The 144,179-nt window shown below is 34.5% G+C and overlaps 1 protein-coding gene and 1 pseudogene across 9 annotated transcripts; both read left to right on the forward strand.

Annotated features, from left to right (window-relative positions):
- The first annotated feature begins 27,429 nt into the window (after positions 1–27,429).
- Cd36 (CD36 molecule (CD36 blood group)) lies at positions 27,430–119,011 on the forward strand. 9 transcript variants are annotated; one of them, XM_071613472.1, is made up of 17 exons: positions 84,255–84,389; positions 85,857–85,954; positions 87,737–87,836; positions 91,192–91,280; positions 91,739–91,948; positions 101,464–101,624; positions 103,138–103,285; positions 103,681–103,860; positions 105,149–105,240; positions 107,158–107,204; positions 110,247–110,316; positions 111,350–111,537; positions 112,225–112,343; positions 113,271–113,344; positions 113,861–113,915; positions 114,700–114,856; positions 118,043–119,011. In XM_071613472.1, the coding sequence occupies exons 5-17, from the start codon at positions 91,829–91,831 to the stop codon at positions 118,051–118,053; spliced, it is 1,422 nt and encodes a 473-aa protein (XP_071469573.1). In that variant the 5' UTR covers positions 84,255–84,389; positions 85,857–85,954; positions 87,737–87,836; positions 91,192–91,280; positions 91,739–91,828; the 3' UTR covers positions 118,054–119,011. The 9 variants fall into 9 exon arrangements, with proteins under 9 accessions (XP_071469583.1, XP_071469580.1, XP_071469587.1 ...); XM_071613482.1 differs by lacking the exons at positions 84,255–84,389; positions 85,857–85,954 and adding an exon at positions 27,430–27,526; XM_071613479.1 differs by lacking the exons at positions 84,255–84,389; positions 85,857–85,954 and adding an exon at positions 68,809–68,926.
- Positions 57,883–58,862, forward strand: LOC114085197 (ribose-phosphate pyrophosphokinase 2 pseudogene; annotated as a pseudogene).
- Positions 119,012–144,179: the final 25,168 nt, after the last annotated feature.

The raw sequence follows: 144,179 nt of genomic DNA on the forward strand, positions 1-144,179 counted from the left end.
CACTATGGTATGGTTGTATGGATCAAAATTTCCAGTTATATGGGGCAATGGTCAAGATTGGATTACATATACTTCCTGATTTGCCTTAGTAATCCTAATGAAGACAGCAGTCCTAGTTTTCATTTTTATTATAGAAGAACAAAAAGCCTAAAGAGAAGACAGCTGACTGTCAATTGTATCTTGATTTCATAGGGTTGAGAAAAGCATGTGAGTCTATTTGGTTGGAATGTTGACCTGTGGCACAGTTATATCATGTGGTAGTCCTTGAAATACAGGATAAGTTCTCTACTTTCTGATAGACTTCATGCTTATCTGAGATTCCCACAATTAGCACAGTGTAGGTAGGTAACAGAATAATCCATTACATATATTTGCTACTCATGTTATTACTTGAAATTAAGATAGAAAACATTGGGTTAGCATTCTGTAACAAAACATACTAATAATCAATTTATGATGTGGAGGGTTTGTCTCCTAGTTTCATAGATTTCAGCTAATGATCAGATAGCATTGCTGCTTTTGGGTCTTTGGCAAGGCAGAATATCAGGCCAAAAGTGCATGTTGGGGCGTTTGTATGTTCATTTCATTGTGCCAAAGCAAAACAGAGAGAGGAAATGGCCAATATTCCAATATGCCCTTCAAAGGCACACCACCAATGAATGACCTAACTTCCTTCTACTAGGCCCCACCTCCTAAAAGTTCCACCACCTCCCAATAGCACCACAGGCCAAGAATCAAGTCTTCTACACATGGGTCTTTGGGAGGCATTCAAGATCCAAATTATATCAGGTATCAATCACCTAAGTGTTCATGGAGTTGTAAATCCCTAGATAGTGCACACCAAAGAATAAGGGAGATCTTAATAGCAGATATATTTCTTTATACTCCTTATGTGTGGGTCTAACACTGGTCCCCATCACCAACCAGCACAAGAAACATTAATGAGGACTTTAAGTGGTATTCATCAGATTAAATTAAATATGCTAACTGAAGTGGTCCATATAAACAACCTCATATTGAGTACAAACAGATAATTAATACTCTTATATTAAACTCAAGAATGTATTAGGGGCTGTGCACAGCAGCTGTTTAAGTCCAATTAGGAGAAAATAAATTCAAGAACTATAGTTCATTCAAAGGGAGTTTCATGGAAAAGAATGTATTCTTTAGAAGGATTTATGAAGACAAAAATATGGACCCAGTTACTCAAAACCAGGGTCCCAAGGTACAAGCAACATCAGCAGAATAGCCTAATACAGAACAGTGTGGTTCCTGCATGCTTTAAGCCACAAGACACCCCATGACCTGGAGGTATAACCAGCGCACACTGGTGTCATTCTGGTGAGGTGAATGGTCCCCCTACAAATGGTAAGGGAACATGTCTGAGACTCAAGGGAATCCATCCAATCTAGGTATCAACATTTTATTTTATGGAGAAGGGAGTTTGGGCATCTGGAACATAACAGTGTTCATATGCCATTTTAAAAACAAGTTTGTCTTTTACCAAAAAAAAGTCTGGAGTCTAAATTTTACTTCTAATCAGAAATACTTGACAGCAAAGACACACACACACATGTGTACAGAGACAGTTATGTTTTTGACAGTAAATTGCTTAAACAGTTTTCTGTTCCTATCTAAATAGGAAGCTGATAACTTTCCTCTTTGAAAACAGAATTGTCTTTCTGCAATGCCCATACTCAAAATAATTGACAACTAAAGCTTTTTAATTTTTTAAATTCTTTTTTTAAGAACAAGGACACATTGTAATCCTTTTAGATGGCCTCATTCACATCATTGCATACACGTGAGCTCCTTTTAAAAATGTGTTGTTTGTGCAAAATATATGTGGTTGATATGACTATTTTAATATTTTGTTATTGTTGAGACTTTTTGAAGGGGTTATGCTATTGCTTTTGTTGCTTTTTTTTGTAATGTGAGGAGTAGTAGGGGAGGAAAAAATTACTATTCAGTCATATTTACAACTGAATATGGATTCTGGTGAAAATGTTTATTGTGAAACATGAATTAACAAATAAGAGATAGGATGTTTTCCTGAATACTCGCCCCCCCCCCAAAAAAAATCCCCAAACTTCCTAATTCTGAAGCCAGATAAAAGCTCTTCTGGTGATTATATGAAAGTTAAAAAGCAGTTATACAAGAGGAATGGCTGTGATGGAATTTATTAGACAAGATTAAAAAAAAAAAAAGTGAAATCCAGAGGGTGTATTTAAGTGGCTTTGACAAATACACACATTTCCTTTGTTCTTCTGCTCTGTTCTTTTTCTTTTTCTATTTTTTTTATTTATATATGACAGCATAATGCATTATAATTCTTATTACATATATAGAGCACTATTTTTTCATATTTCTGGATGTATACATAGTATATTCACATCAATTCATGTCTTCATACCTGTACTTTGGATAATAATGATCATCACATTTCACCATCATTAATTACCCCATGCCCCCTCACTTCCCTCTAACCCCTCTGCCCTATCTAGAGTTTGTCTATTCCTCGCATGCTCCCTCTCCCTATCCCACTACGAAACAGCCTCCTTATATCAAAGAAAACATTCAGCATTTGGTTTTTTGGGATTGGTTAACTTCACTTAGCGTTATCTTCTCTAACTCCATCTATTTACCTGCAAATGCTATGATTTTATTCTCTTTTATTGCTGAGTAATATCCCATTATGTATATATGCCACCTTTTTTCTCTTTTATCCATTCATCTAGTGAAGGGCATCCAGGTTGGTTCCATAGTTTAGCTATTGTGAATTGTTCTGCTATAAACATTGATGTGGCTGTATGCTGTTTTTAAGTCCTTTGGGCATAGACTGAGGAGAGGGATAGCTGGGTCAAATGGTGGCTCCATTCCCAGTTTTCCAAGAAATATCCATACTGCTTCCATATTGGCTACACCAATTTGCAAAATAAAATACTTGGGAATCAACTTAATGAAAGAGGTGAAAGATCTATATAATGAAAATTACAGAACGCTAAAGAAAGAAATCAAAGAAGGCCTTAGAAGATAGAAAGATCTACCTTGCTCTTAGATAGGCAGAATTAATATTATTATAATGACCATACTTCCAAAGGCACTATACAGATTTAATGCAATTCCAGTCAAATTTCCAATGACATTCCTCATAGAAATAGAAAAAGCAATCATGAAATTCATCTGGAAAAATAAGAGACCAAGAATAGCTAAAGCAATCTTAGCAGGAAGAGTGAAGCAGGTGGAATCATTATACCAGATCTTAAACTATACTACAGAGCAATAGTAACAAAAGCATGGTACTGACACCAAAACAGACTGGTAGACCAATGGTACAGAATACAGGACACAGAGACTAACCCACAAAATTATAATTATCTTATATTAGACAAAGGTGCCAAGAACATGCAGTGGAGAAAAGATAGCCTCTTCAACAAATGGTGCTAGGAAAACTGGATTGTACTCTTAAAGACCCTCTTTATTTCCAGGGAGTAATTTATGTGCTTTAAGAGTTTTCTTTTGGAATACTTAAACATCAACAAGCATGGTTTATTGCACATAATAACCTATGATGAATTTTTGTTATATAAAGAGATTTGAAGTTAATAATATTAATATTGAAAATCAGGATGCAAATGTTTTCTATTTTGTTATTCCTATAAATAATGCTTCAATGTTCAAAGAAGGTTTTAGTTCTCTCCCTTTGATCTTACTCACCATTTTAGACTTTATTCAAGTGTTATTTCCTAAAAGATGCTCTTGCACATTCCCTAAAGGTGTAATAGTGCTGTTTTGGGTGCTCCTTGTACATATTTCTGTTCTTGCACTTGCCTGCTACATTCTGGTAATGCTGTTCCCTCTGTGTCTGTTTTCCTCGCCACTCTGTGAACTTCTTGAGGGACAGAAACATAACATTCTTGTGTCTTCCATGCCTGAAATATAGAATGTGCTCAATATTTCTAGAGTAAATGAACAAATAAGGATGTTGTTCATCTTTCTCCATGACTTTTATTTATGATATCTGAAAGAAAGAACAACCAAGATTGTATACAGTTAAAATACTACATTTCTATCAAATGACATTTGTGGAAGATAAGCTAATTCAATGTAACTGTTAGGAGAGATAATGTGTAAACATTTGAAATTCTTAGACTGTAATTTCTTTTTAATAATTTGCAGCTCTGTTTATTTATCACAGTTAACCAATGTTACAATTTCAATTTAAAAACAAATCCCACTTAAAAGCTAACATTCAAAATGATAATATAACACAACCTCAAGACTAAAAGAGCCACATCCAATATACAGTTAAAGTTATTTATGATGGTTTTAGCCAAAACAAAACAAGCCTAGAGATAAAGTTAAATAATTTTCAATTTCTTCCAAATAAATAACAGAAGACTTCATCCATCCAGGAGGAGTATCTGACTCCTTAAAATAGCAAGTCCCATCAAAATAAAAAATACTCCAAAATGTTTGGGTCTTTTAATAAGAATTCAAATGAGTAATATGTATATCTCAAGTAGCAACTAAATTTCTTGGTTACCAGAAAATAATTAGAATTAAATTTAAATCACATAAATATATCTTACCCCCTTCATATCAATAATACGTAATTTTATGTGCTGCATTTGTGTACAATAAATCGAAGTGCATTCTGCTGTCATGTATAACTAAGACAAATTTAAAAAAAGAATATGTAATTTTAAATGTGGTAATAAACTAGAAGCAGCAGCACACCCCTGTAATCCCATCCACTACAAAGGCTGAGGCAGGAGGATTGCATATTCCAGGCCAGACTGGTCAATTGAGCAAGACCCTGTCTCAAAATAAGATAAAATAAAACATAATAAAGGGCTGGTGGTGTAGCCCAGTGGTAGAGCACTTACCTAGCATGTGCAACACCCTGGGTTTAATCACCAGTTCCATAAATAAAAACAAAAATTATGTTAATAAAAACTGTGAGGCAAATATATAATTTTTATGTATGATAGCCCTTCTATCTCTACTCCTACCTCATCCCAGTTTCTCTCATACCATTCTTAAAAAAAAATATTGAATTTGATGCTGGCTGCCTCAGGCTTTATATATTAGAAAACTCAAGAAAACCTTCCTGCAGAGTAAATTGTGTTCTGTGCATGCCCATCTTCCTTCTCTAGGTGTAACCCCAACCCTGGCTTTTCCTGCTTTTACATCTTATCTTCCCACACTCTCTCCTCAAAGCCCTCTTTGACCATTTCTGTTTGCCATCAACACCAATCTTAGTCCATTTTATCTTGTTTGGAATTTAAACATCATGGTGCTAATTTAAAACAGGGTTTTAGCAATGAAATGAAAAGAGCCCTTTCTCCAATTAAAAGGAACTCTTAAACTAATATTCTTATGATGACCCATGACTGAGTTTTACTTATCATAAATATTAACTAAGCAGTATTTTGTTTGTTTGTTTGTTTTGATACTGAGAATTGAACCTAGGGGTAGGCACTTTACCACTGAACTACATCCCCAGAACTTTTTATTTTAATTTTGAGACAGCATTTCACTAAATTGCTTCAGGTCTTAATAAGTTGCTGGGGCTGGCCTTGAACTTGTGATCCCCTGCCTCCCCGCACCCACCCTCCGTCACTGGGATTATAGGCATACACCACTATGCCCGGCTGTAGGACATTTTAAAAAGAGGGGATTAATGGAAATGATGCAAGAGCTTTAAATAATTGGAAAGAAGAGGCCAATTCTAAAATAAAGGAATTTCATTAAAATGGAGAGTCAAAGAATGAAAGCAGATTTTCATTTATTGCAGATTTTTGCCTAGGAGAATGTCTTAGTGTTTTTGTTTATGAGGGTTTTGTTTTGGGGTGTTCACAATCATGTCAAGCTGCTTGGTGCCTGGCTTTGTTACAGTAACTGGGCCATGCCACAGTAAATGGAAAGGTTACAATATTGGCTGAGCAAATATTTTTATTTCTCTTTAACAGACAAAACAAAACAAAACAAAACAAAAAAAACCTAGACTCAAAGAGGCTCTTCAAGTGAATTTTCTGAGGTTTCTGAGCTTCCTAGGGTTAGTCTTGGCAGAAGTGCATCAAGAAAGAAATCTTCTGAGACACAGAAAGACACATACTGCACTCTCTCCTTCTCATGTGTAGAGAATCTAAAAGAGTTGAATTCACAGAAGTAGAGAGTAAATGACAATGATCAGGGACTGGTGACATGGAGTGGTTTTGGAGTAATGGTCAAATAGTACAAAGTTTCATTCAGGGTGAATAAGTTTAAGAGGTCTACTGTACATCATGGTGACTAAAGTTAATACTACTATGTATATAGATTTGAAAATTGCTAAGAGCAATTTTAAATGTTCTCATCACACACAAACAAATGTTAGTTGGCTTTAATCATTTTACAATGTATGCATATATCAAAACATTTAAAAAAATAAACACTGTAAAAAGAAAAGGAAAAAAAAAAAATAAAAGGAGAATCCAGTCACCCAGGTTCCCTTGTTCTTTTCAGACCTTAACTACTATTTAGACTTCAGGCAGATAATCTTAGTGGGGCTTTGTCATGTTTTCTTCCATTCGGTACCCATTTCTTCTTCAATTCAGGCACTGCAGTGTTTTTCTTTCCCATGTTTCTGGCCTTCCCTCTATTTCACAAAGGCTTTTTAAAGTTTGCCCTTGACATTGTATATATGGCTCCATCATTTTAAATAGATCCAGTCAGATTCCCATGATAATCTCTGCTCTAAGCATGTCGGCCAACCTGTCAGAATGGCAGGAGGTGTGCCAGCCCATTGCATAAATGTCTCTGTCATGTAACTGGATACTGTGGCACAGGACAAAGTAAGCAGGGGAAGCCAAAAGAGTGAGGCAGAGTCAATGGGGAAAGGAGAAAGCCACAGAATTGCTACCTAATTTCACTAGAAGCACTAACAGGCTGCTAGGTTCTTTTGCAATGTTACTGCTATAGAGAGTTTACTTACAGAGGTTTAAATGGAACCCGGAGCCTAATTACGTGAAACTTTATAAGGTCACTTGATGTTGATCAAGGGAGAGAAGCAGACATATCTTAGAGAATAGAGCATGCACCCTGCACTTAGGATCTCTCTAGAGGAACCAAGATACAAAAAGCCTTCAATATTGGGACTGTTAAATCACTCAAAATATGTGTGCTTCATTTATCTTTGATATTTGCTGCAGGATTTATTCCAAAGAATTATAGGGAATTGGGAAAAGTTTTAGAATTTTTTTTATATAATCTCTGAAATGTCACTTGTTTTAAAAATTTGAAAGGAAAGCGGTTCCCCTTTCATATTGTTTCTTCCTACATTAGGCACCAATGACTTCTCTTCACCTTCAAATTTATATTTGAATTTATATTTGATTTTCTTTGTGTATTTGGCAAAAATATGGGTGATCAGTGCACTCTATTTTTTATGTATTAATGGTTAGAAAATGACCATGGTAAAGAATACTTGGATATCAATGTCTATAACTGCCCTTTGTAAAAGAGCCTTAGAATTATATTTTTAAAAATCATCTCATTTGACAACTTCTGTTGTCAAAAATATTAATAGTGTTGGTTATCTGTTCCCAAGGCTTTATAAATAGCATTTGTATTACAAAAAGAAACCTTCTGGAAGTGAGGTGTATAAAAGACAGTTGAATGCTGAAGAGTTTAGGATATGAGCTCAATTGTTTATTTAAGCTTGATTTCTCTAGGGAGGAAATATATTCCCTTCTCATTTCCAGGATCTCCCATGTGGAAGACAATTGTGAAGCATTCCATTCACTCTTTCAATCAAGTTCTAAGGCTTGAAATCTGGGTATTCTTCAAGGCTGTATAAATCTTGGAGCTGGTAGGAACATTTTGGAAATGGAGATACAAGAAGAATAGAGAGGGAAACATCTGCTAAGACAACGACTTGATATGTTATTTCTTGAAATTCCTTAAGGAAACTTTAATTACATGATTAAATTCCCCAAACTAAATGAATAATAATTTAAACTGAATTAATACTCATAATGTAGTTATAAAACATAGGAAGAATATTAATGATGAGACAATGCCAGTGTTATTTCTTATACCAACATAAGTAAATAAAGACATAAAAATAAGAATATAATTATAATTGGCAATCTAAAATGATTTTTCATTGGAAAAGTGTATTCAAATCATAACTTTCATATTGGGTCATAATTTGTGATTTTTAAAATAACTAATAGTGAGTTTTTGTCACTATGAATATGAAGTTCCATACATATAATCAGAGGAATAATTAAAAATTGAAAGCATGTATATGTTACTTATTCCACTAATTATCACCACTCTCAATTTTCTTCATAGTTCTTTCCAGTGATAAGGATATCTCTTCTTGCTTGAGAGAGGCCCTTAAAGAAGATCAACTATTGCATAACATCACAAAACTTAGAAATTAATGCTACTAATATTTTTAAAAGATGGCAGAAATAAAATAGGAATACTTACTAAATTCATCAGGACAACTTTACCCTTCTCATTCTCTAAGACTTTGCTATAATTGGATTCACACATCATTTTGGGGGATGGGGGAGGGAAAGTATTTTTCTGATATTCTAAAGACCTATTAATATATTGCATTTTGTCCACTATTTCTAGATATTATAATAGAAAATATCTACAAAGCAAGTAAAAATGTTTGATTCTAACATAAATGGTCTTTATGCATTAAATTTTTGAATAAATGTTCAATGAATTAGGCAAGGAAAAATGGAGGGGGAATGGGAATAGTAAAGACAGTAGAATGAAATGGACATAACTTTCCCATGTTCATATATGAATACATGGCCAGTTTAACTCTATATCATGCACAGCCACAAGAACGCAAATTTATACTCCATGTATGTATAATATGTCAAAATACACTCTACTGTCATATGTATCTATAAAGCATAACAATAATTTTAAATGTATATAGTAATGAGTACAAGGTCAAGTTTAGAATCCAGAGAACCATAATCTAACTTTTGGGGGGCTCAAGATTCTGATACCTTTTGCTCATAGATTAGAAAATGAGATTCTTTGTCTTTAAAAAGTTGGTTGAATTAGTTAAATATTGAGAAGTCATCTGAGAAACAGTGTTTGGAAAATCCAGAATCAGGGAGATCCATTAGGTCATTTCCCATTCAGAACTGAAATCGTATAGGAATAAAAAACTCAAATGGCTACCAAGATAAGGGAGGATGTTATTATCTAATTAAACTTGATATTTGGTGTCCCTTGACCTAGCAGCAAGAATAAATAACATTGACGAGTTGATAAATAAGATAGCTTCTGCATCCATAGCATAATCTGCACTATGAAGTCTCACTTGAGACACGTAATAATGCTTAAATGAAAAGGCTACTGCTGTCTTAGCTCTGACTACTAAGTAACTATAAGGTGGAATGTTGGAGTATTGGTACAGAGGTGGTATAAACTACACAGTTAGGGAATATTTGCTTTGGAGATATAAACTCAATGAAGTGCAAAGACCAGAGGTCTATGATGGAGTTTTCCTTGAATAGCTGTGGAGCCTTGAACAAAACATTGAACTTTTCTCATTTGTTTATATATATATATATATATATATATATATATAATTTGAGTTAGCTCTATTGATTTTCATTCAAATCAATTCAATTACTTTGAATTAATTACTTTATGCATATATGTCAGTCAATCTTGTTTTCACAATTAGAAGTCATTGGAAGATTTTTTTTTTTTTCAAAAGTCAGCCTTATTCAAGAGCCTGAATGAACTCAAGAAGGTGCAAAGAATGGACTGACATTGTAGGGAAAGCTGAGATCAAAGGGAAAAGATACTGTATTTTAGTCATTTCAAATGTGCTAGAAACTGGTCTGTCAATCATTCAAAGCCTCTATATGGATCTTTGTTCATATATAGTGAACAGAGTAAGCAAAAACTTCTGGAAATGTGAAATAGGAAATCTAACCCAGTGTTGCTTTGCCACTGAGATTTATCCCAAATTTATTTTTTATTTAAAGATAGGGAGGGTTTTGCTAAATTTCTGAGACTGGTATTGAACTCAAAATCCTTCTGCCTCAGCCTCCTAAGTCACTGAGATTACAGGTCTTACTCACTGTGTTTGGTGATAGATTCTTATTGTTTATGATTATGAAGTTTATAAAGTCAAGATTTTCAATCGAACTATTAATTAATAATTAATTACTCCAGTAAACATAATGATGAATTCATGTATTTAAAAGTATTATTACTTACTATGTTTTCTTGGAGAGGATTTATATTGAAATTCGAGAAAGCCCTTTTTTGCTATTTGGGCAATGGAATAGAATTTTCATTTGAGCTATCATCAAACAATATATAGGTGGCAGGTTTGGATTTAGTGATATTTCTATTATCTCTTTGGTCTCATGGATATCTTGACTAATAGTATATGATAGATAAATAAATTAATTGCTTCTGAGTTGTGAATTGAAATGCATAAAATGCAAACAAAATTTAATGACTTTTTTTTCCAAGCTTCTCCTGACCTTGGTCTTTGAAATTCTAATCTAAATTCTACTTTAGCTTTCAATTGTCAATATTCAAATATCTGGATTTTTTTGGTATGTACTCCATGCTTCCTTTTAATCATTAAGGTCTTTCATATTACCTAAGTGATTTTCTGTCCAAATGGCAAAATGCTAATGAACATGGAAACTGAGGGATGATCATCTGGACTCATTATACCATTATCTCTGCTTCTGAGAAATGACCATGATACAAGTCAAAAGACAGGAAACTAGCACTGCCTTTGTGAATAAAATAAGTATGACATCATCTTTTAACTTTACCGCAACAGAGAAGTTTACACTGAGCAATCATGTTTCTTCTGTCTGCTGAAAAACACGCATATATCTTGCTTTATAAATTTTGCACACATTTCAATTTTTATATGAAAGACGATGAGTCTCCTGTGGTTTCCAAGTTTCCTGGAAGGAGTCATGTCAGAAAAAAACCTGATGAGTTAGGCCTTCAGGTAATAATTGCTCAATTTTCCCCCTTTCTATATTGTGGTCATTGTTAGCTTAAACTTCAAATTTCATAGATCCATTTTATTTTTACCACAATGTTTGTGCTGGGGACCAGATGTTTCCTTTAGACTAGGTTAGGGTTTCTTTTTTGCTTCCTTTATTTCTCTTATAATATGTATTTACTGATATCTTCTTTGAGGGGCATTATGGTGTAGAAACCTTGAGCTGGAAACCTGGGACTTCCCTGCTTTAGGAACACGGAAGGAAGCTCTATGTTAAAAATATGGAAAAGAAAAAAAAATAGAAAGAAAGAAACACTGTCAATGGCTATTCCAGATGAGACAAAGAAAAAAGTAGACAGCATTCCTGAATCTAACCATGATCTCAGTGTAGAAGGGGGTGGGGGGAGTCTTACGGGGAAATTCCAATTTGTATTGTAACTGTCGTTTAATGTTTAAGTAAACACTTAATAATTGTCTTTTAGAATGGGGCTGGCTATTTATACAGCTTAATATTCGTTTATAATTACAATACTTGGCTATATGTTATTTAAGGGGAAAATGAAAACATTGATAATATTATTCACTGTTCTTTTGATTTTTTTTTTCTTTTGATGGCTCCATAAAGTTGAATAGAAAATATGTAGCAAACAAAGACATTGAAAATTGTACTGGCAGTATAAAATAATCAGGTCCTACTAATATAACAAGTTTCTGCTGAATTTGCAAATGATGAAATTGAAGTTTAAAAAGATTAAGTGGTTTATGATCACTTACCTAAGAGTGGGAGAATCAGCAGTTAGCACAGGTCTCCTGATTCATAATTGTGTCATCTTCAAGTACTTCCATTTATAGCAGAGACACACTTTTTTTGCGGGGGAGGGGGTACTAGGGATTGAACTCAGGGGCACTCAACCACTGAGCCAGATCCCTAGCCCTTTTTTATATTTTACTTAGAGACAGCATTTCACTGAGTTGCTTATTGCCTCGCTCTTGCTGAGGCTGGCTTTGAACTTGCTGTTCTACTGCCTCAGAGTCTGGAGCCACTGGGCCCAGCCAAGGCACACTTCTATAGTAAAATAAGAATAACATTTAAAAAGATATCTTTCAGTTTTTCCAAAGTCTAGAGAGTTACATGAATCTCAAATAAAGCACTATTTAATTTTCAAGCATATTGAGCTATTGCTAAGAGTTCTGTATTTCATACAAAACTTTTTGCAAGCGTTATATAATATTTACCTGTTATATAATATTTACTCTTTTTATGATCTCATTAGGTGTAGAACTAATATATTTCCATGGAACGAAAGTGGAAGGAGAGCTAATTTTAGGGATAAAAGCCAACTTTTTGAAGTATTTTCAAAATTATAAGCTTATCAAGTACACAGTATATACATAAATTCTTCAAATACTTTTAAATGCACAAATGTCTCTTTCAAACTGTATATTCAATAGGTGATAGATGAGTTCCTGAAGTTTAAATAGACTGTATTTTTAAGCTCCAAACTGGTAAACATAAGCTGGTCATCTAGGGCACCATTTGAATGACAGGTAAGAGAAGATTGATTTTTGAAGCTGCAAGACCTCACTGAAAATTTCCTACTCAAGAAACTCTAATTTCTGATGGAATGAAACTAAGCAAAGGGCAAAGCATAAAGCTTAGATCCATAGTCCAGGACAGAACCTAGGAGCACCAAGTCCAGTTAACTTGGGGAGAGAGATGAAAACCAGAGAATTGTCCAGAACTACATGAGAGAGTTAAGAATGTGAGGAGATGGATTAGAAATGAGCAAGCAGATTTGTGTTTCACAACCTGCCTCAGCTGAACAGTACAGTTCAGAGGCCAGCGGATGCAGACGAATTTCTCACATGTTCTTGATGGAAACTTCTGTCACTAATTAGATAAAATGTTTTAGGAATATTCTTTTTCCTTCCTGCTTTTTCTTCATCAGGAAAAACCTGTGCTCACAATGTTGGCCACCCACCCTCATCTCTACTCTGCACGTGCACATAGTGCACAGCCTCAAAGAAATGCACATGCTCACACATACACAGTCGCACTCATAGCCTGTTTGAACTAAAGGTAAAAGGAAATAAATAATATAATTGCATATTTAATAATTTCTTGGCATCACCCTGCTGACAGTTTAATAGCACCTTACACCAGGAATGTCACATAGCATTTAAATTTCTGAGTCTTCTGTCATTGAAAAATGCATAGTAGGCCCTCATCCAGTATATTTTCATTCCTTTTGTCACCTGTTAAAATATTTGAAGGAATTTTAAAGAAAACAATGTCCTCAAGTTCCATAATCAGGGCGTGTCTCAGAACAAAAGGCTACCAAAGGATATCATGCAGGGACTTAGTGTGAGAACTTTCCTAGTGACTCATGTAAAATGCACTGCTGAATGTGCAGTTCTGAAATACCTACATTAAGGAACAGGAAAGATCAGTAAGAAGAGTTTTTTCCATTAATGCATGGCTAGGGTGGATCCATTCCATTTTAAGACCTTTGATCTTTGTTCAATTAGTTTATATTTTATCTGGTTTTTAAGGACTGACTGATACGTAATAAATCTGTAGGCTTTCCTTAAATTTCCATCGAAGATAAAAATTCTGATATGAAATAAAAAACAATAGTTGCTATAGGTATCTCAAATGAAAAGGCAAAGGTTAATATGTCTAAACTTGGTGCATACTTTTAGAAATCTATTGCTGCAGTGCCTAAATTTGATAATATATCCAACAAGTATGAATAGGCAACAAACAGGATTTATTATCTAATAAATGTAACTATAACAACAAATTATTAGTTATTTGATTTTACACACAAATATCAAAACATCTTGTTATGTGATGTACTTATGAAGTTATTGGGCTTGATGCCAAAATGTTCCCAATTTAATAGATATGAAATAGCTCTCATATATATATATATAAATATATATGTACATTATATATAGCATATGCTTACATATATATATATATATATATATATATATATAACTTATTATAAATTATATATGTGTATATATGAATGATTTCTGGATATGGGTTATCTGCTGAATCATGGACATGATTATCAACTCTAATCTGAACTCATTGATAAAATACATGGACTTGACATGGATAGACCTATCTTCTAATTGTAATTTTTATAAGCAATATAAAGTATTAGTGATTGTTATAAGCAATATAAAGTATAAGTGTTCCTTATAGGTACCTAGATGATACCCCAAAGATAGGCTGGATAAAAATATTCAGTTTATAAGCCATAAGCTCCTGGTAAAGTTCACTAATCTGGTAATGTAATACCAATTAGTGAAAGTGAGGAAATGCAAGATCTCGGAGAGTAAGGGATTGACTGCAAAAGTTTTAAAGTAATAGTAGTCTCATCAAGGACAAAGGTTGCACAGGAATCTTAAATATATTCTATATTATTAAAAATCTCAGACACTTATAGTTTTCAAGGGAAGTTGAAAGTGAAAAAGCAAAGGAAATTATGAGCCAAGATATGCCAAACTCCAAAAAAGTAAATTGCACCAAACTTTGTAAATTTGCAATATTCCCTAATCCCTACTTCATGGATACCTTGGTCAAGCATCCCCTGCTGTGATGTTTCCTCTTATTTTTTTCCCATTTAATTTTGTTTATTTATTTTTATGTGGTGCTAAGGATCGAACCCAGTGCCTCACTCATGTGAGGCAGGCACTTTACCCCTGAGCCACAACCCCAACACCTATTTTTACTCATTTAAAATTACTTCCTACTTCTTGATTTATCAGAGTTGGGGCACTCTTAATCCCTTTCTATTTCTATTGATGTCCTGTATTTTAAGATTTTAAGGACCTCCATATCTCTCTTTAACATCACTTGGCTCAGAAGCCCATTTCATTGGTGTTCTTCATCACATATCCTACAAAATTTTCAAAGTTTTACATAATATTCTGCCATTTCTATGTTTACTAATTTCTTGCTGATGTCTCAAATTATTGATTCATGTTTATAGTTTTATAACTAGCTACCTTATCTATAAGTAGTGTGTTTTATATCTATTATTATAAGGCAGTTTTCCTTAACTACTGATGTTTAACTTTAAGAATAAACAATGATAGAGGTGGTAAAGGTATCTGCTTTGATTATTTTTAAATCAACTTGGAATATAATTATATATAAAAAAAGAAATTGGCAGTTTGGGATTCTCTTAGTGGTGTCAAATAGGTATCCATTCAGTTTATCAAAATTGAGCACTGTCAGGTAGAAAGATTAAAGATTATTCAATTGTAAATCATCAGTTTTTATCATCTTAAGAACTATTTTATATATCACTGATTAAAAGTTTTGAGAAATATAAGGATATTAAAAACCACAGGTGAATGTAAAAAAAACACATCCATCATCTATTCCTCTCTGCACATAAGCATCTGCAAAGTTGCAACAATGCTATCTTTATTACATTTAAAAATTACATTAAGTTGATTAATATTACTATAAGACAAAAAGAATTATCTCTAATATTTTAACACAAATGATCAAAAAGAAAATATAGTGTCATATGCTACATTTTTATTTACAGATACAAACATGTCGCATCCAAATTAAACTACAAATGGAAAAGTGTTTCCAGTTAGCATTTCTTCCTTATCTCATAATAAAAGTTATGCATATGAAAACGAATATGATACATTTTTAATTGTGAAATTATAAAAATTAAATAGCAATGCATGAATAATATTTTTCTATATTTAGTTGAATTCCAGTTTTCTTTTTATTATATATTTGTTAATGAAACTTTAATTTATGCACTAACAAATTACATGTTTTATAACTAATTATTTCAAAATAAAATTTTCTTGTTAGGAAAAATTAAATTTAGTTCTCTTACAGCTAAGAGAACTAAATTTAAATATTGAAAAAAAGATGGTTATTCATTAACTATATAATTAGACTAATGTAACTAAAATTATCATGATATTAAAAATGAACACTATATTTTTAAAATATTTATTTTTAGTTGTAGTTGAACACAATACCTCTATTTCAATTATTTATTTTTATGTGGTGCTGAGGATTGAACCCAGTACCCCACACGTGTGAGGCGAGCTCTCTACCGCTGAGCTACAACCCCAGCCCAAACACTATTTTTAAACACTATATTTAACAAAAAAAAAAAAAAATGAGCCACAGGCAAGAACATGTTTGGAAATGTTAATTGATGAATATAAATAAATAAAAACTGAAAATAATAATATTAGTGTTTTAAATTCACTCAGAAATTTGATATATCAGTAAATAAAAAGATATGCAAATATGTGAGGTGGAAGGTGGGCTGAGTAGCCAGATTTGTTGGAGGAGAAATTATCTGTAAAGACAGAAAAACCTTGTTTGAATTCCCACACTGCCACTTAAGAACTGTAGGACCTGAGGAAGAACGTTTACACAGAAACTTTAGTTGTAGAGCACAAGATTACTAAAAGTAAATACAGTAATATCTCTAATACACCTAGGTTTGCCATACTCCCCAAGAAGTTTCTGTCTTATATGCTGTACTTTAAGTGTGGCCACAACTTTTTTGTGGTATTTATGAGGCTCAGTGTGTGTTGTTGATAAGTTGGGGAGGGATATACAAGCCCTGGAAGTTGGTACTTCTTCCCAGCCTTACTGTGTGCTGTCTTCATGTGTCCAGACCCAATTGCACTCTAGTATTGTTTGATAGCATCCCTTAACTTTCCAGGGCTTAAGACTAAGAGCTTAGTGCTCCAGCTCATCTACATCTTTATAATTCATTGCACCAAATTTTAAAGATTAAAAAGTTTTTATAAAATTTGGTCTAATGAACACTTGATAAATAAGTTAATATTAATCATTTTAATGGCAGGATTATATAATATCATATACACATTGCTCATAAGCTTAGAAAATCACAATTTCTCATGCTCAAATTTTAAAGTCACTGGCACCATGATAGCTTCTTTAGTTGTATTTGTTTAGAGATCTCTGCAATGATCAAGAAATTGTAGACTTTACACTTCTTCATATACTCCCCCACTACTTTCCACAAATATGCCTCAGATTGCTCCTATACAAAGAGAAAATGGGCTGCCATTGTTACATTTAGATATTGACTATTAAATAGAAAATATATATCTATAGTGCACTAATTTTAAGATTAGAAATTGCATTAGGATTAGAAGATGTGTCTTAAAATGATTCAGTTATCTTGATAAGGAGCAGGGATTCACATCTCATGACTACAGTTATAGCAATACCTGATATGAGACTGCATCTTTTTAAAATATAAGGCATAACTCTAAAATAAGATGGTTTGTGGCATTGGTAACATGTTAATATTTTAATATTCCTGGTACCATTATTTATATTATTGTCTTTAAAATCAAATCCAATAATTAACGTAGGATAGTGATCAAAAGTACAATAATTTCTTTATTTTATTTTTTTCCCAGTACTGGGCATTGAATGCAGGGCTTCGTGATGCTAGGCAAGCACTCTACCACTGCATGCCTTCATAGCCCTCAAGCACAATAATTTTTAATACTGAGAATGATAACTACTGGAATTTAAATAACACTATTATCCTGTTTAACTGCAGGAAGCTTCAATAAGAAGCTTCAATAGCTGTGCCAATTCCATAGAAATAAATAGTCATTTATTCACTCTTCAGAATATGACTATTAACAACTTTGATTAGGCTTCATTTGGGATAATAGCATATTACATGTAGTAGACAGAATTCTGTGTTGACCCCCAACATTTCTACTGTCTGGCATACACACATATGTAATTTCCTGCCTTAAATGCAGAAAGAACTATAAATATGATAATTTTAACTTCAGTGATTAAGGTATATGCTATGGTTCAAATACAGTTTGATTATGTCCCGAAGTGTTCATGTGTTTGGTCCTTAGTTGAATGATATTAAGAGGTGGTGGAACCTTCAGGAGGTAGCACCTACTGGAAAGTGGTTGCCAAAAAGATTAATGCTGATCTTACAGAGTGAGTTATTTCTTGCAAGAGCAAGCTGTTGTAAAAGAGAAAGGCTGATGCCTCCCTGCTCTCTAATTACCTGTCTTACAGTACTTCCCCACAGATGCACATGCCATTTGGCATGATGGAATACAGTGGGGTGGAAGGTATGTGCCAGAACCAGTGTCAGGCTATTTGGACTTTCATCCACTAAGTCTGTGAGCTAAAGAAGAAGTCTCTCTTCTTCCTTTCCTTCCTTCCTTCCTTCCTTCCTTCCTTCCTTCCTTCCTTCCTTCCTTCCTTCCTTCCTTCCTTCCTTCCTTCCTCCTTTCCTTTCCTTTCCTTTCCTTTCCTTTCCTTTCCTTTTTTTTTTTTTTTAAGGCACCCAGTCTTAAGCCTTCTGTTTCAGTGATGGAAAATAGACTAATACTTTATGTTGTGTTATAGATGTTTTGTGATAAATGTAAAGGTATTTTGAAGACCTTGAGTTAATCAGATAGGAAGCCTTAAAAAGGCAACTGGAATTTAAAGTGTAAGAGACTCTTCATTGATTTTAAGGAGGACAGCAGCCACATTGTGAAAAAGCCTCATAGCTGGGACCCTAAGGCAGCCTCTTAGAGGGAAAATCCTGAGAATCTACCAGCATGGAGGCAGGAACCTCAGTCCTCCAAATGCAAGGAACTCAACCAACAATCATGTGAGCCTCTAAGAGAACCCCAAGACTCAAATGAGAATTCAGCTTAGCCAAAACTTTGACTTTAGCTTTGAGAGATACTAAGAAGAGAATCTAGCCATCCTATGCATGGATAGCTGACACATAGAACTATGAAGCAATAAATGGGCACTGCTGTAAAATACAAAATCTGTGCTGATTTATTATGCAGTAATAAAAGATAATACAAAATGTTCTTTTTTATTTTTTTATTTTTTGTATTAATTCCCATCTTCCTGTATCCAGACAAATAATCCAAAAATCTGTGTATTGAACTATAGGTTTTTCGTTGACCTCCTTATTCTTTCAAGGAATTAAGGTTCAATGTTAAATTCTGAACAGTTTTAATTGTTTTTAATGAAATAAAAATATACCAAAAAGTTTTTTCCAGTAGCCAAAAAAATATGTCTTAGCACACCAGATGTATCTCTGTGCTGAGTATTCTTCTGATCAGTGTGGATAGGGCAGAAAAATTCTCCTGGTCTTAAGGAACTTACATTTTTACAGAGAATATAAATACTAGAGATTGTTTTTAAATATGAAATTAATATGTAGCAAAATATGTATCATAATAAATGCAATACAGTGGGGCTAGAAGACAGCATATAATGAGAGACCATTATGATAAATAGTGGCTTCTGTATATATAATATTTGAGAAGAGACACTGAATGAAAAGAGTGAATAAAACTAGGGTGTAGATATCTGGGAAACAAGAGTCTATCTTGTAGGAACAGCCACTGAAGGAATGGTCCAGAGGCAGAATATAATCCTGAATATTACAGGAAGCCAGAATATTTTGGCTGAAAGTATGAATTGGAACATAGGCAGGTAAGGATGAAGAAATAATCAAGGATCCAATCATGTGAGATCTTACAGCTCTGAATCCTTGAAGACAATCTTTTCTACTGAATATTTTATTAGAATATTTTGAAAACATTGTCTCTTTTAATGTATATTTTTATAAAGATCTTCAAGCTGTCTTAGAGTTCAGTGCACAAAGAAATTTGATGTCTCCTGAAGCACTAAGTTTTCCTTTATCTGATGAAAGCTTTGACACACTTCAGTTGCCTGTGATTCTGGCTTTCAGGGAACTCAAAGCTTATGTGCCAGTGAACTAACATTCCTTAGCAAAGGTGTTGGGCAAATCTATCTCCCACCTCAATTATTTTCTTTGTCCTGTGTTTCATGTCTCCACTGATGTTACATTGTTTAGTATTATTTTAAATACTTTTGAAATGGGTATAATAAAAAAATCAAAACCACCATATTTATCACACTCTATGGTTCTTCTTTTTAAAACAATGACTCATGAGATATCCACTTATTAAATAATGGGTGTAATATCCAGGGACTCTAGATTGCATTAAATAGAATGACTAAATGCAGACTTAGATAGAAAGATAAAGTAAGGCTTCATCTGTGGGAAGCTATCACAGACAAAGCTTTTGCCAGGGAAATGGAAATTGAAGAAGACCTTCATTGAATCTGGAAGACTATTGTGTGATGCTGAATATTGTAATGCTTGCTGTACATAGCACAAAAATAAAGGGTGCTATTTATATTGTGTATGTGAATGATTATATATGCTATATTATTCATAATGCAAACATTATACATAATATGATATACATAGTGATAATATAAATACATATATATATCAATAGACACAATATATATTATGGTAATGTTCTTGCAGAGTACAGTAAAGTGTCTTGAAGAAGTGGCTTCTTTCATTTGCACAATGATGTCAAATGGGCTTATAAAAACACTAACAACAATTTTTAACTGTGGAAATACCATTAATTCATATTCAATTTGGCTGGGATGGAGATTGGACATAGTATTTAAAAAAATTCTCAGGTATACATAGCTTGTTAATGTTGAATTTGGAAAGAAAAATTGAGGTTAAGAATTAAAAATTCTAGATAAAGGGAATATTTGAAGCAGTTAGAAATTCTGCAGGGATTGTTTCATTGAAGAACAGACTACATACCAGAATAGAAATTATAGTTGAGGGTCTTAAATACTGGTCTAAGGAGCTTAAAGTCTTTTAACTAGAAAAAGATGACCATTAATATTTTATTTAAAATAAATAAGTCATAAAATATAAATTTATGTTTTTAGGAAAGTAATCTTATAGTTGAGAGGGGAGAAAATCTATATGCAGAGAGATCAATTAGGCAGCCATGGTGATGGTCAAGATGGACAGTGATTGAACTTTATATAGGGGAGTCAAAAATGAAATACAGGAGAATATGGAAAGTGCATGGTGATGTTAGAGTTGTGAGGAACTGGAAGATGATTGGGTGCATAAGGACAGTTTCAAGCTGGTGACAGAAGTGTGGTGATATAATTTACAAAAATTGACAATGCACTTAGAGAAAGCGATGGGAAGACATGCTTAGGCACCTGGGTGGAGGTGTCCATGGGAGGCTGACATGCAGTTGAATCAATAAGTCAATCACACCAGGATGTATAAAGGCATATGAGTGTATGTGGCGTATAAGACCTGGATATGTGGGGATCTGATCCCAAGTTCAGCCACCTTAGACTATGAGAGTGACATGTGTCACTTAACTTTTCTAAACTTCCATTTGAATTTATAAAATAGTAAATATTACTATCATCTCAGGAGTTAAAATATTAAATGATATAGTAGATATTATAGTAAGGTATAGACAATTTTCAAAATCATGAACTAATTTTACTATTAGGGTAGAATTTATGGGTCATAAAATAGATTTTTAAATTATTGGGTAGTGATACAAAATTAAGTACAGAGAGAGACCACATATCAAAGAAGGGAAGATACAGGAAGGAAAAGGGAAATATAAACCTAGACATTGACAGATACCTACATTTAGAATACAGGTGGAACAAAAAAGAATGCAAAAAGTGGACAGAGATGCCATTTTTCGCCCTGAAAATGAGCTAAGCCAGGTGTTTGACCCATTGACACCTCTGCTAAATAAAGAAGAGCTTGCTGATCTGAAAAAATAAAATAAAAAAGTAGACAGAAAGCAGCAAAGACAATAAGTACCTGATCTTTAACTGAAAAGATATACAAAAAAATAGAGGGACCATATGTGAAAGAATCATATGATAAAGATTGATTGTCTCAATTCCAGAACTTTGCTAAAAGTGTTTGATCAACTTTTGCCTTGTACTGATTAATCTTCCTCATTTTTCTCTTGAACAAAAGAGGTTGGAGCTACACCTCACTAATACCACTCTATACAGTTACTCTTAAAGTACATAAGAATTGATTATTGCTGTGATTAACTGATAATGTCAGAAAAAAAATTATGAACAAAAAATGCTACAACATGCAAGGAGTAATTATCATAAATGAAGGCTCTGTGTCTGATTTAAAAACCAGTGGGACATCTGCTTGGCTTCTACCATAATTGGCTATCAGCCTGTTGTTTTGTTGTGCTGGAAAAGGGACTGTATGTCCTGTGGATATTATTTGCTCTTGGTCCAGCGGGACCTAAGTTTCCACTAGATTACAAGCTCTATACACATAACCAGATGTGTATTAAGACTCTTATGGAGTTTCTCTAAATCATAATTAACATGTTTCCTTTCAATATTGGGTTTCTTCTAGTGTCCTGTGGTCTTTGCTCTGTGAAAATTAAGTATCTTAATTTTGGTCTCTAAAGTATCATATGGTATATTGTTATTCTCTACATCACAACCCTGTAAACCAAACTAAAGAGGTACACAATTTTCTCTTAGTATACTTGCCCCCAATCCTCAGGACTCCTGAGGATTCCAAAATGTAAAGATACTCAAGAACCTAAATAAAAAGTTTTCATGTTTGCATATAACCTACACAATCTTCCCATATACCTCAAATCATCCCTAGATTATTTATAATAGGTAACATAATGTAAGTGCTATATAAATAGTTGTATTATTTAGGGAATTATTCAAGAAGTAAGTCTAACAGACTCAGTACAGATACTTTTTTTCAAATATTTTCCATAGTTGGTTGGTTGAAACTTCATATGCAGAACCTCAAGTTGAAGATCCCAAGGAGACTAAGGACTGATTGTGTTGATGTTGCACTATCACAGTACCCTGAATTCACATGGGATAAAATTCCATTCATGTACTCATCCATTTATTTATGCTTTCATTCAGGAAATACTTTTTCAGCACCTACTACATGCTGATGTGTTTTCATGTGTTCTATAAAGAATGGGTTTTCATGTTAGTGTTTAGAACAATTTCTGTAATAGTTTTTATTAAAAGTCTTTTTCAAGTAATCCATCCCCTTTTCTTCACATACCACCACCATGACCAAAACCTACTGATTTTACCTCCTAAATATTTCTTTAGTCGAAAGTTTCCCCCATTTTAGGCCAATTTAGCAAGAGTTCCTATTGCTTTTGGTCCACATCCGTTCTCACCTCTCTTCTATACATCATTTTCAATGCTGTCAGAGACTTTTTCTATCAATGTAAATTAGATCCAATCATGTATCTCTGCAGATTAAAATACTTCAAAGGCTTCTTGTTGTTTTTAGGATAAATCCCTACAAATCCCTATGACATCTGGACTATCCTTAACTGTCCTGTATTATATCTCATTACTCTTCCCTATCCTCTATCATCCCACCACATTGGCAGCCTTCTGCTTTCTACTTTCAGTTACCTAAATCGACCACGCTCTTTTCTATCCATGGCAGGCTCACTGCAGTTGCTGATTCCTTGTCTTTGAATGCTTCTCTAATTTGTTGCCTACGAAAACCTACTGATTTTTAGATATTAGCTCATTCAGCTCCTATGCACACATGAACACAAACACTACCCTTATGTATCCATGCATATTTACATGTATACAAAAGATATCTATACACATGTATACATATACAAGTTTAAACATACACGTGTATATAGTCAGTGGATTTTCAACTTTGTCTCTTTTTGCTAAACAATAAGATGATTAAGAGAATAATCTTTGGCTCTTAATTTATCATTTTTCCCCTAAAGGATTACTGTAATATGTACACATAAGCAATCTTAATATATCTTGCTATTGAATAAATAAATGATTAAATTATCACCCATCCATCTTAAAAATTAAGAACGTAGCTTTCGGTCTATATTGTTTCATGAAAATTGTAAGGATTTTATAATTAATGAAGGTGACATTGGAAGAGAGGGGAGAAAAGGATATAAAGTTCAGCAATAATTTTAGGCTTCAAAGACTTATTAAATTATTTTTGATGGTAGTGATTCCCATAAATCTTTATTAACTTTTAATAGCAAGCACATAGCACTCTTCTCTAAAGTATGCTTTTTCCAAACACATAAAATGTCATTTTATTTTTTTAAAGTTGTCAGATAAAATTGCAATGCATTATATAGGAGATGATGTTTTTAAATTATATTCATATTATGAATCACTAGTTTTCTAGCTAATCTGTGTAAATACACAGAATTATTACTTGTGTGATGAAAACACCTTACCACTCAACATTTTTAAGAAAGGAATATTTTAAAGTCAATTTTTAGAGGAAGTAATAATAAAAGCTTTAGCTTAAACTGATGTTTTCAATAAGGACATTTCAGATGTGATAGAGTTGAGGAAAATGATTTAAGCAGAAAAGTTTAATATTAAACCTTTACCATAGCTATCCTGAAAGTGTTCCTTAGGAAGGATATCTTTAGGTGAACGTGTTTATTCCATGCTAACATGAAAAACAAACAGTGAACCCTGGAAAGAAGAGTACGCTAATAGAAGCAGTTCCAAATGAGTGCCCCAATAGCTTTTCAGATCCTAAATACAAACTTTTAAAAAGCTAATTATTCAATGGGTGTTTCTCAAATGGGTTTTTCCTAGACACAAGTTAGCAAGGTTAATGTGCAAACATTTCAGTGAATATTACTCATTGTTTTTAAGTAGGTAGTGCAGTTTATGCCAATTTTCCCTGGAAGGCCACAAACTGTTCCTTCCCTGTTAGGTTCAGAGCCAGATGTTCAAGAACAGTTTGCTGCTAACTCTTACACAATGGGCAGAAACATACAATTGAGGGACTGATCTCTTATATAAAATTTCAGTGTATGTGAGATGATTTTGAAAAGCATCACACTATTAATTTAAAAGTTCTAAACACAGTGAGCATGACATACTGAAGGATAAATCAAATGTCACACTGGCTGATGCTGGCCAGATAAAGAACAAAATCTGAAGAAGGGATAGCAGAAGGCAGGGAAAAAACAGGGCTTGGGAACTATTGGGAAGGAGAGAAAATATGAACATTACTGGGACTCCTGTGTCAATGTGACCTTACATGTGGACAGATGAACTTAGATGCTTGTTCTGAGAAAAGAATTTCACAAAGATATGGGAAGTTCCACAATAATGTCTAAGAAAAACATTCTAGCAACAGCTGGTAGCAGCAGCACAGTTGTTAGTCCAATTTTAATGGCTCAAGGTTATATTGCTCACTTTTCCTCAGAAAAGGTCTTGGTGTTGCCTCATTCAAATTTTGGTTCATAAACACTAGAGAGACAACCAATTGGGTATAGTGGGGACTCCTGGGTTCAACTGACATTGTGATAAAATGTTCAGTTTTGAAGACAATTGATGAAGAGAGTTTCTGATGGATTCCCTGGGTGGAGAGGGTCAGTAATCTCATCCAATTACTTACCATTTACTTAGTTCAGTCCATCACTACCTTTCCTTGGGCCTCAATACACACCCTTTATAACATGATGACCAGCAAAGAATGAAAACTTTAAAGACAATGCATATATAAAGCATAGAAAAAAAATTAAGATATTTTCATCTTACATATAGGATAGAATTCATATTCAGAAATGATGGTGTTTAGAATGTCAGAGGCATTCTATTACACCATATTTCATGTGTAGCTGGGTTAACATTTGTCTTCTCACTTCATTAATAAAGCAATTTGTTAAAAGTTGTTGTTTAGGCTATAATGCTAAGTGAAGTTAGCCAATCTCCAAAAAACAAATGCTGCATGTTTTCTCTGATATAAGGATTCTGATACATAATGGGGTTGGGGCAGGGGCGTGGGAGGATTCGATGAACTCTAGATTACAGAGAGGATTAGCTCTCCCCAGGCTTTCCTAAGTCAAACTCCGCTTTACAAACTGGCAATAAGAACTTGACAAACATAAAGATGAGAGCTAACCTTGCCTACAGATTGTGGCTTACAGATCTATCTTTTCTTTGTGTTAGAGATATAAAATGCTTCTGGGGATTTCTTGGTGTCATAGCAATACTCCATAGGGACAATTTCTATGCTCTCCCTAACTTTGCTTAAACAGAAAAATAAAAGAAGCCTTGCAATTGCTCATAGGATGGCTAATCTGATACATATAAAGGGCAGATGAAACTCATTTTTAACTTGTAACTGTAATGTAGGATGGAAAAGAAAACTTGCTCTTAAGTCAAAATTGTGTGGATTAGGCTCACAAATGAACTACTTATTAGCCATATACCCAGCTGTCAATATTTATCTTTTACTTTCAGTTTTCTTTTCTGGAAGATGTGCTTAAAATATTAAATTGATTTGAAAAGTTATTTTGAAATTAGTAAACTAGAGTGAAATGATATGATATGCATAGACAGTGCTCAATGCATGAGATGCATTAAGAAAAATTATGAAAACAAAGGTTTGGCTATTTGATAACCATTTTTCTTCCTGTAGTGGTGGGTACTATTGGTTACAGCACACTTTCACTTAAAGAGTGGTAACTCAGAAGTTTATCATTTTCCCTTGATACTATTCTGTAAAAGATACATTAAATTGAAAATATTTAATACCTCAGCATATTGAGAGAGCAGTATGACCCTTCTTGTTTATCTGCTTACTTTGCTTTAAAATAGAGATTCTTAATGTATGAATCCTAGGAGAGTATTTATTATTAGAAATGTCATTATTTCTTCAGAGTAAAACTTTGTAAACACAGGACTATTTCAGGCTGAGTAAGAGCCTTACTCATAGGTGCAACTTCCATTTGGAATCAAATACATTATACAATTGTTTCAAAATATTAAAGATATATCTAAAAACAACATATAAAAATAAATAAATAACAAAAAATAAGTAAATAATTTAAGCCTAAGCACCCTGGCAACACATGCTACATTCCACTTCATTAATTGAGGTAAACAATTACTATTGAATTACTCCTAAAAATACATAGGAAAATGAATACTAAGAAAGTTTACCAGATAGACTTTATATTTCACTCACTTCACCTGTAACAGTGACTGAAGCAGAAACCTGTTTGTTGACTAAATATTTCTCAATATTCACTATAATAGTGCATATTGCTTTTGTACTCCATCAGGAAAGGGAAACTTGAGCCTGCCTCTACCATCAGAGCAACCGGTAATCATGAAGAAGAGCAAATTGATTATTAACAAATAATAATTTGAATTTTCATGTTTCATAATCACTGCAATTTTTGTTAGGGGCATAACAGGTTTCAGCAGGAAAAGGATTAAGGGTTTTATTTTCCTCAAGTGAGGCACAAAATGAGTGAGATTTTTCAAGTTAACTTCCATTTCATTTGTCTCAGGTGTCAAGGATCTATATTTATCTTGTGTTTGGCATGTGCCTGAAGTGTTAGAATGCTCAGGATATCAATGGCTTTCAGATGTTAGGACAACCTTGTAGATAAATGAATGCTGGAGAGCCTGGGACTCCTCTTTGAGCTCTCAGCTGCTGTGCTGTAGAGATCATGTGTTTACTTTCTGCCTCTCCTCCCACAGTCTCTCTGAAGCTGGTCTTGAGGTCCTACGACTGGGCAAGCACGCTCTTCTAGAAGGTGGTGAGCAAAATTCTTCTTGTTTGGGAGCATGGCTATAAATATCGTTGTAATTGATACACTTTCATCTACTAAATAACAGTCATTAGTTTAAGGCCTTGAGGAAAATAAATGCTATCTGCTATAATAATTTAGTGTATAATGCTTTTTTAAATGTATTTATGAGCTTGCAACCAAAGTTGATGTTAACCCTTAAATTTTACATTTTCATAAGTCTCTAAATTCATCCTATGAAATTTCCATTTTCACACTTCATGTCTTTTGTTTAGAGAGTATAAAAAACATAACTTCTCATGTAAATTTAGTTGAAATTTTTATTCCTACATATTCTCTAAATTTAGCTGATGAGTCTTTATCTAATTTCATATTTTATGTCAATTTCTATTTACTTGCTTATAGGCCTTTTATAATATTAATCCCATAAAAGGATCTCTAAGTCCCAACCAATTAGATTTTTCTCTTCCAAGTTGGAAAAACTGCTTTTAAAATCAGAGTAGAGGTTGCATGTCCTTCATTTATAAAACTCTGAAAGTTTATGTTTTGGCTGCTTGTCACAATTGGCAAATATACTAAAATAATCTTAAAGAGGCAATCTTCTTAATTCCTAGAAAGGAAAGAAAAAAGTTTTTCACACCATGAAATGTATTCATCATTTGTGACCATGAAAATTTTACTGACTTTAGGCAACAGTTATGTTGTTTGTGGGGTCGTGGGAGATTTTGTTATGTAGCAGAATTTTTTTTTTAAGGGTGTGCTCACAAATGCTGTATAAGACTAGGAAGCTGCAAAGAATAGAATAATTCTAGAGTAATGACTTATCCAGAAAGGGAACTTAATAAGGATATGCTTATTTAGAGAGGAATCAGTTGCTGACACAAAACAGCAATTCGCTGTGTCTCTCCATGCTACTTTTCAAAGCCTGAGCATGAATTAGGCTGTTTTACTTTTTGAAAGTCAGTAGCTTTTAGTTTTTGCAGAATAGTTGCTTGGTGCTATGCGGAATTCTGGGGAAAGCATTCTGGCTGATTCTCATAAATGTGCAAACTCCTTGTTCCCTTTCACTGAGACAACTCAGGTGAGGTTTGGATCAAATAAAGAATATACCTGCCTTGTTCTCAGGTATACTCTTAATAAAAGTGGAGGTGTGGAGCAATACATGAGACTCCTGTAACCCTGACAGAGGGAAGGAGAAATGTCTGAAATGTTTTCAAATGATGTACTACACAAACAACAATTATTTGAAATCAGATCCTTTTGTAAAAGACAATGACAACTTCGTAATGAACTGTTCTAAGAGTTTAAGAAAACAAACACCTGAGGATAATAAAACTCACCTGGGAAAACAGATAAGCTGCTGAACTCAGAAAAATTGCTGTCAGGAAAAAGTAAAAAAGAAAAGCATTCAAAGTGTGGACAAATCTCTAGCAAAGAATTTAAGACTGAGGGGTAGGACCTTAAATGAGAGCAGATTTCTCTTACAGCAAAGAAATATATAATATAATGCTCCTGATGTGAAGATGACTCATTTTGCTTTTGGCACAAATTGTTCATTGGGGTTGCTACTTGAGGAATTTCATTTGATATTGATATTCTTAGTATTTATGAACTAAACTTTGCAGTGAATTTTTAAAAATATATATTTTTAAATATTTTTTAGCTGTAGATGGACAAATACATTTATTTATTTATTTTTATGTGGTGCTGAGGATGGAACCCAGGGCTCTACACATGCTAGGCAAGCGCTCTACCACTGAGCCACAGCCTCAGCCTCTCAGTGATTTTTTTTCCCACCAAAAAGTCATAAAATTTTGAAATTAAAAAATTATTTAAAATGAATGAAAAGGGAAAATGTATCAGTTAGTTGTTTGTGTTTTTTCTTAAGGATAGCTTTTTGAATGAAAATTGTAGGGTGTGTCACCAAAAGGAGGGATGTTGACTAAGAACCATGGGGGACATAGATAAACAGTTTTCATATTGGATGACTAGAATTCTAAATACTGTCTCATTCAACATGACTCTCTGAAACTCAAACAATGAACTATGTGTCAGGAAAAGGAAAGACTCACCCAGGAATAAAAAAAAAAAAAAAACAAAAAAACTAGTCTGATAATAATTAGTTTTACTGTCTTGTTTATTCTAAGTACAAATGCAGAAACTGCCTAAACCTCTGGACACTTTTCTTTTACAAGGGGACATTAGTATGATGAGGTTCCACAGAAGATTTTCCAATTTCTTTGTGGAGAAGGGTTAGGTGAATTCTATTTGGTATCTTCTCACAAATTAAGCCATGTCGAGAACCAGTACCACTTTTAATTATGTGCTTGGTAGTACTCTACTAAATAGTTGAAGATGTTTTGCAACATTCTCGGAGACCTTTGTCACACAAACACTGTCATATGGGAGGAAATGACAGACAATTGGCAAGCCTTGTAGAGGGGATGTAGGAGACAGCTTGGCTGCATTCTCCAAGGACTCCAGAGTGTACTAAGATAGGAAAGAATTGTGTGCTTGCCCTTCAGGGCTTGTGAAGTTTAAAAGTAGAACAAGGACAATATTTCTAACATATCATCAGTTTCATCTCTAAATTAACCTGTGCTGTCATTAAATGTTCTCAATATAAATCTTACACTTCTTCTAATGTAATTTTAGGAAATCAAAAAATATATTAGTCGTTATTGTCCTATCCTGTTTTAAGACATGATTTAATTAAGAACACCTCAGTCTAGCTGAAATTCATTTACAGGTTCATTTATGTCCTAGTCTGGAACTTGAATTATTCTATTTGAAATGTGTCAGATGCATTAAAAGGTGTACTTCTTGAACCTCATTCTGGGAAATTTAGAAATGAAGTAATATTCAGTACAGTGGTTAATGACCATAAAACCCTGAGCATAGTATCTTTATAGAGCACATATAAACTCCTAGTAAGTAAACTGGAACTTTGCAAAATTATTCTTCCTTAAAAAATTCCTGAACCTTAAAAAATCCTTAATTGATGGGTTTTCTGTCTTTCCGAGTCATTTATTCATGGACACATTATACAAAAATATTGAATGAGCACCTACTGTGTGCCAATAGGCTCTAGAGAGCACTATTTGAAACAATGCTATGCTAAACATTTATACAGATTCAACATCTTTTTATAGGTGACAGTTCTGAATTTTGTTCACATGGAATAAAACCCTTTGAAAACTAAAAAACAAAACAAAACAACAACAACAAAACTATTAGTAAATGATGAACACAGTCAAATTCATAAAGCAGTTTCCCAGGGACCACAAACAGATTCACCCCTGATTAAACCCACGGGTGTTTTACCACTGAGCTACACCTCCAGTCCTTTCAGTCCTTTTTATTTTTTTTTTATTTTTGGAAACAGGGCCTTGTTAAATTGCTGAGGTCAGTTTCAAACTTGTGATCTGAATGTTGTGCTTCAGCCCTTGGGATTACAGGAGGGTGCCACCATGTCCAACATCAACAGACCCATTTGGTGGGCCAATCTTTTGAAGAAAAAAAATGGATCAAATGGGTGAAAAACTTATAGAATTTGAAGGAAGATAATAGGCAAAACCGTTTCTCTTGCCTGCTGTAAGCTTCTTGTCAATGCCTTTTCAAATGCATAATTTATTCTTAAAATACAAATTTCGTATAGCCCATAGAAATCCTCCAGAGTCAAATAACTACAGTATGCACCTTAGGTTTTTTTGGTTATTTAATCTCTCAATTTATTTCTTGTTGAACTAATTGTCTGAAATGGGAACAAAGAGTTGTCTAAATTTTAGCCTAGTCTCTTGGGGAAATGTGTAGTTTCTATGAACCACATCCTTTTAAGAGCTGCGAGGGCAATATTTATATCAAAGTAGGCATAAAATGGGCATTTACAATGCAATAAGGTACAAGCTCTGATGCAAGTAGTATATGGTGAGCAGGTCATGCTTACAGATCAACACTATTGCTTAGAGTCGGCTTCCAGCGAAAAGAGAAACTCCAGGAAGGCAATAGTCATTTACAACCTCTCATGTCAGTCAGAAGCAGCATTTTCCCAGTGCCTGCCATATAATAAGTATTTGACAAATGGAAAAGACATAATATTTTTAAAACAAAATCTGACTAAAATGTTTACTTTCTATTAATCACTATTACTAAATTATCTTTTATTTATTTATTCTTTGGTACCAGGGATTGAATCCAGGGACACTTAACCTCTGAGCCACATCCCTAACCCTTGGGGTCTCACTGAGTTGCTTAGGACCTTGCTAAATTGCTGAGACTGTCCTTGAACTTGTGATCTTCCTGCCTCAGCCTCCCAATTACTGGGACTATGACTAAACTTTTAAGAAGTTTTAATCATTTAAACAATTTAAAAATCTATCTTTCATCTCTTATACTTGATTCTTTTTAAAAATATTCAGATTGACATAAATCTCTACCATAAAGTACAGCTGTGAAGCCTTTTTGCGTGCAATCCTGTGATAGTTTAATGGAACATTATTAATACTGTTCTTCCCAGCAAGTCTGGCTGGGATTTTTATTTGGTGTTTTGTTTTTGCTTTTGTTTGTTGTTTTTAAAATAAATAACAGATCCTCATAGAACTAATTGTGGAAATTTAATGGATAAATAGTCTATAATTTACATCGTGCTAATTATGTAGACTTAGACACTGAGAATTTCTCATTGAGTCAGTTTGAGAAGCTCATTCATTGGCATCCTTGTACTGCAGTCCTACCAAAATAGTTAAAAAACAAAAAAATCAGGGGCTGGGATTGTGGCTCAGAGGTAGAGCACTCATCTAGCATGCTGAAGCACTGGGTTTGATCCTCAGCACTATATAAAAATAAAATAAAGGCATTGTGTCCGCCTATAACTAAAACCAAATAAATAAATATTTAAAAAAAAATTCATCCCTTCCTATACGAAGTCAGGAAAGACAGGATTAAGAAAGGGAGAAAGCAATTCCTGGTATTAAAAGGCAAACAGAAAGGAAGCTTAGTACAATTATTCCCATTGTCTTCTCTATCCCATTAATATTCCTCTTAAGTATCCATGATGGCATTTTGTTCTCTTAAATCTCCCATGCAGGACTTCTGTACATAGTAACAGGGAGAGCATTTCTGAAGCTGAAATCCTGTAGAATAAATAAAAGCAATGATCCGGTCTTTCTGAAGGAAAAAAAAAAGTGCTTAATTATTTACCATGGCAAAGCAACAGCTATGAAGCTGGGCTTGTTTTCTGAGTTAGAGGAGGAGATTACTCTTAGCTACTTTCCTAATAGTTGCATTTCTTTTTTTAATAGCAAAAGCTAAAAACATTAGAAGTGTGGATAATTCTTAGCACACCTTTAAAGATCCACTGACTGTTTTCACAAAGAAGAACTCTGAGGCTCACAAAATTTAAGTGAGCTTTTAAACTCTTACCTAGATTAAATTGTTATTTCCCCAATTTTCCTTTCTACAGGTTTTCTAGGCTCTCACTCTCCTTCTATCTTCCCACCTCCTAAATGATCTTGTCTATTTTCATAGTTTCACTTATAAACTATGTTGAAGAGAACCAAATCTACATCTCATGGCTCCAATCATTCTCCTGAGTTTAGCCATGTGTACCTCTGTGCCTATTGTTCAAGTTCCAGATGTTGACACTTCACATCTTGACTGTTGAAACCCTTTGGGCACATAAACTAGCCATTTTGTTGTTATTTCATGATGTACGTTTTAATCTTCAAAATTAAATTATAAATGACTCCATGATAGATGGTTTTATTATGCGTATAGCTAGTGTTCAGTAAAATGTGTAAGTATGTTTTCTCTGTATCCTTTTTAAATGAATGAATGGGTGATATATGCCTATTTATCCCTACTGGGTGCCTGCAAATCCTATAGATAATGATTATGCAAAGTGATTAGTATTTAGGGAGAAGCAACATAAACTATAGGTTAAGGTCCAGCATCCTTTCTGTGGCCAGATTTCTTTAAGTTTGAAATTATGATCTACCACATCCCAGCTCTGTGACACTGGGCAAATTAGTAAACCTCTTTGCCTCTGCTTCCCTTTCTGTAAAATATGGATAGATAATAGTATCTACCTCATAAGATAATTGTTCAAAATGAGCAATTTAATGTAAGTAAAATACAATGCCTTTCATGTATTTAGCGACATAAAAGACTTAACTAATTTTTACAATGATTTTAAAGTCAGTGGTATTTCCCTCATTTGAGTAATTAAGAGAGATTAACAGACTGGTCCATTATTGTTTAGTAAACATGCCAGTATTAAAACCAGATAGTACTAACCTCACTTCTCCTCCAAATTCGGCCCTACTTTTCCCCTCCAGGTTAATTATATCTCTCTACACCTTGTCACTCAAGCCTGAAACCTTGGACTCACCCTTGACATTCCCTGCTCCCCGACCTAGCTAATTACTAAGCAGGCTTTGGCTATTCACACACTTTCTAAATGTCTCCCTTTCCCCACTAAATATTTCCAAAATATTTTCTGATGCCTTCCTCCAATAGCCACTTATTAATTCAAATAATCAAATTTCCTGTCTAGGTTACTTCATTAGGTTTCTCCTGGCCTTTTCTTCAATCAAATGTCCATGACACCAGAGTCACCTCCTAAATGCAAGTTTTATCACACTCCCTCTTTAAAATTCTTGTGTGGTCCTACATTGCTTTTGATGAATTCCTGAGAATAAGGCAATTTGGCATATTCTGTGTTACATTTGGCTTCTGAAGTCATTTGTGCTCCTCTTTCCAATGATTTGTCTTATTTTTCGTGACCTCGTATATTATACCAAAGTCTTGCCCAAGTACATGTTCTTATGCTTTCTTAAGGGTCTCTATTTGGTGAAATGCCCATAAGCCCTTATATACTCTCTCATGCTCCAAACCTCGACCTGTGTTCTATGGTCCTCAAGTAAGCCATCACTTCCTGCACCAACTGCCTCTTAGCACCCTTCTCCAACCCAGCATCCCCTCTTAACACCTTGGGGTAGATGTCTCACTGTCATATTATCATATTGTCTCTTTATGAGTCTGCCCTTCTGTCATGCAGATATCAGATTTTTGTTTTGTTAATCCTCACATTTTATCCCAATTAAAGGTCCAGAATACTTAGGAAACTTGTTACAAGGGCTATGGATTAATGAAATAGTTGCCAATGTCACTGGGGGTATAAAAGCATAAATGAAAACTCTGATTAAAGTTATGATAAGAAAATAATTTCAAGTATAATCTGCACATTTCACTAAGAAGAAAGAATTTGAAAGGGAGATAATAGTCTTAAGAATCAGAAAACAAAAATAAGAGCAAAAAAAAAATGAGCAATAATTTACTATGTTCTGATGTTACTCTGCTAGTGGAGAGAGAGAGAGCAGAACTTGGTTCAGGTTGCAGGCATGAATGCCCAGCAGGTGCTTGCTATGTAGGCAAAGGGTTGAGGGCAAGATAAGATTAGGGAAGGACATGCACTGTGGAGGGTGAGCCAAGCTCAGAATCAGACAGATTTAAATGCTTCCTTCTCTTGGAAAACAAAAGATTGACAAGCAAATGCTAAAAACTAGAAAGAGAAGTATTATCTTGAAGTATATAGCTCAGTTTTAACAAGTGATTAAATGAGACCAACCTTAATATAGTAGTTCTCAAAATTTTGTCATGAGAATAACTTTCTGCACATTTCTGCTTTAAGAAATTCATTATTTCTATGCTTTTGTAATAATCACCATCATTACTCATTTTTCTAATCTACATTTGCACCCTGTAATTCTCAATTCACTGATTAAGATTTTAATTCTTTCTAAATACAGAGTTTGTCTTAATTCTTCCTAAGAAGTTATTCAAAATTCCCCTACTATAGTCTTAGTTGTTAACTGGGAGGAACATTAATTCCTTAATTACATTATACTTTTCTTTTGTAAATATAAGAACAATATATGTAGTGGCTGAGACTTCTTCCTTTGAGTGAAATTTGTGACACTGACTTAAAATTCTTCACTATCTTTTGAAAAAGACTTGTAATACAGCTGTTGGGCATTGTATGGCCTTTCAGCAGATGGTCTCTTCCTCTAACAGCAAAAGCTTTGTCCACCCATTTTACACATTCATAATACTTTCCCCTGTTTCTCATCATTATGGCATTTTGTAATTTGTATTTTGAAGTTGTATCTCATCTTCCCGAAACTTCCAAGAGATTATGCTACCAAGTACATGAGAGTCCTCTGATAACACTGGTATTTGGCATCGAGCTCTTTAGATCCCCCCGCCCAATGCCAATGTCCTTCAACTAGAGACCACCAGGAACATATCTGTGGACCAGTTGAGTTTATTACTTATGGTAAAGAAGGACAAGCATACCACAGGCCAGGAAGTAGGTGTACAATCTATTATAGGATATGGACTTTGGTTGGTTGATTTGGGGTAGGAGTGAAGTAAAGGAAATAGTGGTTTTCTCTGAACTTCTCCAGGAGGCAAGGAAAGATAATTTTATGACTGTTTTAATTTTATCTGAGGGGAAAGAAAAACAGACTGACGTTAAAACTGTAATTGATAAAGAAACAGCAGTTACATTAGGTGGGAAAGGGAAAGCATGCAGGGAAGGCTTGGATGGGGTTCATAATTGGGCTGTGTTCACATATGATTATGGAAGAATAAGACCTTTTTTGTCTTGATCTATTCTGATCTTAGAGTGTCCAGTCTGAAGTTAATGTTCTATGAAATTGCTTAGGTTCACTAGGACACTCAGGCCTGGCTATGAATGCCAGGCAGTATCTAGAAATAGCAAGATTCAACTGCTAGTCCCAGCACAACCCCTGGAGGGTGGGCTCTTTTCTCTCCATGACCAAGTTCTTTGTTACTTCATGAAATCCATTCATGGTGAATGCAATTTCCACAACTCAGAGGACTATTAAGGTAAGATTCTGGTGAACCACAAAGGATTCGGGAGAAGTTCCTTTATAGTTTCCTCCCTAGCTCCCATGAAATGATCAACACATTGGTAATTAAACACAGAATTTCATTTCTGTTTTGCTAGTAGTTTGACCACTAAGGGACACAAGTAGAGAAAAATCTATGCACAATACCTATAACACGCACAGATCATTTAGGTAATCAATTCTTCTTCTGTACTTACACTGTAAAATCTAATTTGTCATTTAAATGAAAAAATACATATACCGTTGGCAGATATAAAATGAATGAAATTTAATTTTATTTAGTGAAAGTTACTTGTGAAATAAGGTGTCTTTTCCCTTATTACACAGAAAACTAGCTTGATAATCAGACTAGAATGTTAGACTTGAGAATTACCTTAAATTGGTATACTTTCAAAAACATGCATTTCAGTATAACTGATATAAATGTGGTTATATATATTGTCAAACTTTTAAAGATATTCTTTATCTCCTGAAATCACTGGGATAACATGACTTTGTTTTACAAAGACATTTTTAATTTTTTAAACTGACAGATAAATTACATGTATTTACCATGTAAAACATGCTGTATATGAATGTATATATGAATGTACATATGTATGTATATGAATATATGTATATTCATATACATAGTCTCTACATATTCATTATGTATACATATTGGAATATATATAGGAATATATATTATAATATATATTAGAATATATTATTGCAACATACATTGGAATGACTATATAACTAGCTAATTAAAATATCACCTCACATGTTTATCATTTCCAAAGTGAAAACTCTTTACATTCATTCTGTGAACACTTATATAAATATGTAGACTTCCATCAGAAGCTTTGATTAAAGAAAGAACATTTAGCAAATGATTCAAGTTAATAATTGAATAATACTCAGTATATTTTAATTTATGGAGACAAATGAGTAGAAACATTAACAAATTTCCCAATCTAGTCATCTACTTTCTAACTTCTCATGTATATAGTGGAAGTGTTGAGGAGTGGGAGGAAGAAGGAAATGAGAGAAGTCTATAATTAAGCTTGATTCTACATGAAAAAGGCATATTTCCTCTATAGAAATGTAACATGTAAGATATTTGAAATACTTTGATTTAAACATACATGCTTTTAAAATATGAGCTGTACAATAAATGCAAAATATGTAAGAGAACATATCTCACCTAGTTATTATACATTAAATATCAACTAATTGATATTTTTGTGCTGAAAACATCCATTTTCTTAACATTTTTCAGGATACAATATATTAGATACTAGCTATAACTAATATATTGGCTAATGTATTGGGTATTAGCTGTAGCCACCATGCAGTACAATACATCTCTGGAACTTATTATTATCATCTAACTGCAATTTTGTATCTTTGACAAACAGCTAGCTCTTCAACCCCATCCCCCAACTTCCCCAGTTTCTGGTAACTACCATTCTATGAGATCAATGTCTTTCAATTCCACATAGAAATGAGATCATGTGGTATATGTATTTTAGTGCTTGACTTAGCATAATGTAATTTAGTTTCATAAGAATTGTCAAAAATAATAGAATTTTTCTATTATGCACAATAGTATTCCACTGTGTGTATGTACCACAGTTTCTTTATCTACTCACCTGTTGATGGATACTTAGGTTAATTCCATATTTGGGCCATTGAATTTTGCATAAAACATAATGTTTTATTTCCTTTGGATATATACCCAATTGTGGTATTATGGGATCACACGGTAGTTCTATTTTTTAATTTTTTTTGTGGAAACCCTATATATTATTTCACTTGGAGGCAGCACAAATTTACCATGCTAATGATATTCTCCTTTCTACGAGACCTCTAACACTTATTATTTTTTCTCTTTGAAAAAGAGATATCTCTCTCTCTCTCTCTCTCTCTCTCTCTCTCTCTCTCTCTCTCTTTTTTTTTGGTAGGTAGGGTGGGTACTGGGGATTGAACTCAGGCACTTGACCACTAAGCCGTATCCCCAGCCTTATTTTGTATTTTATTTAGAGACAGTGTCTCACTGAGTTGCTTAGCATCTTGCTTTTGCAAAGGCTGGCTTTGAAATCTCAATCCTTTGAATTCCTCAATCCTGCCTCAGCCTCCTGAGCCACTAGGATTACAGGAAAAAGAAACATCTCTTGGTTTTTATTTATTTTATTTATTCTATTTTGTTATATATGACAGCAAATGCAATTCAATTCATAGTACACAAATAGAGCACAATTTTCATGTCTCTGATTGTACACAAAGTAGTCACAACATTCATGTGTCCGTTCATACATGCACTTAGGGTATTGATGTCTCTCTTTCCACCATCTTTCCTACTCCAGTCTCCCTCCCTTCCCCTCCTTCTGCTTTGCTCTATCTAAAGTTTATCTATTCCTCCCATGCCCCCCATCCCCATTATGAATCAGCATCCTACTATCATAGGAAACATTCATCATTTGGTTTTTTGAGATTGGCTTACTTACTTCACTTAGCATTATATTCTTCAACTACATCCATTTCTCTTTAAATGCTGAGTAATATTTCATTGTGAATATATACAACATTTTCTTTATACATTCATCTACTGTGGGGCATCTAGGTTGGTTCCACAATTTAGCTATTGTGAATTGTGCTGCCATAAACATTGATGTGGCTGTGTCCCTGTAATATGCTGTTTAAGCACCTATCTCTCACCATGCACAAAATTCAACTCAAAGTGGATCAAGGACCTAGGAATTAATCCAAAGACTGTATACCTAATAGAAGAAAAAGTAGGCCCAAATCTCCATCATGTCAGAATGGCCCCAGCTTCCTTAATAATACTCCTAGAGCACAAGAATTAAAATCAAGAATCAATAAATGGGATGGATTCAAACTAAAAATCTTCTTCTCAGCAAAAGAAACAATCAGTGAATAGAGAGCCTACAGAATGGGAGCAAATTTTTACCACATGCACATCAGATAGAGCACTAATCTCTAAAATATATACAGAACTAAAATATCTTAACATCAAAAAACAAATAACCCAATCAATAAATTACCAAGGACCTGAACAGACACTTCTTAGAAGATGATATAAACCAATCAACAATTTTATGAAAAAAATTCTCAACATCTCTAGCAATTAGAAAAATGCAAATCAAAAACCACTGTAAGATTTCATCTCACTCCAGTCAGAATGGCAGCTATTAAGAATACAAACAACAATAAATGTTGGTGAGCATGTGGGGGAAAGGGCACACTCTTACATTGGTGGTGGGACTGCAAATTGGTGCAACCACTCTGGAAAGCAGTATGGAGATTCCTTGGAAAATTGGCAATGGAAACACCATTTGACCCAGCTATTACACTCCTTGTTTTATACCCAACTGACTTAAAGGAGACATATCTTTATAGGAGTAAAATGACATCATTGCAGTTTTGATTTGCGCCTCCCTGATGATCTATAATGTTAAGAATTTTTTTTATATACCTGTTCATCACTTTTACATTTTTTAAGAAATGTTTATTTAGGTCATTTGCCTATCTAAATTGTGTTCTTTTCTTGCTATTAACTTCTTTGGATTCCTTATATATTTTGTATATTAATCCCTTATAGGGATTAATTTCCAATCCAAGGTGTAGTTAGCAAATACTTTCTTCCATTCTGTGGGCTTTATTCCCTTGGCTATGCAAAAGGATTTTAGTTTGATTTAATATTCCTCTGCTCTTTTTTTAAACTGTGCTTTTGAGTCAAACATTTTTTTAAAAGGGGAAAAAAGATCATCACCAAGACCAATGTTATGGAGATTTCTCCCTAGGTTTTTCCCTATTAATTTCAATTTAAGATCTTAATTTTAAGTTGAATTTTTTTATATGGGGAGAAGGTTTTTTTATTTCATCCTCTCTCTCTCTCTCTCTCTCTCTATATATATATATATATATATATACACACATATATATATATGTGTGTATATGTGTGTGTGTATATGTGTGTGTGTATATATGTGTGTGTATATATGTGTGTGTATATATGTGTGTGTATATATATATATGGGTGTGTGTATATATATATATATATGGGTGTGTGTATATATATATATATGGGTGTGTATATATATATATATTCCCATTTAGTGAAAAGACTATTGTTTCCCTGTTGTGTGTTCTTGACACCTTTTTAAAAAATCAATTGGCGGGGATCGGGAAGATGGCAGCGAGGGGAGTGCATTGCCCCCGTGTGCTGCGTCACTGTGTGGGAGTATGACAAGTCAGGACGGCTAAAGGCTATCTTGTTAGGAATTTCCAGCAATAGTGGGGTGCTCCGGAACCTGGAGGAAGGATTTCCATCGCATGAGGATCAGCTACGGGGACTCAAACGAGAGAGATTTGTCGCACGGAGGGTAACACTGCTTATTCAGCAAATCGCCCTGCAGCTAGAGTCTGCAGCGCGCGCTGGGAAACGAGGAGATAGCCACGCAGGGATACAGTGCTGCAGTTTCTGCCAGCCATGCAAGCACCGTACTCAGGGCTGAATTCTGGGTTCGAGACGGGGGAAGGAAGCGGTCCATTTTGGTTCTCCACACCGGTCAGACCACAGAGGAGGCCAGCGGCCACCATGTTGGAGCGCTGATGTCACCATCCCTGTTTTCGACTGACTGCAGCTCATTCAGCCATAGAACAGGTAATTTTAGGCTGCCATTCGCCTGCGGCTTGCAGACAGATTGCTCGGGCTCAGTGCCTGGGTGCTTCTTAGAGCCTGCTCTTATCGGAGCGTGCACCGAGCGCGGGGCGACCGAGTTCCGGCTCCCGGAACTGCCCTGACCCAGTCCTGGGGAGCCCGCGGAGGCTGCTTCTTGGAGCCTGCTCTTATCAGAGCATACACCGAGCACGGAGCAGCTGAGTTCCGGCCCTCGGAACTGCCCTGGCCCAGGGCTAAGGAGCCAGCGGAAACTGCTTCTTGGAGCCTGCTCTTATCAGAGCATACACCGAGCACGGAGCAGCTGAGTTCCGGCTCCCGGAACTGCCCTGGCCCAGGGCTAGGAGCCTGCGGAAACTGCTTCTCGGTCCGGGTCCTGCTGAGGGCCGGTCAGGACTCACCTGTTGCTTTGGTTGCCCGGCAAGGGGAACGAAATGCTGCCATCCGCATAGGATACCAACATGGCAGAGATCTGATGTCATCAGAAAGCGGCGGAGGAGAGAACTTCATCAATACCAGCGGCGACAGAAACAGTTGGTCTCCTGGTAGGGGGGCTGAGGCACAGACACCCGAGTCTCTCTCGATTTGTTGTCGAGCCAGAGGGGAGGAGCCGGGCCACCGCCAGCGCCCAGAGCAGGCCCAGCGGCTCGCCGGCGTGGTGATCGCGTGACCCCAATTGGAGAGGGAGCGGAGCGGAGCCGCCACCCGCGCCCGCAAGGTGGGCAGACCTGCGACCCAGTGGTACACGGGCATGGTAGGAGGGGCAGGGCAGAGCCGCCGCCCATGCCTGCAAGGTAAGCAGACCTGTGACAGACTGGCGGGTCAGGCCCAGCGGCCTGCCAGCGTGGTACACACGTCACCCCAACTGGAATAGGGGCAGAGCAGATCCCTCGCCCACGCCCGGATCAGGCCCTGCCGGTGTGGTGGTCACGTGACCCCAATTGGAGTGGGGGCGGAGCGGAACCGCCACCCGTGCCCGCAGGGTGAGCAGACCTGTGACCAACCTGCAGATCAGGCCTAGCGGTCCGCAGGCGTGGTAGGAGGGGCAGGGCAGAGCCGCCGCCCGCACCTGCAAGGCAGGCAGACTTACAACAGACCGGCGGATCAGGCCCAGGAGCCTGCCGGAGTGGTACACACGTCACCCCAATTGGAGTAGGGGCAGAGCAGAGTCGCCGCCCATGCCAGGAACAGGCCCAGCGACCTGCAGGCGGGGTAGTCACGAAACCCCAATTGGAGTAGGGGCAGAGCAGAGCCACCACCCGTGCCCAAAAGGTGGGCAGACCTGCAACTGACCAGTGGGACAGGCCCAGTGGCCTGCCGGTACGACAGACACGTCACCCCATTTGGAGAAGGGGCAGAGCAGAGCCGCCGCCCGCGCCTGCAGGGTAGGCAAACCTGCAACCAACCAGCGGATCAGGCCCGGTGGCCTGCCGGTGTGGTACACTCGTCACCCCAATTGGAGTAGGGGCAGAACAGAGCCGCCGCCAGTGCCCAGAGACCTGCTGGCATGGTAGTCACGACACCCCAATTGGAATAAGGAGAGAGCAGAGCCGCCGCCCGCTCCTGCAAGATAGAAACGCAAGCAGTATAAAAGACAAGGAAAGAAAGGACCACAAGCAATGCAGGTCAACGCAACTTTAGAAGAGGTAACAGCTGCAGCAGATGGAATGTCAGATAAAGAATTCAGGATATACATGCTTCAGATGATCTGGAGTATCAAGGAAGACATTAGACAGCAAAATCAGACAATGAAAGATCACTTCGACAATGAATTATGCAAACAAATCCAGGAAGCAAAGGATCAACTATACAGGGAGATAGAAGTTATAAAAAACAAACAAACAGAAATCGTAGAAATGCAGGAAGCAATAAACCAACTTAAAAACTCAATGGAGAATACTACCAGCAGAGTAGAACACTTAGAAGATAGAACATCAGACAATGAAGATGAAGTATTTCAACTGGAAAAGAACATAGACAGCTCAGCAAGACTGTTAAGAAACCATGAGCAGAACATCCAAGAAATATGGGATAACATTAAGAGACCAAACTTAAGAGTCATTGGGATACAGGAAGATACAGAACTCCAAACCAAAGGAATGAGCAATCTATTCAATGAAATAATACGAGAAAACTTCCCAGACTTGAAGAATGAGACAGAATCCCCAATCCTAGAAGCCTACAGGACGCCGAATGTGCAAAATCATAAGAGATCCACACCTAGACACATTATAATGAAGATGCCCAACATACAGAATAAGGAGAGAATTTTAAAAGCTACAAGAGAAAGGAAGCAGCTCACATTTTAGGGGTAAGCCAATCAGGATAACAGCTGATCTTTCAACACAGACTCTGAAAGCTAGAAGATCCTGGAATAACATATTTCAAACACTGAAAGAAAATGGGTTCCAACCAAGAATTGTGTATCCAGCGAAATTAAGCTTCAGCATGGAAGATGAAATTAAAACCTTCCACGATAAACAAAAGTTTAAAGAATTCGCAGCTAGAAAACCATCTCTTCAAAACATCCTCGCCAAAACATTACAGGAAGAGGAAATGGAAAATAACAATGAAAACCAACAGTGGGAGGTAGGACAGTAAAGGGGGGGGAAATAATCAAAGAGGAAAACAAACTATGTTTAGTAACAGAAATAAACAAATATGGCTGGAAGAACAACCCATATCTCAATAATAACCCTAAATGTTAATGGCTTAAACTCACCAATTAAGAGACACAGGCTAGTAGAATGGATCACAAAACAAGACCCAACAATATGCTGCCTACAGGAGACGCATTTGATAGGAAAAGACATACATAGGCTGAAGGTGAAAGGTTGGGAAAAATCATATCACTCATATGGACTTCGGAAACAAGCAGGAGTGTCCATACTCATATCAAATAAAATAGATTTCAAGCCAAAGTTAATCAAAAGGGATAAAGAGGGACACTACATACTGCTTAAGGGAACCATACACCAACAAGACATAACAATCATAAATATTTATGCCCCAAACAATGGTGCAGCTATGTTCATCAAACAAACTCTTCTCAAGTTCAAGAGTCTAATAGACCACCATACAATAATCATGGGAGACTTCAACACACCTCTCTTGCCACTGGACAGATCTTCCAAACAAAAGTTGATTAAGGAAACTATAGAACTCAATAACACAATTAATAACCTAGACTTAATTGACATATATAGAATATACCACCCAACATCAAGCAGTTACACTTTTTTCTCAGCAGCACATGGATCCTTCTCAAAAATAGATCATATATTATGTAACAGGGCAACTCTTAGACAATATAAAGGAGTAGAGATAATACCATGCATCTTATCTGATCATAATGGAATGAAACTGAAAATCAACGATAAAAGAAGGAAGGAAAAAGCATACATCACTTCGAGAATGAACAATAGGTTACTGAATGATCAATGGGTTATAGAAGACATCAAGGAGGAAATTAAAAAATTCTTAGAGATAAATGAAAACACAGACACAACATATCGGAATCTATGGGACACATTGAAAGCAGTTCTAAGAGGAAAATTCATTGCTTGGAGTTCATTCCTTAAAAAAAGAAAAAACCAACAAATAAATGATCTCATACTTCATCTCAAAATCCTAGAAAAAGAAGAGCAAAACAACAGCAAAAGAAGTAGAAGGCAAGAAATAATTAAAATCAGAGCTGAAATTAAAGAAATTGAAACAAAAGAAACAATTGAAAAAATTGACAAAACTAAAAGTTGGTTCTTTGAAAAAATAAACAAAATCGACAGACCCTTAGCCATGCTAGCGAAGAGAAGAAGAGAGAGAACTCAAATTACTAGCATACGGGATGAAAAAGGCAATATCACAACAGACACTTCAGAAATACAGAAGATAATCAAAAACTATTTTGAATCCTTATACTCCAACAAATTAGAAGATAGTGAAGGCATAGATAAATTTCTTAAGTCATATGATCTGCCCAGATTGAGTCAGGAGGATATAGAAAACCTAAACAGACCAATATCAATTGAGGAAATAGAAGAAACCATAAAAAGACTACCAACTAAGAAAAGCCCAGGTCCGGATGGGTATACAGCAGAATTTTACAAAACCTTTAAAGAAGAACTAATACCAATACTTTTCAAGCTACTTCAGGAAATAGAAAAGGAGGGAGAACTTCCAAATTCATTCTATGAGGCCAACATCACCCTGATACCTAAACCAGACAAAGACACTTCAAAGAAAGAAAACTACAGACCAATATCTCTAATGAACCTAGATGCAAAAATCCTCAATAAAATTCTGGCGAATCGGATACAAAAACATATCAAAAAAATTGTACACCATGATCAAGTAGGATTCATCCCTGGGATGCAAGGCTGGTTCAATATACGGAAATCAATAAATGTTATTCACCACATCAATAGACTTAAAAATAAGAACCATATGATCATCTCGATAGATGCGGAAAAAGCATTCGACAAAGTACAGCATCCCTTTATGTTCAAAACTCTAGAAAAACTAGGGATAACAGGAACATACCTCAATATTGTAAAAGCAATCTATGCTAAGCCTCAGGCTAGCATCATTCTGAATGGAGAAAAATTGAAGGCATTCCCTCTAAAATCTGGAACAAGACAGGGATGCCCTCTCTCTCCACTTCTGTTCAACATAGTTCTCGAAACACTGGCCAGAGCAATTAGACAGACGAAAGAAATTAAAGGCATAAAAATAGGAAAAGAAGAACTTAAATTATCACTATTTTCAGGTGACATGATTCTATACCTAGCAGACCCAAAAGGCTCTACAAAGAAACTATTAGAGCTAATAAATGAATTCAGCAAAGTGGCAGGATATAAAATCAACACGCATAAATCAAAGGCATTCCTGTATATCAGCGACAAATCCTCTGAAATGGAAATGAGAACAACCATTCCATTCACAATATCTTCAAAAAAAAATAAAATACTTGGGAATCAACCTAACAAAAGAGGTGAAAGACTTATACAATGAAAACTACAGAAACCTAAAGAGAGAAATAGAAGAAGATCTTAGAAGATGGAAAAATATACCCTGTTCATGGATAGGCAGAACTAACATCATCAAAATGGCGATATTACCAAAAGTTCTCTATAGGTTTAATGCAATGCCAATCAAAATCCCAACGGCATTTCTTGTAGAAATACAGAAAGCAATCATGAAATTCATATGGAAAAATAAAAGACCCAGAATAGCAAAAACAATGCTAAGCAGGAAGTGTGAATCAGGCGGTATAGCGATACCAGACTTCAAACTATACTACAGAGCAATAGTAACAAAAACAGCATGGTACTGGTACCAAAACAGGCGGGTGGACCAATGGTACAGAATAGAGGACACAGAAACCAATCCACAAAACTACAACTATCTTATATTTGATAAAGGGGCGAAAAGCATGCAATAGAGGAAGGATAGCATCTTCAACAAATGGTGCTGGGAAAACTGGAAATCCATATGCAACAAAATGAAACTGAATCCCTTTCTCTCGCCATGCACAAAAGTGAATTCAAAATGGATCAAGGAGCTTGATATCAAATCAGAGACACGCCATCTGATAGAAGAAAAAGTTGGCTACGATCTACATTCGGTGGGGTCGGGCTCCAAATTCCTCCATAGGACACCCATAGCACAAAAGTTAATAACTAGAATCAACAAATGGGACTTACTCAAACTAAAAAGTTTTTTTCTCAGCAAAAGAAACAATAAGAGAGGTAAATAGGGAGCCTACACCCTGGGAACAAATCTTTACTCCTCACACTTCAGATAGAGCCCTAATATCCAGAGTATACAAAGAACTCAAAAAATTAGACAATAAGAGAACAAACAACCCAATCAACAAATGGGCCAAGGACCTGAACAGACACTTCTCAGAGGAGGACATACAGTCAATCAACAAGTACATGAAAAAATGCTCACCATTACTAGCTGTCAGAGAAATGCAAATCAAAACCACCCTAAGATACCATCTCACTCCAGTAAGATTGGCAGCCATTAGGAAGTCAAACAACAACAAGTGCTGGCGAGGATGTGGGGAAAAGGGTACACTTGTACATTGCTGGTGGGACTGCAGATTGGTGCAGCCAATTTGGAAAGCAGTATGGAGATTTCTTGGAAAGCTGGGAATGGAGCCACCATTTGACCCAGCTATTCCCCTTCTTGGTCTATTCCCTAAAGACCTAAAAAGAGCATGCTACAGGGACACTGCTACATCGATGTTCATAGCAGCACAATTCACAATAGCAAGACTGTGGAACCAACCTAGATGCCCTTCAATAGACGAATGGATAAAAAAAAAAATGTGGCATTTATACACAATGGAGTATTACTCTGCATTAAAAAATGACAAAATCATAGAATTTGCAGGGAAATGGATGGCATTAGAGCAGATTATGCTAAGTGAAGCTAGCCAATCCCTAAAAAACAAATGCCAAATGTCTTCTTTGATATAAGGAGAGTAACTAAGAACAGAGTAGGGACGAAGAGCAGGAGAAGAAGATTAACATTAAACAGGGATGAGAGGTGGGAGGGAAAGGGAGAGAGAAGGGAAATTGCATGGAAATGGAAGGAGACCCTCAGGGTTATACAGTGGAGGCGGTAGAGAGAGAGGAGGGGAGGGGAGGGGAGAGGTGGGGAGGGGGGATGGTGGAGGATTGGAAAGGCAGCGGAACATAACAGACACTAGTATGGCAATATGTAAATCAATGGATGTGTAACTGATGTGATTCTGCAATCTGTGTATGGGGTGAAGGTGGGAGTTCATAACCCACTTGAATCAAAGTGTGGAATATGATATGTCAAGAAATTTGTAATGTTTTGAACAACCAACAATAAAAAATTTAAAAAAAAATCAATTTGCAATAAAAATACATGGGTATATTTCTGGGTACTCCTTTCATTCTCTCCCATTCGTCTTTGTGTCTGTTTTTACATCAGTTCCATGTTGTTAGGCTATTGTAACTGTAGTGTATTTTGTAGTAAAGTAATGTGGTCTTCCAACTTTATTCCTTTTGCTCAAGATTGGCTTTGCTCTTTAGGGCCTTCTGAAACTGCGTACAAATTATGTGTTATTTGTTTATTTACTTATTTATTTTATTTCTGTGAATATTGTCCTTAGTATTTTGATAGATTTAATGGAGCTTCTACATTGATCTGAGTAATATAGACATTTTTAACAATGTTAATTGTTGCAATTGATGAAAAAGTAGGGTATCTTTCCATTTGTGCCTTCAGTGTCTTTCATCTTCTGATCTTTTTTTTTTTTTGGACTTAAACATTTTTGCATTGACTATCATATTTTTCTTTCTACTTCTGCTCTATTTATATTATTTTGCTAATAAGCTATTTTAATTGAAGTTTATAGTTTGCCCTTTAACTTAATGATATCATTTAGTCAAAGAATGGTGTAAATTCTTTACTTTCCCTTTATGGTTTATATTCTTCCAGAAGGTTCCATTTCATCTTTCCTATTTTTAAGTTAAATATGTAGCTTGGTTTTATGTGAGACAAAAATAAAAATTTACTTAAGAAGAAACTAAAGTTGAGAAGTTAAAATTCTAACTAAACTTTATCTTTTAATGGAACAATGAGGTTTCTTTGTTGTGTGTGTGTGTGTGTGTGTGTGTATATATATATATATATATATATATATATATATATATATATTTAAGATTAAGGATGCCCATCATATGTTTAGGACAGGGAGTTTACTCAAGTTTTACAGAGTTCATGGTAGTACTTTTGACCCTTTAATCTAAATGGTCTAATAGATAAATGAGTGGGATCCTTATAATTGAGTTGACTTTTTGTTAGTAGTAATAAAAGGTAAATAATGTGAATAGCTTTATACAAGTATTTATAATACAACCAATAAGAACTGGTTATTTAGGAAATTAAAATAGTAATCTTGGAACCCATTATACACACACACACAAAATATATAGGGTTATATATTTTGTCAATATATATATGATCAAATTTGCATATAATTAGATAACATACTTTTTGGAATATATTAAGTTTTTTAATATTATTGTCTGGAAGGCTATTACAGATGAAAATTTATTACTGGTTTTCCTGTTGGTTAATGGGATATTTTGTATGCCCAGCTTTGTAGCAAATATCAATTTGAAATGGAAATAAAACGTAACTGTAATCAGTTTTCTTACAGGAAATATTCCTGTACTTGGTTGTGGAAACTTTTATAGATGACAAATATTTTTAAAGCAATTGTATAAATTATACAAGAATAAAATGGTCATCTCGCATTTCTTTATGTTTAATCTTCATTTTCCAAGAAAAACGTAGGCTTTTGGGCAAATAGTAGTGATTGTTTTTAACTGCAGAAACTCCCCATATCATTTCTTAGAGTCTTCTTAGTTTTCTTTGGGTTTAGGCATAGGTTCTCTTTCTCTTTTTTATCCTACTTCTTTAAATGTCATAATGCACTTACGTATTATATACCCAGTGGCCATTGAGATAATCTACATATATGCTTACCAGAGAGTAGATTAAGGTAATCATTTCATTCATTGCTTCTTCCTGACGTTCTTCTTTACCTGATTCCAGTTCCTAACTCCACACTACGTAAAATGAACTGATCATCTCTCTTGCCTATTGGTTTATGGCATTTTCAGGGAAGGCCTCTGTCTCTTGACCTTCACTCTCTTAACACCTCCATCTTCCTCTTACAGCCAACTTTCCACCTCACCCCATGTCCCATGCCACTGAGGTGCTGCCTGATTCTGTGCTACCTTGGAAGACACACCTTGGAGAAAAACTCTAACACCAAGACACCAACTGTTACCTCGGGTAGAGCAAAATGGGAAATTAATCATTCCATAGTGTCAAATGAGCTCTGTTGTCTGCTCAGCTATTTCTTAGCTTTATACATGTATTTATCGTTTCACCCAGAGCCAATATAAATGAGGTCCTTCTATTCTTTCAACCTTTAGTAATTTATCTGCTTTTACAGACTATCAATTTAGTTCTTATCCAATTCGTTTTTCTTTCTACCCCCAAAGCTTATGTCCCAGAGTGCCATCAAAACAACTTACAAGAGTATTTCTCTCACTCATGACGAATACTCTCACAGTCGGCTTTCCAAGATTACAGCCCTCTGTACTGCTTCCATCCAATTCAAGCACATTCTTCCCTTATCCAAACCCTGTTTAGATAGAATGGGCCCAGCTCACTTCAAAAGGCTGAATACAAGTTTTAGTTCAGGACTTTGTCTTTTTAGTGTCATTAGTCCTCCAGTCAGATTTATCCTGATTTACTGCTTTTCATGTGACCTTTAGAGATGGAAAGGCTTATCCTGACAATACCTAGTTTCATAATTAATAGTTCTATTTTGTTTAGAGATTAAAGTTCAAGCTCCTTAGAATATTAAGCAAGGAAACTAAAGGTCTTCCCTACACAACCCTGTTGCTATCTCATTTCACTACAAACACTCTTTCATTTCCTTCCTGAAACTGAATTTATGCAAGCTCTTCTATTTCTACTGCTTCCTCTTCCTCTTGTGTTATTAGAAATGTCTTATCCATCTACTGAAGCCCTTTTATTATTTTTAATCTATTTCCTTTCAACAAAACAATATTTTAAAGATCATGTTTCATTTGTCTTTGTATTCCAGTGCCAAGCTTAAAGTTTGGAATATAGTCAATGGTCAGGAAGTGTTTGACTAGATTAGATCCTTAACCCCTTCCTCCCTCTACATCCTTAATTTGGCTTGGGTGTTCTCTTTGCTCTTTATAATTAGTTCTTTCAAAAAAAAAAAAAAAAGTTTTAGAAGAATGCTTCATGAAAACTCTTAAAATTTCCCTGATAAGATTTTGAGACCTTGAGTAAATGATATAACTTCTAAGTGCCTCAGTTTATTTGCTTGGAAAATGGGTACATAATCATCTTATGGTTAAGATTTGAGAAGACAAATCACATATGAACAATCTGAACTGTTGTTTCATTTAGGGGAAAAATGAAATAACTATGAATATGTGAGTGTGTGTGTGTGTATGTGTGTGTATATATATATATATATATATATATATATATATATATATATATTTATTTATTATTTATATAATTTTTTTGTTTTTTGTCAATGGTTCCTGACTCATAACTTTATCCTCAGGAAGGCTGTAGAAACTGCAATTCTTCTTTCCACAGGCAGACTGTAGAAACTCCAATATCCATCTTCCCTCCTCCCACAACACACACACACACACACACAAACACACACACACACACAACATCCTGCTTTCTGTCCTGGAACTGGTCATAAAGAAATTATCTGACCTGCCTTTTGTCTAATAGTAGGTCATAAGACCCTCCTCATTCCAGAGAGGTCCTGCCCTATCCCCTGGAGGGAGGAATGTTAGCACACAGACCAAGAAGAATCTGAACAGACTGGCCTTACTGCGTTTCCCCACTCAGCCTTACATTAGATCATACCCTTTGTGTCTAATCATATTTCAGCACAGTTGTCCATGTTTCAATCATGCCCAGAAAAAAAATCTCCATGAAAATCTAAAACAGTAAAGTTTGGAAAGCTTCCTGATAGCTGAACACACCTGGATGGTGGTATACCTGGAGAGGGCAAGGAAGCTCTGTGGTTTTTCTTTCTGTACCTCAATCTATGCATCTCTTCACTTGTATCTTTTAATACCCTTCATAATAAGCAGGTAAATGTAAAAAAATTTAAAAAAAATGTTCTTGAGTTCTCTGAGCTGCTCTAGCAAGTTAAAGACTATGAGGGTATTTTGGGAACCAAGATTTTTAGCCAGTCAGAGCACAGGTTACATAACCTAGGGCTAGCAGCTGGGATCTTCAGTGGGGCACAGTATTAGGGAATGAATCCTCAACCTGAGGGATCTGATGCTACCTGCAGATATATATTAGCAGTATTGAATGAGGCCCACTTTTCCTAGTATGCCAATCACTGAAATGATCAGGTTTTGAAAAAAAGTTACAAGATAGCCAGTTGTGAAGACCAGAGACAAACCTCAAATCAGCCTCCCAGGGAATGTTTTGGGATATTTATGGGATAAAGAAACAGGGTGGTGTAAGATGTGGGGAAAGTGATTGGAGGTGAGGAAAAGTGAAGTAATTTGGTGTTTGTGCATGCATAATCAAACTTCATGGTTCTTCATAGGGTCCATATTTAGAAGTGTCTGCATTAGCATGGTCTGAAGGTGGACATCTGGACTTCTGGTGTCAAAAGTCACATCTTAGACACTTGCTTAGGCCCAAATGCAGAGGTGGTGGTTTCAACTTTTTGGAGATAGACCAAAGCAACCTCCAAGTTCCTGGGGCGGTGGGGAGGATTTTAGGGATTATCTATAGCAAAGCTAGTTGCTTAGTTATGTGACCTCCACAATTTGTGATTTTAAAATAAAAAGAAGTGCAGCTAGTTGAGTCTAGAGGATTTATTCTGATTTTCCCTTGGTTTCCATAATATTGGAATTGAATTAGGTTAGAGGCTATCCATTTCTTGTCTGCAGCAGTCCATTGCTTGCTGGGTGTGTGGGGGAATCCTCCATGCATCTGTTGTCAGTGTTCACTGTGGTGTGAGAGAAGAAAAAAAGTATGTAATTTGTTTTTTTCCTGACATGTTGATCTTTAATATCTCTTTTAGATTGCAGAATTGAGACTTGAGCTTGGTTCCCATCTTTTTACTGTCTGACATTGAAAAAATAATTTCTAATGGTATATTTCTGCTTCTTAGAATGAGAAATTTGTACCAGTTACTGTATAAAGAATATTCCAATGCTATAGTTCTTTTTTATTATCTATGATCTGAATTCATGAATATAGTTTTTTTGTTTCCCATTTTGTATAGTAGTGTATCAAAGTGTCCCAAATGTGTTTTTAATTTTTTTGACAAAGAAAAATGATTACAACAATAGAATCTTCTAGAATTACAGGGCAGATAATTGGGAACTGGTAAGCAATTGGCTGTAATGTCTTGGTCTGTTCTAAGCAAATAAATTCATGCTTTCTAATTAGTTGATTTTCTGATATACAGGATGAGATAGCAATAGTTTATAAAAACATGCATGCCATTTTATGTATAATATCCAACTGTAATACCCAATTTGCAAATAATGTCCAAAAATTATTTTACAAGAATAACCTTGGGATATTTTTTAAATGTGTAAATATTTCTAAAAAGTACTGATGGTTTGTTTAAGGGCCATTAGAAGTGTTGAAAAAATGATAAAATCTTTGAGGTCACAAATAATCCTGAAGTTTACTGTAGCGTTAGTGTGTAAGTAATAAGTTCACAAGAGAAAAATCTGACCCCAAGGCAAACTTCAGTCTTGTTCATTGTTTAGTTTCAGAAATGTGTGATTAGGAATGCCAAAGCTATTTAGCACAGTGTTTTGTCTTTCTGCATATCTAGAATCTAGACCTACCTTGTAAAGAGCACAGAAGTACTAACAATTTCAAGGTACCCTCATCTCTCCCTGCCTTGTGTATTTGCTCCATGTAAATTTATTTATACACTAATCCTTCTGAGATCTATGATTCTCAAGTTGTTTTTATATTTTAGTTTTCTAAATGATTCCCTTTAAAATTATTACCCTTTTAAGGAGTGCTTATTCTAGTTATTTTATACATTTTGTGATTAAGGAAATTTTAGTTTCTGGTATATAATTCTAATCACACATTGAATTATATTATTGGATAAAATTAAGTAGTGGAAATGAGTTTTATACTGGTGCTATAAACATAATACTCACAAGGAAAATATAGCATAATTCCATTGAATCTAGATGTTCAGGCAAGAATAACACTTTATTAATGTTCAGGCAAGAATAATATGTCTATAATTTTTATTTCAGAGGAAACTCTGTGTGTGTGTGTGTGTGTATGTGTATGTATGAGAGAGAGAGAGACTGTTCTCCATGTTAACAGATATTACTTAGAAAACTTCATCACATAATTAATCTGCTATTTGGACGTTAATTATCGTTCTAAAATGCATTACTAGACATTATATTTTAGCATTCTAAAGAGTTAGTTTTCAATGTTTGTAACTAATATATTCAATTTCCCTGTTTGGGGATATTATTAAACTATATTTTATTAAACAAGAAAAGTCAGTCTCTTCTGCAGACTGCATTGTGCATTCTCCAGGATCCTGGTTACCAACAACTCTAAATTCTTGTATGTAATAAATTTTTGTATTTCTATCAGAGAAGAGACTAATGTGTATTCATCCCAACTTCACAAACTTGGCATGGGTCCTGATTGGCCCTATTTGTTCCAGGCACTCATTCTGGGATAGTAAAATATGACCAATTCTAGGCAGTATTGCAAGGATCTAACTTTGGTCGCAGCCCAAATCTAAGCCAATCCCTAGCCCAGAGAAGTCAAAACTATAATTGAAAAGGATGTGTCCAAAAGACAGATATTCTTTCTTTATGAATGTGATTTCAGAGAAAGGGATCGCTGATTTACAGGGACATTTTTGTAGAGAGGTCAAGACTATAAAGTAGATGGATTCAATCTTCTCTGTAGTAGAAGATAAAGCTATAGTCTGAGAAGACAGATTTCCAGAGATATTCTTAAAGTAAAGGAGGCAAGAAAAAATCGCTACAGGGAAGGTAAGAATCGCAAGATGGAGGCAGGGGTAAAAGATTGGGAAGCAGTATTGACCACACTCAACTGAAATATGATCTTGGATAAAAATGTATTTGAGCCAGGTGTAGTGGCACATGCTGGAATTCCAGTAACTCAGGAGGCTGAGGCAGGATTGTAAATTCAAGGTCAGTTTCAACACCTTAGTAAGACCCCATTTCAAGTTTTAAAAAGAGCTGGTAACATAACTCTAGATTTAATTCCTAGCACTGCCATGTGTATCAACGGAATGTTTGTCATTGAAAAAAGAAATAGTGTTACAAAAAACAACTGCCTTATTTTTGTAAACTGTAAATCCTTATGCTGTTTTCTATGAAGGAACACTTTAAACTATTTCTAGATATAGTGGTATTACTTGATTTTTTTTTAAATGTTTTAACCATTAGTCCTTGATGCCTGGTGTGAAAAAAGGATTTAGCTTTTATATTACCATTCCATATCCTACGACTATCTCCACATAAATACTTCTCATTTCAACTAATTAATGCTGTTGCTTTTTTAATACTGTTGATATCTACATCATCATTATTATAAATATTTTTAATAGAACAAAAAGGTGTATAATAATTAATTTCTTTCTGGTACAATTTACTTATTTTGGTGATAATAATCCCCACCTTAAATTCTTTGCTCTTCTAGATAATTTTTCCCCCCTGTGGTCTCTTCCTAACTCCTGGGTCAAGACTCTCAACCTCTCTCTGGAAAATCCCTTTGTATCTTAGTTGTCAGATAAACTATTTCCTCATTTCTGTCTTATTTTTTTGGTTTACATCCTTGTTTTGAAGTTTATATTCTGGGAGCTTAAACAATTTACTTGGTTAATATTCTTGTAAATTGGGTTGAATTCTTGAAGGTTTGATTGCACAATGAATAGCAGGAGGGAATTATTTTTTCTCAGTTTTAAAAAGATTTATTGATTTATTTCTAAATTCCAAGTATTGCTGTGAAAGCATTTTCTTTCTGATTCATGTAATATTACGCTCCCATCCATTAGTCTTTTAAGATCTTGTACTTATTAGTTTGATCTTCTGTAATGCTTTGAAGATGAGTAGGTTGGTCATGGCATGTGGTCTTTTAAGTTGTAGACAGATGGGCTCTTGCACAATAGAGAGTAATGTCTATCAATTACCGAAAACATTATTGCATTCTCTCTTAATTTCTCCATTTTGTTTCTGGTTTTACTTCAATTTCTATGGAAATCTCACTGTATGGCAGTTGAATTTACTCTACAACTCTAATCTTGTTCTAACATCCCAATCATTGTGCTGGATTATTTCTTCAATCACTATATTTTCTAGTTTGCTATATTTCATTTTTTGATTCTTATAGTGCCTTGTTTTTCTATTTTACCATCTTCATTAATGCAATATCTTCCCTTAGTTGCGTGAAGATATTAGTCATAAAAAACTTTGTTTATTTAAACATCCTTTTTACATTCAATCTTATTAGCTGCTTATTTGTAGTAAAATTTTGTCTTATATTTGAGAGGTTTTCCTCAAATGAACAATTTTCCATTTATTCTTAAATTTTGGGCAATAAGTATGGATATTTCTTGACATCTATTGTCCCATCCAAGACAGTAGCCACTAGCCATATGTAATGACTGAGAACTTGAAATGTAGCTAGTCGAAACTCAGATGTGCCATGAGTTTAAATAAATATCAGATTTTCCAAACTTTGTAGAATAAATATAAATTATAATTTTAGTTAATTTTAAAATTGACTGTATGTTGAAATGTTAGTATTTTTGATATTCACTTGTTTTCTGTCCTGTATCATTAACATCTATATTCATATTTTTGTAAATTTTGTTCATTGTATTTTTATGAGAGTTCATGAAAATAAACATAGGCATTCGATTTGCCATGTTAACTAGAAGTTTTGGTCATGTTTAAAAAATTTTAAATCATCTCATCATCCCCTTCTACAGTAACTTGTGCCTGCTGGGTTGTGTTGGGGCATTTAAGTGTCTGTCCTATGATAGGGTCTCTGTTATTCCCTCTGATAGCAGATGAGCTTTCAAGTCAATAGGCTTAGTTGGTTCACATGTCCTTTTTCAAACCATGCCAACTACAGCAGTGTAATTATCCAAGTGCTTTATGTAATTACCTAATTTTATTTGCTTAGCATTTCACTTCCTTTTATTTAGATTCAGTTAATTGTCTGGGATGGATTAAGGATCTAATAATCCTGTGAACACACTTTTAGGGGACTTGACTATCAATCTCACTCTCTCAGTTAAGCTTCTCTCATTGTTTCCTGCAATTTATAAGTTTTAAAATATAAGACGATACTGTCAGGTATTATCCACATGGTTTTGTTCCTTCTAATCTCTTCATCCTCTTTTTGGACTGAATGATATGAATCCATAATTTGGGGAAAGGATTTTAATGGTTCCAAGGAACGGATCTTGGAAAGTGATTATTACTCAACCTGATAAAATTGTTCTTAACATCATCCCAAAACAGACAAAAAGACCAGAAACTTGGATGGAAGTGGGGTCATCAGAGCTTAAGTCTGAAAGTTCTATGATCTGCCCTGCTGCAGACTAGTTCCTGAGGATGAGCTCTCTCTCTCCCTTTCACCCAGCAGGTGAGTGTGAGCTTCTCAGGGAGGATGTGATAAGCCCAATACTGTGTGCATTCTGGCCCCAAAGCAGTAGGTTATGATTGGCTCTGTGTGTGGACTGCAGGCAGCTATATTTAAAAGTAGATTATTGGAAACATTTGGACCCAAAAAATTGTGTCCAGGGTCTGGAAGATGGTGTTATAAAGTCAAGGAGCTATCATCTCAAAGTGCTCATGGCCAGAACAAGGGAAATCCATAGCCATGAATTTAGAGAAGGCACGCAATATGTTCTCATTCCTCTGAACATAATCAGTTAAAAAAAATATAACTGAGATCTAAATATGAAATGACGAAGCAATATCAAAAGTTGAAATTTTCTTAACAATGAATATATAGAATATCCTGGATCAGACAGAATGGAGGATCAAGGTTAAAATAAAATGTATAAATTGCTTTTGGGCCCACCTGCTACACTTTGCCGGCTCCTGCAGCAGCAACCGTCTATGTCGCTACAATTGTCCCCGTCGCCCTTGCAGTGCGCCCCTCAGAACCAGCACCTCACCTTGCCCAACATCATGCTCTTCAGCAGCAGCTCACACCAGGACCTGTCCCAGCATGGCCGACCTCTTTGGCCTGTAGCTAGGCATGGTGGTCACCAAGAAGTTCAGTAGCCGGGAGACCATCATTGAGTTTGGTGAAATGTGAGAGGGGAAGATGTCTATGTCATCCAGAGTGGCTGTGGAGCAATCAATGACAACCTGATGGAACTGCTCATCATGATCAATGCCTGCAAGACTGCCTCATCATCCAGGTGACCGCAGTGATCCCATGTTTTCCATATGCCTGACAAGATAAAAAGGACAAGAGTCATGCTCCAATTTCTGCAAAACTTGTGGCTAACATGCTCTCGGTTGCTGGGGCTGATCACATCATCACCATGGATCTGCATGCCTCTCAGATACAGGGATTCCTATATATTCCTGTGGATAACTTATACATGGAGCCTGCGGTTCTGCAATGGATTCGGAGAACATCACTGAGTAGAAGAACTGTACCATGGTTTCACTGGATGCAGGGGGAGCCAAGAGGGTCACACCAATTGCAGACAGGTTGAATGTGGAATTTGCTTTGATTCTGTTGGGGGATGTGAAGGACTGTGTGGCCATCCTCATGGGTGACATGGCTGACACATGTGGTACCATCTGCCATGCTGCTGATAAACTACTCTCAGCTAGAGCCACCAAAGTGTATGCTATCCTCACTCACGGGATCTTCTCTGGGCCAGCTATATCCAGAATCAGTAATGCTTCCTTTGAGGCTGTTGTCACAAACACAATTCTGCAAGAGGACAAAATGAAACACTGCTCCAAGATTCAGATGATTGACATTTCAATGATCCTGGCTGAGATGATCTGAAGGATGAGAATATCTGAAGGACAATGGAGAATCTATTTCTTATTTGTTCAGCCATGTGCCACTGTAAATGCAAAGTGAGAAGTGTGGAGCAGACCTCCTCAGACTTCTCACTTGATTTATTTGCTTTTTTAGGACTAAGCAATGGTAGGCTAATCACTGGAAAAGGCATCAGATATTTGTATACTCTGAGATACATTATTTCCCCTTCTGAAGCCCAAGACTATTTCTTTCTGGTTTACTGGGGGAAAGGTGGTGGTTATTTGTTATTTAAGTGAACCATCTTAAATGAATAATGTTTTTATCATCTTAACTTGTTCTGATAGGTGATATTTTCTTTTGTTTTTTTTAGTATTTTGAGTTGACAACTTTCAAGTATAAAATTCCATTGTGGAAATTCATCTTTTATACATTTTGAGGTTGCCAAAGGTGACTTCACATTAAAACCTTCTGTGTAAATATATAATGATAATGCCTATGGACATTTGGGTAATACCCTGTATAGTCTTTTACTTTGGAGTGAATCTTAGAAAATTTATTAATACCAAGAATTTTGAATTTTTTTCCTTCTTTAAAAATTGTATCTGGGTTTTAAATAAGCCACCTTAACTGTGCCTAATTTGTCCCAAATTTTATTTAGTTAAAGATAGCCACTGACTCATTAATTTTTTTGGTAAATATTAGATATTTCAAAGGCAACATAGTTCTGTATGATTTTTTATTGCCACTTTTAAGTTATAATTATCACTTAAAATACCATGTCCCAAAACTCCAAAATTATGTTCTACAATCATTCTAATTTATAAACCATTTTGAATTGTGGTTGCTGAGCTCAGGGTCATATTTATACTCTCCTCTGTTCACCCCAGATAGATAATTATTTGGGATGTACCTAGTGTTCTTGTCATCATGTTTCTTTGTGCCATATTTTTATCCATAGGTTTCACCTTGCATTTTTTCCAGTAATTTCGCTTAAGGATTTCTACCAAACGATGACTCTCTTAAATCCCCTCAAATTTACTGAGCTGATCATTATTTTGCTTTTGACTTACATAAATGTGAATTTTTTAATGAGTACCACCAAATGTTTATTTAAACATGAGCTTTGATTAAATGTTCTTTTGCCCTTGGAAATAGTAGGTATCTGGCAAACAAATATCTTAACTAAATCTGGTACACCCCTCCCAAAAAAAAAAAAAAAAATGTGTGTGCAGGAGAGGCCTATGGAAAGTCAACATCAATTGCTTCATTAGGATAATGTTCAAAAAGTGGCTCAAAAGTGATTTAAAGATTGTGAAGGGAAAATTCACTGAGGAATGCCTTCTCCATAAATGGCCCTTGATAAAATCCTCTTAAGTGAAGTGCCTTGCTGTCTCTGTGGCAGAAGTCAAGCATTGACTCTCTGAATTTATTATATGCATGTTGGTGGACAACCAACTGAACTTGTCATCCCCCAAAGAACAGGATTCTTCTGCATAGATAAAGCCTAGAAATGAGAAAAACGATACCCTCTACTGAATCTTTCATCCATTGTTTTATTGGAATTGGGGATTAAAATCTCTGCTGAGTCTTAACACTGATAGAGAATAAATGCTCTGATCAAAATTCTTCAGGTAGAAAAATCAAATCTAAGTCATTAACGAACTTGAACAGCAGTCTTTAGAATTTAAAAATTTAAGACAGCAGAAGTTGAAGTTAGAAAATATCATTTAAGTTGTTACCAAAACTAGCATTTTGTTGTACTTTAAATTTGTTTCTTTGAGAAATAGTGATGAAGCCTGGTAAAAAGTTGGCTCTGCGGTGCAGATTGACTCTGTCTAGAAAGAGTCGACTGGAGATGGGTAAAAAAACCTATATGTGTGCTTTGGAATTTTCCTTTTTGATAAATGTCTGACATATGTATTTCATTGGATTGCTATGCTTGTATGAAATGAAAACAAATGTAAATGCTTATGTAGACAGCTTGACATACAAGTATGCAAGTTCAGGTGTGTTGACTAAAGTCAGTTGATTTAAAGTAACCATTTTATCTAAGATAATTAACGTCTAAGAATTTGTAGAACTAGTTTTCTAATAATGATTTCCAGATTTTAAAATATTGCTACTATCATTATTTAGCCCTACTTTTGCATGTTAAAATACTCCTGAATACAGTTATGGACTAATTAGATTGGACTTAGCCTTATACCATGGAGATATAGGCTTTAACTATTCAGTGGTTTCCAGTGGACAGAGATGATGAAGAATGCCTTGTGAACAGCCTAATCCCAGAACATACTCCTTCCTTGCTGTTTTTTGTGTGGAAACTTGAGACCACCAAATGTATCAGTCCTGTCCAACTCTCCTGAATGGGGGCAAACTTTGCATATATCTAGCCAAAAAGGGGATCCACCAAAATATGACTATACCAAACTTGTTTAGCTTCCAAATTAAATTATACTAGTAAACTGTTCAGATGATAACTGCCCTTTAGTAGATATGCTGCCAACTAGATTCATGAATGTATCATTTGCAGTGCTTGCATTGGTTAAAATATAGGATTTTAAGATCCTACAGTGTACTAAAGCATTTCAATAAAATCCTGCTGACTAAAATAATAATAAAAATTCCATTTTGAACACCAGAGTTTATGACGGTGACCTTCATTTCTATTTCAGTAATATACAACCATCCTCATGGTTTCTTGTGATCATTTGCTTATGAAAACAAATGAAAGATCTTTCCAAGTCTGTGATAGCTTTACTTTGGTTTAGCTGAATTTGATACTTCACATTCCATATGTCAGAGAATCTAGTTCAATTTCCCTGAGTGATAGAATCATGGACTTAATTTTTATTTTGAATTTTGACTTTATTTTGACTTCTTAATGTATAACAGTTCTTCCTTTTAAAGAAAGAGACTCATATTTCCCATAGGTTTAGGAGATCCTACAATATGTCAATCTTTAATTTCTATTGATTACATGTGTGTGTGTATGTATGTATGTGTGTGTATATATATAACATATATATAATATATATATATTGAACAAGTAATTATAGTATCAAAGTGTCATGACAGTGTAATATTTTATAATGGTTACTTTAGAGAAAGTTGTTTTTCTTAATTTTTTTAAATTTATATGTGACAGTGGGATGCATTACAATCTGGGCCAAATTGACATCTGGGTCAAATGGTGGTTCCATTGCCAATTTTCCAAGAAATCTCCATACTGCTTTCCATATTGGCTGCACCAATTTGCAGTCAAACCATCAGTATGAGTGTACCTTTTCCCCCACATCCTTGCCAACACTTATTGTTGTTTGTCTTCATAATAGCTGCCATTTTGACAGGAGTGAGAGGAAATCTTAGAGTGGTTTTGATTTTTGCATTTCTTTAATTGCTAGAGATGATGAACATTTTTTTCATATATTTGTTGATTGATTGTATATCATCTTCTGAGAAGTGTCTGTTTAGGCCCTTGGCTCATTTATTGATTGGGTTATTTGGGTTTTTTTTTTTATGTTTAGCTTTTTGTGTTCTTTATATATTCTAGAGATTAGTGCTGTATCTGATGTGTGAGGGGGAAAGATTTGCTCCAAGATGTATGCTCTCTATTCACCTCACAGATTGTTTCTTTGAGAAGAAACTTTTTAGTTTGGTTCCATCCCATTTATTGATTCTTGATTTTAATTCTTGCACCAAAGGAGTCTTATTAAGGAACTTGGGGCCTAATCCCACATGATGGAGATTAGGGTCTACTTTTTCTTCTATTAGATGTAGGGTCTCTGGTTGTATTCCTAAGTCCTTGATTCATTTTGAGTTGAGTTTTGTACATGGTGAGAGATAGTGGTTTAATTTCATTTTGTTGTATATGGATTTCCAGTTTTCCCAGCATCATTTGTTGAAGAGGCTATCTTTCCTCCAATGCATGTTTTTGGCAACTTTATCTAATATAAGATAATTGTAATTTGTGGGTTAGTCTCTGTGTCCTGTATTCTATACCATTATTCTACCAGTCTGTTTTGGTGCCAATACTATGCTGTTTTTGTTACTATTGCTCTGTAGTATAGTTTAAGTTCTGGTATAGTGATGCCACCTGCTTCACTCTTCCTGCTAAGGATTGCTTTAGCTATTCTGGGTCTCTTATCTTTAGAGTTTTTTTTTTTTTTTTTTTTAACAAGCATTATGGAAATAAGTTTCAGTGAAAGATCTATAGTTCTATGAGTTGGGATAAATTTATCTGTAAGTAATAAAATAGTCCAATAAAAGCAACTTAAAACATGGGGCACAATAATTTGTTTCATGTAACAAGGATTCAATATGCAGGATGATTCTAAGCTAACTGATTCACAGGGTCAACAATGATAGGGCTCTTGGTGGATTTTTCTATAATTTCATTAATGTTTATCTCATGGATGCAAAGTGGCTGTAGGAATGCCAAGCATCATGCCTTTATATTGTAGGATAAAACATATTTGTCTTGTGTCAATTTTTTAAAACACAGTGAACCCATCACTATAGCTCTATAGCTGTATTTTCTTTATGCCTTAATTGTTAGTATTGTGTTCTACCTTGAGTGTGCATCTCTTATTGTCAAAGAGAATTATTGAATTGATCAATATTCAGCCTCAGTATCTTGAAAGGGGTTCTTAGAATTACATGGACATAAAATATATGAAATATAATATCACAGCTTGTTTAGAAAATATGAATATGGAGGGACAGTGACATCTGTCACAATGGGTTCTATTCTGGTTTATGTAACTTCACTATTTGAATATTAAAGTGTCCTGAAAACAAGTTTCAAAAAGTTAAATTGCTGTGTGGAAGATAACTTCCATATTAGATACATACTTGAAGATTTTTTCTTTTCTGACATCATTATGGTATTTTTGCAAAGAAATCTATGTTCTATATGCTGGAGTAAAGAAAGACAAGGTAGAGTAGACTTGCAAAAATGTGGTGAGGCCTAAGTTGCCCAAATCAGATTTGAACAGGATTTCATTTTCTTTATGTAAATTAGATAAGTGTTATATGTGAAAGAAAATACTAATAAAAAAAAGTTAAGAGAAAATATATAATTTTTAAAAAATATTTCCTTTTTAATGTTATTTTATACAGATAGCAATAGGTGATCATGTGAGATAGTAATATTAAAGGATGGAGCATCTGAGGGAAATGGTGATACTGAACTCTTAGCTCAGTACTGATTAACCTTGAGCAAGTTACCTAACTTCTTTTGCTGTTTATAATTCTTGGAAAAACAGTAATTTCTTTAAGGATGTTGTGAAGATTAATATAGATGACATAAAAGCCCATATAATATTATCAGGATGCTCTTTGGTCTGTGTTAAGCACTGTTGACGTTAGCTATTAATATAATGTATCACAGTTTAAATGGTTTTTCAATACATGAGCTTATGGAAATATAATTTCACAAGTTAAAATATGAAGTCATATTTCACGGACTAAAATAGGCGATGGGATTTTTTTAAACAGACAACACTGCACAAGAATATGTAAACCCCTCCTCAATTCCAATCAGATTAAAGAGATAAGCCTAATGACTTTTAAAACAGTCACTATAAATAGTTTTGGTTCTACTTAGCCCCAAGGAGGAAGGGGTATGAGATACTAAAGGTTGGAATTTAGTAAGATATAAATACCTATTTCCCCCAGTTGTCTTATTCTAGGAAGTTGCTCCTAGGTCTGACTATGTATCCATTTGTTTACATGGAAGCTCAGTTAAGTTCAAGGCAAAAGGAGGCCAGTGCTTGTCCCAGAGTCTTTGAGGGTTGCTGTCTGATGGGGGGGACAGGAAGATTGAGCTGCTATTGACTAATCCAGTTGAGCAATAGAGGGTGAGAGACTCCAGAAAAAAACTGTTGGACAGAGGCCAGGGAGTGAGCCTCACGCAGCATGAGTGTGCTGTCCTCAGCTTCACCCCAGCTTCTGGGAAGGGTAGCAGAACTTGGAAATAAATGTGACTGTAGTGGCACCAAGAGAGTGGATTTTACAAGAGTTACCTGGGATTGCCAGGAGATTTTTAAGTGGGCGCTGAGGGGCGGGGGAGTAAGGGAGATTAATACAAAATCTGTACTTTTCAAAAGCTCACTTCAGTAACACAGTTCTACAATGTAGACTATCTCCATATCGAGGTGTAAAATAGATCAAAGAAACATTTTAAACTATTATTTGCCAGTTTCCTTGTGTTTAATTTCTTTCTTTTTTTTTTTTTTTTTTTTTTTTTTTTTTTTTTTGAGAGAGAGAGAGAGAGAGAGGGAGGGAGGATTTTTTTTAATATTTATTTTTTTAGTTTTCGGCAGACATAACATCTTTGTTTGTATGTGGTGCTGAGGATCGAACCCGGGCCGCATGCATGCCAGGTGAGCTTGCTACCTCTTGAGCCACATCCCCAACTGTGTTTAATTTCTTTATGAACTTATCAATTAGGCTTCTATACTGAGCACTGGCTTTTTCTGCTCCCAACATTCATAGTCAGATGATGTACTTTTATCCATAGATACAAAGAAACATACTAATATCTTTTTTAAAAATTTTTATTATTGGTTGTTCAAAACATTACAAAGCTCTTGACATATCATATTTCATACATTTGATTCAAGTGGGTTATGAACTCCCATTTTTACCCCGTATACAGATTGCAGAATCACATCGGTTACACATCCACTGTTTTACATATTGCCATACTAGTGTCTGATGTATTCTGTTGCCTTTCCTATCCTCTACTATCCCCCTCCCCTCCCCTCCCCAACATATATTACTTCAGAAAGCAAAGAGATCTGTACTGACAGAAACACTCACCTTTTGATATTTTTAGTCTGAATAGTGTAAGGCTTAGAAATCATGATAATGCTTCCAAAGTTATAAACAAATCTCTTAGATTTTGTATTTATTATTTTCGAATAATAGTTTCTGCATTTTATAACAAGTCAACAGATTTGCCCTTATTTTCTAGATTTAAATGGGTTTTTCTTTAGGCTGAAAGTTGCCAAATAACAAAACGAAGATGATTATAAAATGCATCAAGTATTTTCTAACTTTTTAGCATTGAAATTTGTGTGACTTGAAATAGAATGTTTAGTTTTTATTTGTGCTTCCTAATGCAAGTGAAGTGAGAACTTTTACCAGTCTGGCTGCTTTGGAAACCTGCGTTTTCTTCTAGTGAAGCCTGAGTTAGGTACTTAATTTGAAATGACTTTTCTCTTTTATTTTGAAGCTACCACAACTCCATTTCCCTTCTCAGAGTCCTTGGCTACTGGTGGAAATTGCTAAATCTTCCTCTGGATGGGGTAATGTCCTCTGCCTTGGCCAAGGCCTGGTGCTGGATCTCTAACTCCAGCTTGAGCATAGAGATGGTCTATTGTTTTCTCTATGGAGCCTGCCCTTTGTCCTCCTAAAACCCCCAAGGATTGCCACCTCTGTGTAGGTTGAACCATAGACCCTCTGCTATGGTCTCCATTGTGCTATTTGATGATAATTTTTCTGTATGTGTAACTAAGCTTGTTTCCATTAAAGGTTTTGTCTATTTTCAGATCCTCTGGACTCAGAAATAGCTACTGTTAAAGATTAGTTCATTAAAGTTAAATGACTATCAATAAGTGTTTTAATTATAATCTATGTGGAAATAAGATAATCCTGAAACATCAAAGTAACAGAGAAATGCTTCTGCTGAGAGATTTATATTGACAAAAGGCAAAATTTAAATATGAACAAGAAAATGCTTATAGTATACTAAGCATCCTCATGTTTTCCTACCAATCTTTAGTAATACTTTTGAACTAGATGCATAAAATCAAGATTACCTATTTCATCCTAATTGTGGACATGTCTGCATTTATCTAATTTTCTTAATTTCCTCAGGTCGGTTATCTTCTTTGTAAAAAAAAAAAAAAAATATATGGCTAAAAGTACTTAATTCATAGAAGTTTTCTGGACATGAATATTTAACATGACATCTGACCCATGGTAATGTGTGCAAAAATATTTGTCCTTTTCCTATTCTTTCCTAGAATTTGTCAAGTTGTCCCAAATAAGGAGAAAGGAATAGGATATATTGTTTAATTTACATCATTCTATTAATAATTTAATTAAAAAATTCTATTTGATTAATATAGCCTATTTTAATTCTATTTAATGATTTGATTTAAAATTAAAACACAGAAGAACATTGGAATTAAAGTTTTAAAAAAATTAACTTCATACTAGTAGCAGTAATATTAACAATGTATGGAAATCAAAAAGAAGCATAAAGTATTAAAATGACCCAGGAGGTTATTATTAGGTTGATTAATATCACTGAAGAACAAAGAATAATGACATACACAAAACATGGAAGCATTTCCTTGTCCAATCACAGGGCAGAGCCTGGGATAAGAGATGTGAAAAAAAGGCGACAAGTAGAGAAAGTAGGAACACAATGATAAAAATCAAGCAATATTTGACTTGAGGGCTTTAAAAATAACCATTAGGATGATTTAAAACAAGATTTTCCTGACTCCCTAGCTCTCTAAATCCTTATTTTTTTAAATGATGGAGATTCAATGATCCCTAAGATTTTTTCAACTTCTGCAATATGAAGGTCATGAAGGAAAGAGAAGAACTGTATCACATGTAAATGTGGGCAAAAGGGTCCCTGGACTGTGAGTCACAGCTATTTATATCTGAGCAAATGTGCGTGTCCTATGAGTCAAAGGACTTTGTGGTCTCCCCCACCCTTGAATCTTTGTGAAATTGTCTTCTGTGTATGTACAATATAAGCTCCTCTATACTAAGTGCCAGTTTGGACAGGCACTACTATTGGGTTGTCTCCGCAAGTATTAGTAACCTCAGTAACAGTTCATCTGAGAAATACATTTAATGTGTATCTAAAACCCTCTGTTCAATTGGAAGCAGCCAAGACTACTTTAAATCAATGCTTAGACAACAAGCCATTTCTGAGCTGGCTTCAGACAACTCTACTTGATAGATTTTTTAAAAACTGTTATATATAGAGAGTTAGCCTGTACTATTTCTAGCCAATTCATAAATCTTTGAAATCATTTATTTCACCATTAAAACCTCAATTAATATTTATTATGCCAACCTCCTGAGGGAATAAAGATAACTAAGTTTTGGATTTGTACTAAATGCTAGGTAACTATCTCTAGAATGAATGTTCTCAACTAGGGTAGGTTCAAAGTATGGAACACTTGGATACACGCTGTAATTTATGTTGAAGTATTTGAAGTATATTGCAAAAAATGTCATGGTAGGAATCGTGCTTTCTTCTTTGTGGCAGAGTTCTCAGCATGTAGTGGCTACATGATAAATATTCATGAGGTATGTGTGAGTACATGAGGATAAATGTCATCAGGCTTGAAATCTGCAATTGTTTCTTAAATGATTTGGGAAACAATCATATTTTTGGTTTCATTTAGCATATATTTAAATGTCCTTAATCTTTAGAGTATGTTTGTTTTAAACTGTAATTGTGTATTGCATATTTAATGGTATGCTCATTAAAAATAGTACCGTCTTGGTTCTCTTATAGGGCAAAGGAGTGTCACCACTATGGTGAGCCTGAACTTGATAGTGACAGTTTTCCGTGGCTCTGTTCAATGCTATCTTCAGCTTTCCAAAACCCAGAGTATTCACTGGTGCTTTGTTTCTCCTCCCAAAGTCCAGCATACATGTTCTTCAGTGCTTCCAAGGAAGACCATAAAGTCCTTCAACTAAGACACAGAATGGAAGGAGTCCAGGGAATTGCTAGGGAAAATAAGTAGGGCCATCCCTGGAGAGGGAACTGCTACAGTGTTCTTTTAAACATCACAGAGTAATTGTTTCTTTTTTTCAAAAAAAGAAAAGGACCAGGATAAAGAGAGCTCATTTTCAAGCTGGACAGGTTAGCAAACACTGGGTGCAGGGTTTACTTTGGTTTAGGAGTCTACTGCCTCATTGGAGTGTCAATCAAAATTCCACAGCCATTCTTGGATACTTGGAGGTGGGGCTGTCTGGCATGCAGCAATGATTTGATCCAGCACTTGCAGCAAACAGACTGGAGTTATCAGTGTTATTCTGTGGTCTTCCAACAGCATTTTCAAAATACATTAATATTCGTGGCCTTGCGCTCTCTCATCGGACTTCTAACCGGTAATTACATCTATATAATAACTGAAAGTTACCTAGTTTAAAGATGTAAGAGTCCAGACTGGTGCCTGCAGTACTAAACTCTCTTGCTTTGTTCTGATTTTTGCTTTGTCCTTGCCCGGTTTAGGGTATACTTGAATTTCTCTCTTCTCTCAGGGAGTAGAATATGTGTGGTATTGTAGGCATTCAGGCACTGTTTCCCAAACTTTTAAATAAGGATTATACTTAAAGAAAGTGGGGAGAGGCCAGGTGTAGTAATTTACTGTGATCTCACCTATGTCTACACTAATAATTGAAAAGAGGGCATTCAAAAGTATTTGAAATTATTTAAACCCTCCAACATATGGTTCCATTTTTGCAACAACAGAAATACCTTAGTAGAGCAACATACTAAAAAGTACAACATTATGTGCAGGAATCTTTTTTTCTGAGGGATATGTATGTCCTAGGAAGACTTAAATTGTAGATGGTTACTTTCAACCCAAGAGGCAATTAACAGAGTTATAGAAGTTTTGGTCTCCCTTGTATTAAGACTTTAAGGCAGAGTGGCTATCTTCTCAGATAGAAAGAACAATCTGTGCTCCCTGCTTCTGATGATCAGTGCAACAAGTAGAGGTCACAGGCAGTCACTACTACTGGAATTCCTGGCATGGCACTAGTCAACAGGTGCCTTCTGTGACATGCCTAAGAGGTGATTTTGTAATTTTACTTAGGTTAGAGAACTCAGTTATTGTAATATATTGACTCTGGCTACTAAATCTCTGATGCAATAGCAAATAGGATGTATAAGGTAACAAATAATTAACCAGTAAATTAAAGCTGGCTTCCAATTTGCAAGTCATCCCTCAAGATGTTTTTCAAGGAAAGAATTTACTACATAGAATGACAGTGGAAAGTATAGAAAATTAAGCATGGAACTAGGCAAAATTGTATGGATTAGTTACAATCACTTTGCTGGTCACATACCTCTTTGTGACCTTTTATTTGGACTAGCATTGTAATACTGTGATCTGTAGGAATAGACCATATTTGTATGTCTTAATTTTATTTATTGCAATTAAATAGTTAGAAATGCAGCCTAGTGAATTAAAACAGTGCAGAGGCAATGGTTTATCTCAGTGGGCACTGTGAAACAGAAGACTGAAGAGGTGTTTATAGACAGGAACAGGAAATGCTAATATAAACTCATTGAAAAAATAACTTTTCATCCACATTTATGTAATTTGTGTGTCTCTTGGGTAGTTAATATTGTTACTCAAATATTCTAGAGAAGCCATGATTACAAACTTTTAATACAAGATCTCAGGCAAAATTGCTGCTTTACTATTACCAAGGTTACTGTAGTATACAATAATTATGTACAAATTGAAGGGACATATTAAGACTACTAAATATATATTAATAGAAAATAAATCATGAAACTGGCATTATATAAATGACTCTATAGAAGTTAGATTGTATGTTTCATCTTTGTTCATTCATTCAACAAATATTTGTTTGCTCAATACATAATATATAGGTACTGACCATTTTTTTATACTTATTCCATCTAGTACTGAGGTACTGACTATTTTCTGCACTTAACTTGTTCCACCTAGCACTGAATATTCAAATAATCCCCTAATACAAGTTCGATTCTTCTAAAAAAACCTGAATGCCTATCAGTACAGGAGACATTGGATGAAAGTCACTTTTTGACTGGACAATCAAGGGATCCTCCACTGATTTTGCTATAGTGTTCATATTTGTTCTTTAAAGATGATGAAAGATCAGTGGACTAGTAAGTATCTGCGGTCTGTGGAGTTGTAGGTTGCTTAGAAACCTACAACTTGGGCTTGCTATGGCAACCCAATTTATCAGTGAATGAAAAACTAAGCTGGCTTTGTGCTAAATCTCCATATTTTGCTGGTAAGAATATTCAGATTATCCCTTTTATCAGTATTTTTGTTATTTATACAATCAAGCTAAATATTGTAATTTACTAAATATTGAAAACAATTTATTAATATTACAAGAAAGTAAAGCATAAATTCTGTATTTTTAATTCAAATTTATAATGTCTACTACTTCTTTTATTGTCTGAGTTTTGATATATACAGAAACATGATTTTTATTAAATGTATGCAGAAAAAAACTAGTACAGCATATTATGCATATGCAAATAAATATTTATGTAAATCTCTTAAATATTATTTCTGTGTTAACCTAAAAGTCTATCTAGTCTAATGTCATTTTTATTTTATATCACTAACTCCTTCACAGATCATATAAATATGAAACTGTATTAGTTCTATTTTGAATCTTATGTTTTAAGTAATATACCACATAATCTGCTACACAAATGTATTTACTGGAAAAGCAACTTTTGGTGATGTGGAAAGGCATTGGGGAACCTGCTTTTACCCTTAGTTTGAGCAGTTGCTTACTGCAATAAATGTACGATGAGATGATTTTACCCGTTGTTTTTAGGCATGCTTTTAGATTCTAACAGCTTTCATTGTTTCATATATTTATGCTATTTGTGTACTGTAATCTTCTCTGCACTTCTTCAAATGTAAGTGTTGCGTTTACTTTATCTCCCTATTGATTGCCTCTGCTGTGTTTATCACAGTCAATAGCAAGGTAGAGTTAGCAGGCTCTCCTGAGACAGGACTACTAGCAGGCTTTTTTTATTGTCCTTTTCTCATGGGTTTTGGCATTTATGCATTTTGTTTTGATATTTAAGGTTCACCATATTAAAAGTTCTCTTGAGAGTGAATGAAGCAGTCTGACTTAGGTTTTCACAGGACAGTGCTACATTTGATGGTTTCAATTTTTCTTTATGCTATATTCACCTCCACATAATTCTGAAGATAATCAATCTGCTTTACTATTTTGAATCATCTATTTTTTCAGTTCAGCTATGCATTGCCTCTGTGGGTAATCATATGCCTCATCTCACAGATGGAAAGAAGTACAAGAGATAGAACTTGGGCCATTTCGCTGGAATTAACTTCCCTGAAAAAGTCAATACCCAAAGTCCTTATTGAAAGATTCATGACTAGGCCGTATTGGTCCCTCCCTTGACAGGGAGCATTTGGTTAAGTTCTACTGATTTGAAAAAATAAGTGAGCAGTCCAAAATATTGAACAATGCAAAGGAGTCAAACTCTTATCATGTAATCATATATATGTATTGTAGTCTATCAGGAGACAGTAGATTGGCATGTACAAATTAGCAGAATATAAATATTCTGGAGACATGAAACAGACTCAGAAGACAGAACAAAAACATAGTACTACTTACTGATCTACATTTCATGTTTAATCATGCTTGTTAATGTGATTGAATTATTCTAATAAATTTTAGAAAAATTCATTTTAATCAAAATGTCTACTCCTGGCAATGAATATAAACACTCAATCGACACATACCATCATTTAAAATGTTTGGGTAAATATTTCATAGAACCAAGTAATCCATTTTATAACTATTCAATAAATGTCTATGGAATGATAGAATTAAAGTCCTTCATAAAGAAATTTCACAGTAGAGAATATTTTTATCTGTTCAATATTCAGATTTTTGCTTAAAGCAAACTATATATGCGTGGTATCTATTGAACACACACACACACACACACACACACACACACACCCCTAAAACGCATATCTGGAAAATCAGTTATTTTAAATTTAACATCTGATAGCTTGAAAAAGCAAAGATACCATATTTCCTACAAAAGTATTTAACATGCTCATGTCTGTTTTTAACCTATGCTGTGATACTCATAATAGTTTATTCAGCATCTATTCATGGAATATTTGGGCATGCATTATTATGTGTCAGACACCTTTAAACTCTGGAATATAATAGTAAACACTACAACATGGTTCCCAGTGAATACATTGTAGGAAATTTCACTGTGACCTGCTCCTTTGCTACTCATGAAAGAACAAATGCATGATAACTTGAACTTTTCTGGAATACCTTCTATGACAGGACACTAAAGTGCTCTGGAGGTATATAGAAGAAAATAATGCCACATGGTATTTTATGTGGTAAAAATGAGGGTTAAAATAATAAATGCCAGAATAAGGTTCAATATTAACTAAAATTCTTATCATAATATTTGAAGGTTCATTTTTGTGTATTGAACTGCCATTGGAGGATGTTTCCTCTTAAAATGGAAACATCACTAAAGTGTATAAGATAAGCATATACATGAAAAGATTCAAGGACCCCTAAACTCATGATTTCTTCTAATGTAGGGTTATTTGTAATTTTGTGTATGGAATTGCATTAAGTTAATTTAGATGCAATCACAAATTTATACACCTAAAACTGGATATCAGTGAGAGAAAATTAAGATAGAAAACATCAATTAGTCAAAACTCAAGAATCAGTGAATATAGGGTAAATGAGGAAGAAAAGAAGGAAAAATAAGAAAAAAAATGGTGAGAGAGAATTTCATAAGTCCACATGAAAACTAATTATAAAATGTTTTTGAAAATATGCATGTTTATGACATAGGCAGCATTTAATGTTTGTATTTGGGGTTGCGTGAATGTCGTTTTCATATTTTAATGGATTTATTCCACCTCAGATTTTTGCTCACTTTCATCTGCTTTCCTCCAACCTACTGTGATTACCCGATTTTTCCCTGAGGAGTTATTGAAAATGAGAGGAAAAACAGGCCGAGCAATAATCTTGGATCATGGCCAGAAAATATTTTTAGTCTTTAGGCTGCATGGAGGATGCTGCTACAAGTCTTAGAAATGCAGCTTGGTGAAATGATATCCTTAGCATATTCACACTGAGCACCAGAGCACCATGTTAACAAAGGAACATCCAAGTACAATGAAACATAGACAAAACAAGCATCTTGCCTCACATTTGTATCTGGATCCATGAACAGGAGGCATTTTGGAGCAGGAGAGCTTGCTAACCAAACTTGAAATTGTGGGCTCCAAAGTCAAACTGAGCTGTGTTCTAGAAATCTCTGAGGATCTGTGTCCTAATTCAGCAGTGCAAAAGTAGCAGGGTGAGTAGTCATTTTAAGGATGACATTCCACAGCAAGTAAGATTCTGTAACCCACTATTGTTTGCTTAAATCTCATCTCTAAACAGGAAAGTTACACTCATAAAACTGAAAGGGAATAGTGACAATAAACATGTCAAGTCCTTGGATGTTTACTGAAGAACAATGAGGATTATAGACACTTGCATAGATAGGGTTCATGATACCAAAACCTACCAAGAAGAGCTAGGAGGAGGAAGGAATTTTTTTCTATGTGACCCACAAGGTAGTACTTTAGTTCATGGTCATTGTTCCATAATGCAAGATAAACTTTGATAGCCCTAATAAAGTGTCAAGGATAATGGGTAAATGTTAAGATGGTAAGTCAAGCTTCTCTATTATTGAAAATTTGAATTAGGAGTTTCCAAAGTGAATATTTCAGTCTACCCCTTCCTGACAAGTTTTCACTTCTTCATACAAGCAGTTAACCAGAAATCACAAACACATACAATACAGTCAACAGTTTTAATAATTTAGAATGATTCTGAAATTATAAGACATCTGTGTTATATATTACAGATTAGTAACCTGGATTTTTTATTTTTTCTGGATTCTAATGTTACTTAGAATGTTTATGGAAATATGGTATAAATAAAGCCATGTAAATGATTAATAAAATTTCGAGAAACACATTTGTTTCTGGAAGTTTAAAGATATATTATATATTGCGTTATATATAATATGTTATATATTACAAATATTATATATAACACATTATTTTAGTTATATGTCTATATAGGAACGATATGTAAAACATATTTACATATTTTTGCAAAGAATATTGTATGGTGCCTGGTCAAAGAAGAAAAGTACATTTAGAGTAAGATTTTGCCACTTTTAATCCTATAAACTCTTGACAATATTAAGAGCATATTTTAAGGTATTCCAAGAATACCTTCGAGAATTAATATTCCAAGTCAAACCTACTGATACCATGAAAGAAAATTCCGGCTTCTCCAAGAATAGGTCCTTCCTTTAAGAACATGAGACTCAACCTGTAAAATGAAGTTTTGATTTCACTGTATGGTTTGATTGTTTGATGTTCTTTAAAAACTGTTAGCAGAAGCTTCTATGTCACTCAAACATAGGATTTGTGCCAAGTGGTTCTTTGAACTGTCAGGGCAGAAGGATCACACTTCTCTACTCAAACAACAATAACAAAAATACACAAAACTGAAGAAAGTCTCAGAGCTATATTCTCTTTTTTTAATAAGTTGTTGTTACATAACATCATTCTTAGAAACTTTACAAATAAGTCTAATTAGGTGTGCTTCCATATGCCTGGAAACTGTGATTGTGTTTGCTTGTGAGTGTGTATATGCATTTAACTGTTCCAAGGAAGCTAATGTTCAAGAGTTGTGTGTTTTAAACATAAGATGGCAGAAGGTACAGATGCTAATATAATTGTTTTTAGAATATTTCTTATATTTATTTCGTCCCCCACTTGAGAGATTCTCTCTCTAGTTCAGGGGTACAATATTTCTCAGCATTAAAATTGTTGTACCCTGAATTATGACAAATTTTGTCTTTCTGCCCTGTAAAATTTCAAATTAATTGACTATTAATTTTATATTTGGTATTTGTCAATTAAATTCTGATTTTTAGCTACCAATTATTCATCTTTTTGCCAGCTATTCTACCACTTCATGCTTTGAGACCTAATTATTCTTTTCCCCTAAAAATTTCCATCTCTCTATGAGCACAACTTACCTGATAAATTATGCTGAACATAATATTTCTTGTTTCTTAGCATACTTTAAGGAGAGGAAAGAAAGGAAGTCAACATTTAAAGAGTTAAGTCATGTTTGCAACTGTTCAAGTAAGAATGATGTCTGCCAACATTTCTAGATGGCTTGAGAGATTTACATATTGATCTGGCCATGCCCACATAAGATCTGTCTATATACACAGAGGTGTTCTCTGTTTAATCTCTTTTACACACAACTTCTACTATGACTTCTGGGAAGCATTTAGGTAAGATTATTTTATATTTTTATTTTTTTTAATTGTTTATTGTTGGTTGTTCAAAACATTACAAATTTCTTGACATATCATATTCCACACTTTGATTCAAGTGGGTTATGAACTCCCACCTTCACCCCATACACAGATTGCAGAATCACATCAGTTACACATCCATTGATCTACATATTGCCATACTAGTGTCTGTTGTGCTCCGCTGCCTTTCCCATCCTCCACCATCCCCCCTCCCCACCTCTCCCCTCCCCTCCCCTCCTCTCTCTCTAACCCCTCCACTGTATAACCCTGAGGGTCTCCTTCCATTTCCATGCAATTTCCCTTCTCTCTCCCTTTCCCTCCCACCTCTCATCCCTGTTAAATGTTAATCTTCTTCTCCTGCTCTTCGTCCCTACTCTGATCTTAGTTACTCTCCTTATATCAAAGAAGACATTTGGCATTTGTTTTTTAGGGATTGGCTAGCTTCACTTAGCATAATCTGCTCTAATGCCATCCATTTCCCTGCAAATTCTATGATTTTGTCATTTTTTAATGCAGAGTAATACTCCATTGTGTATAAATGCCACATTTTTTTTTATCCATTCGTCTATTGAAGGGCATCTAGGTTGGTTCCACAGTCTTGCTATTGTGAATTGTGCTGCTATGAACATCGATGTAGCAGTGTCCCTGTAGCATGCTCTTTTTAGGTCTTTAGGGAATAGACCAAGAAGGGGAATAGCTGGGTCAAATGGTGGCTCCATTCCCAGCTTTCCAAGAAATCTCCATACTGCTTTCCAAATTGGCTGCACCAATCTGCAGTCCCACCAGCAATGTACAAGTGTACCATTTTCCCCACATCCTCGCCAGCACTTGTTGTTGTTTGACTTCCTAATGGCTGCCAATCTTACTGGAGTGAGATGGTGTCTTAGGGTGGTTTTGATTTGCATTTCTCTGACAGCTAGAGATGGTGAGCATTTTTTCATGTACTTGTTGATTGACTGTATGTCCTCCTCTGAGAAGTGTCTGTTCAGGTCCTTGGCCCATTTGTTGATTGGGTTGTTTGTTCTCTTATTGTCTAATTTTTTGAGTTCTTTGTATACTCTGGATATTAGGGCTCTATCTGAAGTGTGAGGAGTAAAGATTTGTTCCCAGGGTGTAGGCTCCCTATTTACCTCTCTTATTGTTTCTTTTGCTGAGAAAAAACTTTTTAGTTTGAGTAAGTCCCATTTGTTGATTCTAGTTATTAACTTTTGTGCTATGGGTATCCTATGGAGGAATTTGGAGCCCGACCCCACCGAATGTAGATCGTAGCCAACTTTTTCTTCTATCAGACGGCGTGTCTCTGATTTGATATCAAGCTCCTTGATCCATTTTGAATTCACTTTTGTGCATGGCGAGAGAAAGGGATTCAGTTTCATTTTGTTGCATATGGATTTCCAGTTTTCCCAGCACCATTTGTTGAAGATGCTATCCTTCCTCCATTGCATGCTTTTAGCCCCTTTATCAAATATAAGATAGTTGTAGTTTTGTGGATTGGTTTCTGTGTCCTCTATTCTGTACCATTGGTCCACCCGCCTGTTTTGGTACCAGTACCATGCTGTTTTTGTTACTATTGCTCTGTAGTATAGTTTGAAGTCTGGTATCGCTATACCGCCTGATTCACACTTCCTGCTTAGCATTGTTTTTGCTATTCTGGGTCTTTTATTTTTCCATATGAATTTCATGATTGCTTTCTCAATATTGTAAAAGCAATCTATGCTAAGCCTCAGGCTAGCATCATTCTGAATGGAGAAAAACTGAAGGCATTCCCTCTAAAATCTGGAACAAGACAGGGATGCCCTCTCTCTCCACTTCTGTTCAACATAGTTCTCGAAACACTGGCCAGAGCAATTAGACGAAAGAAATTAAAGGCATAAAAATAGGAAAAGAAGAACTTAAATTATCACTATTTGCAGATGATATGATTCTATACCTAGCAGACCCAAAAGGCTCTACAAAGAAACTATTAGAGCTAATAAATGAATTCAGCAAAGTGGCAGGATATAAAATCAACATGCATAAATCAAAGGCATTCCTGTATATCAGCGACAAATCCTCTGAAATGGAAATGAGGACAACCACTCCATTCACAATATCTTCAAAAAAAAATAAAATACTTGGGAATCAACCTAAAAAAAGAGGTGAAAGACTTATACAATGAAAACTACAGAACCCTAAAGAGAGAAATAGAAGAAGATCTTAGAAGATGGAAAAATATACCCTGTTCATGGATAGGCAGAACTAACATCATCAAAATGGCGATATTACCAAAAGTTCTCTATAGGTTTAATGCAATGCCAATCAAAATCCCAACGGCATTACTTTATATTTTTAATGATTATGTTTGTCATAGTGTCTTGATTCATTGAGCCATGTAGTTTAAATCTAGATATTACCTTGACATTCTGCATTTTATCCTTTAAGAATGTTCTTAAAGTTTTCTCTTAAAAGAGGGACTATAAATCTGACATTACATTATACTGTTGACTTTTGCAACTTAAAATTCTTAAAATCTATACCTACATAATTATTTTTATTCCTACATGTCATGGGTATGTCATGTCCTTCCTTACCATTTTAAACAAGTGAAAAACCATTAGTTTAATACTTCTAATAAATACACAAGCTAGCAATTGAAAAATGTATGACCATACCTATATAAGCATGTGTTTACATATGTGCATAAATGTGTGTATGTATAAATCTACATTGTTATTCCCTAAGGATTAATGGGATACTTTTTTTCCTATTTTACATTGCTAAATAATGTTTTGAGACAATTTCCAGATCATTAGAATCCATTTTATTTATTAAATTTGAAAATGATTGTTAATTGCCAACTACAGAATATGTTCATCATTCATTTGTTATGTGTAGACAGTTTTCTATCAGTGCAATATTAGGTTATTTAGAATCACTATTCAATTTCTACAAAAATCTTAAAGAATTTGTAAAAAATTAGTATTGATCAAGAACACACTGGACATTTTATTTTTCAAAGGAATATAGTCTCTTCAGCTAGTCTGTCTGGATTTTAACCCTTATTTTGACACATGCTTCAGTACCTCAGCTGGTTATATAAAGAGCCTAATAAGTAGTATGAGTGGTCAATAGGTAGAACATGTGAAACACTTAGCTCAACATCTGGCAGTTAGTATGCTCCCACTGTTAGTTAACTTTGTTATTTTATCATCATCTTTATAACTTAAGAGTGTTTTGCTTACCTGTACAATCTAGCTTTACAATGCAAGTAATAATGAAATGTTTTATTTGCTGTCAAGATATTTCATTTACTGTCAAGAGAAAAATATCACTTAAATTTAAAATATGCTAACCTATTACTGTGAATGACAAGTTTATATTTGTGATGACTGTACATTTAAATCTACCATCTAATTTGATTGTCAGCTTGAGGGTATAGACTCTACGGTTTTCCTCTTTGATAAGAGAGACATCAGGAATATAATGACTGTGTCATGTCCACTTCACCAATCCCATTGTGAATAAAGCTGGGCTAAGAATTGGGGCCATGTGATCTCTCTTCAACTTTTTTAAAATGGATCTGTCATCTGTTTCTTAAATATGTTGCAATATTTGTGCTACTCAATTTATCCTCTTCCTCTTTTATTTCTCAAGAGTTAAATTCCATGAGTCAGCTTGTCCAACATACTGCTACAAAGAATTTATATGAACCATGAACTCTCTAGAAGTAATCCTGTTAATTTTCATATTCTCAAAGTAAAGAAAGCAGTTCAAAGAATGACATGAGTCTTAAAAGGAAATGACTAAAACTTGTATAAATTACAGAAATTTAAAAATTTTATTCATCAGTACACATAAAACATGACAAAATTTTAAAATGACAAATATCATAACATTGGTTATTGGAAAAAATCTGAGGATAAGACAAATCAACACTGAAAAAAATGAATGAGAATATTATAAGTGTTTTAAAATAAATGGCTAGTATATTTTAGAAAATGTTATATTTCATTTAATTAAATATTCTTTAAAAAACCACCAACATACTTGTTAAAATCTTAAATTTCAGTATAAACCAGTGTGAATATTTATAAAGACAGGCATTCTCACACATGGCTGTGTACAAATAAAAATTTGACAAAATCCTTGGAATTTTGGAAAAACAGCATACACTGGTGTCCAGGGTACATGTACATAAAGCTATGAGAATTTTGTGCCTTGCCTTTATAAGAACAGCAAACTAGAAACAACGATGTTCATTCATACAGCATTTACTATTTAAAATGAGTACAGCACTTATTATGAAATATCTTGCAATAGAACAATAATGGACTATTCGTGATATAGGAATACCTACAAGGAACATAATATAAGAGGAAAGTTTCAGAAAATATGATTCGGTATATATTTTATGCCACACACATAAGTATATAATTTTGACATTATTAAACTACCATAGTAGTTAATATAGCTAACATTGCTTCTCAAATTGGAAATTTCTTATTTTATACCTTTCTATAATTTACCATCTTACTTGCCTTCTTTAATAGATTTCTTTAAATGAAATTTTGCTTATTAGCAATGATAACTCCAGCTATTATTTATTAAGCAAAAACTATGTTAGGCTCTGAGTGAATCCTTTATATTATCACTCTCAATCTTTACAACAATTATGTGAAGGCTACCAGAAGTAAAGAAGTTAGCCACAAGTCATACACTTAGGAAGTAATGAATTCAAACATGGATTCTTTCATCTTCATAGCAGATACTCTTAATTTCCAGTTCCAACCATTACATTTATTTTTTACATACATGACAATAGTGGAATGCTTTACACTCATTATTACTGATTTTCAGCACAAGTTTTTGTAACTCTGTATATAAATATGTTCACACCAAATTATGCCATTATACATGTATTCTTTTTTTTTGCATTACAATTCTTAATACACATATATACCACAATGTTTCATATCTCTGTATATAAGTTATGTTGATACAAAATTCAAATCTTCATACATATATTTTGTATAATGATGACCATCACATTCCCCCATCCTTGCTACTTCACTTCTCCCTCCTTTTCCCTCCCACTGCTCTTCCCTATCTAGAAATAATTGTCCTCCCATGCTCTCCCTCCCTAACCCACTTTGAGTCAACCCCCTTATATCAGAGAAAACATTCTGCATTTGTTTTTTGGGGATTGGCTAGCTTCACTTAGCATAATATTCTCTAACGCCATCCATTTACCTGCAAATGCCATGATTTTGTTCTTTTTTAGTGCCGAGTAATATTCCATTGTGTATAAATGCCACATTTTTTTCTCCATTCATCGACTGAAGGACATCTAGGTTGGCTCCACAGTTTAGCTATTGTGAATTGTGCTGCTATAAACATTGATGTGGCTGTGTCCCTGTAGTATGCTGTTTTCAGGTTCTTTGGGTATAGTCCCAGGAGTGGGATAGCTGGGTCAAATGGTGGTTCCATTCCCAGCTTTCCAAGGAATCTCCATACTGCTTTCCAAATAGGCTGCACCAATTTGCAGTCCCACCAGCAGTGTATGAGTGTCCCTTTTTCCCCACATCCTGGCCAACACTTATTGTTGTTTGTGTTCTTAATAGCTGCCATCCTTACTGGAGATGGTATCTTAGAGTAGTTTTGATTTGCATTTCTCTGATTGCTAGAGATGATGAGCATTTTTTTAATATATATATTTGATGATTGATTGTGTATCCTCTTCTGAGAAGTGTCTGTTCAGGTCCTTGGCCCATTTATTGATTGGATTATTTGTGTTTTTTGGTGCTTAGCTTATTGAGTTTTTTATATACCCTAGAGATTAGTGCTCTATCTGATGTGTGAGGAGTAAAAATTTGCTCCCAGGATGTAGGCTCCCTGTTCACCTCACAGTTTATTTCTTTTGCTGAGAAAAAACTTTTCAGTTTGAATCCATCCCATTTGTTGATTCTTGGTTTTAATTCTTGTGCTATAGGTGTCTTATTAAGGAAGTTGGGGCCTAGCCTTACATGATGAAGATTAGGGCCTACTTTTTCTTCTATAGGGCTGGGGATATAGCTCAGTTGGTAAAGTGCTTGCCTTGCATGCACAAGGCCCTGTGTTCAAACCCAGCACCACCAAAAAAAAAAAAAAAAATTAATTATGTCTGTCTTTTAACCCTATGTGGTCTGTTAAAAAAAAAAAAGAAATCATGTTTTAAAGTTGATTTTCCAAACTATTGTGGCTAAGTGAACAATAGTATTGAAGTTTAAAATTTTTCATTCTAATAAGTTTGTCTATGGTTGTGTGGATGTACATAAGTATAAGTGTACCCTCACATAAAATATGGTGGGTGTGCACTCTTTAAAAAATGCTGCGTTTTCATTTTTAAGGCAGCAAAAGGCTATGCCTATTTTATTGTTCAAGGTCTATATTTTCCTCAAAATCCATGGTTGTAGGTTTGGTTCAGCTATGTGCTTTTCCATTCTGGAATGCCAAGCTACTCTGGGGATGTTGTGTATGGGACTGGACACTTCACAGTTGTCTCTGGGGATGTAAATTTGATTCCTTGGACTGCTCATGGGAACGTGTGACATGTTCCTCTCCAAGCATAGTCAGATTTGGATGGCATTAGGCTACTGACTAAATAATGATTCAAGTAAGGTCAGTATCCTTTTACATCCATTTTGCATGCATTTTTTTTCTGAAATATCTTTCTGTGTTCACATTTATTATAATTTAACTATCCCGTCAAGCATTTTAAATATACTCTTTAAAATAGATCTTAACTCTTGTGTTTGCAAGCTGTTTTAAAATTTTCATACTGGCATGTATATATAAAACATATGATTTATGTTTGAGAAGAAAATACTTATAGCAAAGAACTTAAATATACCTGCAAAATAGTCAAAATAGTTAAGATTGCCTTTTATACTACATTTTTAACATCATACAACCAAGATAAAATGGTGGTAGTCACAAGGGAATTGCCTTAAGTTTCTAGAATCTCTGTACACTTTTTTTTTTTTTAATGAAAAGTATAAATCGTAATGAGAATGCACTAGGCTATTTCTATTTTCTCTAGATAAGGATTTCATTTTTCAAATATCATATCACTTATCTATTTTTAGGGTTTCATAGTTATTTTAAAATAAATATTCAGTAAAAACACTGGAAAAACAAAAGCGATGCTAGGCAGAGGAGTTTGGGGTTCCTTTCCAGTTGTATTGTGCTGTATTGCAAATGAAAAGAAACATATCTAATATGAACAACAGAGACAGCAAGAGTGACATAAGGATAAGAGCTGGTTTAAATATAATCTAATGAACTAAATATATTTCTGCTCATTATTCTTAGGTTACTTTATTTCAAGAGTGACTTGTAGGCATTTATCCAGTTGACCTCTCCAATATTTGCCAGTTTAACTTTCTGAAGATTTTACCAACTTGATACTAAAAATTACTTTGTAAGATTAAGGGTCCTCACTTTGAGGGTCCGCTTACCCCCAAATGTAATAACTATTTAGATTAGATATGAACATAATTCCTTTCTTTGAAAGTAAAGTGTCTATTTTTTTTTTTTTTACAGTAAAAGACCATCTTCAATAGTATCTTAATTTAAATGTCATTTTATAGTCTGGCTTCAGACTATTAAGGGATTTTTTTTTTCCTTGCAGAAGGATCTTGCTGTGCTCCTGAAACTTCTCTAAAACTAACAGAGTGATAAACAGTTAAGAAGGTCAAGCTAGAACAATAGGCTATTTCCCTTTTTAAAGTCTGTTTGTCATCCCTGTTAATTGACAGTTTCCAACTGTTTTCAAAATTATTAGTCTCAAAGTTCTTCAGATTTATGGTGTGTTCTATGGAAAAGTACATTTTCTTTCAGCTTCATCAGATGAGCTTGCAAGTTCAATCTTGTCCGGCAAGTGAGAATGTGATCATGTTCCCCACTTTCCCTTTTCTACCCCCAGTTTAGCATCTGGAAAAATGATTGTGTAGTAGAACACATTAGGGTTGGCTCAACAAATCGGTTCCTTTTGTTTCTCTGGCCTCTGACTTACTTGGATGGGAAGACGGCCAAATTGGGGGTGGGGGGGGAAATACTGAATATCTCAGATATAGGTAATGGGTCTTTAGCAGACCATAAAAATAGACCAATCCCAGTAGCATGATATCTGTGGGGTTTCTTTCTTTTTTTTCTTTTTTTCAGTTCCTCTGGCAGCAAACCCACACACTGGAATCTGACGTTGTAGTTTTTTTTTTTTTTTTTTTTTTTTTTTTTTTTTTTTTTTTTAAGCATATTTAAACTCTAACACACATATGCTGGTAAGGGTTTCAGGATAGGATTTTTCTGCAGTATGTCATTTGGTCCTATGAAGAATTGTCTGTTCAAATGTTGGAGTATTTGACTGAAAATTCCTTAATAACTCTTTTAAAGGTAAGTCATGATTTTTCTTTAAATAGAAAAGATCAAGAAATTTTCCATTTTCTAAATGATGGGAGAAGATGATATTATATAAATACTCCAGACAAGTCACAGAGCAGGAACAACAAAAAGTAGTTACTGTTTTCTTAATGTATCTAGGTTTTATTTTAAAATCAGGTTTATGTTGTTTTTCTCAATTGTGAATCTTGTTCCATTTTATGCTTAAATATTAACAGTGATCAATGACATTTTCATTTCTGAATATTTAATATCATGTCTATCCTTAAACATTTGTTAGTATTTAAAATGATTTATAATTCAAATGAAAGCAGAATTTTCATTTTATAGTTAGGCTATTTATACATAATATTCGATTAGGATGAACATTAAAATGACGTTAGTTTTTATAAATGACTTTCAACTCTGTCAACAGCCTTTATACTGTGCAATTGTTGATTACTTTACAGTCATTAGCTTTTCTCATTTTCAATCTGAATTGTATAAATTTTGATGAACCTGACTTTGTGTACATGGTTAAATGCAAGGTATATATCAGATATGTGCTTATTAAGCCTTTTTTTTAAATGAACCCTGATGCTGTAATTGCTGCTAGGAATGGTAAAAAATATCCATTTTAGACAATAATCTGAAATTTAATAGTGCATATTATAATTTGGTAACAAAAATAAGCCAAAATTTATACTTTTACAATTCAGGAAGATAATTGTAAACATTAATGAATTGTCTTAAATAATTATACTGTATATAGAGGACAAATCATTCTGGATAAATTAATTAAAAGGCTCAATTAATTATAATGAGTAACTTTATAAATATAAATGGTACAAATTCCTTTTAGTAAATTTCAGTTCTGGAATTATCAAGTCACACATTGAAAGATGATTTTTAAAGATTTTTCAGACTTTTTTCATCCTTTTCTATATTGTTCTAATCTATAACATCTTTTTATATTAAAAGAAAAAATTAGGGGCTGGGGATGTGGCTCAAGCGGTAGCGCGCTCTCCTGGCATGCGTGCCGCCCGGGTTCGATCCTCAGCACCACATACAAACAAAGATGTTATGTCTGCCAAAAACCTAAAAAATAAATATTAAAATTCTCTCTCTCTCTCTTGAAAAAAAAAAAAGAAAAAATTACTTTAAATATTGACTTGCAAGGAAACCAGAATGAAATCTTTAAAAATTTTTTTATGTAGATATTACAGTGGATCCTTGGAGTTAATAATAAGAAAAAAAATGTAGAAACCTTGTAATCTCCTCAAGTCATTATTGAACCAGAGCAATAAACTAAATTCAGAACCATCAGATAACATGTTAACCTGGAAGAAATCTTAAATTACAATGGGAGAGGTACAGAATATGTAGGAATTAACCTTGAGGATTACATTTGCTCTCCTTATTTTTATGAAATACTAGCAATGTTCACTCCCAAATTATTTGTGTGTTGTTTTCTATTTCCAGAAGGAACTAATTCTGTAACTATTGTCTAATTTAATCACAAGATGTTTTAGTTCACTGTCCCAAGATATGGCTAAAACTTTCAAGTAGCATGTTCTAAGGTAGAAGCTTCTTTTTTCATTTGTATGATAGTTTAATTTCATATATGTCTTTATCGATATATCAGATTTTATTGTTTTGCCAATAGTCATTTCTATTTACGTAAAATATGCATTCTATTTTCTATGAGAATTTTTAAACATTTTCTCATTTAATACTTGCAGACTTACTTGATATATAATAGACTTATCAGAGAAATTGAATCACAAGCTTCCACATGAAGACCCAGAATTAAATCTCTATTTCCAAACTTCAAGTATAGAGTTTTAACCACTATAAATCTTTTAGTTTCTTTCCATTTACAGTGAATTTTAGGTGTAGAAATAATAGCATTAAAAAAAAATCACATTTGTATCTAGGGTTCAGTCATTAAAAATGGGCATAGATAATTGTATTTAAAGTCAACATGACTAAAAGAGTCATTTAAAACTTAAGAGACTTATGAACTAGGAATTACTATAAGACAGATTTAGTTCTTGAAGGATCCTAAGCAGATGTGAGGCTAATGAATGTATTGTATTTTTTCAAGATTATTATCAAAACAAGTTTCACATTGTGATATTTAATAAGCATAATTTAGTTAGATACATTACTGTTGTAAATTATACCTATACATTTTTTTCCTGCTGTTTTTAACCTTAAATATATTCTGTTGGGATGCAAATGAGCATGTATGTCAAAGGATAGGTGTTGGAAGCTTCCTGATCCAATTTAAATTTTCTGTAGAGTCCTTTAATTTTGTGGGGATGACGTGAGACTAAATGAGGGGACAACAGTTGTAGCTCTTTGAATCGTCTTTATAGCTGAAGATTATGTATGGCCTTTAACTAGAGCTCTGTCTCTAAACAGAAGTCTGTAAAAACTGACCTGATCACCTCATTTCCACAAGATGAAATATAGTCAGACGTAAATGATGGATTTGCACCCATTTCAAATATATTGGAGTTGAGTGTATAGTACCCATTGTCTAAGGAACCATGGATTTGCAAACACACATAAATATGGTCTAGGATAGGAGTATGGAAAGGAATTTAATTTTAAAACCTAACATCTATACTTATATCCAATTTGATTATCCCCAGTAACTCCATATATCGGATTATATGGGCTTTTTTTTTAAATTTTTATTTTTTATTTATTTTTTTTATTGGTTGTTCAAAACATTACAAAGCTCTTGACATATCATATTTCATACATTTGATTCAAGTGGGTTTTGAACTCCCAATTTTACCCCAAATACAGATTGCAGAATCACATCGGTTACACATCCACATTTTTACATAATGCCCTATTTGGTAACTGGGAAGACTATACTAAAGATTAATAGGGGAAAGTAGAGGTACATGGCCTTGCTTTATACCTTCAGAAAAATTGAAGAAGTTTGAAGGAAAGAATAGGAAATTTTAGATATCCTCCAATCAATTAAAGCAAAAATGACATTCAGGTCTTACCACTTATTTCTGGTACAAGTGCCCTAGAAATGTGAAGCTTTTTCAGAATGTGACCCAGTGAATGTTACCTCTGGGTCACACCGCTTCTGGGTGGAGTGTCCCAGGGAGCACAGTTTTAACCACACATAGGAATGACTATAGGTTCTCTGAGGATTTGATCTAATGTTCTGGCCTATTTGCTAGCGAGCCTTCTTATAACAGGCTTTGTGAAATCTCTGTCTCTTCATTTCTATCATGTTCCCAATATAGAGGAAGAGTATTTAAAAAAATCATTATAACAACACTATCAATCTGACAGAAAAAAAATATTTTTCCTCTTTCTTTCAAATACAGCCCAAGGGAATAAAATCCACTCACAATTCTACAAAAGGAATCTATTTATAACCTATAAACTGAATAGGCGGCAACTGATCTACCTATAGAATCAGGAAAGGTATGTAATTAGTGACACCTTCAAAGATACCCTTCCATTCTCTCTTCCTCCTTAGCAGAAGTTATCTGTGCCTGTGCTCATTCTCTGCCTTCTCAATTTGTATCCTGAAGCAAGAAATAAGACATCAATATTGTGTCCATTTCTTATAAAGGGCAAATAGTAAAAATGATTTAAAATTAGCCAATGAAATTAATGACATATTTTAGTATGTAAGGAGCTGTGTTATTAAGAAAACTTAGTGTGGTAGATCCAAATTTTGTGTGCTTGAATAGCTAACTCTGGTGTAAAGGAAGAAACAAAGAATTTTTCTTTGAAGTTAATTATGTATTTTTTAAAAAAGCTCCTGGCTAGAATATGCCCTTAACTTTCATATACTTGGTACATGTCTCACATAAGCTGTTCAGTACTCCTCCTGCCTTAAGTGAATAAAATTATTTTTAGCTGGGCATGATGGTGCATACCTGTTATCCCAGCTACTTGGGGAATTTTGGCAGGAGAAACACGAATTTGAAGTCCCTTGGGAAACTTCATTAAACAATGTCTCAAAATTAAAAAGGGTATGGGGTATCTGGGGATACAACTCAGTGGTAGAACACTAGCCCTTCCACTTCTTGTGGAAGACCTGGATTCAATCATCTGTTATGGGGGAGGAAAAAGTCACCAACTATATAGTACCACAGCATCAGGACAAGTCTGATTATGCTAGCAAAGCATCATTACTCACTGTGTCAGGGCACTGAAGGATAATAAACGGACCTAAATAATGTCATGTGTGTTTCCTATTCTTAGAGGGAAATAAAACAACCTTATGTCAAGGTAGTAAAAGTTAATCGATCAATCAAGAATTTGAACAAGTAGAAAAACTTAACTCCTAGTCTCTCAAATATCAGTAAGTGATTGAAATAATGTTAGATTGGTACTTTTCTTTTATGTGTGGTGCAGATAACTGAAAGTTGTCCAGCTATGTGATTCAACTGAATACATTACTCGATACTTCTGTTTTCTAATGAACTTTAGTCAGTCAAAGTGGGAGGTATACACTCTCACTTCAGTTTTAGGTTCAAAGCAGACAGAATCCCGGGAATAAGTAGGCCTGCCCACTGCTTGACACATCTTGGCTCGAAGTCCACACAGTCGTAAGAATTATCCTCCAGGTACAGCTCTTGGAATTCTCTACCCCTTGCACAGAATCTTTCATGTAGCGTGTGGTGAATAAAGAATGGTTCTGAAAAAATATTCACAGGTCATGGTGTAGAACTCAAAAAAATGGGTAAATCTATGTACATATCTGATTAAAGTAAAATGTGATTTTTTTTTAAAGAATTGTAACTTTTAAATCATTCTGTATTTCACCTACAGATTTGGAAATTACATTACTACTAAAGGAATTACATTAGTGAATTTTGTATCAGACATAACTTTCCAAAAGAGATTACTAAATCTTTGAGTTAATATGAATTTATGTAAAAACAATATAAGTTCACAAAATTGGAATTGGATTTAATATTTGGGGCCTCAAAAACTCACAGGTTCTTACAGAGCTTCTCCTAAAGCTTTTTAAGGGTGAGAAAGGACAGATGCAGGAATGGAGACCAAGTGAGGAATGAGGGCCTCTGGGTTATTACCACTGCTATGTGAACATAGTCACTAGGCTTTTTGGTCTTCTGTAAGGACAGAGTGAAGAACCATTTCAGCTACTGAGGTTGAAGACTGCTGATGGTGCCTTAGATCTCTTAGATCTACAAATGATGAAACCGAAGTGTCAAGAAATTAAGTGGCTTGCCCATGGTCACCTAGCAAGAGTGGAGAGTCAGTCTTTGGTTGATTCTCCAGTCTCCTAATGCAATTGCACAAGATTGGATTCCTCTATTTTGATTGTTGCTTATATATAATTTACAAATATAATTATTGATTTATAGCTTATAAAACACCAGAATGATATTTTCAATTTAGCAAAAAAAATCAGTTGCTTAAAATATTGTTTCAAGAAAACTTTAAGTGCTTCACCATTTTACTTTGCAAAGGATATTCTATTTTGATAACATTCAGTCCTTATGAGCCTTAAGTAACTCATTTCATTGCATTATGACAACCTTGATTAAAGCCATAGGAGGTAGATTATTGTATGAATTGAAAGAATAAGGAAAGCTATTCTTCCCATTCCCTCCCCCAAACAATTACTAAAAATCCAGCTTCACTTGTTCAGTGAGACATAAAATGCCACCATAAAAACAAATCACTTGTTTAGGAATGTGTTTCCCATTTGCTTTGGAATAAACTTGTGGCACTAACGAATTATTCAAGTGTCTTAGTCACGAGGGTCTAAGGGTGAATGAGGTGCATGATTCCTATGGTTTACAACATGAGTATCCAAGGTATGAGGAGTAGGTAAAGGGAATTCCCAAGAGGTAAAAAAATAATTAAAATGCCAAGAAAAAAAATACCATTTCTATTTCTCCATTTGGGGGAAATGTCTTATCTCTTTCCATTATGTTCTTAGCTGCACAAGGAATATTATTTTTAAAACTAAATGAACACCAATGAAATCATAAGTGATTCTTCTGTTGCAACAAATATGTGAAGGGAAAACCTGAGACCATGACAAAACATACTTGTTATTGTTAATATGATGCTGGCAAAAGTACTGTGTGCCTCTCTGTTTGTCTGTAGCCTTTGTTCTATTGGCATCTATGCTTGCCTTGGCCACCTGCATTTGAAGTATATTTGTTAAAAGCCACAAGGCACATTCTGACTGTACATCCGTGACAGTTCAAGTACATCATAAAAAAATGCCATTATAATCAATATAACTCAAATAAAATTCTTAATCAGAAATGATATATTCTTATTAATTTTTTACAACAGAATCCACTTATCCATAAATTGTTTCCTTCTCATTTTTATATAATAACCAGATACTGTGTAATGATACCATGAACAAGACTGACAAGGTGAAATCCATAAAAATAGTAAAAATAGTTGATATTAATAGAATTTGTGTGAAACACCACATATGACAAACAACATTGTATTTGAATATATTAAAAAATCTCAGATTAGTAAAATGCCTGTCATTAAAATAAGACATCGTCTACATTTTGTGTATTTTAAATTCATCCTTCCTTTGGTCTATTCAAAAGTCATTAACAATAAAATTAAAAACAAAATGCATTTTAAATAATTTAATGTTTTCCACACTGTTTATAAGATAAAAATTTCAAGAATAAACTCAATGTACATGTAAATGTGACTTTCTTTTAACAGTTATAATTATGGTGATATTAGAGAGCTTCCTAGTATTAATTATTTGATAATATACTTTCCTATACTTACCAATACTTTCTTGTTTTAACAGGTATTTTATAATGATTAGAAGTATCGATTCTTTCTGCTAATCACCAGGTGATTTCCTGTAAAACCCATATCTTGCTGTTTGTGAATAAGGTATATTCACATCTGTTACCATGTGTGGGTTAACATTCAGATAGAGAAGACCTCAGTTCAAGCAAATTGAGTGCAGGAGAATTCCTAGTAGGGTGGAGAGGGCTGTGTTTGGGTGCAGAAGATATAAAGGGTGAGGTTATCAGTAAGCATCTCAGGCTGAGGGAAAGTAGTGAGGGTAGGAGTGCATAAACACAGTTCTCCTAGACTTTAGTAATCAGCCATAGGAAGAAAACTAAAGAATTTTGAAGAAATGTTCTAACATTATTACGATCATTGGTAGGTAGGTAGAAGGCAGAGAAGAGAGAAGACTTAGAAATTCAGTTTGGTAAAACTAAAAGAAAACAATTTATTTTGTTTATAGATAGCAAAGTCACATTTAAATTGTGTGTTTTCTTTGTACTTTGATCTTCTTGTGCTGATATTTAAGCTTCTGTTTTATGATCTCTTTCTAATGATAGAACCACACCTTGTATAAAACACCTTAATCATACCTGAGAGTTTAAAAGAAAACAGGTGCTTAACCTCAATTCTTCTCCTGCACAAGAAAAATGGGCTGTGACCGGAACTGTGGCCTCATCACTGGGGCTGTCATTGGTGCAGTCCTGGCTTTGTTTGGAGGTATTCTAATGCCAGTTGGGGATATGCTTATTGAGAAGACGATTAAAAAGGTACAAGTAGTCTAATTTTATTAATTTATTTTTTTTGCCATTCCGATTCATTCTGTCTCTTTCTCTCTTTTTTTGGCTTTGGGCCCTTGTTTTATGTTTCATGGTAACTGGTAATATTGTGCCTTCAACATGAAAGTAATTGACAATTTCTGCAACTCTACATGATAATGTGACCATGAATAAAATGTGACAATTATTCAACATGAATACATTTCTATCTTAAATTTAAATATTATTTCTGATAAAACTGTAGGTACGTAGGTTAGTAGAAATAATTGTTTTTAATTATGTACAAAGTCATGTTTACATGCTTTTGAATGAGAAAAAAAATTAATGTTGTAGGGGGATATTTATCAAGATTAATACTGAATTTTGGTTAATACTGAGAAAAGTGAATTATATATGTGTGTTTGTATTTGTAAGCATTATGTTTATGATTGAAGAAGAAATTTTTTGGTAAACTGGTGAAGTACAGCTTTTTATAGTAGTATTATTATCTCAAGTATTTCCTATTTACAAAAGTTTATATTTGACTCAAAGTATAATACTGATTATCTCAAGTATTTTCTATTTACAAATGTTTATATTTGACTTAAAGTATTTCAGGAAAACATTTCTGGAACATGTTATATATGTAGGAAAATCTCAGATATATCAACAAACTGTAGTTTTAACTAAAAGTAGAGGGATTTGGTCAACAGGATTTGCACAAATATCATCTGCTACCCTAATTCATTCCAAGTAGCCTCAGACTTACCAGAAATTTTAATTGATGGAAATCAGAATAAGAGAAAGCAGATCTGCATAAATCCTTAACCAGGTATGGCAAAGGTAAATGGCCTAAGGAGTTTGGAGATGGGGGTTAAAAAGACATTAAGCTGTCAAGAACAAGGTAAAAAGAAGAAGGGACCTTTGTGAACTCAGGACTTCTGTGCTGCCTGAAGGCATGAATGTTTACTGGAGGTGAGCCTGTGGGGCATAATGCTGGCCAACTCAGAGCACTGGCTTCAGCTTTCTTCCTGGCTAGTATCCTGGTGACCTAGACACAGGGTTAGTAAGTGTGGTGCACAGTGTAGAGAAATGGGAGTTGAAATAGGTTAGACTTATTCATTTATTCTGAAATGTGTGATATTGCCCAGACCTTCATCTCTCTCATACATGCATTCATGTTTAGCATCCTAAAATACCAGGAATATAAACAAATATCATTTTGTTTCCCTGATGCATTGACTTAATTGACAACCTGGAAACTGATTTCAAATATAGTTTACTCATGACAAGAAGTTACTTTGACTTCTCTTTAGCAAAAAATGCTAACTGCTTTAAAGTTAAAAGCAATCTCTCTGTACTATTATCAATGTTGTCTTATTATAAAAATAGGGCATTTTTTAAGATAATTCCTATATTTGCATTCTATATTTGTTTAATGATAATTTGGTCATTAGTATCTCTTATATTGTAAACAAACTGCAGATATTTAGCCTCATGAGTTTAAACATTATGTGAATATATAATATATACATTATATTGTATATAAACATATTATTATAAATTGAACCATATCCTGTGCCTTGGAATTCCTAGTTTTCTTGGTAGTATTTTTTTTTCTTTTTTGATCAGGAATTGAACCCAGTGGGTCACTTAACCACTGAGCTATATCCCCAGAGTTTTGATTTTTTTTTTTTTTGAGACAGGGTGTTACTAAGTTGCTTAGGGCCTAAGTTGCTCAGGCTGACTTTGAACTTGCAATGTTGATAGTACTTTTGATATAGGCCAATGAGACTGACAGGTGTTGGTGATGCTAATTCCGTGTCACTGTTGTCTAACAGTGACACGGAATTAGCATCACTCCAATATACAGTCTGCTCCATAATCTGAGCTTTTCACCTGGATCTTCTGCTAAAATGGAATTAGTGTCTATGTTGGATTATGATTTATCTTTTGGAAAATTTTGGAATAAAAAAGTCTGTCTCCAATGTAAGGTATTTTAGACTAAGACTGTTTTCCTTATATATTGACCAATAGCTGAGTATGGATCAACTAATGTTTTTTTTTTTTTTTCTTTGTGAGACAAAATGAGTGCATATACTCTTGAATGACATGTGAGTGCTAGCAACTATTTTAGGTTAATTATTTAGAATTTATTTCTAAGTTCATAATGATTAATCATGAGACTTCTGTGGCATCAAAATGTGCTTTTGTATGATTGAAAGAGTAAAATAAATTTTATCTCAAGTTTAAGATATAACTAGAGTTTGCTTTTTCCACCTGAATATTTATATCTTTTAATTGTAATATCAAGTTCATTTATATTTAAACTACTGATACTGTTGGGAAAAAAAAAAAACACAACACCACCTGAACACCTTACATAAAGGTCAGTGGAAAATTGGGTAAATGATAGTTTTGATGATGTATTATTTTGGAAAACAGGTTGAATAGTCCTGCAGTCAGGCTTCGATTATTGGAATACTTTTGTTGTAATTGTTTATTCTCTCAATTATCATATGGCACACAGCCACAGATTTATTTTATTGTTTGTCAACATTTCTTATGTGTATTACAAATGTTAAAAAAAATCTTGGAAATGAAAGGAAAAATAAATCAAATGAAACATTTTTTAAAAAAGAACTTACAGGAAAACAGATAAGAGGAACCTGTGATATTCTAGTATTAAATTATGTATAATATGGAAAATAAATATTATTTAGAAAGAGAAATCTGAGTATTCGACAAATGTCAGGAAGAAAGTGGAACTGAGTTGGATTTTGAAGAAGTACCCACCAAATTTTGAATGTCCAAAGAGGATTGAAGCAAAGGTGTCAAAAGGCTAATTAACAGTATGGAAAAAAAATGTGTGGAAATGCAACTAGATACAGTGATGAGGGAAGCAGGTAGCAGATGTGACAGGATTAGAGAGGTGATTGGAAAAGCAGTTTGGGATTAGATTTATCTTTGAACATAAGAATATTTAGTTGATGATATACTATAAAATGGTAGTTGATGTATTTTTTTTAAAGTAAGATGTAACAAAACCTGTGTTATTTAGGGATTGATATTGTCAAATGTCGAGCCTTTTTTTTTTTTTTTTTTTTACTTAGTGTTAAATGAATCTTTATAGATTTGAGGTAATATTACCCATTTTATAAGTAAAAATCCTTACATCATTTGGCTAGCTGAGTTGGTAAAGTTGGTTTCCAAACATCAGCAATCTAAGCCTAGATAATACATAGTCATTTATGCTATGCTTATACAATAAAAAGGGTTGTAAAGTGAGAAGACCAAAGAGAGGAAATAAGAAAAAAAATATGACATGGCCATTTTTTAAGGAGAATTTAAGATTCTTTTTTATAAAGATATTTGAATAAAAGGTCCAATACAAAACCAAAGGCACTCCGGTCTACTGTAGTGAAGTACATAATGAAAACTTGTGTATGATGGGATGCAATAGAAGTTTGGAATAGAGAGAGTAGAACATAAATAAGAAACCAGAGTCCAGTTGAGTTAATAATAATAGAAAAATGTACCTCAGAAGAAATGTTCAACAAGTGGTTTGATAGGATCAGTCTATATTTCAAAGGTCAGATCTCTTGATCATTGCTATTGCAATCACAGACAGAAGACTAAAAACTAGATTTATTTTCTAGAGAGTTTGAGCATAAAAAAGCAGAATTAAAGATGTTTTTACATAGAGGCAGGAAGACAAAAGCAGAAAAAAAGAAGTGATTTTTATATAAAGAAATAGAAACAATAATATTATTTCTTAGAAGTTAATGGGAAACCAGAACTCAAGGAAAGACAGAATAAAATGTTTTCTGGATGATGGAAGTTAAGGAAATAATGGTTGGAACATGGTCAACAATGATTTTGAAATAACAAAGGGATGAAATTAAGAAATAGAGTACTTTTCCTTCTTATTTTTGAAATGAATGTTATCTGTGCAATCTTTTACAAGTCAAAATGGAGAAATATGAATGTAAACTTGAGGAGGAGGTACTGAACTGAAATTGGATGGAAGACTTAAGTTTCAAAGAAGGATCGAAGGCTAGTTTACCTTGTATGCTCACTCCACATCCATAGACTAAGATCCATCGTCAGTTTCCCCACAGTGATCAAGGTCTGTGGCACATTAAAGGATAAGATAGATTTGCTCTCAGGTTCCTATGTGAGCACACTGACATTACCAATGTTAGTTGTTAAAATAAGCTGTGCAGCTCAGGAGGCTGCTAGTGGGAAGGCCTGGGCTTAGCAAGTATGAACTCCTGGGTTCAATCCACAGCCCTCCAAAAAAGAAGCTAGGATTTTTAATTTGTTAACATAAGATTGTTTCATTTTTTTCTTTTCAGTTTACAAAACTAATTTTAAAATTATATTGGACCTATGTATGTCTTTGTCATATAGTACAGGCCAAATCTCTGAATGTTCCTAAGGCAGGGATTCAGAGATTTGTTGTTATTTCACAATTATTTAAGAAATTTTAGTACTGGTAACTTCTTATTTATCATCAAAACTCATTGAATACTATTCATTTAGTTAATAGCAAATTGAGAAAGCTACTAATGCACAAGTATCATTTTGAAAAAGATTAAAATGTTGGACTGAAAAAGATCAGAAAATCATCTTCCATTGTTTGGTAAAGCATAGAGTTGGAGTTCTATGATAGTTCCCTTATTTAAAAGATGACACTCTGACACTGTTATTTGAAGTAGCCTAAATAGTACAGAAATATTATTTCTATTTTATTTTTGCTCTTTATTTCCAAAGGATAATTTCTGGAGACTTCATGATTTTTATAGCTATAATTTTTTCAACCAATGTTATTTAGTATAATCCCTGATAGATTTGTGTGGAGCTAGTAGGTATATGCAATCTTTTTAGACAGACTAAAAGTCAAGAGCAGGAGCTTCCATGAATGTACAGACTATCAAAGCACTTTAAAAAGTTCAAAGTTCTGCAACCCATTTGCAAAATTTAATACTTGATATTGTTATTCACGAAACATTTTATCATTATTTTATAACAGGTAATTTTAAATAAATTAATTTTCTGATAAACTATAAAACATCAAGAAATATTAAAGACTTCTATTAAAAGACTAATGTTCAATTATTACTTAATTCAATTTTGCAATCATTTACTTTCCCATTCTTGAAAGTAACCCTCCAATAGCTTGTTTAAAAATTCCTTAGGATAAAACAAATTGGTTATTTATATATTAGAAGGACTAAACTTCTGAATCAATAGTCATAGAATTTTTCTGTTACTTTAATAAAATATAATAATAGTATTTCTAGACATGATAGTGTGTATTTTCACAGTATCATAAAGCTCAAATGTCTGAAGTATTAGTTATTGAAGATGATTTTGTATTATATTTCATAACTAGAGGAAACAAGAAATATCTAAAAATTTTTAAATTCATACAATAGCATAGAAAAAAGATTAAACAGTATATATCTATAAAAATATACTCTACTATCTTTTACCAAATTTTATTCTGGATTTTAATTGATGCTTTCTAAAACTCAACTCTCAGCACAACTATTGCTAATATTATAATTCATAGTCTTTCAGGTTGCACTCATAATGAATAAATGTGAAACATTTTTTAAATGAGAAAATTTTGCTGTTTAGGCAGTTAATGAGTAAATTTCAGTAGTGGGTAGGAGGATGGAGGCTATTTTCAGTATGTATCTGCTCATCCAGGAAGTGTTTATTTTAATGAAGAGGGAATAGATATAAAATAATTATTAGCAGAAAGAAGTGTCCCAGGACATTTCATGACTTACTGGCAATGGATTAGGCAATAAATACTACTAACCAAGTGGTTAATGCAGTGTGGGAACTAAATGATAGAGTTGTCCCTCTATAGAGTAAACTGGATTTCCATAATACTAATAGCTAGCACTTATTGAATGTCTGCTAGGGCCTGACACTATCCTAAATGCCTACATTTATTAATCAACTTGTAAGGATAAATGTATGTTTAAATCATATGAAAAAGTAGTCATCTTGTTTTCACTTTCAAGAATAAAATGTGAAATATGGTTCAAACTAATATTATTATCCTCACTTTATAAATAAGGAAGCTGTGTTACAAAGAAATTAAATAAGTGGCCCAATTTAAATGGTTAAGTTTCCAAACTGGATAAGACTTCTAGCATCTAGTTCTACAGTTTAACCATTTCACTCTATGCTTTTAAAAAAAGTCACTACAATGTTAGAGCAAGGTAGATGCAGCAAGAGTTTAACTCATAGGTTCAAATCTGCTATATGTACTTTGTAACATCCTTGAGAAATGAAACAACATGTTTTCTGCCTTTATGCTGTATGTACTCCACATAGGAATAAGGCAAGAACATTTTAATAATTATGTTAAACCTGCCAGTTATGTCAAGGAGTTTTCATGCAACAGCAACAATCAAGTGGGTATATAGGAGATATTACTATCCCAAACATCTGCTTTCAAATTAGCACAGAAGAATAGAAGTTTCAAGGTCAATGGCTTCCAACACAACTGGAGATCATGCATTGTGAGAATGTCCAAGTTAGAATCTAGTCCCTGCATATTTAACCACAGCAGCAAATACTGACTTAACTAAGTGAGGGGATCTTAAATTATATTTCTTTTCCTGTGTACATGGTTAAGAGTGTTGTCAAATTTAGTGAGATATTTCCAAATAGGCTAGATAGTCCAATCCAGTTTAATTTAAAACCATACTTTTTAATTCACAAAGGTCATAAAATATCTTCTTTTAAAATTAGAGGAATACGTAGCATTCTTGGCATTCAATAAGCAGATATACAGTTTTATAATACATATAATAGTATTAGCATCTGAGGAACACCATTCCTATTTTGCCTACTCCAGTACTTGTCTTTGAGATTTCCATTATGCCATGACTTGTTCAAAGATTGGAATGAAAAGACCTGATTTCTTCATTATCTGCTACAAAGTTGGCATATGACACTGAACTACGCATCTATTTTGCTTGGATCCATTTTCTATCTTTGAAAATTAGATGGTTGTACACTTAAAAAGTGGAAATGAAAACATTGAATTATCAGTTGTTGTGTTTCAACTTTTCCATTATTAAAAAAAAAAAAATCTCCAGAAACAAGTCAAAATGACTTACAGCCTTTAAGAAAAAGGCATAATACACTTCCAGTGTGTTTTGGGACTTAGAGGCACATAGATTAAAGATAGGGAGGCATTCTTTCCTACCAGACACATTCTGTCATAAGCCCTTCTCAATTCCATAAAAACTGAGTTCTTATCATTAAGGACTAAAATACACACCTTGAGAGTCACATGATGATAGATATTGCCTTTGGCCTTAAGTTTCATATAGTGTGTGAATAATCTTGTGTGTTTTCTCCTTTCATATAATCTTTGTGGAAACTGAAAACTGCTCATTTTCCTGTTTTAATAGTTTTTAGTTTCAACATTGACAAATATCTTTACATTTAAAAGAGCAGTCATAATTTATGTAATTTTTTTTCCTTAATATTTGAGCATGCTATGGAAATAAGCCTTTTGGAGAACAAACAAAAAGTTCCTCAAGGACATTTTGTTGTAAAAGCAGTAGAGATTTTAGAGTCACTTTAGCAACTCTTGTTCCCAGAGTATGTGGATTGCAAAAGCACAGATTTCGTAATTGCATTTTAACTGGATACCCAGTTCTTCTCTAAAGAATTCCCTTTTTCCCTGCATTAAACACCATAATATCATGTAGATGTAGAAGCTAACTTAACTTCTACCAATTAAGTACGGATAGTGACAGAAAGAAAAAAATAAAAAGCCAGTACTAGCATGATGTACAATAAGACTAGTATAAAGGTCAAAGATCAGGATCTTCACAGGATTATGCCACAGTTTGCCTAGGTTACCCCTCAAGCCAGCTCCATGGTTTTTCAGAGCCTCAGTGCACTTTACTGGAAAATGTGATAATATCCATTGTTCTTTCCTGTTATTCTATGAAAGATGCTTCCAGGTGAAGGAAAAAACAAAATAGGTCTGATCGTTCCTGAGTCCCTAGGTTCATTTTCTATGAAGTCTTTTTCTTCCTCTTCCTCTTGCACACTAAGGTAAACTGGAGTTCTTGAACCAGGTGCATTCTTCCCCAGGCGCTTCCTTGGAAATGCTACCAGCTATAAATGACTTTGTTCACACTGGTTGCTGCAGTTTCATAGACTTCCAGCTCTGGGAAGGAAAGATGAGGAAGGAAACTGGGAGAAAATCTTGGTAAAGTCTCTTCATCTTACAGACAAAGAAAAGGACACTCAAGCATTTGGTGACTTTTCACTTAGTCCCAAAGCTCTGAAAGTGAGGAACTAGGTTTCTTTATTATTATTATTATTATTATTATTATTATTATTATTATTTATATATTACAGCTGAATGCATTACAATTCTTATTACTCATATACAGCACAATTTTTCATATCTCTGGTTGTATACATAGTATATTTACATCAATTCCTGTCTTCATACCTGTTCTTTGGATAATAATGATCATCAATAACCCCATGCCCCCTCCCTTCTCCTCCAACCCCTCTGCCCTATCTCTATTCCACCCATCCTTCTGCTGCTCCCAATCCCACTGTGAATCAGCTTCCTTATATGAAAGGAAACATTTGGCATTTGTTTTTTGGGGGGAATGGCTAACTTCACTTAGCATTATCTTCTCTAACTCCATCCATTTACCTGCAAATGCCATGATTTTATTATAGGGTTTCAAAATTCTGTCCTTGGCATATTTTCTACATGACTCTCTTCAAAATTAGGGATATCAATTATTAAAAAAATTTCATACACAAACAGGGCATCTTCTTGTCTTGTTCTTCAAAAACTAGTAATCTAATAAAGAAGTATTATGCAGCTATAATTTTTGGAGACATGAATTAATGCATTACTACAAATATTTTAAAAGTTGGGGAGGTCATATTCAGCAAGTCTTTGAAGAGGAAAAAATTCACATTTGTGTTTTTCATCCATAAGTACTTATTTATTTAATAAATGTTAAGTCACCATCCCATTGGTCATCTAACATTTAAAGGGAAAAAAGCTTTCAATACTACTAGATTTTCTCAATTTTTCTTTTTGCCTCCTCGGTATAGCTACTTAGGGGAAGAATATTCAACCTAATTAATAATTTTTGGGGACAACTTTAATAAAACATGCTTAATAAAATGTGGTACCTAGTGTTACAATATTGTACAGTGTCACTATAAAACTTACCTTAAAATCAACAGCCATGGCTTCTGTATCACTCTGATTCTCTTCCTAAAGGTTAACTAAATAAGGTTACTGTAGTATGTTGAAAATATTCTAGCTGAAAAAAAAATACAAAAATATCTGGCTGCAAGAGTGTGATAAAGTTGCAAAGGTCCTCGGGAGTAAGATGCTTGGGAGTGGTCCTTTTATTCTTGCTGCCTAAATGTTATAAAGGAACTTCCAGAAGTGCTATTTATATACTACAATGAAATAACTCAAACTTGTTTTCTTTTCTTAGGAAGTTGTCCTTGAAGAAGGTACAACGGCTTATAAAAACTGGGTTAAAACAGGCACAGAAGTTTACAGACAGTTTTGGATCTTTGATGTGCAAAATCCACAGGAAGTGGCAGTGAACAGCAGCAACATTAAGGTTAAACAAAGAGGTCCTTACACATACAGGTGAGTGAGTCCCTGCACAGGAGGGGCACTCTGACCTTGAGCGTGAATGCTGCTGAGAAGGTTCCCACCTGATGTATTCCATTGTATTGAGGTTGACTTATTTTCAAAGTATATTATTGCTACCTGCACAAAATACTAATCTAGGAATTTAATGGCTATATTTTGAAAAGGTGGAATAAAGAGCCTTTAACCTCTTTAATGGACAACCAGGGGATGTGTTAGATAAACTTGCTTTGCTAGGGGAAGCAACAAGGGAGATACGGAGAGGAAGAGTTGAGTTTAAAGTTAAATTTTATGAACAATAAACTCCTCCTTGTATAACAATTTTAAAAGGATTCCTGATCAACTACAGGTTATCTTTTCTCATATCACCAAAATGGAGTCTTTTTTTTTTTTTTTTTTTTTTTTGCTTGCCTTGAATGACTTAATCCGAAAAATACTGACTTCTTTTTTTTAAAAAGTTACTACTTTGCAAGTCTTCTATATTGAGCTAAATGTGCTTCTGTATCAATTATACCCTGAATCTAGTTGAAATCAGAACTATCAGAAGATGTTTCTCCTAAACAGAACCAAAGACTTACTTGTCTAATGGCTTCTAAAGTGAACTTGATAAAACATTGACATAATATGACATCGGTCAAAGCATGAAATTGCCTGGATCAAGACTTAATTCTAGTTCAACAAACACCATCTCAATGAATACTGTAATTCCTTCAGGCTATTTTGAGATTCAACATAGATCATTTTTAAAGTTACCTTTGGCAGGAATACGAAGGAAGAAGTCTTGGGAAAAATCCATAACAGATTCTTTCCCTTGACCTTATTAACTAACACTTTCCAAAACTTAGGATTTTTTTTTTTTTTTAAGTAAAATAATAGAGTAATGTTCTTATTGAAAGTACATTCTGAAGGCAGGGCTCAGTTTTAAGGATTTTCCTCTTAATGACTGCCATCTACTGGTATAATCTTACAAGTACACTTCAATTTGGATAAGACCCTTCAATTGGGATCACAATTATTTTGGTATTTTTTCAACTACTATATATCCACAAATGCTCCTAAAATTACAGTAGCTTGTTCTTAAGTAATAATTTATACTCAAGTTTTAACATAATTATTTGGGAGAAAATGCATTACTTGTAATTTTGACTTGGGTACTGTTAAGTTTTTATATTTAAAAAATATAAAAATACCATTCTCAAAGGAGAATAGAGCTCTGAACACATATCTTTAATATATCTGTACAGAGATTTTAATATATCTTAGTATCTTATTTTGAGCCCTCTTGAAATAATGTGAGCCATTAATTTATTCATGAGGAAATAACAAAATACTTCTGATTACTTGGCTGGAGACTCTACTCTGGTTAATTTATCTTTTAAACAGCATTGTTCAGCATAATTTCTGACATATTCTATGGATTCAAATAGTGTGTGTTGAATAAGTAGCATTTGACATCTAATGATCACATGAGATAGTTTCTTTAAATCTTGCTTATGTCTGCTTGTTTCAGAGTTCGTTTTCTAGCCAAGGAGAATATAACTCATGATCATGAGGACAACACAGTCTCTTTCGTTCAGCCCAATGCTGCAATCTTTGAACCTTCACTGTCAGTTGGAACCGAGAATGACACATTCACAGTTCTCAATCTGGCTGTAGCAGTGAGTAGACAGACAACAACTCTGGTTATGCTGGGTCCTGGAGTATTTGAAACAATCTCATCTTTGAAATTATCATTAGATTTTAGTCATTTAGCCATTTTTATGAAAACATAGTCTTCTGTTATTTAGAATGGACTTATGGTCATTTGTAAAGATGAAAAAATCATAACAAGTGGAAATGGAAGACTGCTTAAGCATATCATGAATCAAACATCAAACAAGGGCTTAACTTGGAATGTTATCTTATGGCTGGCAATGAGCTAGAGAAATTACACTTTTAGGCCAGGCAGGATTTAGCAATAATTTTAGACATAGTTTAAGAAGTTTTATTCTAATAACGAATTCATTTATTTGTTAGAATTATGTGCCTTAAATGATGTTTGTTATTTTTTTAGGCTGCACCCCATATCTATCAAAATGCATTTGTTCAAGTGTTGCTCAATTCACTTATCAAAAAGTCAAAATCTTCTATGTTCCAAACCAGAACTTTGAGAGAACTGTTGTGGGGCTACAAGGATCCATTCTTGAGTTTGGTTCCATACGCTATTACTACCACAGTTGGTGTGTTCTTTCCTGTAAGTATTCAATATGAATGGCATGTTGTTATATTTTAATTATATAAATATATATGTATGTGTATGTGTATGTATATATGTGTGTGTGTGTGTGATATATGTCATTGGCAAAGTATAGTTTAGTGTATTAGCCCTCTTCCTGACCTGGGAATATAAATCCTAAGTTTTTCATAAAAGTATCCCTTTCAGATGGCTTCAGTTTTCTAGTTGGAAAATTTACTTAATTTAATTAACTTTAAGAGTTTCTATTTTTATAAATATATAATTTTATTTAAATTTTTTATTGCAACTCTTTTCACAAAGTCAAGTTCCATGCTGTATTCTTGCATTTAATGATTTATCCTGTTACTCTTAAAACTTAATTAAAAACTTGTCTTATTGAAATGTGCAAATTCAGGCTAGGTCAGTATGCCTTATTTTAGTGGTTCACAAATATCATGAAGTGGCAGTCTGGAAATTAAGAAAAACATTTGGACTCAATGGTTTGTTTAGTTATAGGATGATGGTTTAAATTGCTGAAAGAATAAACTGTCTTGAATTGACATTTTGTCTTATTTAGCACTATATGTGAACATTATATTTTTCAGTTCTTTAGTGTTGTTTTACTTTTACACAGTGTTTAGGATTGCAAAGTTATATGTCAAATAAATATCAATGTAGAAAGCCTTAAGGAATCAGGGATTCAATTATTATTTGAACTCAAAAGACTCAGAACTCTTTCCTTGGCTATTTTTAAAATTTGTAGTCTGATCTTTAATAAATGGTGACTAAAATGATAAAGAGATTTCATGAAGATAAAAGGTAGACCATGAAGAGGGAGGAGGGGGAGATTATAGGGGCTTGAAATTAATCAAATTATACAAATATGCCACAATGAAACACAATATTTTGTATAATTAATATGCACTTTTTCTAAAAATCAAAAATTTTTTTAAAACTCTAGAAAATCTATCTTTGTTCTTGGAATTTTTATTTAATGAGCACTCACTTCAACATAATAGGAATGGTCTCATTGGCTAAATTATGACACAGAGGGCTTGAGTTTGTGTCACATAAGCTTCTGGTATTTATTTTCTTTGTCTCAGCATTTTGAACTTATTTCTAGGTAGTTTTTGGATTCTACCCTTTAAAATATTTAACTCTTATAATTTAAAAACTTTATTGCATGATATAAGCAATAATATTGTGAATTACCACTATTTAAGAAATGTGCAAGTAAGTCACTTACATATAACTTGGAAATATGACTTGTTCTGCAAGTAATTTTTTCTTGGACATATTTTTTCAGTACAATGATACTGCTGATGGAGTTTATAGAGTCTTCAGTGGAAAAGATAATATAAGCAAGGTTGCCATAATAGACACTTATAAAGGTAAAAGGTAAGTTTCTGGGTAAATTGTGTGTGTGTGTGTGTGTGTGTGTGTGTGTGTGTGTGTGTAGTTACTAGGGTACTACTCTAAGGCAGGAGTGGTATTTAAGGCAGAGGACTCAACTTGTGACCCCAGTGGCAGCTGTATATCAGCCCTAGAAATTACCGTTCTGCCAGGTATTAGCCCATCAAATATGAGAACTGCAGGTTCACAGCAAAGCAAAGCTTGTGCTGTTGAACATCTGCACTGCTTAGTTTGGTTTGCCTTTATGCACAGGTTCTCTTATATAAAAGAAATGCACAGGGACTATTATCATCTCTGCTACATATCCAGCATTTTTGTGTACCCATACAATGAGATAATCATAACTGAAAAGAAAAATCAATACATTAATTGGTAGTCTAGTGAAATAGTTATAAAAACATTAAAATATATTCTAAGTGTGTCAAATAAAAATTGTGCATTTTAGTGACATATCCTAAATGTGTCTATATAGACAGAAACTTAATGAATCTATGCAAAAACTATTTCCTCCTGCTAACAATCTTGAAATGATTTCTATAAGAAAGGTAAAATGAGCTAAACCAAACTGAATGCAAGAATGAATTTAAGTACAGTGCTAGAATTTGCATATTAAATGCAGAAATATCTTTGAAGTAGTAAGAGAACAACTTCTGATAATAATGCACAGCTTCTTAAGTGCATTATTTCCCTTCTCCGGTCTCCTACAACCTCATCCAAAGGAGTCATATTTTTTCATATGTGTAAAATAGAACCCTAAAAATATCAGGTGAGCAAGACTTTTCTTAAAGTTTATAACTGTACTTTAGACCAATTATTTCCTGAAAAAATAAGCAAAACTGAAAGACATTACATGTTTTTATTAATTATTGCCTAAAACTGGATTGTTATCTAATACTGCATGCAATAGTTAAATATTTACTAGTGTAGTACCTCTTTCTTCTAAAGAGTTCATAGTTACATCTTTTCATACCAAAGTCCAGTGGAGGAAAACAAACACTTCTAAGTATTTATTCTAGGGGAAATCACCAACTGATGTTTACATTTTGAACAATGAGCATTTCACTATTGACAGTTAATTAGTACGACTAATTAGATTAAGAATTACCCATTAATTTAAGACTATAGGGTTGATCTAACTCCTCATGACAAGACCAAACATTATTAACATCATATTATGTTTAAAATTAAAGAAAAATGGCTTGTGTTGACATCTCAGTAGATAATGAGTGGGAAAAAACAAAATTTTTTCCATCACCAAAAGTATGCCTACAGATGGAGGGAAATTATTATTCCTATTTTTCTATCACATCCAGAGCTTTCTCTAGCTCTTACATAGACATTAATACATAAACTAGTAAACACTATCCTACTTTAATGCCAATCTATGCAAGTGTTATAATGAGGAAAACATAAAAATTGAATATTTACATGTTTTGAATTCTTTGTATCCAAACATCTGCTTCTTTTCTTTCCCCTCTTCTGCCTCATAATGGGCTTTCATTAGTACCCCTTTAATGTTTTCCTCCTCTTCAGTATGAATACCCAATAAGCAACCAAATATTTATTTATTTTACTAGAAGGAAAATTCCCTAAGTAGAGATCTATATTTCTGAAAAATGTTTTTCAATGTTTTCTTTTAGAACTATAACTATTCCAAATAGTTTCTGATTAACTAGGCATCTCAATTTATTTATAACCTGGCCACTGATGGTATTTTATTGCAATAAGCTTGAAAGATTTGAACAAAATGTGAATCAAATGAATTAGAACATTTCTTAAACTTTTCATTTGTCACATCTTAATTTTCATTATGTTAGCAGAGGTATTGAATCCTAGTAGAAAAAGTAACGCAAATAAGGTGTTCTCTTTAAATATTTGTTCAATTTCTCTCTTATTCTTAAGGAATCTCTCCTACTGGCCAAGTTATTGCGACATGATTAATGGTACAGGTAAGAACACTTATGATAATAATCACCATGAACCCAATTCACCTGCTTGCACAATACAGCCCCAAACCTACACTATTCTGAAGGTTAAGGGTGTGTTTACTTGTCTTCTAGTCCCCAAAAAATAATTCAGTCTCTATTTTTATGTGGGTTTAGTAAGTGTGTGTTTAACATTATGATATTTCTGAAGATTAACTGCAGATGATTAGTTCTTACTGCATTACTAGGAAATGTTTGCTTTGTAAAACCTGTACTTACTGAACTCTTATCCTGGCAATGGAAATAAGTTGCTTAAAATGAAAAAGAAAAAAAAAAAACAGGCTTATAGACATAGTTAATTTTGAGACCTTTTCCAAATACCATAAAGATAACAGAATTGAAAAGAAATTAACATAATTACACATGGGAAAACACTCTTCTCTGAGATTCAGAGCTGAACGAGAGAAGCTGCAGAACTGAACCATCTATTTTGGATGTCAGAATAGGAGAGCAAAGAAAAAAATAACAAGATTAGCTATTAACCTTAAAAATATGTTAAAAATAAGTTCAGAATTAGAATGGGAGAAAAAATTAAGAACTTTGAGGTTTTGTTAGATTTGGATAATTATTTTCCTGAAGAAAAGAAAAGTACACATTTGACTTAGTCTAAGTGCCCTTCAACAGATGTTTGAATTAAGAAATTGTGGTTTAAATGCACAATGGAATGGTGCTCGGCCATAAAGAATGACTTCATGACATTTACCAGTAAATGCATGGAAGATTATGTTAAGTGAAATAAGCCAACCCCCCCAAAATCAAAGGTCGCATGTGTTCATTAATATGCGGAAGCTAAAACACAATAAGAGGGTAGGGAAAGAACAGAAGTTCAGCACATTAGATAAAGAGGAATGAAGGGAAGGAAGGGAGGATAGGAATAGGAATGTCATTGGAATTAATATGACATAATTTTCCCATGTACATATGTGAAAAAACCTAAGCAAATCCCACCATCATGTACATCCACAAGAATGAGGTTCTAATTAGAATAAGATAAATTTGCATGTACAATTTTATCAAAACAAAATAGAAAAGAAAATTTTTAAACAATGGGAATGAAATACTATGAGGTGATTAAAATCAGGTGAGTTTATCTGCTTAGAAATACATGCAAAATGTTTACAAAGCAGGCAAGGGAATGCACTATAGGAAAATGATAAAGACAAAGGAAATTATGTAAAAAGGAAGCACCAGAGCTGTTTACTTTTCCAAAGGTATGACTGAATTTTGCATGTTTATTAAAATCTTATAAGGGAAAAAATCAGCAAAAGCACTATTGTATTTTCTTTGTAGGATTTTAGGCCTTGGAAACAATTCTAAGAGTATTTCTACAAATAAACAGACAAGTGCCTTAACACTACTAACTTTAAGAGTTACCAACAGAATACTTAGTCATTTAGGACTGAGAGAAATGCACTAAACTGCTCCAAAAGAAGAAAGAATCCTGTATGGGTTTAAGGGAAAAAAATCATTAAACAATTCTGTCCAAAGCAAGCAGAGGATAAGTGTAACAAAAGGAAGCAGAGGTCAGATGACTTGTTAGTGACAATGACAATTGTGAAAATTAGGCATGAAGGTAAAGATATGGAAGCAGAAAATAGACCAAGAGCAGAGGTAGTTTGGTAGAGGGAGGGGACATACTGAATGAAATAAGGATGCCCATGTGTTTTCATCATGCTTAAGTAGTACATCTCCTACCTTCAGTAAGTTTGAAAAGACAAAGTGAAAATAAGATCCACATTTAGAACATTTCTTTTGGGGAAGAAAGGTAAGCCACCTTATGATCATCATCGTACAAGGTGATTGTTTAGTATAGTTATGGCATATTTTCAATGATATTTCAGATAATGATTTTTAAAGTTTTTCAATGTATTTTCTTTCAATTGTGAATGAACTAAAAGACAGCTGTAGGCTATGCCCTATAAAGACCAATATGGGGATTTTAAACTCTAATATCCTGTCCTCTGAATGCCAGGATCAAGCAGTGACCATAGTATCATTGTAATTTTGTTATAATAGAATAGACATTATGATTGCTGTATGTATATAGGTGACTCTATGACTAGTGTGATTCTGCAATCTGTACAATCAGAAAAATGAGAAATTATACCCCAATTGATTCAAATGTATAAATTGCCAAGATCATTGTAATGTCATGTGTAGCTAATAAAAAAAAAAAGTCACATATAACAAGAGCATCAGTGAAGGATAACAAGGTCATAGGGTTTAAAATTTTGCCAGAAAAAGAACCTGGAATGCATAATTGAAGGATGAGTTTAAACATTTTAGAATGCATGCATTCACTGGTGCTCAAATTGGTAATATTTTGGAAGTAACTGGAGGAGTTACCTAGTTATTTCTTCATTTAGTCAGTGAGTGCTATGGATTATAATCATAGTTATGGAATTCAATAAACTCAAACAATGCCTATTTAAATTTGATGGATATGTTTTGAAAGGATTTGCAAGAAACACTAGTTAGAGAACTTAGTGGTCTTAAAAATATTAATCAGCCATTAGTACAAATGAATGAATCGCAAGTAAAAACAAGAACAATGACAATATAGCTAGAGTTCTAAATAAACTTTATCCAAAAAAAAAAAAGCCACTCTGGTGATGAATAAGGGCATTTCAGAAACCACATAAAAATCACAACTTTTACATCTGATTTTACCATTTTTTAATTTTATACCTATGAATGCACATGATATGCAAATTTGTTGAAAAGGATAGCCTTTAGCCACATGCAGTTTTCAAGCACTCAAACTATAGCTAGTATTATTGAAATGTTAGTAAAAATGCACACTGGAACTTAAATGAAAATGTTTTTTGACATAACGGTTCAAAGCAAAAGTACATGTTACTTTTTTTAAAGTTACTGTAGTATTAGATAATTTTTACATAGGTGATTTATAATCCTTTCCATTGACTATGCTAGAATAGAAGTTTCTAGATTTTTCTAGAATGCATGTTAATCTAATCGCTTGCCACTGGATTTATTTTTAAATAGATGCAGCTTCGTTTCCACCTTTTGTTGAGAAGACTCGAATATTGCAGTTCTTTTCCTCTGATATTTGCAGGTAAGAGAAAGACATCAATGTATGTCTGAAAGTCAGACATAGTTTCCCAAATGATAAAAATGAAGGTCAGGAAACCCTTACCTAATAATTGTCATTTGTAAAAATGTATTTAAGGAATTTTTTCTTGATTTAATAAATGCAGCATATGGCATTCATGATGTTTAACTCTGCAAATATCCTTCTATACACTTCCACTTATAATAATTTTCTTTGCCATTTCTAAGACCTAATATGCATTTATTTTTAATAACATGTCTAAAAGGATATGTCCAGTATTTCTAAAGAAGATACAGCTATCACAAATTTATTTATAAATGGCTATCCTCTGCCACTACAGCATCTTTTCAAATTGGTGGGGGCTCAATTCATGCCCCACAAGCACTGGAGCCCATGCATGTCACTACCTTTGAATCTCAGTCCTATCCCTAAGGACTGAGACTGTGGGCAGATCTTTAACATCTCTAAAACAGTCCTATCTCTCAGAACAATGAGAGCAGTGTTTCTTCACACAGGGTTATTGAGTATTTGAAGGAATATTTATGGAGATCTTCTACATTTCCTAGGGTGCTGGTGGATGCTTGTCAAATGCTAGAGATCTATGTGTGCATGCACATGAACATGACTCACTAAATGAGTGGCTTTTCTCAAGATTTAGTTTTGAAAGATAGAAATTTCACTTAATTTACATTGGGTACAAATAATGAATTCTGAAGTTATAAATATTTACTCTCTTGGAGAAATTTACTATGATAAATATATTTGATATAAATATTCTATGGTAGTTCATAAGCAAAATTTGCCCTAAATGTCTAAAGCTTTTGAGAACAAAAGAATATTTCACACTCAGGTAGTGAATTCTTAAATGTCTTAAAACTTCAAGAAAACTTTCTTTTAATAATTTTAAATTCTAAAAAAAAATTAGAGTATCTGATATTTCTAAATTAAAGCATGAATATAAACTAAAATAAAGAAATAATAAATCTTCAAATGTGCCTATTTTGATAAAAATAAAGCTATTTTTATCACTGTTTAGGTCCATCTATGCTGAATTTGGATCTGAAATTGACCTGAAAGGAATCCCTGTGTATAGATTTGTTCTTCCAGCAAAGGCCTTTGCATCTCCAGTTGAAAATCCAGACAACCATTGTTTTTGCACAGAAAAAGTTATCTCAAAAAATTGTACATCCTATGGTGTTCTAGACATTGGCAAGTGCAAAGAAGGTATGTAAATGTGCTCAGTGTCAGGCTTCATGATGTAACTGGCAATATTCCTTAAGTAGAAATTTTGCCTAAACTCCCTTTCTATCCCCAATTTAACATTAAAGACAGTGATGATGGCAGAATGTAAGTGTTGGTGACAGGGAATGTTGGTCTTGGTTTCATGTGATTTTTGAGGCCTCAATTTTATTTCAGTGTTGCAAAACTTAGTTATTGAGGGGGTTCATAACCTGTGCTGCTTTTAAGTTATCCATGCGTTATTGTTCTTTCTCCTAGAAATGATAAATAAAGGTAAATGTGTTTTCAGTATGTCTCTAAAGCAAGAATTGACAAAACTTCTGGATCATATTCTTCATACTATCATGACTACAAAGGAAGAAAGAAAAATTATTCCTAAATCCTAGGTCCATTGATCTATTACTGCTCAAACATGAAAAAAATATAAGTTGAAACTTTGTGATTAACTGCTGAACTTTGCATATTGAAAATTGACATCCAAAGAAGAACTGAGTAGTAGGATGGTTTTATTTTTGTAGAATAGTAACCTGATGTACTTTTCTTTTACCCTTGAGCTGTAATCCATGTTCAAAACCAACTATGTAGTTTTTAATCTAATAAAGATTTTTAAAGAAATATTTTCTGAGTGATATAAGAAGAAATTTACAATTGATTCTAAAAACTTGTTTTCAGGTAAACCTGTGTACATCTCGCTTCCTCATTTTCTTCATGCAAGTCCTGATGTTTCAGAACCTATAGAAGGCTTAAGTCCAAATGAAGAAGAACATAGTACATTCTTGGATGTTGAACCTGTAAGTATATATATTATTCTTAAAAAATGAAAATTATCTCCGTCACATATCGAGCATACTTTTTGAATCATTCTTAATTACTGAAACCTAATTTCAGTAAAAGTTACATTAACTTCTTCCTATTGCACATAAATGTCAAGAAAATTCAATTTGAGTTTCAGCATATGGAACTTCCTAAGCCTTTTGAATGTTTCCTAGGTCAGGAATACTATTAATGAAAATAAGATTAATTGACTGATAAAAATTAAATATACATATATTTTAACTATTTTATTCTGATACCATGTCTTTCTGCAGGCCTTCTATAAGAAGTCAGTGTATTCTATGAGGGATTAATATGTTATGAGTGTACTTCCTGTCAAGAAAAATCTAACAATTCATGTAGCACACAGTTTTAATATTTGAATTATTTTAGACTTTTTTTTCTTCCAAATGTTAAAGGAGGGCTGGGGATATAGCTGTGTCATACAGCAATTTCCTAGCATGTGAGAGGCTTTGGGTTTGCTCTTCAGAACCCTCCCCAAACAGATGCATGGATTCTGACCAAATATATTTGACTACACATAGTTCAGGAATTAAAAATTATATAAGGTCTTCTACACTTTGTTAACACTGCTATTGTTTTTTTTTTGCAAAAACCATTTTAGGTAAATATCATAAAACTAAAACCTTGATATAAGGTTAGACAATAAAAATGTGTATATGAACACATGTATATGAAAATTATGTAGACCCATAACTGCATAAACACATTCTATGTGTATTTATATATTGAATATTTAGGACCAATTGATTTTTTACAAGATTACAAGATATTTTTTTCTTTAAATTCTTTTAAAAACTTTTCTTTTATCATAGGAAAAGTGGATTTTGGATATTATAAGAATGTCTTTAAAACAATTTGGTAATTATTTGTTCTCCTTTTAGATAACTGGATTCACTTTACAATTTGCAAAACGGCTACAAGTCAACATATTGGTCAAGCCAGCAAAAAAGATTGAGTGAGTCTTTGATAAGATTAATTATGATTTGGAGCATTGTCTTGAAAGAATATGAGTAAATTTATAAAAGTGGAAAGAATATCAAATATTGACTTCTCTTTAGCTTCATGTCATTATATATTAACTATTAAATACTTTGGATATATTCTCTTACAATTCAGACTAATACCTACAGTTTATTGAGATGGTATTTACATATTTTGTAAACTTCTGATTGTGAAATGAAAGGCCCCACCACAAAAATCCAATTATTCCTGTGACAATAACTTTTAAACAACATTTTACTTCCCTGAATAGAACTTGTTGAAAAGAAAAATGAGTACTTCGGAAATTTTTAATTATGAGTTAAAAGTCTGAGGAACAACTGTGTTAAAATTTAAGTGATTCATTGTAGAGACCAAAATCAAGAAACTTAAGCTGCCCTGGCATACTGGTTATTTCTGAAAATTGATGCTAGTAGTTATTATCAAATAGATTGACATATATTTTAATAATTATTTCCAATGTTTATTACAGCGCATTAAAGAGCCTGAAGAAAAATTATATTGTGCCTATACTTTGGCTTAATGAGGTTAGTATGTTCATTTATTAGTCATTAGCAGTCAATTTATTATGTAAAAAAGCTTTTGATGTTTCAAAATTATGTTTACATAGTGTTTGAAGTTGTAATCCCATTGCCCATATGGATGAATTTGCACTTAATTGATGATGTATGTTTGAGTGAACCAAATTGCATAAAAACTTGTTAATTTTCATTTTTTCAGAATACTTAAGTGTATTTTGAATCTAAATTTAAAGTGCTTGTTATATATTTTCCTTCATGTTTCATCTCTTCCTTAGGAAGAGTCCTACAGAAGACTCACTGAACATGCTAGTGATAATAAAAGCATAGTTGGCTTTTATTATTTTTTTAGAGTAGGTGCAGGCACTCTGTCCTACTTCCTGACTAGCCAAATATAGTGTAAACCACTGAATTGATTATTTTAAGAATTAAAAAATGCCTTGCAGAAGCCTTCAAAACAAAGGTCAACAAGAAATGTTGACCGTTGTAGTTTCTCTCTGCCAGTGGGAAACACTTGGAAAACCATTAAATATTTCACATACTTCTGAAGATCATATGAGTCCTAATACATTGAAGAATACTATCCAGCACACTTAATGGGAAGGGTATTATTACTCTATGTTGACATGTCATGTTTGGCATGCCGAAGGAAATCCCACTGACTTGTCCTATAGATGCAGATCATTAATACCTCTACAAGGATTTGATAAAAAAGGATGGTCCATAATTGGAGGGTTTAAACATTTTGTTTCACTAAAATTCCCAAATAATGCAAATATTCATTTGATTGCAGACTGGTACTATTGGCGATGAGAAGGCAGAAATGTTCAAAAGTAAAGTGACTGGAAAAATAAAACTCCTTGGCTTGGTAGAAAATATCTTACTCGGTGTTGGGGTGGTGATGTTTGTTGCATTTATGATTTCATATTGTGCATGCAGATCAAAGAGAAGTAAGTACATGCAATATATATTCCTTAAGTAGCATTAGTTTATATAGTTCTTCTTTACATGTTGTCTAAGAGGGGTGGCATATTGGGTGCAGATTTTCCAGAGATATTTAGTGCTTCAAAAATTGGAGGTTGTATTAAGACACAAATCAAGACTGAGTAAATAAGGCAAAAACTGCCAAGCAGATCACTAAGTTATAGCCTTAATTCTGAGAGGAATGGAAAAATACAATTGTGCCCATTATAAAGTTAGTATGGATAGTTTTGCCCCAAATCTTCATTTCTTATATTTATGAAAAAAACTACAAATACATAATTTTACTACATACTAAGAAACTTATGCAAAGTTAAATCTCTACAGTTTTTAAGTAGGCCAAAACTTAAAAGGAAAAAAGATATGCTGTTTTTTCAAAGCATAGAAGCAAAATGAATTATAAAACAAAACATATTAAGAACAGGATGTCTATATGTCCAAATCCTGGGTGTGTACCCTAGATATTTCATAAGAAATACTGATGAACAATTAAAAATCATGATATAAAAATTTGAGTGTAACAGTATTGAGAAATAAAATTAGTCAACCAAGTTATTCACAGGCTAGAAGATAAACCCAGTAACTCTGGAGAAGAGAGTTATGGACAAATTGCAAAAGGGGTTCAGGTCACTGATATAGCTATCAGTGACCATGTTCCCTATACAGTAACAGAAATTAGTCTTGCCCTACTGTCTCTAAATAAAAACCTTTCTTTAAATGGTCTTTTAGGGAGGTATTTCCATTTACCCAATAGTTTCCATGTCAAAAGTGCATGCAGTATAAATAGGATAAGCTTGATATGAAAGTCACATCAAAATATTTTTTAAAAATCTTTCTAATCAAACAAATGAACATAAGCTATCTTATATAGAATTTCCCAATTTTCTTTTTCTTTCTTTTTTTTTTTTTTTGAGTGATGACTAGCAATCTCTGCCACAAGGGGTTTTGCATTAGATCCCCAGTTTGCAAACAAGGTTCCAAGGAAGCTTAAAATTCCTCAGAGTCTCTTCAGGCACTAGGGGCTGGCTGTGAACTCTTCTTCCCTTTAGCAATAGCAACTCCATTTTGGAGTTGTGTGTCTTAGGCTTTGAATGAATTTTCTTTTTTTTAATTGATTTTTTTAAATAAATGACAGTGGAATGCATTACAATTCTTATTACACATTTATAGCACAATTTTCCATTCCTCTGGTTGTGTATAAAGCATGTTCACACCAATTCAGGTCTTTATATATGTACTTTAGATAATGATGTCCCTCACATTCCACCATCCTTGCTAACCCCTCTGCCCTATCTAGGTTTTGTGTATTCCTCCCATGCTCCCCTCCCTACCTCACTATGAATCAGCCTCCTTATATCAGAGAAAACATTTGGCTTTTGGGGTTGGCTAAATTCACTTAGCATTATCTTCTCCAATGCCACAAATGTTCATTATCTCTAGCAATTAGAGAAATGCAAATCAAAACTATTCTAAGATATTATCTCACTCCAGTCAGAATGGCAGCTATTATTAAGACAGACAACAATAAGTGTTGACGAGGATGTGGGGAAAAGGGTACATTCATATATTGCTGGTAGGACTGCAAATTGGTGCAGCCAATATGGAAAGCAGTATGGAGATTCCTTGGAAAACTGTGAATAGAACCACCATTTGACCCAGCTATCCCTTTCCTCAGTCTATACCCAAAGGACTTAAAAACAGCATACTACAGGAACACAGCCACATCAATGTTTATAGCACCACAATTCACAATAGCTAAACTATGGAACCAACCTAGATGCCCTTCAATAAATGAATGGATTAAAAAAAAAGGTGGCATATATACACAATGGAATATTACTTAGCAATACGAGAATGAAATTCTGAATTTTCTACTTATAACTATTTGAGCTTTAAATATTTACATTTTATGTGTTATCAAAATTTAATAGATGTGACTATTACTAAAGTATAATTCAGTCTAAATAATGATTTTTAAAGTGGAATTTGTAGACATACACAACAATAGAATCCATTTTTATATAATCATACGTGCAAGAAATATATCTTATTCTAGTTAGGACACCATTCTTGTAGATGTTCATGATTATGGGACTCACCAATGTTTTCATATATGTACACTGGAACATTAGATTCATTCCACTGTCATAATATACTTTATTAAGATATTGAGAGCTGTGTCTTGGGAGGCAACTCAATATTTTTGCTCTGGATCATTTCTGCAATTGTTTGTTTACACACACACACAGAAGACTTGAAAAACCCTGCCTAAAATCTATTAGAACAGAATGTATTCAAAATGTTATCCTGGAATATTAATATATGCCACTAATGAAATAACAAGTTGGAAGGCTATTCATGAGACCATTTATGTAATAGAAATATTCATTCACTGAATATCTAAACAAATTTATTCAAGTGGGAAAACATGCTTTTATAAAGAAAATATTTTAAAAATTATTCTGTGTTAAACTTATGTGATGAATTTCAGCACAGAAACATTTCTGAATAACAGCTTCCTTGGGTCTACATGTAGCCAAGTTACAGAACTGAAAATGGTCAGTGCTGGTCAACAGATATTTATTTTGCTCATACATTTAATGGTTATAAGAAAAATTTATTGTATTTATAACACTTTTCCCCCTACAATTTTTTTTCTTTATTACTTGATTTACTAGAATTGAAGGAATTATAGGAGATATAGTATTCCTTAAGCTCAGTGGGGAAATTTATTAAAAGGAAGGAGACAGATGTATAGGAGAGAAGAAAGTTTATGATAGTAAAATTAAAGTGTGTTTTTCTTATTGGATCATAAGGAGACTATGTCAGTGGTCCTTTTGAGAGTAGTAATACATCCACCTCTGCAAGAAAACAATGGTCTTAAGAGGGTAGAGATGTTTGTCCAGAGCATTTTAGTTAGCTACCAGTCCCTTGGCTTGTTATGTGCTCATCTTGAAAGTTGGGAAGCAACTGCTTGAATCTGTGAATGGGAACATGCATTGGCTGAATGGTGAGCTACATCATAGAACCCCTCTATTCTGCTTGAGATATTAGATTGCCTAACAGAAAGCATCAGATCTTGGATATATAGGAATGCAGTATTTTTATTATTCCACTGCTTTCTAATAAACAGTATCACTTACTCTTCTTTTCAGGTGGTAAATGAGTCTGCACTTAAGCACCAGCTACATCAAGACCTTTTGTGTTACCAGTCTACAAAATGGATATTTAATGCTTTATTTTTACAAAATACACATTATCCTTTAGTTGAAGAAATGGTGGCACTTTCTCTCTCTCTCTCTTTTTTTTTTTTTTTTTTTTTTTTTTTTTTTTTTTTGCACTAAGCTGCATCACATTTCAAAAAGATTAGGATGTCATTAAAATCTATACTTTGAACAGAAAAAGGCATCTTTTAAAATTCATCATTTATACAACCGAGTTGTTTTCAGTTTCTGCAGACCTGGCTCTAGCATGAAATGATTGTTTTTACTTGGTTCTGGTGGTAAAGGAGAGGAAGTGGACATTATAAACAAATCCTGGGATCCTAACTCCCATCTTTCCATGAAAGGTGAAAAACCCATTCACACTCAGAGGAGTGTCCCTGTTCACTGGCAACGGACAGACCTCAGGAATGTCAGTACATTGCATTTCATGAGCATCAAATGTTTTGAAAGACATTTAAAAATGGAAAATGAGCGATTGGCTTATGAGCCATCTATTACAGCTTAAGTTCCTTTCTCTATGGAATCCTTTGTACAGCAGACATCAAAGCCACTTTTTTACTTTATAACAACGGGCTTATATTGTTTGTCGCTGATCCTGCAGATGGTCATAATTTTTCACACACTGTAGCTCTTTGTATTTTAAGTACTTCGTTATGTTTTCATGTTGTATAGCTCTTCTGGAAGTGAACAGATTTTGTCTTTCCATTTAGCTGCAACATATGCCTGGCAACCTCAGAATACTGTTCTAGTATTAAGGGATGTATATGATATAAAACAATTATTGTATGGAATGTGACAGAGAGAATATAAGCATTAAATATTATTTGTTGTAATAGTTCTTGCTTTCATAGTTGCCTCAGAAATACTGGTTTCGAGCATTAAAAGATATTCTTCCTTAAATTCCTGTGCTTGCTTTGTGTAACATGTTGTGCTACAAAATGTTTACCCTTATTTCCACTTGAATTATGCTAGGTGAATCCACACTTTTTTATGAAATATTCGTTCTTAATTTAACCATTTGCTTCTGCGTCCTTTTTTATGCCAAGTGCAAGAGCAAATATAATATATATATATATATATAATTTATATATACACACACACACTTTTATCCTTCACAATAGCAGGACTTGAGTGCAAAGTTTTTTTTATGTGAAGACACATTAGTAGGTTTTGCTGCTTTCTTCAGGAGGGAGGGATTCATCTCTTACAGAAAGCACTAGTCCTACAAATCTCCAAAATAGAAAGGAAAGACAGATATATCCTATCTTGTGTTTAACACAGAGGGCTATAGAATAAATGATCAGTAATTGACTTGTTAGGATACCAAAATTAAGACTACCGTGGTCTCTTTATGCTTTATGTAAATATTGAAAATTTATCTTGAAAACCTCAAACTAAGACATTACACCTTTGGAGGAATCTTTTGAATCTGACAATACATGAAACATACTAAATTAGAGCTTTTCCTTTAAATTGAAATTAAAATAGGTATCTCTCCAAGATATTGACATAAAATTAAACATCTTTCCTTGATAATTAAAAATCAATTCTCTTTGAACTAGGGTATATTGATCTCAGAAATATAAATTTAATTCTTGAATATGGAAGGGTGAACTATGTAAAACTTATAATTTCTATTTTCTCATAAATCTTCTAAAATGTGTAAAAAAAGGAAGTTAGTCTATATAACAGTAAGATTATATTAAAATATTCAGTAGAAAAAATGATTCTGTAAATGAGAATTTTTTAATATATATGAGGAAGAGGGTGGAGCACATTGATGAAAGTGATTGTCCCCCTTCAGAAACAAAGATATAACTGTCCATACCTGGGGCGGGGGGAACCTCCACACAAGTGCTGAGAAAACCGAAAACCAGATGAGAGATCACACAGTACCTGGTTATAGCACAATAGATGCCCTAGACAGAGTTGGAAGAACAGTTTTATATTATGCATTTCACCTCTTCCCCAGACAACATCAGATGAAGAGAAATACTATTCACTTATTAGAAAGAGAAAAGCAAACATGGGACTTTGTCTTACACCCCAACCCCATGTGTACCACAGTAAAACCCAGCACTGGGCAGACACCTATTAAAACTCTAGGTTGATACAAATAGCCTTTAGAAGTGCCCTGGAACCAGGAAGAAACTGTAGGTTCCTCAAGGGTAGATTCAATCCGTAAGTTTGCATCACTTTTAGCAAACTACTGTGAACTTGGGTTTTAGACAAAATTCAATGACAGGGAGTCTCCAACAGCCATAATCTCCAGATGTACTTGGGAACTGCATTTGCCCCAGTAGCACAGGAGGCCAGGTGCTACTGGGCAGTCCTGGTCATAGGACACTCCCTAGCACGGCAACAGACCCAGTGATTTCATATGCAGGGCCCTCACCAGATGCTATGCTCATATTCTCTGGATGGGCTAACAGTTGAAGTGCTCTCCCAGACAAAACTAGTCTGCAAAAAGTACAAAGAGTACCTTGCTTCTTCAAATTTGCAGACATTGACACATGGCCACACAGATCAAAAACAATCAGGGAAACATCCACAGAGCAATAAAATGTCATTGAATGAAAGAGACAGAGATATATGGACTGTCTAAAAATGTAGAATAACTGCTTTATGGAAGCTCACAGCTTTAAGAATATATAGACAATAAGTGATCAGACAGACATTTAACAGATTGAATGAAATACAAGAGCAAAAACTCAGAAATCTTGGAGCTGAGAAATACAATCAATGTAATGAAAAATGCCAACTGCAAGCATCAAGAGCAGATTTGATCAAACAAAAATATATATAAACTCGATGACAAGTTATTTGAAAATACAGTACTGCCTCTATATCTGTGGGTCCCATATCCATGTATTCAATAAAGAGAAAGTATTTGGGAAGAGGGGAAGATGGTAGACTAGTGAAAGGATGGCTATCCCAAGAGTTTCTCAACACCAGATTTAAAAACAGGAAGAGGCTTCTCAGTGAGGTAGGTACCAGGAGGAATGCACTGAAACTTAACTGTCAAAACAAAACAAAACAATAGTCACAGAAGTCAGAAATGTGAACCTTATAAATTATTCATTAGAAGAGCCCAGTTTGGCCTCAATGTGACTTCCAGCAGTGACAGCTAATGGGAGGGGCAGTGCAGACAAAGGAGATGGCCTTGTTTTGGATAGAGAAATCAAAAAAGAACTGACTTGGGGTAACCTGTGGATTACAAAGGCTGAATTTGAAAGACAGAGTCAGAAGGGGAAGCCAATCAGTAAAAGCACATCCAAAATTAACTCCCATGGAAGGGGAAGCCTGGCACAGACAGCTGCCAGGCTCCTGGGGACACTCCTCACTGCCAGTAGAGGTAGCCTGTCTGCTGCATCCCCACCAAGGAAAGCATGTGCTTGCTCTACCTCTTGGACAAAGTGACCACACACTGTGTTCTTGTGGCTGGTAAAAAATGAGTGCTCCTGCCACCAGTGAGAGCTACTGCCCTCTGTAGTTCAGCAGCCGGGAAAAGTGCAGGTCCTTGCCATCCCCGCCATACTCCTACCACCTGCAAAATCTGTGCCCCCCACCACACCATCAGAGCTCTCATAGCCTAGAGAGAGGAGATGTGGAACCCCTGTAGCTAACCACAAATTCCCAGAAGTCTCCTGAACAAGAGAGACTGACTTAGGCACAGAGAAACACTTGCCTGAACCACTTAGGCTCTGGATCCCAAGGGAGAAAGCTCCCACTATTGTTGGTGCTCCAGTATGCTAGAGCAGACACACAAGAGCATCTGCACTCCAGGACAGATACCCGCTATTTCATATTCTTAGTGGTGAAGCTGAATCCTGTGAAGGTTTTGTCCCTATACTCTAAGGTTGATTTTACCCTGGATCCAGTGTTCCACAAATCCTGCAGAGACCAGCATTCCCCTTTCAATAGGGAGTTTTATAGCAACTCTCAAACACCTACCCACAGAGTTATAAAGCTCAATGAAAACTAAACCCCAATTACTGGAATCTCCAATTTAGAAATCTGCAACACGCCCACCTAAGAAACAATGCAATTGTAAAATGGGAGACTGGAAGTTGAGATGTACTACAACCAGATTTGCCTCCTAGCCACAAAAGCTGGCAGCTGAGAGAGGAACATATGTGTCAAGCTTAATAACCCCCGATCTTCAACCCAAGGGTTACAAATCCAAAAACAAATTCCAATAATGAGCATATATCCCTGCAAATAGTTTTGAACACCTCAGCAGAAATAAGCCTTTTATTTCTCAGTAAGATTTTTCATTTTTTAGTTTCTTTCCTCATTTCCTTTTTTGTTCTTCATACTCAAATTTTTAATATCTTCTTTTTAAATAGTTAAAATTTTAAAAATAAAAAGTTTTCAAACATTTCATAATTGTATTACTTTTTACTTTCATTATGTATGATTATGTGTGTGTGTGCAGTTGAGTATATGGCTATGTACATATTCACTACACGGATGTGAAAAATGCATGCAGGCTCATATTATTTTATTTTCATATTAATTGCTTCCTTCTGCACCTATTATTTGGCCTTGATTTGTCTTAGATGGGATTTAATTATTCATGGATTAGAGTTGTTTTGATCTGAGTTTCTGATTTGTCTATACCTCAGTTCTTGTTCCTCTTATCTCCCCTTCATCACCCTCTTCCTCCACTAATAACCAAATTTTCCCATTCCCACTTCCTCTCTTTATTACTTTCTGTACACCTTTTACTCTTTCTTCACTATTGACATCTGCTAATTACCACAAGCCTCTCCTTTGATCAATTTTTTAAAAATATTTCAAGCTTTCTCTCATATGTCCACCCTATGTTCTCCAGGCTTAAAAAAAACAACCCTATAATTCCACTGAATAATAGAATTGTATAGATTATATAATTCATACCCTATTTGTGTCATGATTACTAATACAATGGATGACACAGTAGACACTTGATGTTGAATATCTGATCTAGCCCATAGGTTTGTATTGCTGGTACTGATATTAAGTGTTGATGCCATCATTTTTTTATAGGTGGCAATTAGTATTATTAGGTAGACACTGGACATTTAGCTCAAAGCTATATACATCTATGATTTACATTAAGCTACTTCTAACTCCTGCCATCCCCCAAGAGTGGCTGAAAGTGATTGGGATACTTCAAGACCAGAGAGTAACTGCTGCCAAGAAATCCTTACAACTTAGCCAAGCAACAGTGAATCTCACCCCAGACAACATCTAACCCCAACTGAGCCTAAACATTATTTCAACTCATAGAATATTTGGAAGACAAAAAATCCAAAACAAAAACTAGGCCCCAAGGAGGAACAAGCAGAGGGGAACTTTGGCTCCTAACCCTTGGTATCTATTCATACCAAAGACAGAGAGAAGGCCTAGAATAAAAACTAACTACATACATAAGGACACAAATAAAAGAGGAAGGGGACTACATATTAATTGATGCACAAAACCAGGACCTCTGAAAATATGAAGAAATAGGCAAATAATCTCCCACCAAAATTCATAGTCCCACAACAAAGGATCCCAAGGGTATGGAATACAATGAAATTCCAGAGAAAGTTTATTAAAAATAGATCATTAAAATGTCCAATGAACTAAAAGAGCAAATACAGGAGAAGAAATGCCATTTTAATAAATAGAAATATTGAAAAGAAAACCTAGAGATATGAAAAATCGTGCTACATATTTGTAATATAAATTGTAATGCAAAAAATAATAAAATTAACCAACATGAAAAAAGTAATATTGAAAAGAAACCAATCAGAACTCTTAGAAATGAAAGGCACAATGAATCAAGTTAAAAATTCATTTTAAAGCATTACCAATAGATTAGCTTGCATAGAAAATAAAACTTTAGTACTTGAAGACAGAACCTCAGGCCTTGAAGGAGAATACATGAGTTTGAGTACACAGAATTCAGTAAAGGAAAGAAAATAATAGAGCATGATCATAATATATAAGAACTCTGTTACAACATCAAGAAATCAAAGGTAAAATCATTGGGATAGAATAGAACATGGAAATACAAATTACAGGCATTAAGGACATTTTCACTAAGATAGTCACAAAACTTTTCCCCTATCATAAAGGAGGTATACAGGACTCCACAAAGACTGACCAGAAGAGAATTTCTCCAAGACCCATCATAAACACAATGACTAACATAGAACATAAGGAAAAATATTTAAAAATGCTAGAGAAACAACAGGACATATGTAGAGGAAAAGCAATAAGGCTCAGTTCTGACTCTTCAACTCAGACACTGAAAGTAAGGAGAACCTGGATTGAAATATTCCAAGCTCTAAAAGAAAACAATTGCCAACCAATATTGCTATACCCAACAAAGCTCTCCTTCATATTCAACATGGAAATAAAAAAGTTTCCATGACAAGGATAGACTAAAAGAATTTATGACAACTGAGACAGTACTACAAAGAATTCTCAAAAGAAACTGCACACAGAGCAACCAAAAAATAAATCTCAAAACTTCCAAATAGAAGATCAATAGAAGACTAATTATCTAAATGATTAGCATCTGAAAACAGAATTAAATATAAAATCAAAATGGCTGTAAACTACAAATACATATCCATGAAAATATAATACAAATGCCCTCAACTCCCCAATTAAAACATATAAATTAGCTGAATGGATCAAAAAAACAAGATCCAAGCATGAGTCTCTGCAACACACTCATAAGCTGAAGGTAAAAAGATGCAAAAAAAAAAAAAAAAATCCCATGGAAATGAAATCCATAACCAAGATAGAGAAATTATCATCATATCTGATAAAGTTGATTTCAAGCAAGAGAGAGAGAGAGAGAGAGAGAGGGAGGCAGGCACTGAGAAGTCATTATATCCTAGTAAAGGGAACAATTCAACAAGAGGATAAAATAATAGTAAATATATATGCCTCAAATGTCAGCATACCCAATTATAACAAAAAAATAAAATACTCCTTGACATGAAATCCCAGATAGACACCAATACAATAATACTGGGTGACTTTAACACACCCCTATCACCAATAGACAAAACATCAAAGCATGAAAGTAATAAAGAGATATCCAACCTGGATAATATTACAAATCAAATGGACCTAATAAATATACATAGAATATTGAATATTTCACTCCAAAAAGCTGAACTGAACTTCAACAGTTTATGGAAACTTTTTCAAAATACAATATATTCTGTGTCACAATGCAAATCTTGGCAAATACAAAAAACATAGATATAATTTCATGCATCCTATTCAAACATAGTGGGATGAAACTAGAAATTAATAGCAAGAAAAATGATATAAACCACATAAACACATGGGAATTAAACAACACTCTCTTAAATGAAAAAAAAATGGATTTAAGAATAAATGAGAGTAGAAATCAAGAAAATTTTTAGAAATGAATAAGAACAATGATAGAACATATTAAAATACTGTCTCTGGGACAGAATGAAAGCAGTACTAAGGGGAAAATTTATTACATTGAGTACCTACATTGAGAGAGAGAGAGAGAGAGAGAGAGAGAGAGAGAGAGAGAGAGAGATCCCAAATAAACTTACGCTCACCTCAAGGCTTTAGAACGAACTAAAACATAAATCAGTAGAAACAGGAAATGATACAAATCACAGCTGAAATTAATTGAGAATCAAAAATTAACAAGATCAATGACACAAAGTTGGTTCTCTTAAAAGATAAATAAAATTGATAAACTCCTTGCCAAACTAAGTATAGAGAAGACTCAAATCAACAAATTAGAGATGAAAAAGGAGATAACACTACAGACATTTCTGAAATACACAGAATCATTGGCAACTATTTTGAAAATTTATACTACAAGAAATCACAAAATCTAGAAGACATTGACCAAGTTCTAGGTACTTATGACCTGCCAAAATTGAACAAGGAATTTGTAAAAAACTCATAAAAAACTAAGGAAAATCTGTCAGGAAAGAAAAATAGAGCATGAGCTCACTGACATGTGAATTCTAAAAAAGCACATGCTGTAGAAATAATGAATAGAATATGTTTACCAAGAGCTGGGGTGTTGAGATGTTGGTCAAAGAATATAAAGTGTAGTTAGAATAACTTCTAGAAATCTGGTGTTCAACATGGTGACTGTAATTAAGAATGATATAATATATTCTAATCTACTCAGCATTTTTCTAGTTTTCTCACCAAAATATAAATCTTCAAAGTTAGTTATATAATTTAACTAGATTTCTCCATAAAGTTTTTATAGTGTATATTTTTATATTCAAATATGTGCATATATAACATATATATATTTCAATGCATCATGTTGTATACAAGAAATAGTTTCATTTGTAAATTTTTAAAATAAACAAAAATGTGGGTGTTTGAACTGTGTGTGCACACATGTAAATGCTTGTGGAGGGAGTCAAACAATTTTAGGGATATGTTAAATGTGTGACTTTTTTGTTTTACTTTGGAGAAATTAAATGATGTTCAGAGAGGGTAAATGTTTGTAGATTTGTCATAGTTCATCAGTGAATGAACGTGCTTTCTTTATTCCACAGAAAAATTGCACCATTTGATAAAGAGGTACATTTTTATTTCAAACTATGTTTATTCCAAAATCTATAACAATTGTTGATAACTTAAGTTTGAAACCCTACAGAACTGCAGATGAGCTAACAAACTATAGAATCAACAGATTTGGATAATGGGTTAATTCATGTGGCTGCTTACAAGTATATGAAGAAATAGAGTACTGAATATAGCTTTTGGTTCTCTAGGGATGAAAAGGGGAAATAGGGAGATCATTGCAGGAACAATTATAGCTTTGCACATATTGGTTATTTCTGAAAACTCACTCTGTTTAAAAGCTAAATATTTAGGTTAAGATGTTTACACTGTTTAAACATCTTTCAAGCCAGTTATCAATATCTGAACTATACAACAATTATCTTTCTGGCTAGAATTTTAGGTGTATTTCAAACTGATTGTTCAATTGTTCTGTTTAAAGTCCAACATATTCATGACACTGTGACTATTCTTTCTTTAACTACCTCTTTTGTCCTAACTACCATTCTGAATGGATTTTGAACTCTAATAACACTATTATATGTATATACTTATTCTGTATATACCAAAAGAATTACCTAAGGTTTTTTTGTTTTCCAAAGTTATTTACAGTGAAGTTAGCTAATAACATAAAAATGAGTTATGTTTTATATTTGCATCAAATACATATAGGAATCCTCCTTTTCCTCTTGTGGCTTAAAAGCAGCTGCATTTTAAAATATTTGTAAAAATTAATATTTGTAAAAATGATTTGTCTTTTTATGTGTTTAAGACTTATGTTTTATATGAATATAAATAAAAGGTAATATAGAATTATAACAATGAGTTATTTACATATTGCTCATAGTTTCTCTTAACTGTTTGAAGACACTGTTACCCTTTGTCTACACATTTCATAAATGCTCTATTTCACATACTTATGAAGGGGAATTGTGACATAGCTAGGGCAAATGTAAATGTTTTATAATCTTGCTGCTTTACATATCTAAATTCTGATCTAGCCCCAATATAATCTGGGAGCTTGTTAAACATGCAGAAGAATCTCGGGCCTTACCTCACACCGACCAAATCAGAATTTGCATTTTAATGTAGTGCACACATGATTCATACACAGAACAGTCTGAAAAACATGACTGAAGTCATGTTGAAGCTGGACTTGCTGTAAGCATTTTATTTGACCTGTTGCTACTATTAGTTTGATTTATTATCAGAAGGACATAAGAGATCAAAGCTGTATAAGCATACTGAGTTGAAAGGAAATCCATCAGACTTGAATACATTGCTATAAATATTTCCCTGTTTTGCCATTTGCCCTGTTGAGCTTGTAAAATGACATTTTCAGACAGTAATAAAACTAATCTATATAGCAGAGTAAAGAGAGTGGTTCAAACTTTATATTCCCTGAATTTGCTGAAACGTGCTATTTGATCTGCTTGACAATATCCATGACAAATACTCATGTTTGCTGCATATAAACTAGGAGATACAGACAAGAAAGATACAAGATTTTGGGATATTCCTTAGAATTTTTCTGAAATGGAAACTATCCACCTGATTTAAGGTGTTAGAGTCTGTAAACAAGTCAAGATGGCGCCTGGCAAAATGCCAGAGGGAGTGGTTTGTGAAGTAACACCAGCGAGCCATTAAGTGTGGAGATTTCTTATTGGTTGACTGATGTATCTGGTTTATGCTAATTAAGATAAGCTGTGTGGAATGTATAAATACCACTCCTGTCCTACAATAAACGGCTCCCACTCCTGCTGTATCAATCTACACAAGTTGCTCGTCACCCCCCCGGATATTTTGCTGCAGCCGGACTGTGGCATTAAGGGAATTTTTAGAATCTCTTTTATGTGTTATATTGATTATACTGAATATAAATAATATTTTCGACTATGGGCAAAAATTGGGCTATATTGTATGCATGCTGAGTATCTGCAGTAGACTGTGGGATAGAGAACAAAGGAGATAAAGACAAGGACATAAACGGACTTCTCTGTGGTGAAGAATGACTACACAATCACATAAGACTGAAGGAGGCCAGGGTAGAGAGATGGATGGCCGAGAGGACTCTGCAGGCTCAATGTGCCTGTTGATAGCTGATCTCCTGCCCTAATCCAGTGTACACAGTTGAGGACTATGGCATTGGTAGAAGGATAGGCCTATAAAACTTGGAGAAAATTTGATAAGTGGTGGGTAGTTTAATATACTACCTCCAATGAATTAAAGAAAATAACTTAGTTATTGGTGACTTCTATAGGTATCATCTGCAATGGAAGTACACATTTTAAGAAAGTATGAAATACCTTCATCTGTTGCTATCAACTAGGGAGAAGAACTAAAACTTTCTCTTTTCTGGACCCTATTTGAAACATCTATGTATGTTTATGTTGCATGTTTCCTCACTGATATCTGGAAAATCATTTAAAATAATAGTCCTATGAGCCTGTAAAATTATATCTGTACTGGCTCATAATTTATGTATTCCCCTTTACTCTTTCCTGCCTTGCCATCCCATCTCAGCCCTATAGGTAGCACATAAGCAATGTGTTTAGCCAGTACAATTAGACCACAGGGGCATCACCTCAGTAACAACTAAATGCACAGTAGTGTCATTTGGATTCAGAAATCTCTCCTGCAAATAACCTGTGGCCACAACGTGAACTTTTACTTTGCTGCATTATGTTTTCTGTCCCCTATTAAGAGGCTTCATGTACCTGGTTGGTAGCCATTTTCCTGCCCTCATTCTATCTTCAGTCTCCTCAGTTAAAGACTATGGCATTTGTGGAAAGATGGGCCTATAATGCTGGGAGAAGGATTGGAAGTAAGTGGTCTTTAGTTCTCTATATAAAGAAAATGAAGGAGGGACGAAACCAAGTGTGGCAGGAATTAGCTATGGTAATGTTATATACCAAGTGGAATGTTTGTTGAAAATAGGAAGAAATGGAATACCAAATATACATGAGTCACTCCATATGCTTAATAAACTGTGTATGTGCATTATATAGATATCCCATGTTGGCAACAGGCAAAAAACAACAGTAAGTATGAAAGGTTATGCTTCTCTACAGTTGTGGACAGGTGTGCTTGTCCCTATGTCTCCCCAGTTGGAGTCAATTTTGATAACAGTCACCTTCTGTATTTTGGAATCCCTTGCTCAAACCCTAATTATAGTCTTAAGCTCCTCACCTTTAGAAGAGATGGCCCGTGCACCAAAGAAAGAGATAACATGAAAAGTACTAGCCTTAGGATTCAGATAAAGTGGCATTTCTACCCTGCTTGCACCCTGTCAGAGTTTGTAAACCTAATCCTATTTGCCCTAGCTTCTGTATATTTTAAGTTGATTAATAAATTATTTTGTTTGAAATTCTTAAACTGTTCTTTGAGATATTCTGTTCCAAGACCTCTGGGATAGATCCTGGGAGTATTATTTGGAGAATACCATTACATCAGAAAACTTCCTGCACAACACTAGGGTTCCTATATTGAGATTAAGAACACAATATATTCAGCATGAAAAATATAAAGTATTCAATAGGCTTACTAAATATATTATAAATGTCATATACCAGAAAAAAAAAAAAAAACACAGAATGTTAAGTAAGTTCTTTTAGCAGTCTTTTGGTAGTTGGTACTTCCCCACCCCTTTTCTACCAGTATGATAAAAAGTTTGATAAATTCAGTAAACAACCTATAAGGCTGATTTCTTCTTGGAAGCCATCTCAGAGCCTTTAATGTGCTGTAAATCTAAGAAGAAAAATTGGTATTTGGTGTTTACCAAAGTTTTGTGAACATAGATGAATGATCACTTAGAAATACAGAACACATTTAAAAAAAATACACTGTTGTTTGTTGCTATTTTGCTTGCTTTTCATAATTTGTTTCCTGACCTGTCATTTCAATCACTGTAAGATAGCTATATGATTGTAAGGTGCCCGGGGTAGAAAGGAGTACATATTAAGTACTCCATGTTATATCAAGAAGATTTTGGAATAAGCTCCTGATATTTGAGAATTAGAATATCTTATAAACAGTATCCCTTACAACACTAATTCAGAGACATCATAATAGATACTTTGTTTGGGGGGGTCTGTTCTGCAATATTTGGGAAATGTTACAAACTAAATAGCTCTGCTGGAGAGTCACTGGATATGTAGATATGTAGGCATGGTGAATGTTCTAGACATCATTATTTTAATGCAGTGTTTCTAAACTTAAGAATGGAATGTGTATCTCCCTTCCCCCCACTATTAGCCATTTGGACTAGTGACTTACAGAATTCCAATTTGGGAAATGCCAGCATAGAGGAAAATTTTAGTACTTTTCAATTTGCTACTATGTGATAGAAGGATTAAGCATATCTAGAAAAAATGTATAATACAATAAGGGAAAATACATCTGAACTTCAACTTCTGCATCACAGCAAAAGTTTCCTGTGGTATACATAAAATTTTAAAGCAGAAAAATGGGAGGTATATATAGAATTTTTGCACAAATACAAATCATACATGTGTATATACAATCATATATGTAGAGACACGTATCTATGTATATACATATAAGTGTATATGTAAGAACATTGAAATGATTTTATTCAAAGTAATGTTAGGTGTCTCATTTGGACACTGTCTTCTGAATTTTATGAAAAATGGGTTTGGAATACCTAATGGTTTAAACAAAATTCAAACAAATACTTATTCAGCACCTTTTATGTCTTAAACATTCTTCCAGGATCATCAGCTCACAGTTTTTGATTCTCACTGAGCTTACATTACGCTATGTGATACAAGTAACACAAAAAGGAATGCCCAAGGAATTAAATTATACTTGGCTGAGCAGTTTCATCATATTGGGTAGTCAAGGAAGACATTTGTAAGGGTTTAGCACTATGGTAAACAGAACCATCTCCCATGTATTTTTGTTGTAATACCTAGAAACTGTCAATATGTTGTTACATGGCCAAGGGACTTCATGGGTGTCATTAAGTTTACAGGTCTTAAAATAGGGGGATTATCAAAGATTATTCAGATGGGCCAAATCTAGTTACATGAATCTTAAAAGCAGAAAATGGCCAGCTGTGGTGCCACATGCCTATAATCCCAGCATCTCCAGAGGCTGAGGCAGGAACTTCACAAGTTCAAAGCTAACCTCAGCAACTTGGTGAGGCCTTAAGAGACTTAATGAGGCCCTGTCTCAAAATAAAATATAAAAAAAATGGTTGGGATATCGCTCAGTGTTTAAGTGTTCAGGTTCAATCTCTGATACCTTATTAAAAGAAAAAAGAAAAGAAAAGGCAGAACTTTCTCTGCCTGGAGGAAATTCATTAACACAGGTTTTACATAGGGTATCTGTAGCTCCAAACACAACCTGTATATTTTTTTTAATATTTGGGGGGATTATATAATATTCACAACATGGTTTTAGAATATACTTTACCATAGTCTAACTTAACAAAGTCTCCAGAACATATCCCAGAGCAGGAGAGAATCGGCAAGATGCCTGATATGTTTCTCCCTCTCCAAAAAACAAAACAAAACAAAACCAAAACCCCCCATGGTCAAACAAACAACTATATTTTGACAAAAATAACAGACAGCATACCAGAGAACAGTAGAGAAGCAACAGAAATCCCATAGACTGCAGAAACAAGGCTACCACACAGAAAGAGAAGGAAATACCTTCCTCTGCCTCCCCATCAGGGCAGCCTGGATCACCTCAGAACCAGGAAGGACTTCTCCCTGCCGGAAATGCAGGCAAGAGGGCCTCCAGCAGCCCTCACAGGATCAGAGCCCACTGAGGGAGCTTCTGGTGTCACACACTGAGCTGCCCCATAGAAGGAACCAGGCCCCTCCACCCTGCCAAGGACCATGCTGCTACTGCTTTGTGCCACCAAGGGACCAGAATCACTGCTACTGAAGGGACAAAAAGCCACCCCTGAGACTCAGTGTACTTTGTACCATGCTCACATGGTGTACTACCCTCAGGCAAAGATACTGCCAAAACCTATGCCCTAGTGCGAAGCTACCACAGGGACCCTATCCCAGCCTTGATACACCTGCCCTTCAAGGCTGAGCTGAAGAGATGTACCCCCAGCCCAGGATCTGGACCCTTGACCTAGTACAGCAACCCCAACTCTGTACCACAGCAGAGGCAGCAGCTTGCCCTCCAGGAACCTCAGACATCCTGGAACAGGATGGAACATTCATATCCTCATGCTACAAGTGAGAAAGAATATCACTCCCAGAGGCTCTAGGCCCTGAGCACCACATACCTCCCAGCACCATGTCTGACTCAGTAACATCCGCACCCACCTCCCCATCAGGGATCCAGAAGCTCTGCCAACCCCGAAGCCATGCCTCCTGGGGTCAAGCATACATGACATCTTATGTCCCAGGGATCAGAGACTTGGCCAAGCTGTCACTTTGCACTGTATGTTGAGTAGCCACAGTATCTGACCTTCCTGCAGCTAGACTAGCTCTTCAAAGTCCCAGTTGTTGAGGCACTCCACCTCTACAGGGAGTAGAGTCAGTACTGTGTTTCTCCATATCCCATAAGCTCAAGCAATACTAGCATCTTGCATTGCTGCATTTGGCCTTGCAGAGCCTGAGCTATTGCCATATCGCACCACCCAAGGTCTAGGGACACCATTGCATAGTACCTCACTTCCTGAATATCCATCTTGCCTATTAATTCTAGGTTATAAATTGACATTGTGCTTTGCCTTATAACTCAGGGATGCTTTCATGGATCCATACATAAATGGAGTGTGACTTCTCATTCATCTAGTTGTACATGATGTAGAGTTACACAGGTTATGTAATCATATATGCACAGAGGATAATAATGTCTGATTCATTCTACTCTCATTCCTACCACCTTCCTTCCCTTCATTCTCCTCTATTTAGTCCAAAATACCACTATTTACCCCGCTTCCACTTGTGAATTAGCACAATTATCAACTCACAGAGCCTCTGAATCCCTGATGGGGAGGTGGGCTCGGGTAGAATTTCATGGACTTAAAATCAGCATACCACCACTGTAGCCTTGTTTCTGCAGTCTATGGGATTTCTGTTGCTTCTTTACTATTCTCTGGTACGCTGTTATTTTTGTCAAAATGCAGTTGTTTGACCATGGGGGTTTTTGTTTTTGTTTTGTTTTTTGGAGAGGGAGAAGCATACTATGTGCTTCTTGTCAGCCATCTTGCTGATTCTCTCCTGCTTCAGGTTATGTCATGGAAACTCTGTTAAGTTAGACTATGGTAAAGTATATTCTAAAACCATGTTTTGAATATTACATAATTCCCCCAAATATTAAAACAAAATACAGGTTGTGTTTGGAGCTACAGATAGCCTATGTAAAACCAGAGCTGTCCCCTGCCCTAGGTCATAACCACAGCTACACCCAAGTTCCCAGACTCAGGCTGCTGGGGTGTGCCTTCATGCAACACACTCTGGATTTGTAGAAGAACCACACCCACTCATGCCATGGAGTATGAATCTGCTGTGTAAGCTCCAGGTGCTACAGAACTTCTTTCTGGGCATAGCTACTTAAAGCACCTACTTCCAGAATCCTTGTTCCACCATGGTAGCTGTCTGTGAGCCATGTCAGACCCAATATCAAGAGACATTACCTCAATGTGGGGGAAAAGGTACATTCACACACTGCTGGTGGAACTGCAAATTGATGGAACCACTCAAGGAAGCAATATGGAGATTCTTAAGAAAACCTGAATGGAATCACCATTTGATCCAGTTATCCCACTCCTTGCTATATACTCAAAGAACTTAAAATCAACATACCACAGTGACACAGCCACATCAATGTTTATAGCAGCTCAATTCACAATAGCTAAATTATGGAACCAAACTAGGTGCCCTTCAACAGATGAATGGATAAAAAAATTGTGATATATACACACAATGGAATGTTACTCAGCTTTAAATAAGAATAAAATTATGGCATTTACTAGTAAATGGATGAAACTGGAGAATATTATGTTAAACAAAATAAGCCAATCCCAAAGAAACAAAGGCTGAATGTTTTCTCTGGATATGCAGATGCTAATTCACAATAGGGGGAAGGGAGATGAATAGTGGTATTTTGGACTAAATAGAGGAGAGTGAAGGGAAGGGAGGTGATAGCAATGATAGTAGAATGAATCAGACATTATTATCCTCTGTGCATATATGATTACATAACCTGTGTAACTCTACATCATGTACAACCAGACGAAGGACAAGTTACACTCCATTTATATATGATGTGTCAAAATGTATTCTACTCTCATGTATAACTATTTAGAAGAAAAACAAAAAAAAAAGAGAGACATTACCTCAGCTGAGATTCCCCACTATGAAAGAGAACAAAGAGAATCCCTAAAGCATTAGCTCTAATATCATACACAGCCACTGTCACTTCTACACATTCCTATAGCCTAGACCAGAGAGGCACCTCTAGTCATCACCAATGTTGTGTACAGCAAAAAACTGCACAGAGACTACATCACTGTACCTATCTGGAACCAAACCAAATCAGCACCCTCTGGCCCATCTTAATTAAATTCTTACCCTATGAAAGACATTTTGAAAATTTAGAAGAGGTGATGGTCAGATGTGATACCTAGCTACTCCAGAAACTGAAGCAGCAGCCGCGGCAACTTATCAAAGTCCTGTCTCAAAACAAAATGAAAAGGGGTAGGAGCTCAGAGGTAAAGCCCATTCCTAGCATATGTGAGGCCCTGGGATAGATTCCCCAATACCCCCCTGCAAAAAAAAAAAAAAAAAAAAAAAAAAAAAAGCTTTTGTGCAGCAAAGAAACTGTCAACAATAAATAAATAAGTAAAATAGAAAATAGCAATACTAGATTGGGAAAACATATTTGCCAACTATGTATCTGCAAAGGGGTTAATATCCAAAATTGATAAAGGTCTCACATAATTCAATAGTGGAAAAACACTGAAAAAGAAATGTACAAATGACTTGAATATACACTACTGACATGACCACCCAGAAATAGTGCTCGACACCCTTGATCATCAGGGAAATGTTACTCAAACCCCGATAAGATGCCTCTCACCATTAGGATGACTGTTACCAAAAAGTAAAAAGAGAGCACATGTTCATGAGTGTGGAAAAACAGGAACTTTAGTGAACCATCAGTGAAAATTTAGCCATTACAGAAAACAGTATGAAGGTTTCTAAATAAATTAAAAATAACACTACCACATGACCAAATTATCCATTTTCTGGGTGCATACACAAGAAAATTAAATCATGCTCTTGTAAAGATATCTATGAGCTCATGTTCATTGCAGCATTTTTCACATCATCCAAGATATAGAAATAACCTGTCAATAAATAAAGAAACTACAGTGTGTATACACAATAAAGAGTCATTTGGACCTAAAAAAGAATAAGATTTTTCTATTTTGCTACAACATAGATAAGCCTACAGGACACTGTGAAGTGCAATGAGCCAAAGGAAAATATTGTATCATTTCATTTATATGTGGAATCTAAAATGTATTCAAATATACAGAGATAACCTTTTGGTAAAGTAGTGATTACCAGTGTCACACGTAACAGAGATAACTAGATGAAAGAATACAAAGTAGCAGAAATGTAGGATGAGCACGTCTAGGCATCTAATGTACAATATGAGAATTATAGAGAACAGAATTACACAGTATGTAGAATTCAGGCTGAATAGATTTTAGCTGTTCTTTTTCACAAATCAAATAATAAAGGATAACTGTAAGAAATAGTGAATATATTAATTTGTTTATAATGACCTTTTTACTATGTGTAACCCATAACATCAAGTTGTATACCCTAAATGTACATAATACAATTTCCTTTAAGAAGTATGACAGAAGAGTACATCAGAGAAGAAGCTACAGCAAAAATACTTGGTAAACTGAGTTAAAGTTATTCTTTATAGAAGGTCTTCTCACTTGAGACTCTGCTGAGAATCAATAAGGAGTTATATCATACACTATTTCTCAAGTGCATTTTTACAATGAAATCCACAATACTAGTTTCCTACAGAATAAGCTTTGCAATATGTTCTTCCAGACATAAATTCACATGTGTGAAGGGTAGGGGATAGTGGAAGATCACACCATTAGGCAAAGCTTCAAATTTAGTCCCGTTGCCAATAACTTTTTGAGTGAACTTCATTTGCTTCATACATAAATTGAAAAAATAAAGTTAAAATAAATACTTTTAGCTTAAAAATTCTAAAGTTAAAAAAAAAAAATCTTGGGTTGGTTATAACATTCTGTTACAGACATGTGGTTTCCCCAAACAAGAAAATTGGTATTGTTGCTCTAGGAACACAAATATTTTCAGAATAATTCCAATGAAATCTGAATTCAAAGTAATTCAAATCAAATATTTTAATGTTTTAAATATTTGAAAAGATTTGATTACTTTGAAAATGTTTCTTTCATATGAAATAATATTCTTTTCATATTTGAGTTTTTGTTACAATTAAAACTAATTCAAACACTGCTAAAAGACCACAGGGTGACTTGGGATACCTTAGGAATGCCTCTTGATCTCATAGGTGATCCATGGGCTAGACAGGTTCTTCTCAGACTGTTAGCAGACATGGAATCACTTGGGATCTGGTCAGAGTGCAGATTCTGACTCCACAGGGCCAGCATACAAAGATCTGGAATCTCACAGTCTCCCTTGTGATTCCCATGCTGCTGGTCTGCAGGCCTCACCAGGACAAGTTCTAATTCATTCCCTACCCCTTCTTGCCTTTGTGAGACTGATCAAGTCACTGATCATCTCTCTTCCTGTTCATTTACTGGCAAATAATGACAATACACCTGCTCTAATGACTTTGCAGAACTGTTGTGAAGGCGAGTTGAGATTTTATAAGATAATTCACTGAGATTTAAAAATGCCTCTAGGTGCATCATTTTTACATAGGTTCAACTATTATTTCCATTGGTTTTTAATTCTTCTTATGATGATGTATGTGATATATCATCTCATGTTGATTTTTCATGTAATTCTGGCCTTCTAGTAACTCACTGTTGCACAGGGATGCTCCAAGAAAGGTAGGGAGAGTTAGATACTGGGAACAGAGGAAAAGTACTGGTTATTTTAAAGTCAATGAATTTTACTGCTAAGTAATGGTGTGTTAGGGTCAGAATTGTGCAGCCAAAAGAATTTTACTTTGTTTTATGAGGGAGATTTAAATAAGAAAGGAAAAATAGTCAAGAACTATATACTAAAATGGCTGGGCATTTCTTACTTGGGGAGATTAAAAAAAAGAAGTCTGTGCATAAACGTGCTTAAAAAGGTGAAGTGCAGATAAAGACCTACTTCAGAAACACTGGAAAACAATGCAGGGTTGTTTTTAAATGTAATTTGGAAAATGTCCACTAGATGGCATATGAAACCCAATGTTATACAGAAGGTATGAAGAGATGGTAAAATGGGAGGAAAAAGTGATTTTATTAAAAGACTCAGTCTCTGACTTTGATATGTGTATCTGACTTATTCATTTAATTCCTGTCACTAGTAAAATGTTTAAATGTATATTAACATTTTCTAAATATTCTTTAATTGAACTCATAGTATGTCTATATCTATAAAGGATAAATGATATGCTGTAGCAGGGGGGGAAAACATACAAAGAACTTGGATCCAGCTATTATTTTGACACTTAATAAGGAAGTGATCTTATGTAAGTTATCTAACTTTGAATTTCATCTTCTCACCCATACATTGTGGATAAGATCTCATAAAGCTCTATTGTGAGTTTGTTTGGAAAATTGCTTTGTGAACTCATAAGTGCTACAAGGTGTTGATCACAGGTTCTTGAATGAGATGGTGGGACTAAGGGCCTCAGGCAAACCCTCCTTCATCAACACCCCAGCCTAGTACACCCTCACTGACCTTGAGCACTAGGGCTCCACAGCCTTCACCTATCTGGCTTGTGTCCATTTTTGGTTCCCAGAATCTTCTGGACATCAAACTTACCCTACCCTGGGAAAAACAGCTGCTGAATCTACTGCTATGTATTATGAGGACTCTTGTTTCCTCAGTGAGTTAAAATCTCTACCTGCCTCCCATGAGAGGAAAAATAAGAAACTCTTCAGTCATATTTCTGGAGTTAATTTTTAAATCTGTGACAGAAGTCAGAGAATGTCACCTTTGTCCTTTACACTTCCGCTATCCGAATGCTGTAGGTAGAGTCTATGCCTCTCTCATGGCGCTGTCCAGACTCCAGTAATTCAGACTTAGCAAAATCCAAATTCTATTTCCCTAAGAATGAAACTGTGAACCCCATTCCAACAGTACTGTTTAGATTTAAATTAATTACTACGGTCTGAGTTCATGTGGGCTGACACTAACCTGTACCTACAGACAGGCGACACTTGGGACAGCTCTCTGGCATGTGAGAGGGCAGTCAAAAGGGTTTTGTCAGCTATGAAACTGCATAGCAGAATAGGTTGTAGAAGACGTCTTACAAAAATTGTGGCAAAGACCTATTGGGGGAGTGTTACTGCTTAGATATGAACTATCCATCAAAAGCTCATGTGTGAGAAAATGTAAGAATTTTCAGAGGTGAAATGAATGGGTTATAAGAACCTTAACCAAATCAGTGGATTAATTCACATCAGTGTGGTAACTGTAGTTAGGTTGGGTGTGGCTGGAAGAGGTAAGTCATTGGAAGTGTGACTTTTGGGTTTATTTATGTATTTTGGTCCCTGGCCATTTCCTTCTTGTCATGTCCTGAGCTGCTGTCCTCTACCACACCCTTCCACCATGATGTTCTGCCTCACCTTGGGCCCAGAGCTATGGAGTCAACTGAACCACTGAAAAGGAGAGCCAAAATAAACGTTTCCTCCTTTTCATTGTTCTTGTCAGCTATTTTGGTCACCGTGACACAAAAACGGACTCAAAAAGAAGTGGTAATTAAGTGTATTATTCAGAGATTGAGCTAGCCATTTTATGTAGGAATAGTGTGGGTAAATCTCTTGCAAGTTTGGAACTTCCAGTTTGTTTAGCCTTTGCAGGAGGTTTGAAAGGTGTATTCTATCACAAACACACTCCTGATGACTATTTAGCTAATAATTTTTCACAAGGAAATTTAAGTTTCTCAAATACTAATATTATTATCAAGACATGCTTGTTTCAAATTTGAGGATGATGAGCTATTGTGATTTCTCTGGTAACATGTCACTCTTGACTTCCTAGTTGTATACCTGTATTTGAGCTTTCCTTTTTTATTCCCTACCCAAATTCTACCTCTTGAAGGGTAAATAACTGTCAGCTCAGGTTGAATTTCCAAAGCTTTCACATAAAAAAAAAATCAGAACAGGATGAAGCAAGAATGATTGTGATTTTAACTAGCTTATAAGACTCCTAAAAATTGCCATAAGACTGAGGTCTTATAGCATATTTAATCATTTGTGAAAATGTTAAATTTCTGCCTTTTTTTTTAACCAAATGGAGACAAGTGACCACACAGGGTTGTAAAAAACTGAGAGATTATGTTGGAATGAGTTGACTTGAAATGCATGCTACGTAAGTATATAAAGTTGACTTTAGGAGCACATCTCAAAGTTAAATGTCTACTCTCCAGATCAGGGGCAAGTGGGGTACAAATAAAGGCCCATATGGCCTACAACTGACACAAAACCCCATAATTAGAACATTTCATATAGAGAAAACAAACAGTAATTATAATTGAAAGCCTCAAATTGAAAGTGGCAATTCCTAACTAGAGGTGCTGATAGGTTACTAAAGGCCTTTCTACTTGAGCAACTCCAGAATGAGGGGAAGCAGAGGGATTTACAGAGATAGCATAATGTGGAGAAGGGCAGGTAGCAAATACATATAAATCTATCAGTAACCTCATTCCCCTGGGGAAAGGAAATAGGAGTCTGTTTTTCTCTTCACTGCAGCTCAAAGATGATGGGCATTTTTGTCTGTATTCTAAATTGATATAAGTCCCAGTTTCAATATATTACATAGCAGGTATTCAGGAAATAAATGTTGTGTGATAGAGATGGTGATATGGCATGAACTAAAAGAATCATAAGATGGAGAGGAGTGAATAGATTGAGCAATATGTAGAAGACAAAAGCCAGGACTTGGTGAGTGAGTGTGATGATATATTTAAGGAAAATGAACCATCACAGATTGAGAAGAAGCAAGCAGACAAAACCTAGGAGAAGGGAGACAGTAAGGGAGCCAAAAGATGGACTCTTCCTGGGGTTGGAGGATCTGTCAAAGCAAGATAAGGAGTAAATATTCACTCAATCGAATATATTGGCATAAAGTACATTGTGAGACTAGGTTGGATTTAATTCAAATGTTCTGTGACCAGTTCCCCACCATTATTCTTACTAAATCTGCTTCTTTTTCCTCCTGTTTGCAACCAGCACTATATAAATGCACATAGATAAATCTTTATAGGAACAGTGACTTTAATGTATGCATGCAATTTTTATATTTCTTTAGTCAAGAGGTGGAGTCCCAGTCTCTCTCCCTAAAATATGGGTTGAACTTACTTTTATCTACTAGAAACTGGCAGAAGTGGTCTGCTTGGCTGACTCAGGCAGGTTATAAAGGTAATCGAGTATTTGCTTGGTTTGTCTCTACCTTAAAACATGTCCCTTTGGCCACTATGTAATCAGCATGGCTACCCTGAATCCACCATGTTGGGGAAAACAGTGAGAAAGAGAAAGGACCATGGAGCCCCAACATCTTTGATTTCGAGTTGTTTGATTCTTCTCCCCCCACTTCAATGTGTGAGTGAGGAAGCTTTTGAAATGACTCTCCTCTCCTCTCTCTAGAACAATAGAGGCCTGCACTATTCAACACAGTGGGGCTGCCATGACAAAATACTATAGACCCAGTGGCTTCACCTTTATTTCTAGATGTAAACCTGAGGTTGGAATGCCCCATCTCCACACGCCATCACAACTAGGGCTTAGGTTTTCAACATATGACTTTGGGGGGGGCAGAGACCTTCACTTCATAAACAGACACCCTAGGTTAGTCCCTACCAAAGTCGTGAGAGAAAATGATAGATGCTGTTGTACAATATTTGCTATAGTTTGATATATTGTACTATATTTGGTATAGTTGGTATATCGATATATTAACAGAAAAAAAAAACAGAACAGAGGATGATTTTTTTGTTTGTTTCTTGTTCTGGAGTCTTCTCATTATTTCTGCTGAAAAAAACAATTTTTGTCCCACCCTTCCCTGAGTCTTTCAGTCAGGTGCAAAATAGCTATTCCTCCTAGATGTGGCCTAAATCATTTATTTCACTTTAATATGGCATCTATTATATAAAACTACAATTGTATTCATAATAGCTACCATCCTGACTGGAGTGAGTTGAAATCTTAGAGTGGTTTTGATTTGCATTTCTCTAATTGCTAGAGATGAAGAACATTTTTTTTTCATATATTTGTTGATTGTTGATTGATTGTATATCCTCTTCTGAGAAGTGTCAGTTCAGGTCCTTGTCCCGTTTATTGAATGGGTTATTTGGTTTTTTGGTGCTTAGCTTTTTGAGTTCTTTATATACTCTAGAGATTAGTGCTCTACCTGATGTGTGAGGGGTAAAGATTTGCTCCCATAATGCAGGCTCTCTATTCAGCTCACAGATTGTTTCTTTTGTTGAGAAGAAACTTTTTAGTTTGATTCCATCCCATTTATTGATATTTGATTTTAATTCTTGTGCCAAAGGAGAAGAATTGGGGCCTAATCTCACATGATGGAAATCAGGGCCTACTTTTTCTTCTATGAGATGCAGGGTCTCTGGTTTTATTTCTAGGTCCTTTGAGTTGAGTTTTGTGCATGGTGAGAGATAGGGGTTTAGTATCATTTTCTTACATATGGATTTCCAGTTTTCCCAGCACCGTTTATTGAAGAGGCTATCTTTTCTCCAATGTATATTTTTGGCACTTTTGTCTAACATAAGATAATTGTAATTTTGTGGGTTAGTTTCTGAAAAAAAACAAAAACAAATGCTGAATGTTTTCTCTGATATAAGGAGGCTGATTCATAGTGGGGTAGGGAGGGGGAACATGGGAGGAATAGATAAACTCTAGCACGGCAGAGGAGTGGGAGGAAAGGGAAGGGGTATGGGGTTAGAAATGAAGGTGGAAATGTGATGGACATTATTATCCAAAGTACATGTATGAAGACACAAAGTGGTGTGAATATACTTTGTATACAACCAGAGATATGAAAAATTTTGCTCATATGCAACAAAATATGTGTAATAAGAATTGTAATGCATTTCTCTGCCATATATAATTTTTTAAAAATTAATTTATAAAGAGTATCATAAAAACTACAATTGTTTGTATTCTTTCTGAGTCTCTGAAGGCAGACAATATAGAAGTTATTAAAATGTACTGAAATGATAAGTAAACATTGAAAACCTAAACACATGCTATCCCTAAAGAATAGACCTGTGGGTAGAGAGAACATAAGGACAGCTCCAGATGTGGAAGGAGTATACCCTATCTAAATAAAATATTTTCACCCTCCCACTCTTCAGTAACTAATTGAGTGTGGGGCGGGGTGGGATGAGAGACCAGAGAGAGACAGAGGGGTTTGAGGAGAGAGAGAAAAGACAGAGAAATAGCAAATGGGGGGGGCACAAAGGGGGGCAGACAAGGGGGTGACAGAGAGATGGGAGTCAGATAGGCAGAGAGATGGGGGGAGAGGGAGGGAGGGAGGGAGAGAGAGAGAGAGAATGAGAATGAATATATATGTGTGTTTGTGTGTGTGTGTGTGTGTGTGTGTGTGTGTGCAGGGATGTCTCCAACCTAAAGGAGAGGATTATCAGAGCAGCAGCCTGTTTTTCATGTAATTATATCACATTGATTCAGGAGAATTACAGATGGTGATGAACACTGCAAACATTAAACAGAAGAGAGCTTCCAAATGTACTCAATTAATCAGAGCATATTTGCTGAATATAGCTGCTGTGTATCTGGAACTATTCTATTTGCTGTGGGAGAAATTAAAAGTATAAGGAAAATTTCAAGGAAGTAATTTTCTAATTAGTGAGATAAAACAATCATAAAAGGAACAATAATAAAGGAGATAAATGGCTAATTTGAGTATATTAAGAGATAATATAATCCAGTAGGTAATAATCTGTGTACATAGTTTCCATTGCTATGTTCCAAAACATTTTTTTTTCAGCAGTGGTTACCATGGGTGGGATGGAAGAAAACAGGGAGATGTACATCAAAGTATATAAAGTAGCCAACTGTAGAATGGACAGTCCAGAGAGCTCATGTGCAATGTGAGGATATAGTTAATACTGTATTCTATATTTTTGCTAAAGGAGTAGAATTTAACTGTTCTCACCAAAAAAAAAAAAAAAAAAGTAACAATGTGAAATGAATATGTGAACTTGTTTCAATATAGTAACCATTTTACTCTCTGTATGTATCCCATAACATAATGTTCTACACCTCAAATATACATAAGATTTGTTAATG

The sequence above is a fragment of the Marmota flaviventris genome, chromosome 1 (assembly GCF_047511675.1).
Source record: "Marmota flaviventris isolate mMarFla1 chromosome 1, mMarFla1.hap1, whole genome shotgun sequence".
Classification (NCBI taxonomy): Eukaryota; Metazoa; Chordata; class Mammalia; order Rodentia; family Sciuridae; genus Marmota; species Marmota flaviventris.

Excerpts from the sequence above, each read along its gene's own strand:
- Cd36 (XM_071613482.1), top strand. The coding sequence starts at position 91,829 with ATGGGCTGTGACCGGAACTGTGGCCTCATCACTGGGGCTGTCATTGGT. Across the intron at positions 112,344-113,270 it reads CATTCTTGGATGTTGAACCT|ATAACTGGATTCACTTTACA; the intron begins GTAAGTATATAT and ends TTCTCCTTTTAG. Across the intron at positions 113,916-114,699 it reads CTATACTTTGGCTTAATGAG|ACTGGTACTATTGGCGATGA; the intron begins GTTAGTATGTTC and ends ATTTGATTGCAG.